At 37.2% G+C, this 144,179-nt stretch overlaps 11 protein-coding genes across 18 annotated transcripts; 5 read left to right on the forward strand and 6 right to left on the reverse strand.

Annotated features, from left to right (window-relative positions):
• Positions 1 to 10,068: 10,068 nt before the first annotated feature.
• On the forward strand, positions 10,069 to 16,057 carry LOC140863483 (protein NRT1/ PTR FAMILY 5.2-like). Its single transcript, XM_073266942.1, has 4 exons — positions 10,069 to 10,274; positions 12,094 to 12,311; positions 14,357 to 14,922; positions 15,011 to 16,057. The coding sequence occupies exons 1-4, from the start codon at positions 10,157 to 10,159 to the stop codon at positions 15,873 to 15,875; spliced, it is 1,767 nt and encodes a 588-aa protein (XP_073123043.1). The 5' UTR covers positions 10,069 to 10,156; the 3' UTR covers positions 15,876 to 16,057.
• Positions 16,058 to 16,131: 74 nt separating this feature from the next.
• Positions 16,132 to 20,208, reverse strand: LOC140863482 (protein unc-13 homolog). Its single transcript, XM_073266941.1, has 5 exons — positions 19,612 to 20,208; positions 18,278 to 19,162; positions 17,729 to 18,181; positions 17,465 to 17,651; positions 16,132 to 17,370 (listed from the first exon to the last, which is right to left on the reverse strand). Exons 1-5 carry the CDS (start codon positions 20,110 to 20,112, stop codon positions 16,397 to 16,399), a joined length of 3,000 nt encoding a protein of 999 aa, XP_073123042.1. The 5' UTR covers positions 20,113 to 20,208; the 3' UTR covers positions 16,132 to 16,396.
• Positions 20,209 to 28,022: 7,814 nt separating this feature from the next.
• Positions 28,023 to 31,747, reverse strand: LOC140863971 (heterogeneous nuclear ribonucleoprotein 1-like). Its single transcript, XM_073267794.1, has 2 exons — positions 31,377 to 31,747; positions 28,023 to 29,441 (listed from the first exon to the last, which is right to left on the reverse strand). The coding sequence occupies exons 1-2, from the start codon at positions 31,596 to 31,598 to the stop codon at positions 28,368 to 28,370; spliced, it is 1,296 nt and encodes a 431-aa protein (XP_073123895.1). The 5' UTR covers positions 31,599 to 31,747; the 3' UTR covers positions 28,023 to 28,367.
• A 1,388-nt stretch (positions 31,748 to 33,135) lies between these two features.
• Positions 33,136 to 34,316, forward strand: LOC140863519 (protein PROTON GRADIENT REGULATION 5, chloroplastic-like). The gene is made up of 2 exons (XM_073266995.1): positions 33,136 to 33,554; positions 34,020 to 34,316. Exons 1-2 carry the CDS (start codon positions 33,285 to 33,287, stop codon positions 34,122 to 34,124), a joined length of 375 nt encoding a protein of 124 aa, XP_073123096.1. The 5' UTR covers positions 33,136 to 33,284; the 3' UTR covers positions 34,125 to 34,316.
• An 877-nt stretch (positions 34,317 to 35,193) lies between these two features.
• Positions 35,194 to 38,796, reverse strand: LOC140863518 (uncharacterized). 2 transcript variants are annotated; one of them, XR_012143948.1, is made up of 2 exons: positions 38,652 to 38,796; positions 35,194 to 35,793 (listed from the first exon to the last, which is right to left on the reverse strand). XR_012143948.1 is itself a non-coding variant. In XM_073266994.1 (2 exons), exons 1-2 carry the CDS (start codon positions 36,383 to 36,385, stop codon positions 35,597 to 35,599), a joined length of 684 nt encoding a protein of 227 aa, XP_073123095.1. In that variant the 5' UTR covers positions 36,386 to 38,796; the 3' UTR covers positions 35,194 to 35,596. The 2 variants fall into 2 exon arrangements, 1 of the variants encoding a protein (XP_073123095.1); XM_073266994.1 differs by having other exon boundaries at positions 35,899 to 38,796.
• Positions 38,797 to 43,155: 4,359 nt separating this feature from the next.
• On the forward strand, positions 43,156 to 47,497 carry LOC140863419 (peroxygenase-like). Of its 3 annotated transcripts, none has more exons than XM_073266845.1 (7): positions 43,156 to 43,346; positions 44,440 to 44,589; positions 44,883 to 44,968; positions 45,317 to 45,411; positions 45,503 to 45,628; positions 45,716 to 45,892; positions 47,407 to 47,497. In XM_073266845.1, exons 1-6 carry the CDS (start codon positions 43,232 to 43,234, stop codon positions 45,867 to 45,869), a joined length of 726 nt encoding a protein of 241 aa, XP_073122946.1. In that variant the 5' UTR covers positions 43,156 to 43,231; the 3' UTR covers positions 45,870 to 45,892; positions 47,407 to 47,497. The 3 variants fall into 3 exon arrangements, with proteins under 3 accessions (XP_073122946.1, XP_073122947.1, XP_073122945.1); XM_073266846.1 differs by lacking the exon at positions 47,407 to 47,497 and adding an exon at positions 46,199 to 46,248; XM_073266844.1 differs by lacking the exon at positions 47,407 to 47,497 and having other exon boundaries at positions 45,716 to 46,192.
• LOC140863418 (acid phosphatase 1-like) lies at positions 46,195 to 47,396 on the reverse strand. The gene is made up of 3 exons (XM_073266843.1): positions 46,827 to 47,396; positions 46,519 to 46,728; positions 46,195 to 46,372 (listed from the first exon to the last, which is right to left on the reverse strand). Exons 1-3 carry the CDS (start codon positions 47,210 to 47,212, stop codon positions 46,195 to 46,197), a joined length of 774 nt encoding a protein of 257 aa, XP_073122944.1. The 5' UTR covers positions 47,213 to 47,396.
• Positions 47,498 to 48,364: 867 nt separating the features above from the next.
• LOC140863417 (probable disease resistance RPP8-like protein 2) lies at positions 48,365 to 52,523 on the reverse strand. 3 transcript variants are annotated; one of them, XM_073266840.1, is made up of 3 exons: positions 51,158 to 52,523; positions 49,169 to 50,918; positions 48,365 to 48,484 (listed from the first exon to the last, which is right to left on the reverse strand). In XM_073266840.1, the coding sequence occupies exons 1-2, from the start codon at positions 52,119 to 52,121 to the stop codon at positions 49,219 to 49,221; spliced, it is 2,664 nt and encodes an 887-aa protein (XP_073122941.1). In that variant the 5' UTR covers positions 52,122 to 52,523; the 3' UTR covers positions 48,365 to 48,484; positions 49,169 to 49,218. The 3 variants fall into 3 exon arrangements, with proteins under 3 accessions (XP_073122941.1, XP_073122942.1, XP_073122943.1); XM_073266841.1 differs by lacking the exon at positions 48,365 to 48,484 and adding an exon at positions 48,750 to 48,831; XM_073266842.1 differs by lacking the exon at positions 48,365 to 48,484 and having other exon boundaries at positions 49,212 to 50,918; positions 51,158 to 52,111; positions 52,200 to 52,523.
• Positions 52,524 to 52,993: 470 nt separating this feature from the next.
• LOC140860453 (uncharacterized) lies at positions 52,994 to 54,475 on the forward strand. The gene has a single exon (XM_073263463.1). The coding sequence runs from the start codon at positions 52,994 to 52,996 to the stop codon at positions 54,473 to 54,475; it is 1,482 nt and encodes a 493-aa protein (XP_073119564.1).
• A 655-nt stretch (positions 54,476 to 55,130) lies between these two features.
• LOC140864327 (F-box protein SKIP16) lies at positions 55,131 to 60,729 on the reverse strand. Of its 2 annotated transcripts, XM_073268444.1 has the most exons (5): positions 60,446 to 60,729; positions 59,241 to 59,966; positions 57,470 to 57,688; positions 56,492 to 56,598; positions 55,137 to 55,408 (listed from the first exon to the last, which is right to left on the reverse strand). In XM_073268444.1, exons 1-5 carry the CDS (start codon positions 60,647 to 60,649, stop codon positions 55,330 to 55,332), a joined length of 1,335 nt encoding a protein of 444 aa, XP_073124545.1. In that variant the 5' UTR covers positions 60,650 to 60,729; the 3' UTR covers positions 55,137 to 55,329. The 2 variants fall into 2 exon arrangements, with proteins under 2 accessions (XP_073124546.1, XP_073124545.1); XM_073268445.1 differs by lacking the exon at positions 57,470 to 57,688 and having other exon boundaries at positions 55,131 to 55,408.
• A 6,875-nt stretch (positions 60,730 to 67,604) lies between these two features.
• LOC140867334 (uncharacterized) lies at positions 67,605 to 69,817 on the forward strand. 2 transcript variants are annotated; one of them, XM_073272411.1, is made up of 5 exons: positions 67,605 to 67,633; positions 67,789 to 67,868; positions 68,050 to 69,063; positions 69,197 to 69,367; positions 69,576 to 69,817. In XM_073272411.1, the coding sequence occupies exons 2-5, from the start codon at positions 67,824 to 67,826 to the stop codon at positions 69,675 to 69,677; spliced, it is 1,332 nt and encodes a 443-aa protein (XP_073128512.1). In that variant the 5' UTR covers positions 67,605 to 67,633; positions 67,789 to 67,823; the 3' UTR covers positions 69,678 to 69,817. The 2 variants fall into 2 exon arrangements, with proteins under 2 accessions (XP_073128512.1, XP_073128510.1); XM_073272409.1 differs by lacking the exons at positions 67,605 to 67,633; positions 67,789 to 67,868 and having other exon boundaries at positions 67,928 to 69,063.
• Positions 69,818 to 144,179: the final 74,362 nt, after the last annotated feature.

The raw sequence follows: 144,179 nt of genomic DNA on the forward strand, positions 1-144,179 counted from the left end.
CTGTTTCGTGTCAAACATTGAACCCAAAAAGGTTGAAGAAGCATTAAAAGATGAATTTTGGGTCAATGCTATGCATGAAGAATTAGAACAATTTGTTAGGAATGATGTTTGGTACTTAGTACCGTGTCCTGCTCATGGTAATGTCATAGGAACTAAGTAGATTTTCAAGAATAAAACTGATGAGTCGGGAAACATCATTAGAAATAAAGCTAGGTTTGTAGCTCAAGGGTACACACAGGTTGAAGGGGTGGATTTTGATGAAACATTTGCTCATGTAGCCCGCATTGAGTCTGTTCGACTTTTGCTTGCTATTTCATGTAACATGGGAATGAAACTTTTTCAAATAGATGTAAAAAGTGCCTTTTTGAATGAGATCCTAAATGAAGAAGTTTATGTAAAATAATCTAAAGGTTTTGAGGATCCAAATCATCTTGATTATGTGTACAAATTGAAAAAGGCATTGTATGGATTGAAGCAAGCACCACGTGCATGGTATGGAAGACTCACCGAGTACTTGTTAAATATTGGTTTCAAAAGAGGTGAAGTGGATAAAACTTTATTTGTACAAAAATCTCAAGGTAATATCTTAATTTGCCAAATCTATGTGGATGATATAATCCTTTGTGCTTCAAATGATAAACTTGTTAATGATTTTGTGAAGTGCATGTCCTCTACATTCGAGATGAGCATGGTTGGTGAATTAACTTACTTTTTGGAATTACAAGTGAAACAAATGCATGATGTTATCTTTTTGAGTCAAAGCAAGTATGCTAAAAATCTTGTGAAGAAGTTTCTGAATGATAACATTAAACACATGCGCACACCTATAGGGGCAAATGAAAAACTGTCTAGAGAGGATGTTGCCGAAGGTGTTGACAACACCCTCTACAGAAGCATGATTGGTAGTCTTTTGTATTTGAGTGCTACTAGACCAGATATCATGTATAGTGTTTGTTTGTGTGCTAGATACCAGTCTAACCCAAAAATCACTCACCTAAAGGCCGTAAAACGTATACTGTAGTATGTGGCTGGAACTTTGAATTTGGGTTTATGGTACACTAAAGAAACCAATTCGAATTTGGTAGGGTTTAGTGATGCTGATTGGGCTGGGGATTTAGATGAGAGAAAGAGCACTTCGGGAGGATGTTTCTACTTGGGGAATAATTTAGTATCATGGTATAGCAAGAAACAAAATTGTGTCTCATTGTCTACTGCCGAGTCTGAGTATGTTGCTGTAGGTAGTTGTTGCTCACAACTTCTGTGGATGAATCATATGCTAAATGATTATGGTGTTAAGAGTGATACTCCTATTATGTAATGTGATAATTCTAGTGTCATTGATATATCCAAAAATCCAGTACAACACTCTCGAACCAAACACATTGACATTAGACATCATTTCATTCGAGATTGGGTCGAAAAAAGCATGATCTTAATTGAGTTTGTTGGAACAAATAACCAATTAGCTGATATATTCACAAAAGCTTTGGATTTCGAGAGATTTTCTAGTCTAAGGAAGTCTCTCAGTATGTGTGCATTATAGACAGAATTTAGATGTTGTCAGGAGTGTTGCCAACACCCTGTGACAACACCTTTTCATGCATATGCATTTTAGGACCTTAGGCATTCTGCATTCATGCATTCATTCTGTTTTGTGATGTGTTGGATACTTTGTAACCATTGACTGGTTTTCACTCAGGATTCTGTGCAAAATTGATTTACAGTTTAATGAGATTTAATTTAAGAAGAGTTCTGACTAAATCACGAAGTAGCGGAGGGATGTTTGTATTCCATGATCCCGTCCCAAGTGAAAAGTGATTTCGCAAATTCAGAAACTCAAAATAACAAAATGGTTAAATAAGATCATCTCAATCATCAAATTTGATTGAAAAACAGAAGCAAATGGAAAAAGCTACTTAAAGGGGTCCATTGAAGATCGTTCCCTTAGTGTGCAGGCTACCACTTCTGTAATAATGAATTTAATGGCTATCTGGAAATAAAGTTTTTTTTAATCCTGAAGTGTTGCTGGAAGATGTTGCCAACATCATGGATAACACCTCGCTTGTCAACATATTATTTATGCACATGATTGCATTTTAAGTTTATGTCGCATTCTGTTTTAGACATAATTAGGACATGCATATTTTGATTTATGAATATCTTTGGCCAAAAGGTTATGAATTTCGATCGAACAAAATTTGTGATTTTTGCCCATCCTCTGAATTTTTGAATTTGAATGTGATTGGATTTTGTTTCAGTGGTGTTATATTCAGATGAAAAGTTAAAATTGGAAAGATTTGGGGAAATATTTGGGCCAAGATTATCGGAGGAAATCAAAGGGATTTATTGTTTAATCAAGTCGGATTTGTTACCGTTTTCCTCATAGTTACCGTTGAGATTTTGTTACCGTTGGGGGCCTACAGAATCCAAGTTAGAATAGGAAAAGGTTTGAGGGATTATATATCTGTGTTTTTATCTTCTTTTGGAAATATTTTATTTCCTTATTTTCATCCCGAATTCCCTTATTCTCGATACTCTCTGATTAATATTGCCCTATTCCATTCTTAATATTTTATCCTCACGCATTTTCATGGCAGGAAAGGGTTTTGGTCCCCAAGATATTCGTTTTGAGATGAGATATTTAGAAGATGCTACGGAAAGTGTTACAACACCTACACCACCACACCCCGTGGTTGAGCAAGCTATTGTTCCAGTTGCTGAGGAACCGATGCCTCTGGACTCCATCGCTCCAGGAGAGCCTGGCAATGCTATCGATGTGGAAAATATGCCAGACATGAGCGTGCTAAACAGGGTGTTTCCCACGAAACCCTTAACCCGCCGATCCAAGAGACAAGCTGGATATAATCCAGATTACACTGCCTCCAAACGATTCCGTGGGAAGGGTCAATCCTCAAGGCCTTCTATGTTAGATACAGAGTATTCTTCAGGAGATGCAAGCGATGATGAAGATTACAAATTGGTGCATCAAAAAAGGGGAAAAGCCTCTGTGATGGAATCCTCGGGACAGGCTATCCCAGTTCCATTTGCTACTGTTGAGGCGTCTGACAAGGATTCAAGCTCTGAAGATGATGGATCATCTTCCTCTGAGGCTAAAGACACTGTTTCTGCTGATAAGAAAGATGCATCTGCATCCATTCCTACTGTTGAGGAACCATAATCTGTCATTCCTCCTGCTCTGTCGGATGATGAAGAAATTTCAATAGCCCAATTCATGGCTAAGATGAAGAAAGCTAAAGGCAAGGTGCCTTCTTCCTCGGTTACAGCTACTGTTGAGGAATCCAAGGATGAACCAGACGAGGAGATGCTCGTTGAATTTGCTGATAACCGTCCTCATCTGTCTGATAGTTCCAGAACTGAGTCAAGTGAAGATTCAGATGCCGAGAAAGAGTTGGAAGAAGAGTCAAATTCTGATGACTCTGAAGAAGAAGAGAAAGGTGCTGAGGAAGGTGTTGCCGACACCCTGGACAACATTTTAGGAGAAGAATACCAGGTAAACTCGTCCTATTCATCTGCTTTTTACTCCAAGGAGTTTGCTGACTGTTGGGATCAGTACTCTGATCGTGAGTTCCTTGAGGAGCGTAACATTGATGTGGAGAATTATGGAGCTCAAAATATGATAAAATTCCTTGAAGCAAGAAATCTGCTTGCCACTGTTACCACTGCTGGTACGTATAGCAGGAAAATCATTCGAGAGTTCTATTGTAATCTTACTGAAGATGTGAAGGACCCACGGTATGTCAAATATGGTACAGTCTATGTGAGAGGTCAATTGTTCCAGTTTAGTCCAGCTATCATCAATGCTTTTCTCCACACGTCGTCTGTTGATGATGCTCCTCTGCCTACCTTGAATGAAATGACTACTGTCATTACTGGAGGTCAAGTTACAGAGTTTCCAGCTCATCCCAAGAATTTACAGGCTGGCAAGCTTACTGTCCTATACTCTGTTCTTCACAAAACTTCTGTTAAGACTTGGACTCCGTCTGGAAATTCTTCTGTTGTTACAAAGCATCAAGCTCCAGTCTTGTATGCGATTGGAACTGACATGACGTTCAATTATGGCAGACTTGTGTTTGACACAGTCATGGCATTTGCAGATTGTGCTCAACCTACCTTGAAGCTGCCTTATCCATCACTCATCTACTCTATGATGTTGTCTCAAGAAATTGAGAAGGATGATGATGAAGTTCTAATTGAGCCTGGAGAACTGCTAAAGATTGCACCAGCCCTGCTCAAAGGAAATAGGAGGATAGACCTTCCTTGGTCTGAGACTGCTGATTATACAGGTGTCATGGCAGGTGCTGCCAACACCTCATCTGCTACTACTGTTTTTGTACCTCCTTCTGCTGCTCAAGTTGTTGATTCAACGTTCATTCAAGCTCAATTGGTGCATACTGAGCAGAAGATTGCACAAGCAAAGGCTGATCTTGCTTATTACGAAGGGTTAAAGGCTCACTATGAGTCTCTTTTAAGAGGAGCTGGCCCTTCTGAACAAAAAGGGAGAGAAGAAAGTGATGAAGCGAACTCCGAGAGCAATCAATTCTAATTTTAATTTTTGGTTTACTAGTTTATTTGTTTTTACTAGGTTATAAGTTTTGTTGGTTTTTATTGCTCTGTTAAGCTCTGCCTCTAATCAAAACTGTTTTGTATCATTCTCCTTGCACTTATGTTTTCTGATTTAAGGTGCATTGCTAGATGTTGCCAACATCTTAGGACAACACCTCTGCTTATACTTAGGGAGAGAATCTATTCAGAGGGAGTTTTGATTAAGGGGGATTTTATTTGTGTTTTGTCCAGAAAGGCAAAAAGGGGAAATTGAAAGGAATATTTTATTTCTTAAAATCATCCTAGTTTGAAAAAGATTTTATTCAATATCTTTTGCCTTTCTTGGACATGAAGTTATTTATTTCTTTGAATAACTTGTTTTAAGTTTTAAATAAAGTTATCAGAATATTATTATCATATTTCTATTGATTTAAATTCCTTTTTGTGTAGATTTGTCTCGATCAAGATCTAGAGTCCTACGCTTACAAGGAAACATTCTAAAGGAGGATTCTTGGTCTATTTATTGAAGATTTGCGCGCACAAGGAAGAGACCGAAAAGATAGAGAGACCGATACATAGAGAGACTGAGAGATTTTTCAAAAAGCTTCAAGACACGTACGTTGAGTAAGATCTGCTGAAGCTTGTACCGGTCGTGATTGCTTGAAGTCGTGAAGAACATTCAAAGATTGTTGATCGAAGAAGTGTGCTACTCACGTGTTTTGGCTTCAAGAGTTTCTCTCCTTAATATGTTTTCCATTATTCTATTTCATATAGAATGTTTTTAGGAGAAACTTTATTGTTTATTTTCTCACTTGTTTTAAGAAATTGATTTTACAATAGTCACTAGTTTTAGGGTTTGTAAAACTCTTTAAAAGGTTTCTAGTGAAGTTTTGCCCTGAGGCGCTGCAAGAGTATTTTATACTCTTGCTTAATTCATTTGAGTCTATTTATTTGGTTGCCTGTTTATTTTATACACGCTTACATTATATTCCGCTGCAAATTACTCAAGGTGTTATTGTAGATGTTGTCAACACCTTGTGACAACACCTCAAACTGTTTATGTGCAACCATTATTTCCTTACAATACCGACTTTTTGGGATATCGTACCGAAATTGTTTCGATATATAGACATTGTTTTGGTATATCGAATTTTTTTTCGATATCTATACGGTATGAGTATGGATTTTTTCTATACAAAAATTTCGGAATTTCGATATCGATACCGATATGAATTTTTTTCATACCAATATTTTTTATACGGTATACCGAAAACCCACCTGGGGTTTACATATTCAGACATGGATCTTATAATATCAAATATACGGTGATCGTTGGATCTAACAAGAGAGTACTACCATCATGTCAACCAAAATTTCGAAACAAATGGAGCAATCCCCACATAAGTGTTTGTCTATTTCCGCAACTTGAGTTGAAAAAACGAAAAAAAGTGGGGATGAAAATGATTTGAACAGCGTGCACGCACGAAACGCCTTTTTCTCTTCTTCTTTTCCTTTTGCAGATCTTAATTTGGTCCAAATTATTTGATTCAAAGAAAGAAAAAAAAAATCTGTCCAAGTTCATGTTTAAGTCACCAACAACGATTTCATATTCATTGCAATATTGCAATTATAAGCAATCAAGTTTTTTACAAAACATTTAACAAGTGACATGAATATGATCTGTTGGAAAAGTTGATTATTGTATATCCAAGCGTGCCAAAAAGGACATCTTCGTTTTTAATTTCTGAAACGAAAAACAACCATTTTTCTATTGTTTTTCGTCGTATAAAACGTCATATGAGCCAATGGTTTCAACGTGTGATGTGTAACTCATCAAATCAATTCAAGAAAACGGTTTTGTTCATGTAAACACGCACATTCGAGGTTCGGAATCTTTGAAGTTGCTAGTAAATTCTCTTTTGAAAATTTGTAGTAGAGGGACCACAAATTAAATCGTTGAATTGTAAAACATTGATTTTTGGTTTCTTTTGGATAATACTATTTGAGTCAAGGGGAGAGCATCGATGAACTTGAATTTTTGAGCCACTTTAATGTTTGTTTTGAAGGGAATATAGACATGAGAAAAAGAAATCAATATCAGGTTCGTGTGTTTATACAGACATATATATATAGACACTTATATATGCATTCACACACAGAGAGACATCTAATTGATGCTGTTAATTTCGAATATTGAAATGTTTGAATGAAATAGAGTTTAACTTTGAAATTAAATAAAAATATGAATGAAATGATAAGTGTATTTCATTCAAATGATTGGTACAGGAAAAATAAAACAGAAATAGAATGAAATTATTTTTAATTATCAAATAATTTCTTCACTAAATTCGAAATAATATATAACTACTCAAAAATATTTATTATAGATTAATATTTATTATAATTATTATTTAAAAACAATAAAATTTTTTATAACTATTAATAGTCTATTAATCATGATAAAATCATCTTTATAGTAAAACTAATATGATTATTAATCTTAATTTAGTAATTATTATTATTAGTATTTTATTTATTAAAATAAGTGTCTTTTAATAAAATATTATGATAGTTATTTTATTTACAATCATTTTATTACATTATAAATTTTTAAAATATACGTGATTATTAATTAGTTATTTATTTATTTATTTAGTTATTAATATTATCAACATTAATATTCAATTGTCATAATTTTATATTTATAAATGATAGTTATTTAATTTGATAATTTATTATTTTTATGATTATTATTTTAGGTATTTTATTAAACTAAAATGAAAGAATTTAATAAATAAAGAAAAATTAAAAGTGAGAATGACAATTGTCATCCAAAAATATGATATTCTTATGAATATGAGAATATCCATTCGAATGAGAATACTGTACCAAAGCCAAACGGCCCAAACCAAACATAAATGTATGGAATAAGATCATATGAATGTTTATTTCATTCCTACCTCATTCCTTCTTATCAATCATGCATGCTCTTAATTAGGTATTAATCCATGATTTCACTGATATTTATTAGTGAGACGAGTCGATTTGATATATATATAAAGTTAAAAGTAATACCGTTAGTATAAAAAACAATAATTTTAATGAGTTTGAGTCGATCAAGTAAAAATTTGTCGTCTCATAAAATTAAGTCATGAGACGGTCTCATAAAAACTTTGTGTCGACAAATAATTTTTCAACGCTCTCTTTTATTCTAATCAACAAACTTATGACGGTATTTTTTTTTTAAAAAAAAATTATCACAAGAGGGGTGTGGAACTTTATTTCAACAATTAGATGGTATTTTCTCGGTAGTTTCTCAAATAATTCAACACAATTTATCCAAAATAATAATAATTATGTACTTATATAAGATTATATTGTCAAAAAAAATCCAATGTCCCATGCTTATGTAATACTCGATGCGGAACTAAAACTCAAACTTTTTAGAATTATTATTTAATTAACAACAAGATGGATAAATACAAAGATGATATATACGAATCATGACTTTTATAAAGGTAAAAAATTTCATTGTGCTTATTTTTATTAATAATATATAGTTAAACCCCCTAGAATTAGATGCCAGTCTAGAACGAATGCGACATTTATAATGTGTGTCAATAGCTAATGACAAGTTGAACAATGGATTCTTGTTTTGTAATGCAAAAGTCGGAGGCCATTCTTGTCCTTTTCATCAGTCAAGATTCTTGATTTTGTCTCAACTTCCATATATCCTTATTTTATCTAGGTTCCCATTTTCATTTCTTTATTATGTGTATTTTCGTGTACAATATAATGTAGGTAGTGGGATTGTTATTTATTCACTTCAAAGTTCAGCTGAAGTTGTGGAAAGTTTGCAAGTTGGGAAGATGAGAGTACCATTTATTTAAGACTATTTAAAAAGGAGGCTGTCCTTATAAGTTTTTTTTTTTTTGAATAAAAAAATTATTTGTTGGGTTTTTTTTATTATCATGAAAGTTCCTAATTTTTTGGTGGGGAAAAATTGACTTTTTAGTTTTATACGTTTTGAATTGTTGCAATTTTGGTTATCTATATTATCATCTTCTATTTTTAGTCCACATCGATACTCCCAATAACAAAAGACTAAAAGTATGACTAAAACTGAAATTTGATAACATATAAAACAAAAATCGCAAAGTGATAAAATTACACGACCAAAAAATACAATTTTCCTACCCTTAAGGGGGTGTCCAAGTTAGTGGAGTAGATAAATACTTGGCTAGTAGTCATGAGTTCGATTCTCTCTACCTACACTTTTTTAGACTAGCTTTTCATACAAGGCTTGCTCATAATCTCATTGCGGTTTACTAGACTAACGGGGTTTGCAGACTAGCTATTGTCTTAGTCCATGGTTTATCTTGTGCGCATCGAAAGGTAACGGCTGCGGGTTTTCACGTCATAAAAAAAGGACAATTTTCCCTTTTTTATTATTTTATCTGATCATTTTATCCTTACCTTAGGGGAAATATAAGGAATTACATTGGTCAAACTTCATTTTTTTTAAAAAAAATAACCCTCTCAAGTGTATTTTAAAAATAATTTCATGACTAGGCTGTAGGGTTAAGCATTTCTACCGGTGTGGATTTATTTATTTCTCTTTGACTTAACCTAGTCGGACTAAATTTGGGCTCGAATCCTGCTCGAAATTTTCTTCAAATATATTTTTAATATTTTGTTGGAATTTTTCAAACTTAGTACCATGTTTCAGATTAAAGAAACATGTGTGATCGAGTAAATGTGAATTAGCGAAGAACGTGGCATGTCGAGTACTCAAAAAATGTAATAATTTTTAGAAACATGTAATCTCACTCGTTTTCCATGAGACTATTTATTTATGAGCAACATGATTGAGAAAACTAGCTATATTTCATATATATATACCAAAAATCTCGAAATAGATACGCAAATGTAAGTACTATAAAAACTTCATCTGCAAACAATTTTATAAAACCCGTATAATTTTATTAGTATGTATTTTTCTAATCGTACCATGGACACCAGATCGTGCGTTTACCTTTTCATATAAGCCTGCAGGATCTGTCAAAATTATCTTCTAGTTCTCATTTATATTTCTTTATTAATTTTTTTTAATATAATTACAAAAATACTCTATCATTAACCGTAGTTTCTCTTCTCTTCTCATCGTATCTTAATTTTCTCATATCATTTCAATACAATAACTCGATAAATTTCATTAAAAAAAAAACACCCTAGTCCCCATATGTTCGCACGAACAGCACGCGATCCACGCCACGGCCGGCTAATTGCAAATGGAACCACAACCACAGCTTCCTAGTTGGCATTAAATTAAATGAGCTTGTTGCCAAAATCGTAAGTTACAATAGTATATCGATGAATGAGCATTGAAGTGAGACCAGCTAGCTACTACTGGTTCAGTGGTCCCAATGAGCCAGCCCCTTTCTACGCAACTATACGTGCCAAACATCATCAAACTCTATAAAAAGCTTTAGTAACCAATCAAGCTAGCCCTTATATCCAAATACAAATATATATATATATATATAGAGAGAGAGAGATTTAAATTGAAAAGAATCCCTAGCTATTTTTTTGTATGGAAGAAGAGAAGGCAATAAATGATGGGTACACACAAGATGGGACTGTGGATCTCAGAGGAAACCCTATTCTCAGATCCAAGAGAGGTCGATGGACTGCTTGTTCCTTTATTGTTGGTATGCCATTCTTTTCAATTCTCTCACTTTTTTTTTTTTTTTTTTTGCAATATTTCTACTTTGTTCCCCTCGTTCTTTTTCGCGGCAACGCGCCAATAGAAGATCTCCCGATGTAGCATAGAATATCTAAATGAATATATGTAAGAACCAGAATCTGTCTTAAGAAACTAGCTAACAAAATCATGATTGGGTTCATAGTTACATATATGTGTATTTTGTTTTGTTTTGCTTTTTATTGAAAGTATATATTTCGTGATTTAATCTTCTTGGTGGTGAGGGTGATCCTCTGCTTCGTTCTTGGTTGTCTTGTTTCACTTTTTAGTAGATCTCGAAATACATCATGAAAAGGCAACCTTTTTGGAAGCTCTTACATTATCGTACTTGAACTAGTGCCTTTTTCTTTGTTTATTAAACTTTCCAAGGAAGATTCGGGATAAAGTAATTAAAATGTCGTCCTTTTTTTTTTTCTCCTATTTATCCACGTGTCATATGCCGAATTAATTTTTTGTTCAATTTGAGTTAATTTTTATGTCAAAATTATTATTTTTCATGTAATGTAACAAAGACCTACCAATTTATCTATTTTCAAAACAGTTTTAGGGTTCTTGATCTTATAGTTAGTATCAATAACCTTAAATCTAATCGTATACTTAAACATGGCAATATATATTAAAATGAAATGAGGTAAACTGCGTGGTATGCATATACGCAGAATATTCAATGAATGTGACGGATAATACTATAATACAATATCAATTTTTTTGTTTTTTGTTTTTTGTTTTTTGTTTTTTTACCTTTTGACAACACGTACGTTAAATTTTTCGTCGACTTCTTCCTCTAGCTCACTCTTTCTCTCTCTTTACTAAGAAAAGATACGCACTTCGATAAGTTTTACGTTGGAATTAATATATTAATGTATAAATTATATGGATGGATTCATTATCCACGATTACAAGTCATCCACGTACTACCTAAAATCTAGACCAAATCAAATCCATTAATTTCCAGAACCAAAGACCAAAGTTTACCCATCCTTTTAATTTCTTCCAAATATCGGTAAACACGATAATCTAACAATATCTTGAATTTTATGAGCATTTTTGGAAAAGAAGTTCCGTCTCTTAAAAACACTACCAATGTTATTATATCTTTGATAGTGACTCGTTCGGAAACGTTCAGTCATACAAGTCAACTGTTACGTGCATTTTAATTAATTAAACCCAACACAATTTAACTAATAATTAATTATTTAAAATCTCAATTCAATATTATATCTTTCTTAAATTGCCCAATACTATATAATTCGTACAAACATACGTACGTATACACACGCATACACGTAACTTCGATCAATACCCATGGGATAGGTGTAACTTTTTCCACATATCTCATGAGTAAAACCCATAAAGTAGGACCGAATTTTTCCCTCTTGAGCATTTGTGTACTCATATTATCGTGGTTTTGTTTTTAATTAGTTTGTAAAATAAAAAATATGGTTTCGTAATTCGAATAGAGACAAACATAATAATAATAGTAATAATAATAATAGATAGATAGATAGGTATGAATACGAAAATGGAAACGGCATTTGTCTTTCAGCCAGCAAGTAGCTAGCAGCGTCTCTTTCTTTTCGACTTCATGGGGCATTATTAAATGCGTCAATTATTTTCTCCAACCTGCCATTTTTCGTACACTGGTCGAGTCAAAATTATAAGATATATCTAAAGTCAATATATCTATTTAATATTTATTAACAAAAAAAAAAAATTGGAATTTAATTAAATTAAATGGACATATATATATATATATACGAATGCAGTGTATGAAGTGTTCGAGAGGATGGCGTACTACGGAATATCCTCCAATTTATTCATATATTTGACGAAGAAACTTCACGAGGGGACTGTGAAGTCGGCCAACAACGTGACCAATTGGGTCGGGACCGTTTGGATGACACCCATATTGGGCGCCTACGTCGCGGATGCGCTCTTAGGTCGATATTGGACCTTCGTCATCGCTTCTGCTATTTATTTCTCCGTAAGTCATCCATTTAATTATTATATCTTTTCGAATCAATTATATATTTTCCCCGGAGTTGGAAGTTGAAATAATAAAAACATCTCAACTAACACAAAAATAAATGTACTTCTTGCAATAATTAATATATATATAGTCCCAAGGCATGAGATGTACGTGAGTTTCACATGAAAAAAAAATTAGGACAAACGATGATGGTCGTTGGATCTATCATGAACGCTAGTTAAATATCGTCTATTGGACTCTAACGTGAGAAAAAAGTTAGGAAAATGATCATGATTAAGGACCTTTCGATGATATTATTATTACGTTAGGAGTTTGAATTAGTTTTGTCAACACATTAAAAGTTAATAGTTACTAGGAAGAAAGGGACGATAATGATTAAGACAATTTGAGAAAATTACCACCTTTTTGGCTGCAATATCGATCATGAATATATATTTATCTGCATGACTATTGACTAAGACATCTTAATTAATTAGTCATATTAATATATATATATATATGTATTATTGGTTAATTAAATTTCGGAGAAGATGCTTCTCTTTTAATTTAATATTATTGATATGTTATCATATATCGTGGTAGTTGGTTTTGCTATTACTTTATTAATAAAATGGATATGATCATGCGACAAATGATGATGTGCGAGAGCAGGTAAATTTAATAATTAGTATTTGTTAAAATGATATATTTAATTAAAACTTCAAAAAAGATTCTGAAAATTATTATTATTGTTTTTATAACATACATTAATTTAACACCTAATTTAAGTACTGTGTGTACTATTTTTAACTTTCTTTTTCAAGATGTTTATGAATAATATTTCCCGGACGATTCATCTGAGATTTTTATACATTTTGCATTTAGTGCTTTTAATTGGAAATTAAGGAAACTTGATAGTCTAGTGATCATTTCAACCTACCTTTACAGGCACAACCCTCATGATAGATATATGGATGATCATTTATCAATATATGTGGGGTCCATTTAAAATGGATCTAACATTTATTGATAAATATCAACCGTTAGATATACATATTCTAGATTTAAAAGTACAGTTATTATGCCGAAATTATCGTATGAAATAAAATATATATTAGTCGCGATTCAGCAATGCGTGGATTTGACTAACATATTTCAAACCTTTTAGCAACTCTCACTAGTTAAAGACAAAGTCATTGGAAAAATTGATAAATAATACCATTGTTACGTGGATTAGAATTAGATTACAACATACATATATTATATTTGAATTGATCTTATTACATATTTTGTAGAATTGATCACTTAAACTCTTGGGACCACCGAAGTTGACCCATGAATATGGAAATCTAAACTAATTGGTTACATTTTCAAATAGCATTTTGTTTGTATTTTTACCGGGCTGAATAAAATTGCACCAAATTTCATTTCTTGGACTGGAGTTTACGGGCATCTAATATTCAAGCAAGTGTTGGTCCAAGTCAACGTTGGCCTACATTTTTTTGTTTTAGGTTTATACATAATTTTTTTTATTACATAATTTTTTTTATGTTAATTAATTTTCATGTTATTTTCAAGATTGATAAGATAAATTTATTATTGAAAAATTTATATTTAGATTAAAAAATTATTTAATAATTTAAAAATTTTAAAAAGTAGATAAAATATAATAAACATTAAACATTAATGTATAACTGATGAGATATTATTGGAGATAAGTTTTATGGCAAGTTAAAAGAAAATAGGGATTTGAGGGCATTTCTATAATATTAATTAAGACTTCATCAAATTGATTGAAAATTCGTTGGTAATCAGGCAGATTTTTAATTAATTAAATAAATAAATATTAAGATTAAGATGATTACGCAACCTTCGCTTAATTAGTTTCTTGATTTAGAAGACTAATAAAGCAACTTGTTTGGTCGCTTCTAAATTAGTTTGAGCTATATATTAAATAGAATATAATTACACTTTTTACTTCATCAGTGTGATATATATGTTTTGAAAACTAACATTACAAAAAAACATAAATTAATTTAGACAAAATTTAATTGTCTCAGGGAATGGTATTGCTCACATTATCAGTATCAATCCACCCATTAAAGCCAAGTCCATGTTCAGATCCAACCGGTGCCACATGCAACAAGGCCACCACATTGCAACTTGCTGTGTTCTTTGGAGCACTTTACACACTCACCGTGGGCACCGGCGGAACAAAGCCCAACATCTCGACCATGGGGGCGGACCAGTTCGACGAATTCGACCCCAAGGAGAAAGTCCACAAGCTCTCCTTCTTCAACTGGTGGATGTTTAGCATCTTCTTTGGCACACTCTTTGCAAACACTGTGCTTGTCTATATCCAAGACAATGTGGGATGGACTCTTGGTTATGGACTCCCCACCGTAGGCCTCGCGATATCCATCGCCATTTTCTTGGCGGGTACGTCTTTCTACAGGCACAAGTTGCCCACAGGAAGCCCGTTTACTAGGATGGCTAAGGTGATAGTGGCTGCCATGAGGAAATGGCAGGTAACAGTCCCGGCTGACCCTAAGGAACTATACGAGCTCGATTTGTCCGAGTACTCGAAAAAAGGGAGATACCGGATTGATTCTACACCTACAATGAGGTATGCATGCATGCATTCATAGATTTTATGTATGTGACACGAATTCATTTCTGTGTTATATTCAACTAGACTTGTAATAATTGTGCAGGTTCTTGAACAAGGCTTGTGTGAAAACAGGTTCCTCTAGCCCATGGATGCTATGCTCAGTCACACAAGTTGAAGAAACCAAACAAATGCTGAGAATGATACCTATCCTAGTAGCCACATTCGTTCCCAGTACTATGATTGCTCAAATCAACACACTTTTTGTCAAACAAGGCACCACCTTAAACAGAAACATTGGCAACTTCAAGATTCCCCCTGCCAGTTTGGCCGGATTCGTTACGCTTTCCATGCTTATATCTGTTGTGCTTTACGACCGTTTCTTTGTAAAAATATTCCAGAGATTGACCAAAAATCCTAGAGGGATCACCCTTTTACAAAGAATGGGGATTGGTATGTTGATTCACATAGTTATAATGGTAGTGGCCTCATTGACGGAGAGGCACAGGATTCAAGTGGCTAAGGATAATGGATTGGTTGAAAGCGGGAAACAGGTACCTTTATCAATCTTCATATTGCTGCCTCAGTTTATACTAATGGGAACTGCTGATGCATTCTTGGAAGTGGCCAAGATCGAGTTTTTCTACGACCAAGCACCCGAAAATATGAAGAGTCTAGGCACATCATATGCTATGACTACTCTCGGAGTTGGGAATTTCATCAGCAGTTTTTTGTTGTCCACGGTTTCAAGAATAACAAGGGGGAAAGATGGTCACTCGGAATGGATCAAGAACAATCTCAACGCTTCGCATTTGGACTATTACTACGCGTTTTTCGCCATCTTGAATGTCTTGAATTTCTTCTTCTTCTTGGTTGTGGTCAAGTTTTACGTTTACAAGGCTGAAGTTTCTGATTCGATGCGAGTTATAGAGGAAGAACTTGTGGCATCTGTACATAAGGCGAATGATTGATTGATTAAAGATCAGCAATATTAGAGGGATTGCTGGCTGGTTATATAAAAAAAAAAAAAAAAAATTACACGTAAGAGGTGTGTTGTACTTGGGTTTTAAATTGTTCATCCTCTTGAGATACGGGGATATATGTTTACACTTCACGATTGAGGGGAAAAAAATGAATGTAATGCTCTTTGATAGATTAAATTGTGATAAATACAAACTTGTGAATTATTTTTATTTCTCGAAGCAAAGTTTAAGAATATATTTGAAAGCATGAGAATATCTAGTACAAAAATGAATCTTGGAAAAAAAAAACCATTTTCATAAATCCTCGCACCAATCTGACATACAAATTAATACAACTAGAGGTCTAAGAAACAAGAAGACGAATTTAAGACAAGTTTCAATATATCCTTATACATAATAACACAAGTAAGTACATAAAAATCTTTTCACTTTTTAAGGTTCAATCCCACAAGAAACCTCTTCATGTATGAAATTTTCGATTCCAACGTCATAGATGAAGTTTCCTTTACTTATATTGAGCCCCTCCTTTTTGCTAATTGAAAGGTTCTTTTCAAGAAATGATTAGCAGCAGGATCATTCCTATAGCAAAGTACCCTCAATATCGTATTGGGATCGGACTTGTTCCATCGTCCCGTGGTTGGCGGCATCGGCAGCTTCTGTCTATCGCTCACTAGTCCAATCCCACTGGCTTCACGGGCCACAGTGCTGAAATCTTCTACTAACTGCTCAGTAGACTTCCCCATTAAGGCCACCACCCCTCCCACTGTCTGCGACTCCTTTTCGACCATTTCCTCGTCGATCAAACCTTCTCCACATGTACAAAAAACCCGTTTGAGGCTATTTAAATCTTCCTCAATCATAGGATGATCCGACCTGAGAAAGTTTCGGGCGCTTCCGCCAGCTAGCAAAACCATAAGGTATACCTCAAAAGAAGCCTTCATTACTTCTTTTAGAGCTGGCGCTTGTGCGCGATCGGTGACTATTGCGCACAAGAGAGTGAGATTCTGCTTTAGAATTCTTAATGCTGGCTTGATACGAGCATTTGTAACATCACCAACGTATAGGCATCTGTAGAAAAAGGCGTTTGAATCCAAGAAAATCAGACGGTAGGCAGCGACTTCCGACACGTGCTGAGAGGCTACTTGTATGGCAGCTCGGTTGTGTTCGAAATAGGAACTTCCTGGTTGTCTTCTATTACCAAATCGGTTGTTTGGTGAAGGAGTGATCTTTGGTGAGATGCACAAGGTTTTATCGAGCGACTGAAGTTGTGTGAGAAGGTAATGTAAGGTGTTAAGACGGATGTAAAGGCGTTGTGTTCCGCGGCTTGTGGAAGGGCGTGGATTATGTCCTTCAATGAACAAACTGTTGTTTGGATCTTCAAATCCAACGCCGCATGCTGCTCTTTTCCATATTTTTCGGAACTTCGAGTCCAGGTTGCATCGTGTTAATGGAGGAAGAGAAGGGATATAACTCTGTTTTGATCCTGAAAACGCGAAAATGAAGATATGTATGTAACTTTATGACGAAGATTATATGTTAGGCAACCGAAATTCATGCAAGAGGTGCAACTTTATTACCACATGATGCAGCAAAAGTTATGTAATCTCGGAAGAGATGCTCTAAACCTTCAACAAGATCACAAACTAGATTCTGAGACACATTCACTGGTATTTGAAAGAAATTGTCCACAACTTCTTTGGCAAAGCTTACTAGATCTTCAACCGAATGCGCATACGGCTCAGTTTTGGACATGGGATTCCATGTCTGCAACAAAACAATATGTCAAAAAGATTTTAGCATTATCTTATCAATCATTAAGTTCATGATTCCAGTGAGCTCACCTCTGTTTCTTTTGCTCTTTGGAGATGCTCCTTTCCTGTCTTTATCCTATCTTGAATCCACTGTTTCAACAGTTTAACAATGATAGCATCACCTTCATACGGTACCATTTCCCTTACAATTGCTTTGCCTCCATCTTCACATTCGACCGAGTCCTCAACCGCCATCTGCACCAAGGCTTTCTCGAGTTTCCCAGCCCTTTGCAGCACCAACACGGTTTCGTTCTTGAACGAGGATGCACCCGTCAAGTATTGCTTTAGAAAAGTTCCGTAGCAAGCGTGTAGTGTCACAGCAGCAACTCCTGCAGCAATAGGATGCCATTTCTTGAGCACATCACTAAAGATATCCTTTTCTTTCCTAGCCAATTCTTCAGTTTCACAGGCCAGTTTAATCAGCATCCCACCATGATCTTTAGCTTCTTGATTCCTCTCATTTTCTTTCACAGTTACAAACATCTGTTGATGAATAACATAAATGGCATTGACATCAAACGAAGAACAACTACACATCTTCAGTAAAATGAAATTCAACAAATATAACAATCAACAAACCTTGGCAAATGCACTCTTCAATGATGAACGGATGTAACTATCCACCCTATTCCCTGTAAATTCGTCGGCCACTTCGCCTTCCTTCTCTTGGGGCACAGAAACATAACAGGGAACATCTTCTTCCAATATCTTCGTAGCCGAAAAAACCAAAGGAAGAATGCTTTCCATCACACCTATATTTTCCCTGTCGAAACACACGTGGTAATCCAACAACCGCATTTCAGACCATTTCTTGATCGCCTTCAAAACACTAGCCAACATCTGCACGTAAACAGGATCTCTATCCGTCCGTTTAGCATCAATGGCTACTTCGGTTAACATGGCTAACGAAGCGCCAAGAAGATCCGGTTCCGCCATCCCAGTCACAACATACTGCTCGAAAAGCACCCAAGTGAAGCAGAGATTGTGAACTGATCGGTTGATGCCTAAAGTAGACCATGTTTTCTTCATCAACTCAAGCAATTCATCGACTTCATCGAGCACCATTGTCTCGTCTTTCAAATCGAAAACAGAGCTGAGAAGGGCTCTATAAATCTGAACATTGAGTGGGTATCCGTCCGCCCAATGACACACATCGGTGGTGGAACCATCAGGGCTCCGCCAAGCCAAGGAAACCACACTGTTGCAGAGTATTCTCATGGCTTCCGAATTCTTCCCAGTGTCTATAGCCTTTGCTTCACAAGCATGGATGATGTCTCGGAACTTGGCGGCAGATGGGTCGGATTTTTCGAGCGGAATAGAGGGGTGGAGGAGGAGTCCGGCCTCGAGTATTTGCAGCTGACGTTTCTGCCATTGATGGTATTCATGAGCGTCGTTGAATTCCGATGGCTTCAGGTGGCGGAGCAGCTCCAGGGGGAGAATTATCGTCTCCGCACGCCTCCCCATCTGATCATATGCATGTAAGTAACATTAAGTATTCACCAAATTCATTATGTAATTTGAACTCATTGTTTTTATTAGTTCCAAATCGAATAAAAACAATTCAAATATATGAAGTTGTGGAAAGAATTATGTAATATGGAAACATGTTTAATTATATATAATATATGAAGTTGTGGAAATAATTATATTTCAGTTTTAGTCATGTATATTTTAATTTTTGGCAATTTTGGTCCTTTTTATTTGAAAATGTTTACGTGTCACTGTACACGTCAGCTCCACATCATCACTGAATTGGTACCACGTCAGCACCACGTCGGAAAAAGAACTAAAATTGCCAAAAAAATAAAGATAGCGAACTAAAACTAAAATCAAAAAATATAAAAAACTGAAATCGCAAAATGTCAAACATAGAAGACCAAAAAAACAATTTTCCCCTCATAATATGTACGTACTTGGCCAACAAGGGTCCTCATGAGCGTTTTACGTAGCCTATTATCACTCGGCTCCGTGACCCTCATTTGCTGCCTCATGATCTCTGCCGACGTCATCGGACGCCTGAGTCTCGCCACCGGCGAAGACGGCAGCGTGGACGACATCTTCGGGCTCGAGCCCGCGGCCCAGCTGGGCGACATGGGGTTGGAGCCGCAAGAGCTGGAGCGCCTGGAAGATGGGGAGCGCTTGAGCATTTTCAACCCCAATGCCTTCTTGACTCGGCTCGTGACGGCCATACCGACGCCGGGAGGCTTGGACGGGGATCCAGGGCTGGACCCTGCATGTTCGTCCCCTCGGCCGCCGTCGGAAGAGCTATAGTAGGTGAGGGCATTCTTGCCCCCGAATCCAGGGGATGAACGGCACGCCGTGAAGAACACCTCGTAAGCCGCCACCCGGAAATCGTCCCGATCAAGGCCGTTGATTTCTCCCAACGGAGACGAGAGGACGGACTCGGTTCCCATGCGGGTTTAGCCGAGCCGGGCTCTTTTGGGAGCTAATATATATATATATTCTGATCAGGATGATGGAGGAGTTTTCTTGGGGCAGAGAGAGGAGAGAGAAAGTGTGTATTGTAATCACATTGTAATAATGAATGTTTTTGTATGTAAGAGATTCAGATACGTTGGTTTGAAGGGAGAGGGATGCATGGTTGTTTTTTGAGTTGTTTTTTAGCCTATTGTTACGCGCGAAATAGGAGGAGAATTGTCATACATTACTTTGCCTAGGACTTCTTGAAGAATATTACCCTTTTTTTAGTATAATGCTAGCAGAAATTACGTGAGAGTATACATCAATTAATTAGATGTAATAATATTTAAAATTTTGAACTTAGAAAATATAATTCTAAACCATAATAATATCATAGTATATGTAATTATATTGTGGGTGATAATAAAAATGGTAATTTATCGTTATTAAGAGGGTGTTTGGGTGAGCTTATAAGCAAATACTGAACTACGCAAAATTCATCAAAGAGGTGATGTCCAAGAAAAGGAGACTGCTAGAGAACGAGGTGGTAAATCTAACTGAAGGAGCAGTGCGGTGCTACAAAAGAAGATACCACAAAAGCTTAAGGATCCATGGAGTTTTACTATTCTTTGCACGATTGGTTCTTCTTATTTTAATAATGCACTTTGCGATTTAGGAGCTAGCATTAATCTAATCTCTTTGTCTGTTTTTAGGAGCTTAGAATTTGGTGAGATGAAGCCCACAATGATTGCATTACAGCTGGCTGATAGATCTATTACATATTCGTTTCGAATCATTGAAGATGTTTTGGTAAAGATTAATAAATTTATTTTTTCTGCGGATTTTGTTGTGCTAGATATGGTGGAGGATACAAATATGCCACTGATATTGGGGAGACCATTCCTGGCCACTGCGGATACCAAGATCGAAGTCAAAAAGGGTGAATTATCGATGGGTGTGGAAGGCGAGAGAGTGCTTTTCAACTTATTCATGAAGACACCTACTCCACCCTTCGAGGAATTATGTTTAATTGAACCGGTCGTGAAGTTAGAGAGCTGTCAAAGAGCTGATTTTGCGGTTGATTCATCAAAGGAGAGAGCGCCAAATTTACCAAAGAATAAGTTCACGAAAAATAGAGCGAAATTTAAAAGGTGTTTCGTGGAATTTATTTGGCATGTGAAAGAAAAGAGGAAGACTTAATACCGGTGAAAGTCGGGCTGACGACTTTAAACCAAACGCTACTTGGGAGGCAACCCAAGCTTTTTATTTTATTTTATTTGCTTTTATTTTTATTTTATTTAATTTTTGTTATTTATTTTTTTAGTATTTTATTATAATTTTTTGAAGCTTAATTCTTGTTAATTTTCAAAAAATTTTAGGCTCCAGAAACTCAAATTCGAGCAAGCGGCACGCCCGCCCCATTAATCCGAGCGCTTGCGCAGCTCTTGGAAGAAATTGGCGTTGATATGCGAACTAGAGGCGCGCCCGCGCCATTTCCTTTGGGCGCCCGCACACTCTCTACGCCAACAGCAATCACCAAGTGCGCAAACGCGCATCTCATTAGCGCTCCACCTTGCGCAAACGCGAACCTCATCTCTCTCAACCTTACGCTAAAAAGCTCCCCAATAGCGCAGGCAACAAGCGCAATCGCGCACACCATCAGCGTTGCTCAAGGCGCCAACTTCAAGCGCGATTCCGCGTTCCACCTGCTCTCCTCCTTGCGCAAACAACCTCCCCATCAGCACCATCCTCATGCTCAAACGCACACCTACATGCCTACCACCTGCGCAAATGCGCATCTCCACTTCTCCTCCTTGCGCAAACAATCTCCATCAGTCCTTCACCAAGTGCAAGCTGCGCATCTCTAGCTGCAACACTCACCTGCGCTAACGGGCTTCACAGCAGATCACCATCATGCGCTAACGTGCATATGACCTGTTCACTTCCATGAACCATCGCGCTCCTACGGGCACAACTCCTACTTTCATTCGTGTTTCTTCCCGCAATATTGCCTTGATCGATTGCTTTGGGTTTCAATTATTGTTTCTTATTGTGCGATATGTTTTCTTTTCCAATTAATATGGACGTTCATGTTGCGCTTATCTATCTCCCACACCATGGTATTGCGGCTTCGAATTTTTTTGATGGAGCTGAAATTGGTAACGCCGAGTACTGATGCTCGGTGTCGAAGGTACGCGTCCCGTATTCATTTTATTTGTTTCAATCATTAGGGACAATGATTTTAATAAGTTTGGGGGGATTGAATCATTTTGTCAATGATTTAGTTAGTTGCTTGGTTGATGATTTGAATTGTTGAAAGTTGATTATTTGAATTTTATTGTGCTCCATAATTAAAATTTTTGTTGAGTTTATTTGTTGTTTAAGTAAGTAGAGTTTAAAAGAAGTCGAGAAAGAATTAGATGCATGGCTGATGAAAAAAAAATTTGTGCTATAACTGAAATCCATGACTGTCTACCAATTTAACCAAATTCTGATTTTTGAAAAAATGGAACCAATTAAACAAACAATTTCTTATATACTCTTTAATTAATACTTGAATCTGATTTTTGAAACATACATAGAAATGATTGAGGCAATGTTTGAATTTTTGGGCCTGAATTTTTTTGAATAAATTTATCCTTAGTTGCCCATTTGAGCCTACACGTATATGAGTACATTAAGGTACAAAAATCTGATTTTGTTGTGAAAATCATCGTTTACTGCTGATGATTATTCTTTTCTGCACTGATTGAAATTGGTATGATTTAATTGTTGATTGAGACTTGTCTAGAACTAGTTCGAACACTCTTCGAGGCGAAATACGGACATAACTGCGATTAGAAATGATTTAGGCAATTTTTCTATTATCGTTTGAGCCTTTCAAGCTACCCATTGATAAATTATATCCCTAGTACCTTATTTGAGCCTTATTAAAAATCGAATGGCATGCGTATAAACGTGTGATAAACCCCCATTCGTCATTATTTCAAGGTCCTACATTTACCTATGAATAGCCTAAACACTAATTCCTACATTTAAGGGAGTAATTTGAATGCTAAAATGTTATATGCTCCTAGTTTATATTTGTGAATATGGAATGATGTGGTGGAAGAATTGAAAAAAAAAAAGGTAGTAGTGAAGAAGGAAAAAAAAAGATGAAAAGTGGATTAAACAAGTTGAAAAATGATGAAAACGGAGATGAAAAAAAAAAGTTGTGAAAAAAATGAAAAATCAATGAAGTGAAGAAGAAGTGTGAAATTGTGAATGAAAAGGAGTTGAAATTAGAGTTTAAGCAATAAATTACTCCTTATTTTGAATTCTTAATCTTTTGTTTGTAGCCATGAGCCAAACCTTACATTATAAGCTTATTAAATCCTATTGACCGAGTCTCAGTTGCCCAATATACTAGTGGAGAAGAGTTGCGAGAATTTAGCCTATGAACTGTTGATTGATATTTTTAATGCTTATGAATTTTTGATCGAAACACGCACACACTATTATTCTTTGAATTTACCTGATTGTGAGTATTTTTTATTCAACATCTTATATTTGATCCTTGTTACCTTGAAAAGTTCTCATGGTCTATGGATGTTTAAATTGAATTTGGATAAGAGTGTTTTAAACGTGAGTTGCGGAGATTGTAAGTTTATGCGGTTATTTAGTTATGATTAAAATTTTCAAGTGTTAGTAGGTTGGATGATATTGAATTTGAATTTTTAAAATTATTGCTGAGGCTATTGCTCCATAATATTTCTTGACTATTTTGGTGATTTGAGTTTTTAGAATTTGTGAGTTGTTTTAATAGTTTTGCTCGGGACTAGCAAAAGTCTAAATTTGGGGGTATTTGATAAGTGTATTTTATACACTTAATTTATATATGATTTTAATTATTAATTATTGGTTTCGAGCAGATTTATGCGGAGTTTTGTTGTTTTTGTGGTTGTAGGAAATTATTGAATTATGGTAGAAATAAGAAGAAAATGAGAATTGAGAAAGAAAGGAATGAGAATGAGGCTGTAAAGAATTGAGAAATAAACAAAAGAAAGGAACAGTAACGAGAATTCTATTGGGCTTGGGCTTAGAAGAGTTTAGCGCTTCATCAAGCGCTAAAGAGAAGAAGAAAGAGAGCAAACGCGCTTCTGCTGTGAAGATTAGAAGATTGAAGTGCGAACTTGCAGCGCGCCCGCGCCCGCGCCTGATGGATGAGCGGCCGCCCCGACGAGATATTTGAATTTAAAGTTTTTATCGGGAAGGAAACTTTAATATTTTTAGTGGGCTTGTATTGGGCTTTTAATTTCTATGTATAAAAAGAGATCTGAGCGTGAGATTTAGAGATCAGCCGCCACAACACATACACACATATTAGAGACAGAGACTTGATCGTGATCTCTGAAGGAGAATTTTGGGCGTACTTGAAGAACGAAGACGGAGATCGAGAGTCCGGACACGACGTCGACTACGGATTTGTTTTCTATCTTTTATTTAATTCTGAATATGTTTGGATTTTTGAATATGATTTGTTTTATTCAGAATTTGTTTATGAACTAATTTTTTAGAGTCTAGAGGTCAGATGGAACCTGGTGTAGACGCTTTCATGAATTTTTGATTTTATTGAATTGAGTTTCTCCTAGATTAATTGTTTTTTTTCTAGAATTGATTGTCTTTTCAATTATCTGATCAATAATTGATTTGTAATATTTATTTGAAATCTGGCACTCGAGAGAAGAGATTTTGAATAGGACCAATAGAAAATACACTGTTAATTATTTATATAACTCGGGAGAGTGTATAATTTTAACAGAGTCTTTGAAAAGAACATTGTTTTGTATAGATCACTGCAAGTAGATTCTTAATATGGATATTGAAATTGAATTGTAGTTGATGAAAATTATTTGTTGCTCGGAAGAGGGAAATAATAAACTTAAGTGTTCTTGACTATTAATTGATTGGAATTCATGAAACTAAATTAATTAGGATTGATTGTTGTTGAAACCAGGTGAAATTTATACCTCTAGGCCATTTTTCTTCTGATTGATAAATCTTTGAATTTTTTTGTGTGCGTGCTATCAAATCCTCTGTTTATTTACATTTTTTGCAAACCTCTTGATTATTGATTTTTTAAATAAAATTAGGACTATTTTAATTACAAGAATTAAATATTTTCATTTTATTCTCTGTGTGAACGATACTTGATTTTTCACTATATTAAAATTTGATACTTGTACGCTTGCGAGTATTTTTCACAACATAAACGCATCAACATCTTTAAGTTGTTTAAAATAAATTTATCCAAACACTTTAACAGTTTATTTTTAAAATAAGACCTAACAGCTTATAATCTCCTAAAACAGCTTATAAGCTCCTACAACTTATAAGCTGTTTTTAATAAGTTTAGCCAAACACTCTCTAAATGAGCTCCATAAAATATGAAGTAATATAGACACAATTGATTGTTAAACATTAAAATGGATCGAAGAAAAGAAATTATCTAAAATTGATTTTCCTTTATATCTCTTTGTGACTTTTATATATTTTGCTTATGTTTTCTTCGGTGTCGTTCAATTTACATATGAATGAATGCGACATGAACATATTTTCACTTTTTCCAATGAATGAAAAATATCGTGGTGCATGGTTATAAAAATTAAAATTTCTCCTTTTCTCTTGGTCATAATGATTACTTATAAACTTTTCTATTCTTTTTATTGTATAAAATTAATCTAAAAAATTAAAGGATATATGTGAGACTAAAAATTTTTTTAAAGAGAAAGTTACACAATTTACTTTTAATCAAAATAAATTTTTACATTTAAACAAATTTTTATTATGCTATAAATATATGATGTAGAAAATTATGAAATGAGATAAGTTTCTTTGACATCTGTAAATTAAACTGAAATAATTGTAAAAGTGTGTGTATCCAAATTACATCCAAACATCACAAAAAAAAAGGAAGCAACAAAACATAATCAACATAATTGTTGTCTTCCTGTGATACCAAAAAAAAAAAAAAAGTTTGATAATAAATATATATTTCATTAAAAATATATATTCTATATTCTATCTATAAATATAAATAGAATTGACATCGTTTTTCATTATAAATTTTACTTTCTCCTTGAATTATGTGTTTTTTTAATTAATTGGATGGACATTTGACACGCCAAAAATTAATTAGGGGAAAATAGAATATAAAAATGTGGAAAAATAAATTATTACAAATATAAATACACTCTAAGGAAATTAAATGTATATTATTCTTCAATTGCTAAATGTCATCATTATTTAACAAAATAAAATTATCTAACAATAATTTTTCGTTCAAAAGGTAAAAAATATACTAAAATTAAAAATAAATTAATCTTCTTATCAATTAATAATTATTAAATGATCAATAATAGCAATGCTATAAATTTAGTGCTTGTATACATACCAATTTACATATATCAAAACTTTACAAATGATGTTTGAAAAATCAATTAAAATATTATGTTGAATATGTTAAAAAATAATAAATACATCAATTACATGAATATTAAGCAACATTTTAATTTTTACAAATTAAATATCGCAAATTTGACCCTAAATTTAACACTCTTTTCCACCTAATGTCCATGCAATTAAGTCTAAGAATTACTAGTTTTAATGGGAAAAAAATTAATTTGTTGGATAATATTTCTCAAAATTCATTCAAGAAACCGTTTTGACGGTTCCCCTTATAGCAATGCCTATGCCCTTACAAATTTTACAACTAAAACATACGTAACAAGGGACAATGAAAGACCATCCCGGGTATATAAAAAACCCTTCCGAATTATGAAATATTATGATGAAATAAGAAAATGTAACAATCAGTTTGTCCCATTTTTTCTTAATAGCACACACAGCCCAGCTTATTACCCCAATCATGTTCACACGCAGTAAACAAAAAACTCGATCAAGAATGGGAGTTCCATTTCAGGTGACGAAAAGGATTGTTGAATCGGAAGCTAAGGCCATACATAATCATGTCCCTTTCTCAATGGATGATCCAATCCCTGAGGAAATCATGCTCCTATGGGCTCAAATACATGGTGCTCTAGTTCAAAGTTGTCCAAGGAATGCAATTCAAGTTGCATCTAGCTCATCGGTGTGTGACTGTGTAGACTAGAAATTGACATTCAGGACACTATTCCTGTTTTTGTAAACAAAGCCGTACATTTGGACTGATTATCCAGCTGATTAAAAATTTACCATAGATTCTCAAAAGTCCAAAAAAAAAAAAAAAATCGGAGTAACATTTGGACGGTTCATGACCCGCAGAACTGCTTCAGATAATTCATGCTGTCAAACCAGCCACAGCCACTCTAGAACATATCAAGCTAAAAACACCATTTAGGTTGAAATTTTGTGAAGGAAAAGCTGAGAAGTTCTTCCTAAAACTCTCTCAAACACTACCTTAATAAGCTTGAGTTTTGCTTAAGTGGACACCACCGACCTTTTCACACAAACATCTACACCCCTGTACAACAAAAGTTCAAATTCAGGGGGAATCATGCCATTGCCAAAATTTATCTACGGCTGGATAATTGATATTCCACTGTCACCATCCATTACTAAATGGATTTATCCAACCTTGTACTGCTAGACGAAAACACAATTCAGTTGAGTGCTAACCACAATAAACATCTTCACTACCTAATTGTTCTAGACAAATACCTTCCACTAAATGTCCACCAAGGTAATTTGTTTCCATTAGGTTCAGGAAACTTCATTTGCTTTAACACTAAGAGACATATACAATAAGAGAAGTAACAAAACCTCACAAGTCACAACCATCAAATATAATGAAGACAAAGTTTTCAGGTCACAAACACAGCTAAATCAGGCTGCACATCAAATCTAATACTTAACTCACCAGCAATGAACTCGCGCAAGTTCCGATAAATGCTAACATATCTCAAACACAATGAGCATAGTTATCAGAACAGGTAGCGAAATAAACCGTAGGCAAACAAATTTAAAACTACAACTCAACGCAAAGAAACTTATTAAAACAAACAAACAAACTCAACTCCTGAAGAAGACTTAACTTATTATGGACTCCAAATAAGTAGGACAAACCAACAAGAAGTCTGCAAATTTAAGCAATCCAATCAGTCAGCATAATATTTGTCATTTTGCAAGTGCCACCTACTGTGGCACCAGAGATGAGATGCATTTGTGTAAGAGCTCCAATAAAGAAAGATAGATGAACTATAGCAATAAATTACTGCTGCTGAGCCTGTCGATTTGGAGCACTACCATAACTACCTCCGTAGCCACCTTGGTCACCATGTGGCGCATTAAATGATGGATCAGATCGCCATCCTGAATTTGCATAGGCTGAATTACCACTTCCATCACCGTAAGCACCTCCCATGTAACTGCCAGTACCAGCTTGAAGATCTCCTGTGGGAGTATTACCATTTGGGCCACTTGTTTGACGCCCACCAACACCCCCATAAGCAGCTTGGTTTCCATAACCCCCATCATTTCCTCCATACCCACCATAACCATAACCCTGATTCATATATCCTGTAGAACCACTTGAAGACTGAGCAATAGCAGCCCCACCACTTCCAGGTCTGCCAGCAGCACCCCATTGCGAGCTTCCGTAGCCATATCCTGTGCGAGCATTTGGTGGACCACCACCATATCCAGCATTTGGATTTGCATAACCTCCGCCAGCAGGACCACTATATCCTGGATTGGCACCGCCATAATTCCCATAGCCGTAGCCCATGCCATTACCATAACCATACCCAGGGGCATGGGCATTGTATCCAGACGAACCGTAAGAAGGATACCCACCGCCAGCATTTTGTGGCTGCATGTATTTCGTCTCCATTCCACCATCATAAGAGCTTGAATTACCAACTGAAGACCCATAACCTTGATATCCTCCTCTGTTACTACCAGTCCCACCACCCATAGATCGTGCACTGCCAGCAACATTGGCATCTTTGGGAAGAGCACGCTTAACTTCCACCTGCTTACCATCTAAGTCGTGGAATGTCTTGTGTAAAACCCTATCTACTGCTTCCTCAGAATCAAATGAAATGAAGCCAAATCCACGAGGACGGTTGGTTTGCTGATCATACATTATTACTACATCAGTTACCATGCCATAAGCTTCAAAATATTGCCGAAAACCATCCTCAGTCAGAGTTGGTGGCAAACCACCGACAAATATCTTCTTGGTCCTGGTACTTCCACCACCTGCAGAATTTCTAGCACCACCAGGGTTCCCAACTTTAGAAACTTGTTGTTCATCTCTTGATAAAGCTCTTTTAGCCTCAACCTAGTCAGGAAAACGAACAAAATCCTGCGGTTAACAATATCACATATTACACAGGGAGGCATTTTACAGCCTGATCAATCTACGAAATAAGTATACTGCTATACAAGGAAATCCACATTCCACAATGAAAGATGTGTCTTCTACAGAATTTTACTTCATAAATAACTTAAAAAATAAATTAACTCTGAGGTCAGTCAAATATCTCACTATTTCTCCCACCATCTCACCCTCTCCCATTACTTCCACTCACTTTAGAACTACCTCAGTAGCTCACTAATTAATACTGCACCTAAAGAAAAAGGAAAATCACAACTTACAGAGTCTTCTCCATGCAAACTACACTAAAACAATGAATGTCACCTGAGGGAAATAAAACTAAAGAATACCAAAAATTATACAAAAACATTAGGTTAAGATATTTCATACAGAAAATAATCAGAATGACACCTCAGAATCCCAGCCACTTAACAAAAGTTAATCAACAGCACAAACTACCAAAGTTAACACCTGGCAAAAAAAGAAAAATCAAGTAAAGAGCAATACATGTGAATACTGACTTTCTAGGTGCATCAGATGTAGTTTTTTTTCAGACAAGGTAGATAAACTCTCTTAGGCTGTACGAGAACAAAAGACTGAAACCATCGAGTTGTATCCTTGGTGTCTGTGGAAAGCCATAAGAGCGTTACAAGACACGGTCAAGAATAATGTCAAACATAAAGTGTGAGATGTGTGCAGTAAAGTGATTTCTGTCAAATATAAAACCAATAACCCAATTACAGAAAAAGTCAAATACTGATTGCAATTTGGAAAATCTGGCAAAGATCTCAAAGAAGAGCCATCTTGTTTTTTATTAATCGGATGAAAACCTATAGTAGCCTAAATCAGTAAATCTATAATCTACTCATGTCAAGAGTATGCATTCAAATCAGGCAGACGATTAGTTTTTTTTCTTTAAATAGGTTCAAGTTAGGTTGTCAAGTTAATTTTTATTTAATTTGGTTGGAAATATGTCTTTAACCTTTATTTGTGTATTTCAAACTTGTTCATAAATTTTGCTTTTATTATAAAAAAAAACAAAGTATTCCAAAATGCAAACAAATGTAGATGAGGAAGGAAAAAACCACATGACTCATTGCGCAAATGAAACTGTTGATACGCATGAAACAACATGAAAATCAAATATCACAGTCCAAGACATTAAACTGATTCCAAACAACAAAACTGAAAGCAAGGCCCTTCATAAGAAACTTCAACACCTAGAAACATTTGAAACAGAAGAAGGCGACACATTGCTAAGACAACACCTATTGCATCAAGTGCTAGCAACATTTGAAACAGAAGAAGGCGACACATTACTAAGACAACACCTATTGCATCAAGTGCTAGCAATAACATTGTCACATCGATTCATTTACTGCCACCTATTCATCAGAACCAAGGACCTATGTTTCAACGGACCAACCACATACATAACTTTAACAAGCAGAGAAGTATCCCGATTTACATACAAAAATGCCATAAGTTAACTGCTGAATGAAATAGTGGCAAACTAGCAGGAAGTAGTTATAGGTCAATTCAATTAAAATAACAAATCGCAAGTAAAATAACAAATTGAGAACTGAAAACAAATAATTTGAATATACTGGAAGTCAGCATGCTACAAAATTAATTAACACCTAAAAACTTGTCTACCAATAAAAGAAAAAAAACCTTAACAAATAAAATTAATAATGAAACCCAATTCCAAACAGAAGTGGCATTTCATGCCCAGAAACACACACCAGGAAGCTTAACGGAACACACTGACAATTTTGCAATAGTTGCGCAAATTTAACTCAGCCCAAATGCCAGCAAAAATGCAACAGACAGTCACATACCAATCGCAGATATATCTCAAAAAGTAAAACAAAATTCTATCTTTCGTACTAATCATACCGTTCGACCATCAATTACATGCCTATCCTGAAGAACCCTATCAAGAATGTCCGGATCCGCAAATACAACGAAACCAAATCCCCTCGGCTTTCCAGATAACTTATCTCTCATCACCGCGGTCTGCAACACTTCTCCGTAGCCTTGAAAGTACTCCTTCAGCTTCTCCTCGTCCGTCTCCCACGAGATCCCTCCAACAAACAGCTTCCCCTGATCTGAATCCATGTGTAATCCAGAGGAATCTGTACCGGAAATGGAGAATTTTACTGAATTGGGAATTGGTGGTGAACCAGAAAGCCCACTGCGGAAGGGAGTGAACGAGAACGAGAAAAGGTTCGCGTCGCGGGATTGGAGATGTAGGGGTCAGATTCCAATTTCCCTTATTATAATATAATAATACACTTTTGGACGCAATCTATGCATGAAATTAAATTATTGTATGAACAAATATATTAAAGTTAGAATTTTTTTTTAAAATTTTATTTTTAATGGAACTATATTTTATTTCATTCAAAAAAAAAAAAAAATTATAGGAGGATCTTGAACTTGATAGGTCAATTGTTTTGGAATTGCATGAATTACTTGACTCTCCAGTGTTCATTTCGTAACCTTATATGAAAAGATTGGAAAATGGAGTTGTTCATAAAATTTAAAAAAAAAAAAAAAATCTTCGAACTCGAAAAACTATTTATTGAGACTTTGAGAGTTTAATTTCTAGTAGATAAAAAATTATATCTTACCTTCTTAATTGTTGATTATTGTATTTCTCAATAGTTTGAGTATGTCCTAATGGAAGGTTTTATTTTAATTTTATTTTTTTAAAAGAAGATAATTATGGTAAAATGCTCTTGCTTATATATGTTATTATATAATTCCCCTAATGTATGATAATATTCTTTACACAAGTATATCGTCCAAGAATTAACGCGGTGTGTTTTATCTAATAATTTAATAAGCTTGTGGTTGGATGAAAATATTTAAAGTCGTGAATTTCAAGTTTATTTGGTTGTTTGGATTAATTTTTTTGGTTGTTAGATTTGAATTTCATCTCTTGCACTGTTGAACATCTGTTTAAATTTAATGTTAATTATAATATATTTAAAATAAGTCAGGAAAAATATTTAGTCAGAAAAAGCATATTAATATGGATAAATTAGTACTTGACATGTTTGATAGGTTTTTCATAATAGAATAGTGGTATAATCGTTATTAGAAATTAACATACCTTTTATTTTTGTTGTAACCTTAAATAAAATAAACTCTTTTTTTTAACCATAAAATAAACTCTCTTAAAATAACAAATAAAATAGACTAATTTTTATATAGGAAAAATTGTTTTTTTGTCCTGCATGTTTGTCGCTTTGTGATTTTGGTCCTCTATATTTCCAGATTTCAGTTTTAGTCTGCTATCTTTATTTTTTTCTTTGGCAATTTTAGTCAATTTTCTGATGTGACACCAATGAAGTGCTGATGTGGAGCTAACGTGTATGGTGACACGTAAACATTTTCGGAAAAAACGACTGAAATTGCCAAAAATCGAAATGTGCATGACTAAAATTAAAATATGAAAGATAGATGATCGAAATCGTAAAATGACAAATATTAATGACTAAAATTGCAGTTTTCCATATTATATATATATATATATATATATATATATATATATATATATATATATAAACTAGCAATATATAAATAATGAAAAGAAAAATATAAAGGCAAGCAGTTGTGGCTCCAAATAAGACATCCAATCTGGTAGAAAACCAAAGGCTCACAAGCTCACACTGGAACTCCTTTGGTCCTTCCACTTGGCCAATTCAAACTACGTTATATTAACCAATAAAAAAAAAATACTCCGACACAAGATTTCGAGAAATCAAGCAGTTTCTAGCTTCTTCTTCTTCTTCTTTAATGGCCGCTAGTTCAATTTGTGGTGCTTCTGCTTTTCTTGGAAGCTGGGGCACATCCATTGCCGGGGAAGGCCACGCCATCTTGCAGTCTAAAGCGGCGGCGGCGGCCCATTTGAGGGTGGCTCCGCCGCGTATTCGCTTGCGGCCGATGATGAAGAATGTGAACGAAGGGAAGGGGGTGTTTGCTCCGATAGTGGTGGTGGCGCGTAACATTATTGGGAAGAAGAGGTTTAATCAGCTTAGAGGCAAAGCCATTGCTCTACACTCGCAGGTATGAAATACTACTCACTCACTTAGGCAGTTTGGATCACTTAGGCAGTTTGAATTTAGTAGATATTTTTTTAAAAAAGTATTTTTTTGTCTGTCTTTTGAAACCAAACAGGCCTTATTTATATTCACCAACGTTTTTTATTTATTTTTTCTCTGGTGTTTTTTTTATGTACTGTTTAACGAGTGACTTATCTTTAGGAGTTGCATCTATACGAATTTTAAATTTTTTTTAGAGTAATTTCATGCGATTACATAAAAACTATAGTAAAATGATGTCACGAAGTTACGTTTACTAGACGACGAATACATGATGTTACTCTATCAATTAAAAAATATTATTTTTTAAGTTAAAAATATTATTTTTCACGGCCTATATGTATACAATTCATTACTCGTTTATCATGAATTAAAGATTATTGTTATTTATTCATATTCAGACGATGGTAATTTTTTGTAAAATGTTCAGGTAATAACGGAGTTTTGCAAATCGATAGGAGCAGACGGAAAACAACGGCAAGGATTGATCCGAATTGCCAAGAAAAATGGAGAACTCCTTGGGTTTCTTGCATGATCATCATGATATTTATGCCTTTTTTATGTCTACGTTTTTTAATATTTCTTGGTATATACGTCGTCTCACGCTGTACTAGTACTTGCTTGACTTCAACGAGTAAATAAATGACTCGTTTGTTCGAATTTTGCTTGTGGATCATTTTCATTGGGGTTGTAAATACGTTCCAAGTATAAAAAAATGAGAAGTATATATACACTGGACATAATTCAGGTGAAAATACAATAATCGACGTTCAACCAAGCTATAGACACTGCTATAACTAAATCACCTGTGCATATCATAAGGATATAGAGTGTCCATAAAACGAAAAATATGCAATTTAATTCTGAAAAACTACCTACCTAAATCAGGGCAAGTGTCATCAGAGAGCTTGGCATTCCTTAAGATCCAAATGAAGTATACCATAGATAGAAATCCAAAGCTCTAGCCTTCAAAATCTGAGATGCTCCATTATATGCTTTCTTGAAGCGCTTCAATGGACTCCTCGTGGTAATCATGGCAAAACGAATATCAATCCATTCTCGAACTCTCTTCCAAATCAAGCGACTGAAGGGACAAGAAAGAAAACATTATCCCAACTTTCCACACCTATATCAAACGCATGCTTTGTTGAGAACAAAAGATAATTGATTCCCCTGTAGATTGAGCTTCCAAAAATTGTATAACAGCATGCTTTGGTAGTATGTAAGGTCTCTGAACTACCGTAGCCCATGACACACAAGCTGTGTGAGGCTCAAAGAACTGACATACTTGATGTGCACCCGAAGAGGCCTCAGAAAACCAAGTTACATGTGGATTTCTGTATTAAACTTTCACAAAATTTACTTTCAAGCTTTAATTCTTCAGTTCTTTCGAGTGCTCTTTATGTAACTCGTAGACTATAACCCATATATCATATAAGAAGTAATAGTTATACAAATCAAAGCAACAGTCTGTTGCTTCGCAAGTCCCAACAAATATGCTCCAACACAGATGTACTTGTCATATTTAACTCCAGTGAAAAATCTAAATTTTCACATCAACGGTTATATCATGCTCAGGGATGATGCCAGGATCTGTTGCAAGATCTTTCTAACAAATATATTTCGACATTAAACCTTTTTCCATTCAACTCCAGTGAAAATATAAATTATAATCAATGCAGATTCCGATAACTGAGAATGATGTGCACCGAAGGGAATAAATTAAGCCACGAGACACAAATTGCACAAACGATGATTGACCAAAAAAAGAAAATATGTGTGCTTCCTGGGGTTAGGATGGAGGAATCTTCACGTATTGAAATAATGACTTCAGTATATATGTCCAGAAGTCTATTGTGAAAATCATATCCTACCACAAGTCTACTCATTCATAAGAAACTAAAATGTGGATCTGAATTTTACGATGTTCCAAACAAAATGTGAAATTTGATCCCTAATGAAACTAATCAATCACGTTCCTTCTTGGAAATATAACAAGCAGAGGTATCAAAGCTTCAGTGTGAGGTCTATTTCATCTGGCATAAAATTGTCATTTGGATCCACCACAGTCGTCTCTTCAATGGGATGCTCCAGCTGCATTATATAGGGCTTTGTATAGTCAGCGACAAGATTCTGGAACTCGCTTTGCCCCGTTGATTTTAAGAGAGATATCTTCGTCGTGCGAGGAAGACTACTGGTACCACCTGGCACAGATTCTTCAGTTAATGTACCAACATCTATTGGTGAATGAAAGTTTAATTGTCTGGTAGGTTTTGAAGAAGATGCGTTAAACTGTGAATTAGAGATACCCCGAGTTATATGGCTTCTAGGAAAATGGAAACTTGGTTGTCCAGTAGGCTGAGATGCAAATCTAAAACTGGAGTTAGAAGATTGCTTAGGGCATGAAGGTAACATGCTGGTGTTTATGGGTGGACGGAAATTTGATGAAAATGGCAATGACTGAGACCTTGGTGTTGGGGCAGGACCTCTCAGCTGCAAAAAATTTCTCAAAGGCGTTGGCCCCACATAGTTGCTACCTACTGAAAGGTCTGCCGGTGGTGTAACTCTTTGTAAAGAATTTGGTCCAAAGTTGCGATCAGCACTAGAATTAACATCAGTAAATGGCAACGACGTGAAGCAAGTAATGTGTGAAGCACCTGAAAAGAAGTTTCTACCATTCACCGAAGACTCAAAGCTTCCAACATGTAGCCTCATATAATGGTCAAATAGGCTATTGTTGTCACAGAAAACTTGGTCACATGCACGACATGCGATTAGTGTTTCCTGATTTGGCATTTCCTTTGTTTTTGTTTTTTTTTTTTCTTTTTTCTTTCTTGCTATCAAGACAAGATAAACTCAAAATCACAAGGATAGAGAACTTGAAAAGTCAAAGAAAAGTGAGAAAAGAAGAGGACGACTTTGTGATAACGAAATTAAATAAAATCAAGTAAGATTCAAATGGAGACAAAAAATTGTGCACATTAACCATAGAGTGCACAAGCAAGAAAATAAGACAAGGATATGCCAAAGTGTGAGGCGACTACGAAATGAAGCGGAAATTTATACACGCCCAGAGAGGATCATGACAACGAATGATACAAGTAATTTATTTCACGAAATCCAGTCAAACATGAAACTTGATTATTGATACCACACAGATAGATTACAATTTATTGCGATTTTCATTTTCCTTACCAGAATCACGACAAAGGATCGTTCTAAAACATAACATTCAAATCCTTAAAAAATGTACCATAAAAGTAAATCGTATATTCTCCAAATTATCATAAAGATTTTAAAAAATTTCCAACCTTCGGAAAAACATAAAAATTTTCAGATTTCTATGATAAAATTGCTTTGCACCAAAATCATCAGACATTAATAGCAAATTGCTTTAGTTCTTAATTTTGTTGATATGATATCAAACGTTCACGCTTAAGTAAATTCCTAAATGACAATCATCTCATTTTATTAACGGAAAACCATCCATGTTGTTAGTTGTGGTAAGCGAAATTTATTTAAATGTTCAGTATTCATCTAATATAGATTTGAGTCTTGATGAATGGGCCCCAGTTATAGTTGGATACGAAAAGGACATTACTTCTTGTAAACACGAGTTTGGACACAAAAGAACTTGAATTAGAAAACATTTTATAAAGCAAGGTTTTTTGAAGTATTTTTTCTATAATAGTGAAAATGAACATTTTTTGTTTTTTAAACAGGAATTGAATTGAAGCTCTGAATGCCACATTTTAAGGACTATGGCTTCTTTACGCCTTTTTAAAAATCAAGAGCCCTACCAAACATCACATTTTCCAAACAAAGACATACAAATTTTTTTTGAAACAGCTGTCTAACCAAATGTTTTCTAAACCACAAATTTTTTTCTTTTGAAATAGCTCATCTATCCAAATACACTCTAAGTTAAGGCTATTCCAGAAATACCTAAGTTAAGGTTAACTGCTAAGGTGCTACAGACAAGTCAGAGCCAAAGCATTAAAAAATTGTCTTTTAACTTCTTTACTTGAATATTATTTTTCATGTTGTGCGTGGAGCCGTGGACATCATCAAGTGCGCCTTACAAAGTAGAAATCATTAAAGTTCTCTAACATTACGCCAAGTTCTATATTTGGAATAATTTTTCAGAGTAACCAGAGATCAGAAGTATAAAAACCATTTATAAAGACAAGTCTAAAACCTTTGCAAGACCTCACCTGTCGGTTTTGACCCCCCAGATATATATGTATATCAACTGTCAACAGAAATAAGATGCTATTCTTCTTCTAATTATCATATATACCAACACATTTACATCATAAACACAACATTACAAATATCTTTCAGGCATTCACTTCTTCCAACATAAGATATGACTAAGCACCTTTTCTTTGCACTTCTATCCAATAATGATTAACAACTGCCGACTTTTGAATCTTGCCGTACAATCTGATTGAGCACACGTAGCATGTTTAGATTGAGCCCAACCACACTAATTGACCATGCCATTCTGATTTTGCAAGGGAGCTGAATCATTTTACACCTCTAAGGCTCTAACTCAATCTATGCACAATCCATGTAACTAAGCACAAAACCATCCACTACATGTAGTAACAATGAAACTCATCTTTCCATTATTTGATCCTAAGATTACATTCGATATGGTTAAGGAACACAATCGGGATCCACAATTAATAATCTTGTGGGAAATGGAAAGATGAGCTTCAGCTAATGAAGCTACTCCTTAGGAAATCTGATGACAGCAACAACATTTTCACCAAATTCCCTAGAAAGAGCAGCTTTGACGCGCTCCGCTCTTGAATCCCCCAACAACACACAACACCAGTTACTAAGGTATAGAGTAATAAATAAATGAGTCTATGGCAATTGCAGAATATGAAATTGAAAATAATATAGCAGGTAAAACAATGCAGACAAAAACTATAACACATCGGGGACATTTGGAAACAAAGAAATCCATTGATAATGTCAGGAATAAAAAGAGCTCCATAATCAACAGTAAACAGAATGTTCACAAATGATAATTCGTAATTTGAAAGAGAACCTCCTCACATCTCTCGCCGACGTCTACTTTTTCAAAGCTTTGCGTTGTTGCTTCGCGGCCGCCGCATCCGTCTCCGCCGGCAAATTTGCAATGAGATCTCCGACCTCGGCCCACAAAGTAGCCGGGAAGAGCATCCACGGGCCTTCAAAAATTATAAATGGGCCGGGGTTGCTTATTTACTCCACAAATGGTTAAATATTAACTTTTAACATTAAAAATAGACAAAATATTTAAAAATATTTTTAGACCACTATTTATTTTCATTTTTAGTGTATATATATATATATATATATATATATTATTACATTTATTTTCAATTTTATGTATAAAAATAAAAAAAATGTATATTTTAAACAGATGATTAGCACAGATTTAAAATAAATTGTACAACTTTAATATTATACATTATAATATTAACTAATCATTTAATTTCGTAACTTATTCTACATAATAAATTAAAATTTCACCCTGGCAACAAATGAATTATTGCGTGATACTTAAAAATAAAATTTTTATCTTATTTTAAAAATAAGATGATTTGTTAAATCTTTAAACATTTTTGTTTGTAGTACCTAAAATAGTTTGATTAGGGATGTTATATGCATAATTAAAATAAAAATTTCGTATAAAAATCAAATGAAAATTGAAAATAAATAATTAAAATAACATCACTAATTTAAAAGGATTTATGCAGAAATAAAAATTCAGTGATTCGAATATATATATTATGAATTGAGAATGTATTGCTTAGAAAATTTTAAAATTTCTTATTGTATAAGTATTCACCTCAACGACAATAATATACAGGACATTACAAAAATAAATAAATACTAATTTTTTTCATATTAAATATACGAAAAATTAAATAAGTAATATTTTGAATATTATTCTTCGTTTGACAAAATTAAATGTAAATTTTTCCACGTGTAATATAAAAATTCAAAATAGAGTGTCATCAATAATATTTGGAGTACAGATAATACTAACCTTTTTAAAATATAGATAGATCAAAAAAAATTATTTTTAATTGCATTCAATTATTTACTCTATTGTTTATACAAAGTGAAATTGAATTACTTCTTTTATTCAATTTTTCATCTACGTGCCTTTTAATTTATCAATAATTTTTATACACGCATAGACATTGACAACGTTGTGGGCAGCAGTAGCTCGACAGAAAACTTTAACCCAATTCATAGGCTTTTTAATATGTATTATATTATTTAAATTTAAGTAATTGTTCATTAGTATATACTAGCTAGAGGGCTAAGGACATATTAAAATTTAACCTCTACAATTTGCGCAATCAAATTGTGGATACCTACAAGTACTAGAGAGGTTATACTTATATATTAGGGCAAACCAATAAATATTAATTCTTTATTAACTCATAATTGCAATTTTGCAAAATAATTAGGTAATAAGGAGAAGCACCGCTTCACTCCCATATGACAAATATTTCCATTGTTTTTTTAAAATATATATATATAAAAGTATTCATACGAGTTTATTGAAATTTGTTGATTTAAGTAGAATTAAAAAAAAATTCCGTTTTGTAAAACCAAATATTATTGTTCGAGAGTATTATTATTTAGGGAAAACTGTTTTTTTTTTCATGTATATTTGTCACTTTGCGATTTCAGGGTTTTATGTTTTCAAATTTCAGTTTTAGTCTGTTATCTTTGTTTTTTTGGTAATTTTAGTCATTTTTTCGATGTGGCGATGATATCTTGCTGATGTGGAGCTGACGTGTATAGTGTCACGTAAGCATTTTCGAAAAAAAATGACTAAAATTGCCAAAAATCGGAACATACGGGACAAAAACTGAAATACGAAAACATAGATGACTGAAATCGCAAAGTGACAAATATATAACTAAAATTGCAGTTTTTTCTATTATTTATAATATGTGATTATTAATATAAGATTCTTTTTTAAAAAAACTCAGCAATCGAAAATTTATTAATAAACAAAAGAGAAAAAAAAAACTACTTGCAGCTTCACTCCAAATCATGAAACTAACATAGGAACGTGAGGTTTTTGTTAGAGCATTCTTACACTTGTTCGTTTGTTGACAAAAATAATTGAGATTAAGTCATTATTTGTAATGTTTGCATATCTAGGTAAAATACAAGATAATTAGAAAAGTTATCTGCAACCAAGAAGGAGTCAAATATTAAAGATAAAATTATATTCAAACTTTGCAACCAAAAAGGAGTCAAATATTGAAGATAAAATTATTTTTCAAACTTTGAAAGCTAGATATGCAAATTTTACAAATCCAATATTCTTGATATTAATTTTTCTCAGTACAGCTTCAAGATAATCAAGATTATAAAGAAAAAAAATGAAAAATTGAGATTTTATATCTTGTAGTCCTCAAAAATTTTATATCTTGTAGTCCTTAAAAATCCAAGGTTTCACATGGGAAGTTTCGTCAAATGTCAAACTTAAATCCCAAAAATCATAACTTAAATTACAAGTCAAATGTGAAACATAAATCCAAATAATTCTTTTTAATCATGCTAAACGCCTGTCTATATTTTATTTTGAATAGGTTTACTCTGAAACAATCACATGAATTTTAATTTGTTTCTCTCTTTTCTTACACTTTTATTTTTTTATTTTTTAGCAAATACTTTCTAATTTTTTTCTTGAAACGATCCACAAATCCTTCAACATAGTAACAGTCAATTTTTTTTCTCATACAAAATCACCTTAAATATATATATATATAGAGAACTTTTAAGCTGCCCAACCAATTTTCCTTACTTCGTCCCCGATTGGGTTTTAGTTATTTTTTTTTATTTTTCGCATAACTAAAACACGGTACCGGGTTTTAGTTGGGACGAGTTGAGCATCATTGGTTGGGCAGCTGCAAATTTCTCTATATATATATATATACTAGCCTCATCGCACACGCATTACGTGTGTAATGTTATATATAAATATTATGTTTTGTGTGTATATAATATAAATTTATTTTCTTCAAATATTTTATTTTAAATTTTTTTTTGCAATTTGATAATTTTGTGGAGATTTTTTTTTTGAAAAAAAAAATGAGCATACCAAGAGAGCACTAAGATGCTCTTACTTTATATATAGTATTGATCAGTAATGATCACCTGCACCCTAGAGTGCAAGTGATCAAAATTATAGTATTGTATATATATATATATATATATATATATAGTTTTTTTATGGTGCCCAACAACTATGCCCAACTCCGTGCCCACCATGTATAATTAAGTCAACTCACCAATTGTTCTAGCCAACTCAACTATTGTACATGGTGGGCACGAAGTTGGGCATAGGTGTTGGACACCATAAAATAACTCATATATATATATATATATATATATATATATATATATATATATATATATTCTAGTGTCTTGTTGCACACATTGCTTGCTAAACAATCCGTTGTTTATATTTCAATTAAAATTATCAAATAAAATGATTGTACTATATATTAAATACAAAAATTGAGAGGCAAAATGGGAGAAATAATTAAATGAAAAAAAGAAAAAAAATGAGATAGTAGAGGGAAACAGTTTATGGTGTGTGTTTTTTTTTAATATTTATTTTATATTTTTGTCGGCATACCAAAAAACCAACTAAACGTATCTTACATAATCTCTACTATATTATAATAGTTGAGACACCTAGAAAAACCGCTTATGTGTGGACACCATTTTTCGTTTCCATTTTTGTCGATAAATTTCAACATAGCATATGGGTATTACCCCAATGATAGATCTAATGTCTCATGATTTGACATGTCAACAATATATAATTAATTACGTTTATTAATTACGTTTATGTGTAAAAATAGAAACCATTGGATGCATGGTTTGTGTATTATCCATATGCTAGGATCTCATCTACCCACTTTTGCCCCTTAGCTTCTACATTTTTTTTGTTATCCATAATTACATTTCCTACCCACAACCCCACTAAAAACCTGACGCTCAATTCACCTTTTACATAAAAAAAAACCTTTATCTTTAACACATGCGAAACGTGCATGTGCATTTTTCAATAGTAGTAGTAATAGATATTCCAGTGTTGACAGTTTGTTTACGTAGAAATATTTAATCTTTATTATCAAAAAAATAATATTTAATTTTTATAAGAAAAAAAAATCAATAAAAAAAAATCTACATATATCTATCTTATCCTTGAAATTTCGTCTATTTATCCAAAAATTTTACACGTTTCTGGAAGATAAAAAGATTGGACTTGTAATTTTGTTTGCTGTGGCTTTTTATCGTCCGCAGGCATTTTGGTAGCTGGAGAAGTAAAGCGACTGAAAGGGACCCATGAAATGGAAGGGGTGTACGTGTCACCACAAAAGCCCCGAGAAGTCATGCGACCCGTCACTTTGTGAGCCCGATGCTTTGCATGCCTTCCACGCAACCATTTCTCCGCCCCACCTTTCTCCTATATATATATATTGCATGCATTTTCTTGTTCTAATTTATTTAATTTGCAAAAGGGCTCGTTCGATAAGATTTTCTTGGAGGAATTAATATATATATCTTTCGTGACTGATTTTGTGGCTAGACAGAATATATATGGCAGCTGCTGGAGCGGAGAGAAATCCTGCATTGTCGTCGGAGGCGCCGCTTGCGCCGGTGACTTTCGAGCGGCCGGTGCGGAGCGACTTGGAAGCTTCCATTCCGAAGCCTTGTAAGATTTTCTTGAATTGAAAGTGTTTTTGCAGGTTGCGGATTACGATGCGTGGAGTAGTACTTATTGTTTTTCAATTCTTTAATTACTTGTTTTGGATGTCAGAATTAGGATTTTTTTACCAATATCTAATTTAATTTTGATCAACATATATAAAGTAACATACCATGGCCGGGATTAGAAATTTAGAGCGACTTTTATCTTCGGGAAAAATGGCCTCATACATAAAAGTCTATGACGCATGCCAATCTATTGAAGTGCATCATTTATTTAACAAGTGCATGTGAGGCAAACTTGCTTGACATTTAATAAAAATTTCAACTTTTTGCAATTTGTCAAGAAATTTCACCTGCGATATAAGCTGCAAGAACGTGATATGATGATCTGACGTGGTACAGTTGAGTATTCTCTTTGATTCTTTTTCAATGCTTTGTTTGGTTACATTGTACATAATTAATTCCATATGTGAGTCCCCCATGCATTTCTGTAGGATGTATGTAGTATGTTCACTTTTTTCTGGAAACTATGACATTAAGTTTGCATACTGTTCTTTCTCGAATATTGAAAACATCAAAGTGTATAAATCAGTAATTTTCGACACACATTGGTGGCGTAAAAAGTCGACTTGGCCGGATATGTTCGTATTGCAGATATTCAAAATTAGAGAAGTGAGATGTTTAGCTAGTTAGTTATAAGGTTTTGTTTCGGTATAGTACCACAAGAGTTTTCGGCATCGTTATGCATATCTTAAATTTGACTAGCTAGTTGCATGCCAAGTTTCCAAATGTGTTGTATATTTTCTTCTGGTAGTACTGAATATTGTTTTAGACATCTTGAAATTGCTGAATGTGCAAAGCTTAAATTCATGATATCCTCTCTAGAGAGCTAGAAATGATAAATGGCTGTTTTTTTAGTATTAATTCATGCTTGGATATTGAAAGGAAAATGTTAATGTTGGGTTACAATGATGTATGAGAGTCCACATTTCGTCGAACGTTTTCTCTTTTGCATAATGAAGCTGAGATTGTAATCTTGGTTTATCTCCATGGAAGAGATGCATTCGGTTTTCGATTCTTAATTAATCAAATTTCAGATATGGCAAGAGGTTTGGTTGCTCCTGATATGGACCACCCCAATGGAACACCTGGCCATGTTCATAATGATTTGAGTGTATTGCAGCAACATTGTGCCTTCTTTGACCAAGACAATAATGGAATAATATATCCCTGGGAGACATATGCTGGTATTTACAAGCCGTTTCGATCTTTGTTACTTCTTTAATTTTTAAATTAGAACATAATACTGGCTTTTACGCTGAAGTTCTTTTGTGTCATTTCGTTTATCTTGTATTAAGATGTTAATTACGGTTCGTGTCGAAATTAAATGACATTTGTTTGTACTGGGAAATATGAATGTCGTGCACGGAAGTGCATCAACGAGATTTTGAAACTAGTCTAAAACCTTTATATGGAACAATCTACGATTTAGGTTATCATTTTTTTTTTCTACGTAATAGTTGTCGTCTACTATCTGCAGGACTTCGGCAAATGGGGTTCAACATGTTTGCATCAATTATAATGGCTATTGTCATTAACATGGGGTTGAGTTATCCAACACTTCCTGTAAGTTATTGCATCTGTATCAATATCTTTGCTCATTCGATGTCACCGATAACGAGTGTGTTTAGATCTACCTTTCATGTGGTTGTGGAAACCTGTAGTAATTATGTATGTACAATTTATATCAAAGCACGAAGCACGTTCACTTTAGGCAGGAATGTTAACTTTTGTACTTACTACTACTAGTTCATGGCATTGAGAATTCGGTTTGAGTTCGATGTTGGGAAGGAGGGGTTGGTCTGGAGATGTGTCAAGTTTTGAGTCACAAACACAAAGTTCATACATTGCTACCAAGATTGGAATTATTCTGAGCATGTTTTGAATTTGATCGATTGGAATATTTTGCAATAGGGTTGGTTCCCGAATCCTCTGTTCCCAATATACATATTTAACATACACAAGGCCAAGCATGGGAGTGATTCAGGAACATATGACACCGAAGGAAGGTTTGCAGCTTGACATGGTCGTATGTATTATCAGTCAAATGTGTGTCAAATTTTTATGATATGAGGACACTGTTTTTCAAAAAATTTGCAGATACTCCCCAGTGAATTTTGAGAACATGTTTAGCAAGCACGCTCAAACGTTTCCGGACAAGCTTACGTTTGGAGAGATTTGGCGCATGACTGAATGCAACAGACTAGCATTCGACCCCTTCGGATGGTAAAAACAAGAATCTTATACCGAGCTTATGCCACTCTGTGTATAATTTGTAGTTTAATTAATAGAACGATGGATTTTGATCTGCAGGGCCGCGAGCAAAATGGAGTGGACCATTCTGTACATTCTAGCTAGGGACCAGGATGGTCTTTTGTCGAAAGAGGCAATCAGACGCTGTTTTGATGGTAGTTTATTCGAGTACTGTGCTAAGATGCAGAGGGGCGCCGAGGAGAAGATGAAATAAAACGGTTTAGCTCGTTTGTACCGGTAAATAATTTACGTATAACATGCATGTAGTTTAAGTATCCAAAATTATGTGAACTGGGTGAAGCAATGTGGAACTTGTTTAATAATCCATGAAGTTCAGTTTATGTTCTTGATATTATTCATTGAAGCTGCCTTGTAAAGTGCTTTTTGGATGTTTAGTATTTCAAACTCACTGATGCACTGAGTCCAAAGTTAAAAACAATAGAAAAGAATCAGGAATCGATAGAGTAGATACAAAAGATGGAGATTCAGAGGAAATGTAGCTTCATGGCGTACAGGATATAATCGACGCGAAATTTGAATCAGGAAACATAGTAGAGAGGATTTGGAAGTTTGAAAGTCCTTTTTGCACTTGGAAGCCCTTCAATGCTGCTCCACTGATCGCCCAAGATGCCCCAAATACGGTATCCCTTGTTAATCAATTGCTTCCTCGCATCAGCCTTGAATTGTTGGACGTTCTTTCCCTCATCATCTGAATCCCTGCATTAACAACAGCATGATTTTCAGCTTAAAAGATCAAAGATTGGGGTAAAGGATCCCTTGAAACATGGCCTAAAAGCCATACTTTCTGGGGATATCGTCGTTCTTTTCTGGCAAGTAAAGATCGCGAATGTCGTTTTCCAAACCTTAGCATGAGATTAGTCCATCCATGATACCCAACATTAACAAGATTGTCAATCGTAGCTGATCTTAGGCATTCACTTCTTGAAGAAACCAGAAAGATCTTGACCCCAAGCCCTTTAAGATCGTTGAATAGTCTCAAAGAGTAGTCTAGTACTGGAGCTTTTCCCTGATTCTTCCACTCTTGAATAGATGTCAAGTTCAACTTGTCTCCCCTATACATAATCAACACCATAACTTGGGTATATACAAAATCGCATGATCAAGATCAAGAAATGAACACGATATTAGCTTAGAACGGTTAAGGATTTACCCGAACCCGTTCTTCTTGTAATAAGGCACGGTGGAAAGAAGGGTGTCATCAATGTCAAAGATCCAAGCATCCTTCCCATCTTTCTTCAAGCTGCAGCTGGTGCTAATATACACCGTGCATTCGTCGATCGTTCCCTCGGAGTCGACCTTGTATTGAGTGGATGTCATGTACTTCCCAATGTACTGGACACATTCTTCGGGCACAACTTCGAAATCCTTGATATTATGCAGCTCTACATTCATCCTCCAGCTCTCACAGTAGTTTCTCAATGTGATCTGGAGCCCCTGTTTTGTTTTCTTCCGATTCAAGATGTTCCAATCAGCAGCAGATGAACAGCCAAGGAGTAAACAGCAGATGGCCAAGTGAAAAACAAGATTTCTCGCCATCCTTTGGAGAAGAAAGGGATACTGTGTATGTTGGATTTGAGTGCATTTATATCTGAATCATTCGTGAGAGGCTTACACGGAATGGGAACTAGTTGTCGCTCCAATTAACGCATATACATATATATTTTTAATTAGAACATGGGATGAAAGCTGGCATTACATATATACTGATATCTTTTTCTCTTTTCTAACAGGTGTTGGCTAATTTTCAATGGTTATGGGCACAAACTATTGTGAATAAATGTCCTGATTGGCTCCATCATGTGACGTATACTTCGAATAATCATTACATGGTCATATAATATTATATTTGAAACTACAAAATTATCTCCAACACTATCAATGGAAATATTTCTTCATTAAAATAGTGTAATTATGTATGTAGATATAACATTTTGCCATAATACTTGTGAATTGTGGGCATGAAATTTTCTCATCTAAAATCTACCCAGATTAATGATTACTCAATCACACGCAGTTAAAAGCTAAACATTCTACAATCTTCATATTTTCTTGGACTTATGTGCATGGAGGAGTTCTAGGTTTGCCCTTGGTGTTGCTGTAGCAATATTTTTTAAATAAGTAAAAGTGGCAATCCATAATGAATAATGCCAGCAAATTGTCAACACACAGCTAAATGGACAGAAACAATTGCCAGCAGATGAGCATATAGTATTAAGATTCATGCATTAAATTATTGTTCTTATTACATTCTTGGTTCTTGTGAAGAATAATTTCTTTGTAACCCAATGGCGAAGCCAGAAATTTTAGTTTACCCAACGCTAAAATTCTAAGCTCTCGTATCCTTTAATATTTTAAATTAAGCTACCCGGACTAACACCAAATTAAACCAAAATTATTCAAAATTTTTATATACAAAATTTAAAAAAATAAAATTCGGACCAGCCCGGGTGCAGTTTTTGGTGACGCGACTATCAATCCCCGACAATTTGATCTCCAACAGTAATCATATCTGGATCTACCAAGCAGTTTTTGGTGACGTATCATTATTTTCCATCACCCGATGAAAAATGACTAAACTCAACAAATTAGATAACTAAATTGTAAACCAACAAATATCATGATAAAAAATGGAAGCACATATAAGTTTTTTTTTTTTTTTTTTTTTGAAACATATACAAGTTCACATAACATACATTTGCTCAAGTTTGCCTCCTTATTGTTCAACGTGAACACAATGATTACACAATTTCATACAATAAGCAATTCACCAACCTCGAAACCGGTTTTCATCTTCAATTTTATCATCCTCTGGACAACGAATGAGTATAAATCAAAGGAGTGAAAATTCATCAATTATATAATAGACATTTTTCATCGACGTGAACAGATTACGTATCTAATCTTGAAGGAAAAATATTCAAAACATATATTTTGTAAAATAACTGAACGATGATTGGAAGGTTGATGTATTTGATGAGTTGCACAAGACCAAACTTAGTTATCAGCACCCTCACTATTTTATGTTTCTTCATCAATTTCCTTCATCTTCCAATTATTGCTATGTTTGTGCTTAATCACTACGGACTTTAAACCGGCTTGTATCCTAGGAAACGGACTCCCGTTGATGTTTAAAGCACCCTTGTAATGTGGTGAATCTGTGTTTAAGGAAATCGTGAATTTCAGAGACTTCATCAAAGAAAAATCTAAATTTTACAAAATTCAAAAGAAATTTTGCCCCAGCTACTAAGTTTTTGTTCTTGTAGAAAGAGTTCACTTTCTATCGTTCGGATTAATCTAAAATCCTATGTGGCTCGGTAAGCTAACTCAGCAGAGGAAATCTAGCGCTTTCATTCGATAGCTGGGAGTGGACTATGGTTTGCTGGAATGGTGTTTGCAACGCAAAGTTCCAAGCTTTACGCGACAATGTCCTGTCATGGCAGTTTTTGTGATATGCTATTGTATTTGTATGGCAACTTTCGACAAAAAGAATACCTGAGTTGTTGCCAAAGCTACTCCAAGCAAGTATCCACGCAAAGCAGCAGTCAACAATCATATGGGGTGATTCTGGCGAAATTATATATGTCCATCTGACGAACATTTTCTTGAAATTTTTGTGGCATCGACCCAATCTTTATTTCCTTGAGGGTCCATTTTTTCATCAATTCAACGGGAAGCGTTTGTAATTCCCCGCACTGCTCGATAGTCAAAAAAGTAAGATTTGGCATGGCTTCTAATTTCACCTCCCATGTCTGTAATGACTGCAGCATCGCCAGTTTGAGACTTGTGAGTGCAGGGAAGTCTGCTTCAGAACATTCCATTGTCTTTCCCGCAAATGCATCATTGCACAGGACGAGGCTCCTTAAATTTGGGAGCTTCCCTAGTATTTGCATGGGGTCTTGGCCAAATTCAGATCCACTAAATACCATCTTAGTGAAGTTTGAAGTCGAACCGATCCCTTCAAGTCGTTGCAACTCTCCCAGGAACCCCTCTATCTCCAAAGAATGAAGAGCATGACAGTGTAGCAAAATTTTCAAGATTGAGAATCTTCTCTCCGAGTAACAATCAAATCTTTTTACCAGCAGTGATGTTTGACGCGAGCTTCTCACATTCTCATTCAAAAAGTTGATGATCTTCTCCAAGTCCTCGTTATTTCCATCTACTACCCCTGAAAAGACATGAATTTTTTGTAGCTGCCATAGGTCATCTACATCACATAAGCTCGCATCGAAATTTTCAAGTATTTCTAGCCTCGTCAAGCCATCCAGCCTCAGTTTATCATCTTTCGTACTTTTACCAATTTGAAACAAAACAGGGAGATAGAGATGCCTCAAACTCGTAAGCTTCCTCAAGACATTCGGTATAGTCATTCTACAAGTTTCTATTACCCATAAATCCAATGTTTCCAAAAATGGAAAGTTGCTGAAAGATGATGGGAATTCCGTGATATAACACCCTCGGAAACTTAGGTACCTCAGGTAAACAAGTTTATCCATATTTTTTGGAAGCTTTTGAACACGAAAATTGATTCTGTCAAAGTCCAACACCCTCAAATATCTGAACTCCTTAAGATCAACAATTTCCCACTTAGAATTCTTTTGTGTCTTGAACAAAAGAAGGGAGCGGACGGTCTTGGCTTCAGGTATTTCCAAAGAAACTCTATCTTTATTCTCCTGCGTGTTCAAATATATGGCCAGTCGACGTGAAGTAAAGCTTGTCCCCTTCACGCGGACTGAACCAACCACCCTAAAAAACTCTTCCTCCTTTCCCTTCTTCATGCAGAGATCGCGTAACAGGTCATGAATTCGGCATGATTTAGGCCTTTGGGTGGACCATTCTTCCTCATCTTGAACCATCACCATGCGTCTGTCAACCAGTTCCTTTAAATAATTTTCAGTTACATCGAATTTTGATAAGTTGGGCGCACCTTTTGTTGATATAAGCCCTTCGGCCATCCAGAGTAGGTACAGTCTGTCCACCAATATATCGTGGTTGCTTGGGTAATGCCCCAAATAAATAAAGCACGGCTTCAAAGGAGTTGGTAACGTATCATAGCTTAAACCCAGAATATTTCCAATTCCACCATCTGGATTTCGACGTTGATCCAGATACTGAAGCACTACTTTCCAGTCATCCAACTTCTTTCCCTTCAGGAGATTGCTTGCGACGATTACGGATAAAGGGATGCCACCACAGTGATCAACAATTTGCTTCCCGATCTTCCTGACCTCTGCGGCCTCCACTCCTTTCAAAAATAAAAACAGAAGGAGAAATTGAGGAGAGAGTTTACTTTAAATTCTATGACAATCAACTTTTTCAAGAAATTAAAAATTGTCATTGTCTTGAGAAATAAGTTCACATCTTGGATTTGAACAATAGAAAATGTTACTAGAACTTATCCACGAAGTTAAGAAGTGAAAATCTAACAATTTTGAACCCTTTGAACTGTGACAAGATGCTAGAAAATAAGAAAGAAGTACGGACCATGTCCATCCGGTAGTTGTAGTATAAGTGCCATGAGCATCCAGCTTTCATATCGGGACAAGTAATTTTTTCGGTGAACGTAGGAGGAAGGCGGAACCGAATCTTCCGACCGCGTTGTGATGATTACTCTGCTCCCGTTATCATCCTGTGGTAGGACAGGGTTTATGGTGCTCCAGGCATCTAAGGACCATACATCATCCAGAACAACTAAGCATATTCTCCCCTTCAGGACTTTATACAGCTTCTCCATCAACTCCGTTGTTTCCATCTTTGGAATACTCTGCCACTCTTGACTGACACCGACACTGAACAACATTTGCTCCAGAATTTCCCTTGGCCGAAGATCCTTGCCTACATTAACCCAAACACGCAAATGGAAATGCTCCTTCACAAAATCATGATTGTATGCCCATCGTGCCAGGGTGGTCTTCCCCGAGCCACCTGCGCCATGTATCGCAATCACTGAATAACCTGGGGATAGCAAATGATGAAACAATACATTACGTTCGTACTCCATCGCCACGATGACTTCAGATCCGGCTGATAAGCTTCTTCTTGTTGCGGCATCAAAAGTTATACCACCACCACTGCTCAAGCTGATTCCTCCTGCTGTGTCATCGTTGTTTTCGCCTATGAGACGTCCGAGCTCTTTGATCTTCCCACGAAAGATCTCAAGATCCGCCTGAAGGCTCCTCTCTGAGTACAACCTCGAAAGGCACCCGCAAGATTTCGCCTGCGCATTGGAATCTATGGTGTCTTCAATGTCATAAGCTAAGCGTATGGCATCTTTACTTAAATATGATGTTGCTATATCCATGAGCTGACGTTCCAAGTCCTCAAGCTCTGAATGGAGCTGCATAACTCCGGCCCTCAAGTCTCCATGGCATCTCGCTGGTGCTCCATCCGACAGCAGCAAATACTCTAGCCTCGCATTAGCGGCCGATAACACCGAGGCTGCAGTCATCCGCGACTCAGTTGCATAAATAGCTGATGATCAGTCAGTTGCATGCCTTAAGCGTTGTTGGGATTCTAAAATTGTTACCGTATTTAACGGAGGTGTAGCAGACTTTGATCAAGAACTGGGGAAGGAATTAATACTGTTTGAATGGAAGAACATTTGAAATGCTCCACGAGATGTCTAAATTAGATGAAAACAAACAGCAACGAAAAACGAAAATGTAAAGTGTGTAAAGTAAATAACACAATAATTTTGTACAAGCTCGAACAAATCATTCTACTCCTGTTTTCTTTCATTTCCAAAAGGTTCCACTGAAAATGGGAAGATTTCTTTCTTTTTTTTTAAAAAAAAATGGATATTTTTATTGCCTATAAATAAATGGATTGAGTGAGTATCAGGTTATGCATAAATTAAAGTGTTCAAAATAGTAGGCATTGATAAATACCAAGGGGAATCGAATCAAATCCCTTGCTTTTTCTTTTTCTCAATCCTGATGTTCTTATTTATTCTTCCTTGTTCATATGTTGGTTAAAGAACATACCCTTTTTTATTATTTTTTTTGCCAGTTGGGGGTAACACAGTGTTATAACTGAGTCACAAACTCGAGATTTTATCCTAAATTTGAGACCTTGGTGATACGGGTTGGGGCTTTGATTAAATATGAGCAGCGTGTATGTTTGTGGGTTGGCCGACAGTCGTTGTTGGAGGAGAGTAACTTGGTGAACTTTTCACACTAGTGTGTTTCTTCTCCTGCTGGCGTTCTTTCTCAATCACACAATCAAGAATCTAATGCCAAAGAAAACCAAGTATTCATATATGGCTTATGTTTTGTGAAATTTTTCTTCTTTTTTCCATGTCAGTATCAGGCCGCAGCATATATGAGAAAAATAGCAGATAATTTGGAGCTCACACCCCTAGCTGAAGGCAGGGTGGATCCTGTGCGAAAGATACTTAGGTGTCCAACAAAAGGAAAAGAGCCCGTTGGCAGTTCCCATCAACCAATTGAAGAACCCAGGTCCAGCCATAGAGAACCATGGAATGAATCAATTCCTAGATTCAGTTTCGGTCCCTTGTATGGGGCCGGCCATGAATCAGTCGAAGCCACCAAGGAAAGGGCTTGGGAAAACGTGGGAAGAAACTCTACAGAGACAGAGTTAACAGTGCTCAAGGAAGTTTACTCTGGTGCAATAAGGAAAGTAGAGAAAGAAGCGAAACTAACTTATTCTGGAAAAACATCTGGCACGGCTTCTGATTTTCGATGGATGATGATAAAAGATGGTTGTTTCTTCCTCCAATTGGCATTGTTGATCCTCGGGACTCGTCCTGACCATCTTGGTTACCCCTCAAATGATCCTATTTTTGGATCAGAACAAAAGAAGAAGGATGTTAAAATGTGGATAGAGTCCATGTTCTTTGTGGGCAACCAAATTCCACTTGTGGTTCTCAAGGAACTAATGAGCCAAGAATTCTTCCAAAAAGTTATAGCAAAAGAAAAATATGATCCAATCCCATCCAGTTTGTGTAAAAAGGTCTTGCATGAGCTGTTGGTTTCACCTTCACTGAAAAAGCGATCTCTTGTGCAAAGAGTTGTAGGAAGAAACAACAGTGGCAGTGAAGATAATCATCCCTCTGATATTCTGCATGGCCTCCAAAACCTGGTGATTGGACCGAAGCGACCAGGCTCTCTCTCTACTGATTATGAAGCAGATGATGACATTGACTTGGAAGCCAATGAAGAGGACATTAATATTGGCGAAGACACTATAACCAGAGGCGATGCGGGTCGCATAAGAGATCTTCTCAGCACAATTGGGCTTGTTCCCGGTGCCACCAACAACCAAAAACGAATATTTCCCAGTGCCACAGAGTTGAATCAGGCAGGCATCAACATCAAGAAACTAGAGAATGGAGGAATTACAAGCATTCATTTCAAAAGTTATTATTTCTGGGCCAATCTTTATATGCCAGTTTTTTCAGTGGACGATCATACAGAGATCATATTCCGGAATTTGAAAACTTATGAGACTACTCAGCAGTTGGGAAACCAAAACCTCATTTGCACATATCTCAAGGTTATGAGTGACCTAATCCAGTCAACGAGAGACGTGAAACTGCTCGATAACAAAGGTATCATCGAGGGAAGTTCCAGGGATAAAGAAAAGTTGCCAAGAATCCTAATCCGGCTGAGTTCCAACACATGTGACCTGACAACTGAGTTTCAGATACTGAGGCGGAAAATAACAGATTACTCGAGCCCATGGGTTCATTATAAAAGTGTTATTAACTTGGTCGTATTCCTTACCCTGCTTCAAACTATCTTTGCATTACTATCCTATTTCAAACCTCCAACTACTAAGTAATTTCTTGTCACCGGTCCATTTGACTTCTTATGCTTACAAGTTGTATCCCACATTCAGTTTTCTATCGTTCAAGTGTTCCACTTTCCCTTTTTCTTTTTTTTATTCTTTTGTACCAAACACAATCTCTTGTGAACTTGTGTGAGAAGTTAGAAAGCACTTTGTGCTGGCCTAACCCAAATTACGTAGATCAATCATTTTCTGGTAAAAATACCAAATATAAAATAGTAGGCGAATTATATCATCTCAAGTAATTGAAGAAGTCGCAATCCACATAAAAACTTATCACCAAACAGGGTAAAATTACACCTACCACCTTCCTGCAGGCTACAAGATATGCGAATATTAGGTGGCTATTAGAATTTCATATGGGTGATGAACTTGCTTTGAAGATTTTATCGTACAGAGGCACAATTGGATCCAAAATTAAAGATAGTTTTACCTCAAAATGTTAGCCCCTACCAGATTATTGACCATCTTGGCAACATAAGATGGAAGATGATGATTACAATTATATGAACATCGATTATTGTAACTTATTAACACCTTTTGTTCTCTGAGTCCTCACTTGTTTGGCATACCAAGATGGCTACATTCATGTTTTCAATTCCCGCTGATGCTTGATCCACACAACATGATTTTAGTCGGAGAAAATTAACCGATGCAAAACTTGTAAAAGGCAAGCCTGGTTGCATCAATCTTTTATATATACCCTACTTATATTACATTGTACAAATAATGATATAGACCAAACATATCAATACACAGAGAATTGTCATTATTGTATCATTGCCAGTGAAAGTCAAGCATATAAATAAGATAGCATTCATATAGATCAACCTTATACACCTGGATTATCAGAAAATATATTCTGGAAGCTGAACTGGAAATGAAGATACTTCAACTGCAAATGGTCCACCTTTTGCATCAGCCAATCTGAAGAGAAAGAGAAGCTAACGTTTATTTACACCTACACAACTTATTTCAAGCAGAGACATAAGGTAGGCACGAGCATGCTGTGTGCATGAACGCATGTATGTATTTGTATATATGTGTACATGCATACACATGCCCAAGGTGTTACTATGTGGGAACTCAAGAAAACGGACGACTGTGCAGTGAACTATTCATCTGGTATAAGTATAGACAAAACATTTTGGCCACACAAATAAAGAATAATTTACTTATCCATCATCATTATCTAAAACTCCGTCAAACTTTGTGGGCAACCAACTCATAGATCTTTCTTCTTGCTAGTGCTTTGAAAATCAAGTGTAAGGTATCATCACGTCACTTGATGCATAGGGGTATGACTTAATGCCAAAATAATTTGATATGCTTTTCTTTTTCTTCAAAACAATAGTAACTTAAGATTTCAACATGCTCCAAGAGTTAAAGCAAGAGACACTGGTGCTTTTTGCATCACATGGTTTAAGAATTGAAATTGAAATGAAAGAAATATGTCTCACATCCTTTCAGTAATTCGGTGTATCAACATATCATCTATATTCGTTTCATAGGTTTAGTTTTGTCCAAAAAAAATCTCGTTATGACTAATAAAAAATGCTTTGCTACAAATGGACACGTACAAATATGCTAGTAGCTTCCATATTTTGCTTATGTCAAGATATAGGCCAGAAGAAAGCAAAGCATAAATAATCAGCTTTTCTCATTCTTCCAGCTAGGGGCCAAAAAATATCCTATTGCTTGGTGGTTATTTTCATGGTTTGAAGAGAAGGAAAAGATTTTGATGCTTCTTTTAATCACATAACATGACAGTATGTAGGCAATCAGATGTGCACCAAATTAGACAGGGACTATTAGGAGATTGGCAAGGAAGAAATATACAATTTGATGCATAAAAAGGTCGAGTGAGTCAATAAAGCATATATGATATATTCTGCTACTATCCAGTTAAATTATTTTTATTGTCCTCGATCAACGATGTTTGATTTATCAATTTATCAAGTTTATTAAAAAGAATTGATGCTCACAAATAAAATTACAGATAGTGCGTACCTTCCAGGAACAAAAGTAAAAGAGCCCTCAATAGATCCCCGAGAGGCTTGCAGAGTTGTCCAACTCTCATAGACAAACTCTTCCTCACCAGGACGTAGTAGTGGATACTGCAATATGCAGTCAAGACAAAGTCAAATACATGAAGACCCAGTTGATGAACTGAAATATCATTAACAGGTGACAACTCGAGCGGACTAAAAGCTCTGCTGATGGTTATAAGATATAAAATATAAAATATAAATAAATTGGTAGTAAGATCAAGGGGTCTGTCTGCTAACACTTTAAGACAATTGACAAGATGTTTTCACACGCTGGAATTAAATTCAGCAATGCTACTGGCAACATGGTAATCATAATTTTGATTCCACAACCAAGTTTGATATAATACTTATTTAATTGATTATATGACTCAATATCTACTCACGGCACATCAATCAAAATTTTGATTTCACTTTGACATGATACTTGTGAGTTGATTATATAGCTAAAATATTTCAAGGTGTTTCACTCCTCTCTGCAACTCCCCAGAAGTAAAATGTAGTTTGTCTAGTATACAGTGAGCAGTGTACCGTCAAATAAGGATCAATATTTGTTCAGTAAAGCTGTTTATAAAACCATCTCGACATGTCAATTATGAAAAGAATATTCAGGGGGAACGTATAGTGAAGATTTCTAAACAATCACTTTGCCATTTATATTTTAAAATTAAAATTTAAGTAAAACATTGAATTGAAGCACCACAAAATATGCATTCTTCATTATAATAACTACTATATTACTCTTAATATTTGCTTCTCCGTCCCCCGGTCATTTGTAATAAGTTTCCTTTGGCAATAATTAGCATTGTTTTCTCGAAATTTTTGTCATATATTTAGTCAAATTATTTAAAATAAAGAATACATGTTCTAGAAAGGAAAATAAGTTCATTCACACTCAGTCGTAGGAGAGAAAGCTATATGACACTGGGGGAAAACATACCTTTCCTATCACAGCTTCTCCATTGGGATTAGCTACAACCAAATCATTAGCGCGTATAATCCAGTGTCTCCAATACAATTGGCAAGAGCTGAAGGTCATTCCATTGATGATGCATCCATCAGGAGAAAGAGATAGGCGGATGGAATAAGCAAACATAAACTTCCTTGATTCATCTTGAAGGTTACTGTACTCAGGTACAAATGCAGCCGAAGCACGGACCTAGAACAAAATATAAATAAGTTGCAAAGTACTCTTCTGTGCACGCTACTACGTCCTCATTTTGGTTCCAAAAGGGCAACAATAACAGAGCAGGCCTCTGGCAAATCTAGGAGTGACTGGAGGGCTGTGAAAGGGGGAAGTACTGAGATAAGACTACAGGTAGACGAGCACAATAGAAAAGAATAGAAGGATCACGTGAGTAAGGACTAACTAAAAATTATCATTGAGAATAAAGGAATAGAATACCCTTTGCTTATTCTTATGCTCTTCGTGACCATGGGACAATGGAATGCCTCACTTCATTCGCTTGAGAGAGGGATTAAGACTAACTAGAATATCATTGAGAAGAAAGGAAGCTGCTACGCTTCCTTAGCGAAGCACGAAGCCCTTCCTCGGAAAGTAACCCGGAGGTGAATCAATACTAGAATCAATGTGCAAAAAATTGATGGCAACTAGCAACAAAAGAGGAAATGCTGCATGCATTGCCAAGAGTCTGCAGATACTCAGAAAAAAATCATCCAAGAAACTTACACTAAATCCAATTGGCAATTTCAGGGAAGCATACTAAAAAATATAATGATTATGCTCTCGAACATTTCGGATCATCATGCAAGACCATGATTAGCAAAATAAATCAGCAAATACAAAAAATTTTCCAAACCTGAAAATAGATTGTGAAAAATTGCCTGCTTAGCATTTCTTCCTTTGAGGCTTTGAGCAGCTTTGTGGGTTAGAAATGATTAAGATTTGAGCTTCATTTTATCATCCACAATAACAAAACCAATTTCCCTTGGCAATATATTGGATGCTAGCAGTGTTCTAAAAATTGGCCTAGGCGGCCGCCTAGGCGCTAGGCGCCGGCCAACCGCACCGAAAAAGTGCTAGTCGGCCAGCCTAGGCGTCTAGGCAGCCCTAGGCGGAAATAAATTTTTTTTTTTTTTTGCTTTTAAATCATAAGCCCATTAAAAAACTGAAAGAAATTTTTTATTACCCTTCCACGAAAACTCTTTCGACGTCTTTTCCAAAGAAAAGAGAAGAAAAATATGGAGAATAATAAGTAGAGAAATTTATGGAGAAGAAGTACAGTAAATTTGTGGAATTTTATTAATTATGTAATTTTGTACTCATTTTAAATTTGATGTTATCATGTTGGAATTATAATATCTGATTTATTATGTTATACCGTGGAATCCGCCTAACGGCACCTAGTCCCCGCATAGGGGCTAGGCGCTGGTCTGGCGCCCGACTAGCGCCTAGCGCATTTTAGAACCTTGGATGCTAGCCACCGCCCGACTAGCGCATAGCGAATTTTAGAACCTTGGATGCTAGCCACCACGTTATCTGAATTTGGGGTGTTCTTTTGGCCAACAAAAAATTATGGAAGATCAAATTTCTAGATTCAACAGTTAGCTGCAATGCTTAAATCCAAAACCAACTAGCAAGCTACCATATTGCATCCACATACCACACAAGTTCAGGCAAGACAACAAAATATTACAGGAAGAGGAGGTAGTCTTGTATACATTAACAGCAGAGGACCATGTTCCACTACCTTTACGCCATTAGTCACAGCAGAGGAGCAGATGGGAGCTTTTTCAGGGAACAGATTTATACTTCGAAATTTTCTTTCTTGGCGAACACCAATTATTCCATCTTGCAAGCGACGTCCATGTTCTTCTAGCCATAGTAGCATGGCATCCTGCTGTTGGCTACTTTTTGGATCATGCACTGAATTGATCAATGCATCGGGAACACAAGGCAGCATTTCTCCATCTGTCACCAGATTGATAGTGCCCACAAAAAGTTGGCCGCTGGTACAGTTTAAAAAGAAACTTTTCTCACTGTAAGTAGCAGAAGCTGCCACTACAATATACTTATATGATCTACCACTAAACCCTATCAGACGCATGTAATCTCTTGTTTCAAGTACCATTTGGCTCAAGGGTAACAAGAACACATTCACGAGGTGATCGTACACGGAATAACCACCGATGATGCCCAACAAACTTGAAGGTAAGCCACCACTCACATCTTCATCAGGCAGTTCTTGGCCATCACAAAAGCGATAAAGAACCCTGGTGGGAAGGGGAAGTTTTATTTTCAAAGACTTCTCAAACCGCTTGATTTCATCTTCAGATGCGCCCCTGCGTAGAGTTGGCAAAACTTCAGGAAAGTTTACTGCCAACCATGCTTTAAGTTTGCTCCAACAACTCTTAGCCCGCTTAACAAGTGACCATGGATACATGGCAAATCCTTCTCGCCATGCTCTGTACGCTGCCTACAAATGAAGGGTAGATTGAGCTTCAACAGAATATTCAAGACACAATAGCATCTCTAAGACTAAATCGTCAATGTGAAAATAACTTGTGTAACAATAGAAGCGCAAGTTGCCTAATTTAATCAATTCCATTAAATTACAATTACTTTTGTGCAATTCCACCAAAATATCACATCTTATTAGTTCAGCAGTGCTCATTCACGGCCCTAGGTGGACCAGAAAAAAATTCTGAATGAAATAAATCGCCATTACAAAGACTCACACTTCCGATTACATCGAATTGAGCTAAAAACCAAGAGCAACAGCGATCAAACTAACTACGACACAGCTAAATTAATTAGAAAAAAATAAAAATGAAAACTTTTATGTCGTGATTGAGCATATGATTACAAGTCAATCCTTCACAATTACATTTCAAAACAAAAACAAAAATTGCAAGCACACACATATGTTCGCGCTTATCAAAGCATTGATGTAACCTTAAAAGAAGCGGTCGGATTGCCATCGGGATCGAGAGGGGAGGAGAGATTGAGCTCATCGGAGCAGAATCGGGCCCAAAGGGAGTCGTCGGAGGCCCAAACTCGAAGCCTTCCACTGACACAGGAAAAGGATGCGACGTCCAAGGGAGCCAATTTCGATAGAATTTCGTGCATCGCCAGCTCGTCCATCTTCTCCAGCCCCATTTATCCACCAATTCTCAGCTTTTCTCACCACTTGTTCTTCTACTGCCAATATCACTCAAAATGACGGCCCCGTCCCCCGTTTGCCCATTTCTCTATTCCCATTGCATGAAGAAAAATCGTAAAAAACGAATATAAAATATAAGGTAAAATTGTAAATTTAGCCCAGTATATTTGTCATTTTGCGATTTTGATTTTTTATGTTTTTACATTTCAGTTTTAGTCCATCATGTTCTGATTTTTGGCAATTTCGATCCATTTTATTCGAAAATGTTTACGTGACACTCTATACGTCAGCTCCACATCAGCACTGAATTGGTGCCACGTCAGCGTCTCATCGGAAGAAGGACTAGAATTGCCAAAAAAATAAAGACAGCGGACTAAAATTGAAATGTGAAAACATAGAGGACCAAAATCGCAAAGTGATAAATATACGGGACTAAATTTACAATTTTCCCTAAAATATGATTATATGATTTTTATTTTTTTTTTAAAAAAAAACTACTGCATATAAATTGAATTTTCTATTACCAAATTTGATATTTGTTCATGGTTGTTTTTGAGATGTATGTTCGTTTGTTTTTCAGATTTTAAAAATTATTGGAATCAAAGTTTACGATTAAAATTCTTATTATATTTTTATATAATTTACTTTTGAAATAATTACTTATATTTTTCAAGATTTAGTTGATAAGAGTATATTAGTCAAAAAAAAAAATATGTGTTGAATTGTATATTTAAGAAATATTGAAAAAAGAAATACAGTCTATATATTTGAGACGGGTGAAGCATTAGTCAATTAATTGAATTGAATTAATAAAATGAAGATAAGTCCCTAATTATTACTATTATTATTAAATTAAAAATAAATGTGTAACTACATTGATAGAAACAAAGCATTTTTCATGATTCAGTTCGGAAAGTACATCATTAGTTTTATGTTTTGTACAGAAATGTACGTTGCATCAAAAGTACTTAGAGATGATATTAAAATAAACTTCAAAAAATTATAATTAATTAAAATATTTATTCAAACATGATAGATAGTTTCTTGTTATTTTAAAATTCATGGTTTTTACAATAATTTTTTATATTTTGGATTGCGGATTATGTGGTTACAACTAGGGGTTGGTTTTTCGATATACCTTGCTACAAATATTGGTATGAAAAAAATTCATACCGATACCGATAATAAAATTTCAAAACTTTGGTACTTGTTGTAATTCCAAGCACAAGAAATCAATAAATCTCATTCACGTTAACAAGCCACAACATACTTCATGCAATCAATCAACAAGCAATTCCAGAAATAAAAACAAATGCCAAACTAATAATAAACGCACAACGATTTACTTGGTTCGGATTGATATCAATCCTACATCCAAGGATCTGAAAAACACCCAAAAAAATTCACTAATAATCAACCAATCAAGATGTGTTCTATACAACCCTCGCGATACGTATAACCACAAACTAACCAGAAGTATAATGGCTTCTATAATCAAGAACAATAAGAACAGATTCTCAGAAGTTCCAGCTCCAAGACAGGTAGCACTTCTATCTTCGATCTTCGATCTTGCTCACAACCGCAAGCCTCTCAATGTTCTTTGAAGGATTTAGAGCACGTTGATTTCAGATCTAAGTCTTTTGTGTGATCTCTGGAGATTAATCTTGCTATTTATATTCGTGTTGTTAATTCAAGATCAAGACTACTTAAACTAACTCTACTAACCAACTAACCACCTTAGCTGACTAAGTAAGTCTAAGCCGTTGGATCATCTTGACTGCCTTTGACCCGATGATTGCAACTAATGCCTTAGTTAACACTATTTTCTACAAATCTCCACCTTTGACTTATTCGATTGCTATCAAGTGAATCCAATGAGTTCCCACTTTAATCTAACTTAGATTACTCCATCAGCTTCAACAAGCTTAATGCATGATCGAGCTTGTTAACCGGTACAACCTTTGTCAAAATGTCACCTGGATTAACCTGTGTGTCAATCTTCATAATTTTAGCCAATCCTTTTGATACAATGTCCCTCACAAAATGTAACCTTACATCTATATGTTTTGTTCGTTCGTGAAATACATAATTCTTCGATAGATGTATCGCACTTTGTGAATCACAAAATATAGAAATACTGCTCTGCTCAAATCCCATTTCTGTCACAAATCCTGAAATCCAAATTCCTTCTTTTACAGCTTCTGTTAGGCTTATATATTCTGCCTCTGTAGTAGATAAGGCAACCACATTCTGTAAATTAGACTTCCAGCTCACTATGTTTCCTCCAAAAGCAAACACATACCCTGAAATTGACCTTCGTTTATCCAAATGTGCTGCATAATCAGAGTCACACTAACCAGTGACTTCATAAGTGTTTAAGGCAGCAGGCTTTGAATAATGAAGCTTCAGCTGTTTTGTTCCCTTTAAATACCTCAACAACCACTGAACTGCCTTCCAATGCTCCCTACTAGGCTTACTCATGAACCTACTTACAAGACCCAAACCATATGTTATATCTGGCCGAGTTGAAACCATCATATACATTATACTTCCTACCGCATTAGAATATGGCACATCCCTCATATGCAAGCTTTCTAGTTCCTCTTGATCTTTCTTCACAGCCTGTAGCTTAAAATGAGCACCAATAGGAGTGCTTACTGATCTTGCATCTGCCATATTATATAATTCTAGTACCTTGTTTATATAATGTTCCTGAGATAAACTCAAAGTCCTGGTCTGTCTCTCTCTTTGAATTTCAACTACCAAAATCTGCTTCGCTGGGCCCAGATCTTTCATTTCAAATACTTGATTAAGTTGATGCTTTAGCTTCTGGATTTCTTTTAAATCTTTGCATGCTATAAGCATGTCATCAACATATATCAACAAATAGATAAGATACTGATCATGTAACCTTTTGAAATAAACACAACTGTCAAACTTGGACCTTTCATAGTTTTGCTGAAGCATAAAATCATCAAAACGCTTATACCATTGTCTTGGATATTGTTTAAGCCCATAAAGAGACTTCTTCAGCAAGCAAACTTGTTCAGCTTTGAGATTAGCTTCAAACCCTCTTGGTTGTGCCATCAGAACATCTAGTTGTTCAAGTTCAAGATCTTGCGTAGCAGTGATGGCAAGTAGAATTCTGATTGAAGTGTGCTTTACTACAGGAGAAAATATCTCATGATAGTCTATGCCTTCCACTTGAGAAAAATCTTTCGCAAATAATCTAGCCTTGTACCTAGGTTTCTCAACCCCTGGGATTTCAGGTTTTCTCTTATACATCCATTTGCATCCAATAAATCTTTTGTTTTCTGGTTTAAGGACCAATGTCCATGTGTTGTTCTTAATCAAGGATTTATACTCCTCTTGCATAGCAATCTGCCACAAAGCACTGTCTTTACTTTTCATTGCTTCTTCATAAGTTGTTGGCTCTTGCAAATCCACTAATTCAGCCATATTAAGAGCAAATGCAGTGAACTCAGATGATGCAAATCTAGAGGGCAGCCTGATTTCTCTTCTGATTTTGTCCCTTGCTAATTTATAATCTTTCAGATTGGTTTCACATTCAGTATCAACACCTTGTTCACCTTTACCAATAGACTTTTGCAGTTCATTTTGACAAATATCATAAGAGTCTTTGGGTGGAAATTGATCTGCTCCACCTTCATCCTTATACTGTCCATTGTTGGATGTTTGACACTGATCTTCCTCCTGAAAAGGCTGCTTAGCTTGTTTAGAGCTGGCTGCTGCTGGAACAGATTTATTAGCATAAAAGACCGACTCATTAAACACTACATCTCTGCTGATAATGCATTTTTGGTCATCTAAAAGCCATATCCTATACCCTTTTACACCAGTAGGGTATCCTAAGAAGATGCCTTTCTTAGCTCTAGGACTTAACTTTCACTGACTTGTATGAATATAACAACACAACCAAAAGTCCTTAAATGTTTGTAGCTAGGTTTAATGTTAGACCATTTATGATCAGGTACCATAAACTCAATAGCAGAAGAGGGTGACAAGTTTATTAGATGACAGGCTGTAGATGCTGCTTCTGCCCATAACTTTTGAGGCAGTCCACTCTCACTTAGCATGCACCTTACTTTGTTCATTATTGTCCTATTCATGCGTTCAGCAACTCCATTTTGCTGTGGAGTGTAAGTACACGTCCTATGTCTAGCAATGTCATGTTTTGAACAGTAATCATCAAACTCATGATTGCAAAACTCTAGGCCATTGTCTGTCCTTAAAGTTTTAATTTTCTTTGATGATTGATTTTCTAGTAAGGTTTTCCAATCTACAAACTTACTAAAAGCTTGGTTTTTAGACTTCAAAAAATAGATCCATACTTTTCTGGAAAAATCATCAATAATCCAGTGATGATTTTGTGTTGTGAGTGGCTGTTTTAAACTTTAGCCTATGAGCTTTCCCAAGCACACAGCTCTCACATAATTCCAGATTCTTAATTTCCTTCTGATTTAGGAAGCCCTGTTTACTGAGCTCTTGCAGTCCCTGTAGACTCATATGACCAAGTCTCTGATGCCACAATAGTGTATGATCTTGGTCAGATGTGATCACATTTACCTCGGATGATAAGGTATTTCCTTGAAGCACATAGAGACCATGTTTTAAGGTATCTTTCATAATAACAAGAGAACCCTTTACCACTTTGAGTGTGTCACCTTGTGCCTTATAGCTCATACCTTTTTGGTCTAAGGTACCTAAAGATATTAGGTTCATTTTCAACTCAGGGATGTACCTCACATCAGTCAGGATTTTAATAGAGTCATCCCATATTTTTAGTTTAACTGATCCACTACCATTAATTTTGCAAGGCTGATTGTTCCCCAGCAGCACATACCCTGTGTATGTTTCTTGAAAGTCATGGAACTAGTCTCTTCTAGGAGACATGTGGTATGTACATCCCGAGTCTAGGATCCATTCATCCTTTGGATCATCAGTGGAAACAGTTAACACTTCAGCTTCTTCATATCCTTGAAGTACATTTGCTGTTTCTGGATTTGGTGTGTCTTCATGTCCTTGATTCATTTTCCTCAAAGGGCAGAACCTTCTAATATGACCTTCCTTTTTACAGGACCAGCATGTTCTTCTTGGCCTTGATTTGGACCTTGACTTGGATCTCCATTTGTTGGCAGATCCCTTCCTTTCTTGTGATCTACCTCTTACATTTAGTCCTTCTCCAGTAGGCCTTAGATGCCTTCCATTTGCCTTTAGATCAAGTTCTTTGGAATAAGCTGCACCAGTGACTTCTTCAAGAGTAAGAGTTTCCTTTCCATACTTTAGAGTATCTCTTAATTGGTCATAGTCCTTTGGCAGTGAGTTGAGTAAAAAAATAGCTTGGTCCTCCTCATCTATTTTTACATCCATGTTTTCCAGGTTTGACAACAGCTTTGTGAACTTATCAATGTTCTCATCAATAGACCTGTTTTCATTCATCTTGTAACTATAGAATCTCTGTTTTAGATATATCGTGTTGGTCAGTGTTTTTGTCATGTAGAGTTGCTCCAGTTTGAGCCACATATCAGCTGCCGTTTTTTCCCTTACTACTTTTCTGAGAATTTGGTCACTTAGGCTGAGAAATATAGTGTTCCTAGTCTTCTTCAATATTTCAAGCTTGTTTTCGGTTGTGTCTGGAATCTTTAATTCTCCTATCAGTGCTTCATCTAATCCTAAGTTTTCCAGGTGTGCTATCATCTTTTCCCTCCAAAGATTGAAGTCGTTCTTTCCATCAAACTTTTCCACCTCAAACCTTGATGTGGGCATAGCTAAAGAGTATCCCTTGCTCGTAGACATTCTTTGATTTGTTCACTCAAGAGAATTGAAGTTCTTGATGGAATTTTTTTTTAGCCGAGATAGATTAGAACACCAGGTCGGATCCTTAGGCCCCAAGATCTTAATCTTGAGGCTCTGATACCACTTGTTGTAATTCCAAGCACAAGAAATCAATAAATCTCATTCACGTTAACAGCATACTTCATGCAATCAATCAACAAGCAATTCTAGAAATAAGAACAAATGCCAAACTAATAATAAACGCACAACGATTTACTTAGTTCGGATTGATATCAATCCTACATCCAAGGACCTGGGAAACACCCAAAAGAATTCACTAATAATCAACCAATCAAGATGTGTTCTATACAACCCTCGCGATACGTATAACCACAAACTAACCAGAAGTATAATGGCTTCTATACTCAAGAACAATAAGAACAGATTCTCAGAAGTTTCAGCTCCAATACAGGTAGCACTTCTATCTTCGATCTTCGATCTTGCTCACAGCCGCAAGCCTCTCAATGTTCTTTGAAGGATTTAGAGCACGTTGATTTCAGATCTAAGTCTTCTGTGTGATCTCTCGAGATTAATCTTGCTATTTATATCCGTGTTGTTAATTCAAGATCAAGACTACTTAAACTAACTCTACTAACCAACTAACCACCTTAGCTGACTAAGTAAGTCTAAGCCGTTGGATCATCTTGACTGCCTTTGACCCGATGATTGCAACTAATGCCTTAGTCAACACTATTTTCTACAGTATGAAAAAAATCCATATTGATATCGTATAGATACCGAAAAAAAATTTGTTATACCGAAAAAATGTATGTATCTTGAAAAAATTTCGGTACGATATGCCAAAATTCCGGTATTTTGATATGGTACGTCAGCCCTAGTTACAACAATGCAGATTAAACCTTTTATAAAAATAAAATTAAAAAAAATTTGCTGAAATTTACCAAGGTTATTAATTCATCCACTGCCAGGTCATCAAACTGGTCCCACCTTAGTGCCAGCTCATCCGAAAAACAGCGGTAAAATGTGTGGTAACCCGACCACCTCGGCTTGACTCCAACGTACGGACATTGCTCCACACTATATAAACCAAATGTTTCATGTCTCCATTTCTTCGTACTGCTCTAACAACCAAGGATTTTATCGTACATCCCATGCTTAATTTAGTAAGTTTCTTTTCCCTTTTGATTCTTGTTTCATCTGTATTATCTAACTGTGTTTTCGATTCATAGTTCCAATCACGAATTCTTTCTAGGAGAGTTTGGATAGAATAGATTGATCGGCTGATATTGAACTTTTTTGTTTGTTTGTTTTGTTCCAGAAAACATATTTTAAATCGACAAAAGATCAAGAACGATGTTACACAACATGGTTCAACCTCAAGAAGAGCAGCTCCCAATTGTAATCGATATCGATTTCATTATTTTGTCCTTCATTTTCAACTTATGTCTCTTCTGAATCGTATCTGATCAGAATATGCATGCTTTTCCTTTTGCTGTTATTTAAATACTCGACCCTCATTACGTGTTTTTACCTAAATCTTTGTAATTGTTCAAAATTTTTCTCACTTTTCCCTTTGCAGGAAGAAATTACAAGCCCCTTTGGAGCTCAACTTTTAGAGTTTTGCGAGTCTGATTTATTTCCAGAAACAGTGCAGGATTCCGAAGTTGCATCGACTTCTAACTGTTGTTACGAAGAGCAATCATCATATCCCGCGAATCATTCGTTTAATAACTCGGATATGAACACATACAATACCATCATGCATATTGACATGAAAACCGCCGTCGCCTCTGCTGCCACGGCCACCACGCCTTCCACCGGCCCCTCGACGCCAACCATCACCACCGCCAGAGACGACTGCCTGTCCATAATCTTCGGCTCGACTGACGATCAGATAGAGAACGACATATCAGATTCAATAGACTTCACCACCCTTTCTCCATCTTTTCCTGCAGTATACCCTTATTCTCAACACATGAGCAATCAAGAACAATTCAACATTTCTTCGATAGGCCACCAGTTTTCATTAGATATGATGGATGGATCACCGCACACGGCGGCTCAACAGTGCGTATCCGAAAGGCAGCAGGCGGTGGTGCCGCCACCAGGGGTGGTTCCCATGATGGCACCATGGCTTCCGACAGCTTATGACGGGGAGTACGGCATGCCTTCTGTGCCATCTTACCTTTCATTAAGATCCTCATTACCTGGTTGCGCACTTCTTGATCCCATGATGGGACAGTATCTGCATTCAAGTGGCATAAATGCAACATTTTCTGCAGAAAATTCTGGGATTTTCGCGGGGGGCGGTTCGCTCATGGGCACGGATCTTTCACATCAGGAACTGGAATTCCAAGGAGAAAATGGCGGAATTTTCATGCCTGACTCCATGCCAAGAGTTTTCAACTACACCTATGAGAGCCAACATCTGGACGTACATGGAGGTCCAAATACAACTCCCCTGACATCAGAGATTTCGAGTTTGGAAGATCCCAACTTCAAGGTGGGAAAGCTCTCTGTCGAAGAAAGGAAAAGGAAAATTCATAGATACATGAAGAAAAGGAATGAAAGGAACTTTAGCAAGAAAATCAAGGTCACCCTTTATCTCTCTCTTCCATATCTATATATATTCATCAAATATGCAAATATCGCATTCTAAAAACAAACAAACAAACAATATTTATTCGCCAACTCTCGAAAACTAAAGATTAAATCTGAAAATGCAGTATGCTTGCCGCAAAACACTTGCGGACAGCAGGCCACGCGTTAGAGGACGATTCGCGAAGAACGATGAATTAGGAGATCTTGGGAGAAGCGGCGGTAGCAACCATGAAGATGATAAAGACGACGAGTTTAGCTTGTTTTCAACTCAAATCCCAGCTGATCAACAACGCAAGGTATGCGCATATAGGCGTTCCACATCAACCTTTTTTTTTCCTTTCGCCTCGTGTTAGATCATTAGTAGATAAAATATTTCCCAGCAATTTCAAAAGAACAAGTAAATCATGATCATACTCATCATATATATGATCAGAATTGTTATAATGATAATGGCTACGTACATTCTAGATGAATTTACTGTTCTAGTACTATTTGGATTCGTAGGTTGCTGTAAGAGAAGAAGATGACATTGACTCCTCGGATATCCTTGCGCATATAAGCGGAGTAAACTCCTTCAAATGGTATCCTATCCAATCTTGGATTTGATCAAGCTATACTTTCGATCAGCAATTTTTGCAGAAACTTCAAATCAACCGGGCCATTTTATTTCAGTGTGATTTTTGTGTACGTACATACCATATAATTGAGTCTGGCATTGTAAAAATCTTTAGAGCTAATCTTCTTAATTAGAGGCAGTGATTATATTGAGACGTGAAATAAACGGTGTATGCAGTTTGTTAATGTGAGACCTCGATTCTAATCATCTAATCTCAGAATAAACAATAATTACGCATACAAGATCTAAGATTAAAAGAAAAGTTTTTTTTTTTTTTTTTTTTTTTTTTTTTACACAGGGTGAGGCGCGGGCGCGCATACAGACCTGCCCGGGCCTCCGAGAAAGGGAACAGAACGCGCGGGCGCTCCTCACCAGGCGCGGGCGCGCATGGCCTGCTGTTTTAGCTCAAAATAAGGCTCCAAAAGTGCAATCCAACACCCGGAAAGGCTCCGACATGATCCAACTAACACTTTTCAACAACGAAGTATTCAATTACAAGAAAGAGCAGAACATGCATCAATTCTAAGTTTCAAAATCCAAAATACAAATCGAGTTCGAATACAAAACATATAAAGTTCGAGTTCTAACATGCTCCAATCTTAAACTAGATAAACATGCTAATTCGACTTCTAAACCGAGTCTCACTTCTACTACTTGCCCTCGAAGCTAACCATGCCTCTTCTGACTTGTTCCTGCCCCACCTGTTGCCAAGTACACATACAAAACAAAGCAACAGCCGGATAACCGGTGAGAACGACATTCCCAGTAAAAGCAACATAACAAGTAATACAAGTAACAAACATGCTTTCAATACAATAACGAAATCAGTAACATCGTAATGAATGCATGTCTTTAAACAGGGATATTAAATCTGATAACGAGGGATTGCAGCTGTGCCTTTGGGATCCCGAGGGTAAGATCACGTAACAACTCACCGACTCTCCCAATCGAGGTGGTGCCACGTATCTCACTCCTCTAGACTTTGAGCAACTATAATGAGTATGCTAGCACCAGACGAAACGACTACGACCTGGGCCACTCAATCATAGTTCCCAAACGTCTAAACAAAAAGGGCGGTTCTGCCCGCTGAAAACAAGATTGGCTCAAGATGAATGCATAACAGAAACATAAAACATAAGCCAAAACAATCAAACAAAACACAAGTTCCTCATGCTAGAACAAGTGTAGATGCAAGTACGTGATTTCAAAAGGGAAAACTCGAGAACCACAGTTCCGAGTATGCTATCCCGCTGCGATGACTGCTTTTACCTTTCAATGCAGTAGCTCCAACTCTGGATAAGCTACAAAAGAGATTGTATAAATAACTACACAATCTAACAACAACAAGGCAACGGTTCAAGGAAAACTCTTTATACCGTTCTTCGTCCAACTCTCGACGAACAATGCTGCTAACACAGGGCTCGACAAACTCCAACGAATAATATAACAGAGCTCTCACTGCAGTGATCGATAATCTGCCTTCAGAAATAAATTCCAACGGCCGGATCGAGCTCGGGATGAAATCTGAAAGCTTGAAGAATTGATTTTTTCAACAATGGAGGAGGGATGCGTGAAGAGGAAGGTGATGGAGAAGAGAGTGGGTCCAAAATCCTTATAAATATCTATAAAAACCGATAATTGCGTTTTAGTCCCTGAAAATCCAATTTTTGCAAAAAGGACCCTGATCAAAATCAAACCGGCTCGAGAACTCTGTAATCTCTGATTAACTCAAATAAATTCAATTAAGATAAAAACGGGGCGTTACAATTCTCCCCCACTAAGAAGAGATTTCGTCTTCGAATCCACAAGAACCATAACTCATAAGATAGAATAAAGAACTAAAGACAGTAAGAAGAACTCACGTCATCCGAATAACTCCGGAAATCGCTGTCTCATGTCAGATTCTGTCTCCCAAGTCGCTTCCTCAACGCCGTGACGGCTCCACTGCACTTTCACCAATGGAATCAACTTGGTTCTGAGTTGCTTTTCTTTCCGATCAAGGATCTGAATCGGTCGCTCAAAATAGCTCAGGGTCTCGTCTAACTCGGCTTCGTCAGGCTGAAGGATATGAGAAATATCTGGTTGATACTTTCGCAGCATAGAGACGTGAAAAACGTCGTGAATACCAGATAAAGACGGAGGAAGTGCAAGTCTGTAGGCAAGATCGCCTATTTTCTCGAGAATTTCGTACGGACCGATGAATCTCGGAGATAACTTTCCTCTCTTACCGAATCTGACGGTGCCTCTGAACGGAGAAATCTTAAGGAATACACGGTCTCCCTGCTCAAAACTCAGAGGTCGACGTCTGACATTCGCATACTTCGCCTGTCTATCTTGAGCTGACTTCATTCTGGTCTGAATGATCTTAACCTGCTCTGCCATATCTCTAAGCATCTCCGGTCCCAAATCTGGTGACTCGGACAATTCATCCCAAAACAACGGAGATCGGCACTTTCTACCATACAAAGCCTCAAAAGGCGCCATACCGATACTCGCTTGGAAGCTGTTGTTGTAAGAAAACTCGACAAGAGGCAAAGAATCCTGCCAACTAGTGCCAAAGTCTAGCACTACCGCTCGCAGCATATCCTCCAACGTCTGGATAGTCCGCTCTGACTGTCCATCTGTCTGAGGATGATAAGCTGTACTCAGATGCAATCGAGTACCAAGTGCCCCCTGAAGACTGTGCCAGAAGTGAGAAGTGAATCTAGGATCTCTGTCTGAAACGATCGACTTCGGCACACCATGCAATCTCACAACATTGCTAACATACAACTCAGCCATCTGATCATGACGATACGTCATCCTGTACGGAATAAAACACGCAGACTTCGTCAATCGATCGATCACTACCCAAATAGCATCGCATCCTCGAACGGATCGTGGTAGCTTCGTGACAAAATCCATAGAAATGTGATCCCATTTCCATTCAGGAACAGATAGGCTGTGCAAAAGACCACCTGGTCGCTTCCGCTCTGCTTTCACTTGCTGACAATTCAAACACCGAGATACAAATCTCGCAACATCGTCCTTCATTCTCTTCCACCAGAACTGACTCTTCAGATCGTTGTACATCTTACGACCTCCAGGATGAACGCTAAACCGACTGCAATGAGCCTCTCGGAGAATACGCTGTCTCAACTCCGAAATATCAGGCACAACAATACGATTATTCACGAACAAAACATCATCTCTAACCTGGAATTCAGACTGATGGCCCGATCTGACTTTCTTTACTGAAATCTGGATGCTCGGCTCAGACTTCTGTGCTTCTCTGATTGCAACAAACAACTCTGGCTCGGCTTGAATAGCAAACACTCTAATAGTCTCCCTATCTGTTTCAAACTCTAAACCAGAAGTGCAACAATCATCGATCAACTGGGAAACACCCATAGTAGAAAGAGATAAAGAACAAAGCTTTCGGCTCAAGGCATCTGCAACTGCATTAGACTTCCCCGGATAGTACTTGATTTCACAGTCGAAATCCTTCAACAGATCTAACCATCTCCTCTGTCTCATATTCAGCTCTGCTTGAGAAAACAAGTACTTAAGACTCTTATGGTCAGAAAAGATTTCGAAAGATTCACCGTAAAGATAGTGACGCCAGATCTTCAGAGCAAAGACGATCGCAGCTAGTTCAAGATCATGGACCGGATAACGAGTCTCATGCGGTTTCAGCTGCCTTGATGCATACGCCACCACATGCTTATGCTGCATAAGAACACAACCCAAGCCTCGGTTAGAAGCATCACAATAGACTGTGAACCCTCCAGTACCCTTCGGAATAGAAAGAATTGGAGCACTGGTCAGTCTCCTCTTTAGATCAACAAAGCTAGCCTCACAATCTGGAGTCCAGAAAAAAGGCGCATTCTTCTGAGTCAGCTGGGTAATAGGCTTGGAAATAGACGAGAAACCCTCGATGAAACGACGGTAATAACCAGCTAAACCCATGAAGCTTCGGATCTCAGGTACTGATGTCGGTCTAGGCCAATTCATAACCGCTTCGATTTTGCTGGGATCGACAGAAATCCCATCTTCAGAAATAATATGACCGAGAAAGACAACTTGATCTAACCAGTTCGCATTTCGATAGCTTGGCAAACAACTGCTCAACTCGCAAAATCTGCAAGACGATTCTCAAGTGCTCTGCATGGTCAGTACGGTTCTTCGAGTAGATAAGAATATCATTGATGAAAATAATGACGAACTCATCTAAATAACGCTGAAAGATACGGTTCATCAAACCCATAAAAACAGCTGGAGCGTTAGTCAAACCGAATGGCATGACTATAAACTCAAAGTGACCATACCTCGTTCTGAATGCGGTCTTAGGAACATCTTCCTCTCGCACTCTCAGCTGATGGTAGCCTGACCTCAGATCAATCTTAGAGTAGACAGAAGAACCCTGCAGTTGATCAAACAAGTCATCTATTCGGGGTAAATGATATCTGTTCTTAACTGTAGCCTGATTCAATTGGCGGTAGTCGATACAGAGCCGCATAGAACCATCCTTCTTCCGAATGAATAGAACAGGAGCACCCCAAGGCGATACACTAGGTCTGATGTATCCTTTGGCAATCAAATCCTCAAGCTGCTCCTTCAACTCTCTCAATTCAACAAGTGCCATACGATAAGGAGCTTTTGAAATAGGTTGAGTACCTGGCACTAAGTCAATGCTGAATTCGACTTCTCGAATGGGTGGCAATCCAGGAACATCTTCCGGAAACACATCAGCAAAATCTCTAACCACTGGTAAGTCAACCAAAGCTGGGCTAGATTTCAGTACATCAACCGCATAAACCAAAAATCCTTCTGCACCTCTCTGTAACAAACGAGTCATAGATAACACTGAAATCAAAGGAATTCTAGATCGAGAACCCTTACCAAAGAATTTCCACTCGTCTGCCATTTCAGGTCTGAACCTGACAACCTTTAGAAAACAATCAACTGTCGCCCTGTACTTGGTTAAAGCATCTATCCCGACAATACAATCAAAATCTGACAGTCCAAGTACAATACAGTCGAATTCTAACCAATTTCCCTCAAAACAAAGTTCACAGTTCCTGACTAGTCGGACAGAAACAATTCCTCCACCCAAAGGTGAAGTAACAGCTACTACAGTAGGCAACAATTCAGTTGGCAAAGCATGCAATAACACATATTTCTCAGAGATAAAGGAATGGGAAGCACCTGTATCTATCAAGACATGAGCAGAATGACCGAAAATCAAACATTTACCTGCTATGACATCGTCAGGTACTGCCTGAGCCTGATCCTCTGTCAATGCAAAGACTCGTGCTTGCTGTCTCGGAGGCTGATTTGCACTAGAGCTACCTCCTTGTCTGTTCTGCTGTTGCTGGGGTTGGAAAGAGTGCACTGCAGACGACTGCCTCTCCGGCTGAGCTGCAGGTCTAGACGAACTCCCACTCTGAGCTCTATCTCTATTACGTTGAGGGCACACTTTAGAGAAGTGTCCCGGTTGCTGACATGTGTTACAACTGCCGAAGACTCCCACACACTGATCCGGTGAGTGTCTTCCTCCACACCTGCTGCAGTACAAGGATGATGACCCAGAACTCGGTCCTGAACCGAATTGCTTCGAACCACTGGAACTGGACAAACTGTTCCCCTGTCTCTTGAACTGTTTACCTCTTGCCTTGTACTGATCCTTTCTGTTTCCCCCACTGTTTCCACCTTCATACCTCTGCTGCTGGTTCTGATGTTGAGGTGGCTGATTCTGGTACTGAGATGGTTGGTTCTGATACTGCCTCTGCTGCTGAGGTGCCCCCTGATTACCTCTTTGCCTCCACAAGCCTGCTTCTGCTCCCTTTGCGTAATTCATGGAATCCGCAAAGTTGCTAGGCCTGTTGGTGTTAACCAACGTGAAGACATCGGGGTTCAACCCGTTGATGAACTGATCTGCCTTAGCTTCTTCATCTCCGGCAATTAGCGGTGCAAAACGCAACAGACTATCGAACTTAGCCACGTACTCTTCAATGTTCAGATTCCCTTGCCTCAGATTTGCAAACTCTGCTCCCTTATCCTTACGATACAAGATAGGGAAAAACCGCTTATAAAACTCAGATTTAAAAAGAGTCCAAGTAACCTCTGTACCTCTACTCTCAATTGCTTTCTTTGTCATGATCCACCAGCTCTTAGCACCACCACGCAGCTGATGAATTACTAACCTGATTCGGCGGTCATCTGTGTAGTCAATGGAATCAAACAACTGATTCATATCATCCAACCAACTCTCACAGTCAACTGGATTTCTGAACCCATCAACAATGGCGGATTGAACGACTGAAACCTCTTCAACAAGGTTTCCATAGGAGTCGCTGAAGCATCCAACTGATCAACCTCAGTGCTAGCTTGCTCAGTCGCAGGGATAACTGGTGGTGTGTTTCTGTTTATCACTCGACGAGGACCCATCTGATAATCAAAGGTTAGCACACGAGATATCTCAATTGCTACCGTCAGTGCCCTTACAACCGCTTGGAATACCGAATACCAGTCGAGAACAGAAACAGTTATATCTCAAGTAGATCATGCTTTATTAATTTAAATCACACAACCATGTAATTCAAATAATTCTCAAACAATAAAGCATGCTCGCATGGAATTAAGTACACAATTAAATAATTCAAACACATGCGAGGAGTCATTGCACACAGACTCAATCTACCCCGCTCACTCTAGTTCGACCAAGAATCTTAACGCTTTGATACCACTTAATGTGAGACCTCGATTCTAATCATCTAATCTCAGAATAAACAATAATTACGCATACAAGATCTAAGATTAAAAGAAAAGTTTTTTTTTTTTTTTTTTTTACACAGGGTGACGCGCGGGCGCGCATACAGACCTGCCCGGGCCTTCGAGAAAGGGAACAGAACGCGCAGGCGCTCCTCACCAGGCGCGTGCGCGCATGGCCTGCTGTTTTAGCTCAAAATAAGGCTCCAAAAGTGCAATCCAACACCCGAAAAGGCTCCGACATGATCCAACTAACACTTTTCAACAACGAAGTATTCAATTACAAGAAAGAGCAGAACATGCATCAATTCTAAGTTTCAAAATCCAAAATACAAATCGAGTTAGAATACAAAACATATCAAGTTCGAGTTCTAACATGCTCCAATCTTAAACTAGATAAACATGCTAATTCGACTTCTAAACCGAGTCTCACTTCTACTACTTGCCCTCGAAGCTAACCATGCCTCTTCTGACTTGTTCCTGCCCCACCTGTTGCCAAGTACACATACAAAACAAAGCAACAGCCGGATAACCGGTGAGAACGACATTCCCAGTAAAAGCAACATAACAAGTAATACAAGTAACAAACATGCTTTCAATACAATAACGAAATCAGTAACATCGTAATGAATGCATGTCTTTAAACAGGGATATTAAATCTGATAACGAGGGATTGCAGCTGTGCCTTTGGGATCCCGAGGGTAAGATCACGTAACAACTCACCGACTCTCCCAATCGAGGTGGTGCCACGTATCTCACTCCTCTAGACTTTGAGCAACTATAATGAGTATGCTAGCACCAGACGAAACGACTACGACCTGGGCCACTCAATCATAGTTCCCAAACGTCTAAACAAAAAGGGCGGTTCTGCCCGCTGAAAACAAGATTGGCTCAAGATGAATGCATAACAGAAACATAAAACATAAGCCAAAACAATCAAACAAAACACAAGTTCCTCATGCTAGAACAAGTGTAGATGCAAGTACGTGATTTCAAAAGGGAAAACTCGAGAACCACAGTCCCGAGTATGCTATCCCGCTGCGATGACTGCTTTTACCTTTCAATGCAGTAGCTCCAACTCTGGATAAGCTACAAAAGAGATTGTATAAACAACTACACAATCTAACAACAACAAGGCAACGGTTCAAGGAAAACTCTTTATACCGTTCTTCGTCCAACTCTCGACGAACAATGCTGCTAACACAGGGCTCGACAAACTCCAACGAATAATATAACAGAGCTCTCACTGCAGTGATCGATAATCTGCCTTCAGAAATAAATTCCAACGGCCGGATCGAGCTCGGGATGAAATCTGGAAGCTTGAAGAATCGATTTCTTCAACAATGGAGGAGGGAGGCGTGAAGAGGAAGGTGATGGAGAAGAGAGTGGGTCCAAAATCCTTATAAATATCTATAAAAACCGATAATTGCGTTTTAGTCCCTGAAAAATCCAATTTTTGCAAAAAGGACCCTGATCAAAATCAAACCGGCTCGAGAACTCTGTAATCTCTGATTAACTCAAATAAATTCAATTAAGATAAAAACGGGGCGTTACAGTTAATAAAACGGCCAGTGTTGTATTTGATGTTGTAACACTAGAAACAACACAGTGCAATGAAAATAAAAGCGCAAATTAAGGTAGTGTTTGCAACCCTCTAAAAATAAGTGATTAAGGGAATCTTTATAATCACTTATTTTTAGAGGTTGCAAACACTACCTAAATAACACAAAAAATTAATTTTGCAGGAATATAAAAACTCGTGCGGGTGCCTTTAGGGGTGGTTCGATACGGTATATTGATATTTTCAACAAATATCGCATACCGTACCAAAAATTTCAATAACGAAAAAATCGATACTGATAACGTATCGACATTTTTTCGGTATATCGAAAAGTCGGTATACCAAATTTCGGTATGACATAAATCCATACCATTCTTATCGAAAATTTTTTGTATACCGAAATTCGATACGGTATCGGTATGATACCGTCTATACCGATATTTTTTTTTAAAAAAAGTCTATAATTAAAATATATTTTATTATAATTTTTTCTTGTATATAATTAAAATATATTTTATTATAATATTTTTTCGATATTTCCGTATACCGAAAATACCAAAATTTTCCAAATCTTATACCGATACCGATACCAATACCAAAAGTTTCCGTACGATATCATACCGTACCAAAATTTTCAGTATATACGATTTTTTTTGATATGATATATGCGGTATGACGACAATTCGGTATTTTTCATCAGTCCTAGGTGTCTTATGGATAAAACATCACTATAAAAGAATAAATATGTAACACCCGAAAGTTTTAAAACGAAAATCCGCATGCATAATTAGGAGAAAAATTAATTATTAAAAATAAGGGTTAAATGTATTTATGTGTTATTATGTGATTTATATGCATGATTTAATTTATTTTAGCATTTAACCCGCAATATTAGAATTTTTGATTTTTGAGAATTTTATTTATTTGATCGCGTAGACGGTATCGTGGACGGACGAGATACCAATATTTTTAGCCAAAAATATTTTATGAGTTTTATGAACCTTAAAATAATATTTTAAGATATTTTGTCAAGAAAATTTTAGTATTTAATTATATATTTATTTAAGGATTGATTTTTAGCCAAAATTAGTCCATGTATTGACTTTTATTAAATTTTAAAATTAGCCTATTTATTTATTTCGGGATTTAAGGATTTTGTATCAGATTATCATTATTATTAAGAATTTTAAATATTATGTTTATGGTATAATATCTATAATATTAGTAATATCTATTATTAAACCTTTTATCTACCAAAATTTAAAAACCCAAGCAATCCCTATAACCGATTAACCTCATCAGCCGCCTCCTATCTCCTTCTTCAACCTTTCTCACGCCTCCTTCACAGAAATCACAGCCCATAGCCGATCAAGCCTTATTCTTGGAGGACTTTTGGTCGTTCGTCGTCCCGGAGTCTCGTACACGCATCAACTAACGTCAAATAAATTCAAGGCATGTCTAAATATTTCACTTGGCCACCATATGAGCTATTAGTCATGCATGGTGTGTTTATTTCAGATTTCATATGAATATTTCGAAATTATGCAATTTTATTGATGTTTGATGTATGTTTGGGTGTTTTCTTATCATGGCTCACGTTTTCTTCAGCATGGCTCGGTCCAGGGGCTTGGGGCTCGGGTCAGAGGTGAGTTAGGGTCCTAGGAACGGAACCTTGGTCGGGCTAAGGGCTGGAGTTGGCTGAGTTCAAGGCTGGGAACCGAGTTTGGTCAAGTGTGCAGTTTTAGGGTTTGAGGGAAGGAGCTGTCGGCCTCCTTGCATGGACCATGGCTCAGGCTGAGCCATGGTGGGTTGGGACTGCCTAGACATGGGATACGTCTGGGCAGTGGTGCTCCGGCCAGGGGCGGCCGGAGCAGGGCGGCAACAGCCACTGAATGGCTGCTGCCCGCCGCCGAAGGGTAAGTCAAGGGGAGATCAGGTTTTTGGGTTCTGGGGAGGATCTGGGTCGGGTAAGGGGCCTGGGTCAGGTTAGTAGGGTCTAGGGTCGGGTCAGGTCAGGTCGGTCAGGGTCCGGGTTAGGTGGGCCGGGCTCGAGTCTTTTAATTTTTAAGTGTTTAATGTTTTAATTGGTTTTTGGGCCAATTAATTAGAAATAAAATTATTTGGGCTTCCAAATAATTTTAATTGGGCTTTCAAAATTATTTTTAAATTAGCCCAATGATTTATATGGGCTCGTGGGCCCATATAAATTTTTGGATCAGTCAGTGATTTTATGGGCCAGTCCATGAATTTTTATGAATTAATTAGTTAATGGGCCTAAATATTTTTATTTAAGCTCAATAGCATTTAAGTATTTTATTTTAGTAAAAATTATAATTTTTAAAATTATTTATTTATTATGGGTTAAGTTAGATATTGGGCTTTGAGTTAGTTAATGGGCTTAGTTGAGTGACCTGCAGTCTGGACCAAAACCATGAAAAATCCCTAAGTCCGAAATATATATTTAATTATTTTAGTGCATGAAAATATTTTAAGTATAAGTATGTATATTATAAAAATTAATTAAATATATATTCCGGACAAATTTTCAGTGCATGGATTCATGAAAATTTTATATGGTTATGATTATGTATGTGTTGAGCAATAAAGAATTTTCTTGATGGAACTTGAAATAGTGTGACACAGGGGTGGTTATCCACCATATGAATTAAGCGGTAGTTTACTACCATAGGAGGTGATTTATCACCGCCACGTACGTTGGTTCAGGAAACTGATCAGTCGGCACAGTTTAGGTCACACTTACGGATGAAACCATAGACTGCTTCAAAATATAAGTGCTCAACTATGTTATGTATGATTATGATTAAGGATTATGTTTATGCTTATGCTCAAGTTTATGATTAAGATTTTATGTTATGTTGATGATGATTATGAAGTTTTTCCATGCATGCATGATCATGTATATGTATTAGTATGTTGATGTGTAAATTATTTTAACCCTTGTTATTCAAGATTAGATATGTTGAGCCCCTAGGCTCACTACGCTTATATGGTGCAGGTGAGTCTGATGATGCATATTTAGCTCCTATCGGCGGTGAGGATGTATGAGCTCACGGAACAGTGACCCCGTGACCGATGATGAGTTTTTAAGTATCATGCACAAAAACATTTATTTTATTTGGTTGAGTTTTAAACAATTTACATTTATATTATTATTCCGCACTTGTGAGCTTTGACTTATGTAACACTTAGCATTACTTTTATTTCATGCATGATAATATTTTTAGTAAGTATTTAAGTTATTTTTAATTAGTAATATTTATCATTTATTTTGAGTTACATATATGTATGGGCATATATGTTTAGTCTTTTTTTAAAAAAAAATTTCCGCATTTAGTAGTAGTAGGCGTTTCATTTGGTATCAGAGCACGGTCCTTGGAGGGTGTCCATCTGCCACGTGAAGCTCAGAAATTTTACTATCGGTCTGTAAGTTTTTAAATGCTTTAATAAGATTTATTAGGAGCTTATGTATTAGTTTAAGAATTTCATACTTAGTAAAACTTTTGAGCCCCTAGTTATGCATTGCGATTTACGTAAAGAAACATGTGGTGGTACAGAATGCCTCCGAGACAGAAGAATAGACGCGGGGGACCTCCACCTCCACCTCCACCTCCACCTCCACCTCCGCAGAACCCTCTTACAGCATTGGAGCAGGCCAATGCTAACATGATGGCTGAGATTACTGCTCTGTTGGAGCAGCAAGCGGCATATCCGAGGCTTTTCCATGAGGAGGACGTGGCTGAGCGGTTTCAGAAGAAGGGACCGAAGGAGTTTTCGGGTACTACCGATCCGTTAGATGCTGAGGAATGGATTCGATCCCTGGAAACCATCTTTGATTACATGGGGATTACTGATGCTGACCGGGTCAAGTGTGCAGCCTATATGATGAGGGGAGATGCAGCCCTATGGTGGGAGGACGCTGTCAGGGGAGTACACCTTCCTACCTTGACTTGGGAAGAGTTCAGGCGTACCTTCTATGCCAAGTACTTCACGGAGGATGTGCGCAGTCGCATGGTCTGAGAGTTTATGAGTCTCCGCCAGGGGGACAAGTCAGTGGTGGAGTATGTGAGGCAGTTCGAGAGGGGCTGTCACTTTGTGCCCTTGATTGCAGACAGTGCACCTGAGAAGCTGAGGCAGTTCGTTGAAGGATTGCGGGCTGACGTCAAGCATGATGTTTGGATGATGGACGTCACTACTTATGAGGCTGCAGTCAGCAGAGCTTTGCGTTCTGAGGAGGGCAAAAGGGAGATTCAGAGAGAGCACCAGAGCAAGAGGCAATTTCAGCCAGGGTTTCAGAAGGCGACTTCGCAGCCTCCTGCAAAGAAGCAGTATGCAGGGCCATCTAGGGGCCCAAATCAACAGAAGACACAGGGTCAGCAGCAACAGCAGAGGGACGGGGCCCCTAAGACTGGAGGAGTACCGTTATGCCTGCAGTGTCAGAGGCCACACACAGGGCGATGTTTAGTGGGCTCTAATGTATGATCATTGCAAGGAGCCAGGACATCTGGCCTACAACTGCCCGAGGAGGAAGAACACCACTGGGAGGGTGTTTGTCATGCAGGCTGAGGAGGTAGACCCAGATACCTCCTTAATCACCGGTATTTCCTAACTTCTTCTTTTAAGAAATTTTTGGGGATTTACTACATGATTGTTTGCTTATCGAGTTGTCTGATTGCATGATTAGAGTAAGATGTACTTTTTACTTGTGTTTAATTAAGAGAAATCTCTTATAACTTTTATTTGGGAGAGAGTAAGTTTAGTATGCAATTGTTGGGATTTTTTGCATGTAGGAAGAATCCTAGTAGGAGGAAACTCCACGTATGCGTTGCTAGATTCAGGGGCCACACATTCGTTTATCTTCCTGGAGTTTATCAGATGGATAGGCATTAGGCCCGAGGTTTCTGAGACAGGGTATGATGTGACCATGCCGTCTGGACAGATTCTGTCTAACACTAGTATCTGCAGAGTTTTGGAAATGGAATTGCAGGGGCGTACCATCAGAACAGATTTAGTGGTCTTACCATTGACGGAGTTCGACTTGATATTGGGTATGTACTGGTTGGCGGTCAATGGAGCAGTGATTGATTTCCGGCAGAGGACAGTGGCAGTGAAACCGATGGAAGGCGACCAATTTGTTTTCTTTGCATCCCAGAGCAGTGGAATGTCGCACATGATTTCTTATGTACGTGCAAGGAAGTTGCTGAGACGTGATTGCCAGGTGTTTCTCGCCAGTGTAGTCACATCAGCAGAGCCATCTGCCAGTTCCCTAGCAGAGATAGAGGTGGTTCGTGACTTTTCAGATGTTTTTCCGGAGGACGTTGCAGGAATTCCACCAGCTAGAGAGGTGGAGTTCAGTATTGATCTGATACCAGGTACTGTGCCGATCTCTAAGGCACTGTATCGACTTGCTCCTACTAAGATGAAAGAGCTGAAGGAGCAGATTCAAGAATTGTTGGAGAAGGGCTTTATTCGCCCTAGCTTTTCTCCTTGGGGAGCACCGGTGTTATTTGTGAAAAAGAAGGATGTCAGTTTCTGTAAGTTCCAAAAAGTCCACTAGCATAATCACGGTTAATTGATTAAATTATATGATTTAATGCATGTTATTTAGAATGTTTAATTGCTATGTTTAATTATGTGATTAAATTAAATGCCTGAAATTTTATGCAATATGTATGATTTTAAAGTTTTCATGTTGGAATTAATCTTGGGTCGCAGGAACGAGTTTAGCCTTGAAGCGAGTAAGAAAATATTTTTTTAATTAAGTTTAAAGGTATGCAGTGTATTTTTATTGGGAGAGTACAAATTTTAAAGGATTTTAAATGTAACTAATGGGCCGTGTTGGAGCCCATTAGTCACAAAAGAAATAAGCGTTCAGATTTCTTTTCTTCTGAACTCTCATTTTTGAACGCTCTCTTTTCTTTCAAATCTCTCTCACTCGAACACTGCATCAAAGCTAGGGTTCTTTGACTTCTCAAGGCTAGATCGTTCCGCCATCCAGGTTAATCCCAATCAGACGATTCAGACAAGTTTTTACTGTTTTTTTTAAAACCCATTCAAGAATATATGTATTTTTTTTAGGTAAAACCCTACGTGTTTGATTGATGATCTATGCATGTTTCTAGAAAATTTTATGAGTATGTTGCTTGATTGTGATACGTGAAGCATTCCTGATGTGTTCGGTTCATGTTTATTAAGTTTTGAAAGATGTGAATGCATTATATCAGATTTTTGGGTAAAAGTAGTTATGAAGGTTTTTGACTCAAAATCTTTGAATGTTTGATGTATTGGTACAAGTTATTTTGAAATTTTGATGTTGTTGAATGGTATTTTTGATGGAAAATCGTCCCTAAGCAATGTGGTTTTGAAAAAGTGCAGAAAAGATCAGTTTTCGGAAAAAGGAGTCGCGATGGCGCGCCCGCGCTGCCAAGCAGCGCGCCTGCGCCTGAGTCGCGCAGGACTGCGCACAGGAGGCACGCCCGCGCTGCCAAGAAGCGCGCCCGCACTTTTGCGAGCGGGCACGCTACAGGGGTAGCGCGGCCGCGCCGCTGGCTCGAACTTCCCACCCCATTTTACGAGTTTTTGAGTCCTAAAAATCATGATTTTGATATTTTAAGATATTTTAATTATTTTTAAGAATGTTCATGAAGAATGTTAAAGTTTTCAGGGTCCAAAACGGACGGAATGCCTCACGTGAAACGGTCAAGTTATGTATTGCATGATTATGTGATTTTCTCTTGAAAGCTAATTTCTCATTAAATGTTTTGAAGGAATTTAAACATGTAGCATCACGAGAAATTTTATGAGCATGTTACGAGGTTTATGAAAATGATATGATATGATTTGATAAGATGAATGATATGATACATGAAAAATATTTTGATGAATTATGCGTCTTGTGGTGATTATATGGGGTATGCACTTCGGGATGAGCTCCGGAGCGGCTATCCAAACATGGCTCATGGGATGGTTATATGGGATATGCACTTCGGGATGAGCACCGAAGCGGCTATCCAAAGAATGAAAGTTTACGGGCGTAATGCCATATGCTTGTTGATCAACAGGAAACCATGAATGGCTCGTTATGACGGTTACCACACTACTCATACTTCATCACCTCAAATATTTTTATGTTATGGCTACATCAAAGTTATGTTTATTGCATGAAAGTTTAAGTTAATGTTTTTCTTTTAAAGTAGAAAATCCTTTTTCTGCCTGTTCTTGCTGAGTCTTTCGACTCACTATACTTGAATGGTGCCGGTAACGATGATGTGGATGCTTACATTGATGATTATGTGACCGGGAATGAAGAAGAGGCCGGGATCGGTCCAACGGGCAATGCATGAGTGTGAACGCTTTAGCTTGGGAGATGTTTTAAAAACATTTGTTTTATTTTTTACTTGATGAGAGGCAAACAAGTTTAATTTTCTTTAGTTGTTGGCCATGTTTGGCAAAGATTTTTAGATACTATTTTATTATGTGAAATTTCTATATGCTCCTTTTAATAAAGAAGATGATGCTTCCACAAAATTTTTATTTTTACCAAATTTAAGTATGTATGTTTGAGTAACGTTTCGATTATGAAATTGGGACGTTACAGCTTGGTATCAGAGCAGTTCTCTATGGGTTTGTCGCACACATGCATTCTCGCCACGACCCTATGCTTCGTCTTCATGTCTGTAAGTTTTATGTTATGGATTTTTTAAGATGTATGATAATGTTTTTGATTTATAGTGTATGCATATTGAGTAGGATGTTATGTTTAAATAACGTAATTAAGCATGTGTACTGTATGGACATCAGGATCATGGCTAACCGTAGGAATCCGAACAATGAGGACAATCAGAACAACCAGTTTTTGGCTGGGTTGGCGACTCTGTTGCAAGAGCAGAGTAGAGCCCAAGGGGAACAGATTCAACAGTTAATCCAAGCACAAGCGGGAGGACGGAATAACAATCAGCCGCTATTAACTAATCCGATCTTTAAACAGTTTAAGATCTAGGGCCACAGGAGTACAAAGGAGGGGCTGATCCCCTTGTAGCCGAGGAATGGGTGCAGTCAGTGGAGATTATTTTTGACTACATACAGCTCACTGATGCAGACCGTGTGAGGTGTGCCATCTTTATGTTCCGTGATGATGCATGAGTTTGGTGGCAGGGAGCCCGTTCTACTGTGGATATGACTACATTGACTTGGAATGGATTCAAAGACGTGTTCTATGGGAAATATTTCACTATCAGCACCAGGACTAGACTTGCTAGAGAATTTCTGGAGCTCCGCCAAGGGAGCATGTCCATTGCCGAGTATGTGAAGAAGTTTGAGAGAGGGAGGTACTTTGTGCCCATGATTTCGGGCAATGCTGTAGAGGAGTTAAAGCATTTCACAGAGGGACTGAATGCCACTATTCGACGAGATGTCATATTGAGTGGGGCACAAACGTACCGAGCAGCAGTGGATGAGGCTATGTTGTCAGAAAAAGATGGGAATGCTATTATCGAATAATCGCAAGCGAAGAGGATTAGTTACCAAGGGAGAGAGCAGCAAGGGTCTAGTCAGAAGAGGTCGTATCAAGCTCCAGCTCAAAGGAGACCGCAACAGCAGTAGCGCCAAAACCTCAATCAGGCGCGACCTCAGGGACAGAATCAACCGAACGCCAACGCTCCAAGGCCGGCGAATGCACCTATCTTTCAGAAGTGTGGGAAGTCACACTCCGGTCAATGCATGCTTGGGACCAATACTTGTTTTCTCTGCAAGAGGCCAGGGCATTTTGCCAAAGACTGCTCGCAGTCAAAGGAGCCTGTCAAGGGAAGAGTGTTTGCTATGACTCACGATCAGGTTGACCCAGATTCTGCAATTGTCTCAGGTATGATTCGTATTGCTGATTTACCTGCATTCGTGTTGATATATACAGGAGCTACGGACTCTTTTATGTCTGTTAGTTTTATGATGAAATTTAGGGTCTTGCCGGATGAATCTATTTCGGAATTTTGTGTGTCGTTACCCTCAGGAGAATAACTGAAAAGTAGTAGTGTGGTAAGAAATTGCAAGGTTTAGATGCAGAGTCTAGTTTTGTGTGCAGATTTTATTGTTTTGAAAATGGTGGATTTTGATGCAATTTTTGGGATGGACTGGTTGACTCGGCATGAGGCTATTATTGACTGCAAACGGAAAACTGTCTCTGTGATAGATCAGAACGGGAAATCGTTGGTGTTCCGCACTACGTCTAAGAAGAGTGCACCAGGTATGATTTCTGCAGGAACAACCTGACAATTATTGAGTAATGGGTGTACAGGATTTCTTGCGAGTCTAATTGGTGATCTGGAGGTACAGCGACCGAAACTTGGGGAAGTGGAGGTAGTGAAAGATTTTCCGGAAGTCTTTCCCGATGATGTTGCGGGATTGCCTCCAGTCAGAGAATTTGGGATAGAATTGTTGCCTGAAACTAAGCCAGCTTCTAAGGCACCGTACAGATTGGCACCGAACAAGATGAAAGAATTAAAGGATTAGTTGCAAGAGTTTCTAGATAAGGGGTTCATCAGACCGAGTATATCGCCTTGGGGTGCACCGGTGTTGTTCGTCAAGAAGAAAGATGGGTCAATGAGATTGTGCATTGACTACAGAAAGCTGAACCGAGTTACAGTGAAGAACAGATATCCCTTGCCCAGAATAGACGACTTGTTCGACCAATTGCAAGGGGCAGAGGTGTTCTCAAAAATCGATCTACGATCAGGTTACCATCAACTGAAGGTAAAAGATGCAGATGTGCAGAAGACAGTATTCAGGACTCGCTATGGCCACTACGAGTTCTTGGTAATGCCGTTTGGGTTGACCAATGCACCAGCTGTGTTCATGAATTTGATGAACAGGGTGTTTCAACCTTTCTTGGATCAGTTTGTCATAGTCTTCATAGATGACATATTGATCTATTCTCGTAGTAGGGAGGAACATCGTCAGCACTTGACTACAGTGTTGAAGATTTTGAAAGAAAAGCAGATGTATGCTAAATTCAATAAGTGTGAATTATGGCTGGAGCAGATTTCATTTTTGGGTCATATAGTTTCAGCTAAAGGGATTGAGGTCGATCCATCTAAGGTGGAAGCGGTTCGGAATTGGGTTGCTCCGAAGAATGCTACAGAAATACGAAGTTTCTTGGGTTTAGCAGGCTACTACAAGAGATTTATTCAAGACTTCTCTAAGATAGCTCTACCACTGACTTCCTTAACTCGAAAAGGTGTGAAGTTTGTGTGGTCAGATCAATGTGAGAAGAGCTTTGCCGAATTGAAAGAAAGGCTGATGTCAGCGCCAGTGCTAGCAATTCCCGAAGGCACAGGTCATTTTGTGGTTTATACCGATGCTTCTAAGAGTGGATTAGGAGCTGTTTTGATGCAGGATAATAAAGTAATAGCATATGCATCTCGACAACTGAAGGTTCATGAGAGGAACTACCCGACTCATGATATTGAATTGGCGGCAGTGGTTTTTGCTTTGAAGCTTTGGAGACACTACTTGTACGGCAAAAGGTGTCAGATTTTCACTGATCACAAAAGCCTAAAATATTTCTTCACTCAGAAGGAGTTGAATATGAGGCAGAGGCGATGGCTGGAATTGGTGAAGGACTACGACTGTGACATTAGCTATCATCCGGGTAAGGCTAATATTGTAGCAGATGCATTGAGTCGCAAGTCTGCGACATTGAACCAATTGACAGTCCAGCAGAAATTGATTGCTGAAATTTAACGGATGAGGTTGGAGGTATTCGAACCAATGGAGGTATGCACTCTAGCAGCCTTAACAGTAGTACCTAGTTTGCTTGAGAGAATTTGTGCAGGCCAAGCTTCTGATGAACAGTTGACATTGTGGAGGAACATAGATGAAGCTAAGGGTGGTACATTGTACACTGTCCAAGATGGAATTGTTCATCACCGAGGTAGAATGTGGGTGCCAGTAGTAGACTCACTAAGAGTTGAAGTGATGATTGAAGCCCATACTGTTCCGTATTCCATTCATCCAGGAAGTATGAAAATGTATAAGGATCTGCAATCCTTATATTGGTGGCCAGGAATGAAGAGGGATGTTGTTAAATTTGTGAATGAATGTTTGACTTGCCAGTAGGTGAAGATCGAGCATCAGAGACCGGCAGGACTCCTGAAACCATTGCCAATACCCACATGGAAGTGGGAAGATGTCACCATGGATTTCGTGGTCGGATTGCCAGTTTCAACGCGAAGGATGAAATCGATTTGGGTGATAGTTGACAGGTTAACTAAGTCAGCTCACTTTATTCTAGTCAGGAATAACGTCTCGATGAATCAGTATGCAGAGCTGTACATTCGAGAAATTGTCAGATTGCATGGAGTACCAGCGAGGATAGTATCTGACAGAGACCCTAAATTCACTTCAAACTTTTGGGGAAGTTTACATAGAGGATTGGGAACGAAGCTAGTTTTCAGTACAACTTTCCACCCTCAGACAGATGGTCAGTCAGAACGAGTGATCCAAATACTCGAAGACATGTTGAGAGCTTGTATGATCGACTTTGGAGGTAATTGGGAATCGAAATTGCCTTTAGTGGAGTTTACTTACAACAATAGTTATCAAGCAACTATTGACATGGCTCCTTATGAGGCGTTGTGTAGTAACCCAGAACTTATTTTAAGATAATAATATGTTAAACATGATTAAGGGTTGGTAATTAATCAATTTCGGAGTATTATTGGACTTCGGAAGAGAATTTGGACTTTTGACTTTGGGCCGGATCGGAAGCTTCGAACCCAGATCGGAAGCTCCGATCCTAGCAACTTCGGAACCTCATCGGAAGCACAGAGATCGGAAGCTCCGATCCTGGAACAGAAGTTCCGATCTCCAGCTGCCAGCAATGCTCGATGACTCAGCTGCGAGTTTTGACAAGTATTGAACGTAGAGCAGATCGGAAGCTCCGATCGCCCGATCGGAAGTTCCGATCCCGACGTGTCACACATGCATGCAATGAGCTGGATTGGAAGCTCCGATCCTGAAATCGGAAGTTCCGATCCTGGCCGGGAATTTCGCCTATAAATAGGGCTCGTTCGATTTCATTTTGAAATACGAATTCCCGAGTTTCTTTCTTCAGTTATATAGTGTGAGATATACACTTGAGGGCCCTATCGATTATAATAGAGGTTCTGGAATAACCAAAGTGTGGTTATAGTCATCCGAGACTAGCGACTCCAAAGTGCTAACTACGGACGAAGGTATGGTCCGGGAATCTGTTTAAGTTTTGGGAGTACTTATTAGCTTAGTTAAGGCTTATAAAATTTATGTAGTGATACGGTGAACTTTTGAATATAGGCTTGGAACCTAGGATCTTACTATACTTGAACTAGCCTAGAGGTACGTACACATTGACTGAGATTGCCAGCGAGTATACATGTTTATATGTTGCATTTATTTGGCATTATTATATGGCATGATGTATGATTTACCGTTTTCTATACACATATGTCATGTGCATATACACGTTGAGCCTATACCTTGTTATACCTGACTATAGAGCCGCTCAGCTCTATACTCGATAGTCTGTCACTGAGAGTACCGCGACGACCGGGGCATTTATGTCTGTCTACTCTGGTGTATTAGACGAGTGTGGTTGCACCCAGAGGTTGATCCGTGCGGTGGCAGCACTCATGTGGCGCCGGTTTTGAGCATGATTTTTCAGATGACCCTGTACCAGTCATCATGTTGCATGCATTATATACATATGTTTACTCATGTCTATGTACTGGGCGTTAGCGCTCACGTCCTAGTTGTTATCTTGGACACCCTATTCCATGGGGCAGGTCGCAGGATGGACGTAGCTGGTAGTTCAAGGCAGGACTAGGGAGCAGGAGCCTTGAGGATTTTATTATACAGCAGGATTCGATATAGCTGTATAATGTTTACTGTTTAAGATTTCGATTTGGTTGTATCACTACAGATTTAAGCCTGGATTATGTTACTAAGCTGATATGTAAATTATGGTTTTGTTTCCGCATATTTTACTCTGTTAAGTTATTTTGCTGTATTAAGTTTAATGCATGCTATTAGTTGCAAGTTAGTAGGTGATACCATGCAGGGTCACTACATTTTTGGTATCAGAGCATGCTTAGATTTTGGGATTAGTACTTGGGATTTAGTTTAGTCTTGAGTAATTCTTGCGCATTTGAGATTTTAATGTGCAATTCTTTTCAGGATATGGCTGACGAGAGTCACGGTAGTGTTGGCCAGGGAGGTGGTCATCATCATCGTTGCCATCATCATGATGATTATCATCGTCATCATGAGGGTAGATGTCGCTACTCTATCAATAAGTTCATGCAAGTAGGACCGAAACCCTTGGTGGGAGGTGAGAATCCTGAATAAGCTAGAAGCTGGATGTCTAAACTCGAGAGTACTTTTCGTGCTTTCAATTGTACCGAGGATCAGAAATTGGAAGTTCTAGAATTTGTTCTAGAGGATCGAGCACGTTTTTGGTGGGATGCCAAAGCTGCTCAGGCATGTACTGAGAGAGGACAGGTGACTTGGGGGGATTTCTATCGGGAGTTCCAGAAATTGTATTTTCCTCCGGCTGTTCGCCAAGCACGATCTATGGAGTTGCTTACTCAGAGGCAAGGATCAATGACTATTGATCAATATCAGCAACGATTTCTTGATCTGCTACCTTTCAGTCCTCATATCAATGAGAGTGATGCGTCGAAGTATGATATCTTTCTACAAGGTTTGAACCAAGATATCTACTCACAGGTTGTCGTCTGTGATGACCCGGTATCTTTTGAGACTTTGGTGAACCGTTGCCGTCTTGTGGAGACTAGCAACAGGCGGGCACAGTTGATGATGCCAGGACAGCCTAGTGGATCTTTTGAGCCTCGAGCTCAATCTGTTGTGCAATCTGGACCTACGTCTTCTTCTACTCCTACTACTTTATCTGGATCTCGTGGTTCACGAGGTATGTTCTGTTTTGGGAAGAAGAAGAAGAAGAAGGAGGAATTTTGTAGTCATTGTGGAGGGAAGCATCCTGCAGCTTCATGTCGGAGAGCTACTGGTGCTTGTTATATTTGCAGTCAGCAGGGACATCTGCGGAGAGATTGTCCTCAACGTATGGGTTCTGCTAGTGGATCGGGATCACAGGTTGGATCTCAGGCTTCTATTGTTCCACGTCAGCAGCCAGCACCACAGAGTTCTTCTGGTTATCGTCCCCAGACTCAAGGGCAGGTGTTTGCTCTGTCTCAGGAGCAGGCTACAGAGGGAAGCGATCGCATGTTGGAAGGTACCTTTCTGTTATTTGGTATTCCTGCACTTGTATTAATTGATACTGGAGCATCGCATTTCTTTATTTCTAGTCGCTTTGTTAAGAGACATAGATTACCTTATGTATCATTAGATATGGATTTAGTTGTATCTACTCCATTGGAGCAAGAGATAGTAACTAAGCGTCTAGTGATGGGTTGCCTTCTGGAGTTTGAGGGTAATGTGTTAGCAGCTAATTTGATGATATTAGCGATGAAAGATTTTGACTGTATCTTGGGAATAGATATGCTGAATTTGTATCACGCTTTGTTATCAGCGTCTGGTACAGTTTCATCTGGATGAGGGTGATAGCTGGTTATTTTATGGTGAGGGTGCGCGACCTCCGATGCCACTTGTATCGGCTCTGAAGGCATGTCATGTCTTGGAGTCAGGTGGGGAGGGCTACCTCATCTATGCAGTTGATATGTCCACGAGTAGTACGGGTATTGATCAGTTACCAGTTGTCAGCGAGTTTCCTGACGTATTCCCTGATGAGATTCCTGGTTTTCCTCCGGTTCGAGAGGTTGAATTTGGTATTGATCTAGTACCAGGAACTATGCCTATATCCCGAGCACCTTATCGTCTGGCACCGTTAGAGATGAGGGAATTGAAACAACAATTACAGGATTTGCTTGATAAGGGATATATTCGTCCGAGTGTTTCTCCGTGGGGAGCACCTGTTTTATTTGTCAAGAAGAAAGATGGATTGATGCGATTATGTATTGATTACAGGCAGTTGAATCGTGTCACCATCAAGAATAAGTATCCTTTGCCACGGATTGATGATCTGTTTGATCAATTACAGGGTACTTCTGTTTACTCGAAGATAGATCTGAGATCTGGATACCATCAGATGCGGGTACGAGACTCAGATATATCTACGACTACTTTCAGGACCAGATACGGGCATTATGAATTTCTGGTGATGCCATTTGGTTTGACGAATGCACCGGCAGTCTTCATGAATCTGATGAATCAGATATTTCAAGAGTATCTGGATAGATTTGTCATCGTCTTCATTGATGATATTCTTGTCTATTCTCATGATAAGGATGAGCATGCACATCATCTAATGATTTTTTAACAGACGTTACGAGATAAGCAGCTATATGCGAAATTAAGCAAGTGTGAATTCTGGCTTGATCGGGTAGTGTTTCTCGGTCATGTGATTTCTAATGAAGGAATATCTGTTGATCCTAGTAAGATAGAGGCAGTGCTGAACTGGTCTCGACCGACGAAGGTTGCTGAGATTCGTAGTTTCTTGGGTCTAGCTGGATATTACCATCGGTTCATCGAGAATTTTGCACAGTTGGCAAGGCCTTTGACACAGCTTACTCGAAAAGATGTTGCCTTCATATGGTCCTCGGATTGTGAGGAGTCATTTCACGAGCTGCGTGGACGTCTTACTACTGCACCTGTGCTAGCTCTACCTTCTGGATCAGGAGGTTATGTTGTCTATACTGATGCCTCTGGTCAGGGGTTAGGATGTGTTCTGACACAGCATGAACATGTTATTGCCTATGCTTCTCGACAGTTGAAGACGCATAAGAGTAATTATCCAGTACATGATCTCGAGTTAACCGCCATTGTATTTGCGCTCAAGATTTGGAGGCATTATCTTTATGGCGAGAAATTTGAGATATTCATGGATCACAAGAGTTTGAAGTATTTATTCACTCAGGCAGAGTTGAATATGCGACAGAGACGCTGGATGGATCTTCTGAAAGATTATGATTGTGAAATCAAATATCATCCAGGTTCTGCCAATCTTACTGCTGATGCATTGAGTCAGCAGGTGAGACTTTCTGCACTTCAGACTAGTGAAGCATCTCATATGATTCAAGAGTCTTGTTCATTGAGTTTTACGCTCAAGCACAAGAAAGGGAGAAATGGGATTCGGTTGTATACTATTTTGTCTGAGCCAGCATTGTATTCTCGGATTAGAGATTCTCAGATATCTGATGTTAAGACTCAGCATTTGGCATGTCTAGCCAATGGAGTTAATACATCTGGATTTCATTTTCAGGCAGATGGTTTATTGTGCTTATCTAATCGAGTGGTTGTACCTAATGATGCGGAGCTCAGGAATAATATTCTTTCTCAAGCTCACAGGAGTCGATTATCAGTTCATCCTGGTAGCATGAAAATGTATAAGGACTTGCGAACTAGATTCTGGTGGAAAGGGATGAAAAGGAGTGTGTATCAATTTGTTTCGAGATGTTTGGTTTGTCAACAGGTCAAGGCTGAATATCGACAACCAGGTGGATTACTGCAGAATCTTGAGATTCCCGAATGGAAGTGGGAGCACGTGACTATGGACTTTGTTACCCACTTGCCTATGACATTACGTCAGTGTGATGCTATCTGGGTTGTCGTTGACCGTTTGACGAAATTAGCATACTTTATTCCTTATAACCGGGAGTATTCTTATGATCGCATGGCACGTTTATACATCCAGGATATAGTGCGATTACATGGGATTCCAGTGAGCATAGTCAGTGATAGAGACCCGCGATTTACCTCACGTTTTTGGGGTAGTTTTCAGGAGGCGTTGGGTACCACTCTGAGTTTGAGCACTGCATATCATCCGGAGACTGACGGGCAGTCAGAACGGACGATTCGTACACTGGAGGATATGCTACGTTCTTCTATCATGGATTTTGGCTTATCTTGGCAGGATCAGTTACCTTTGATCGAATTTGCCTACAATAACAGTTATCATCGTAGTATTGATATGGCACCTTTCGAGGTATTGTATGGTCGACGATGTCGTACTCCATTATTCTGGGATGAAGTCGGGGAACGACAAGTCGAGGGTCCTGAATTGGTGCAGCAGATTGTAGACAAGGTAGAATTGATCAAGCATAGGATCAAAGTTGCTCAAGATAGACAAGCCAGTTATGCTAATATTCGTCGCAGGCCACTTCAGTTTGAGCCTGGTGAATATGTGTTCCTTCGAGTATCACCTTTCAGGAAGGTGATGAGATTCGGCGTGAAAGGCAAGTTGTCTCCTCGTTTCATTGGGCCTTTCCAGATACTGGAAAAGATCGGAGATGTTGCATATCGTTTGGCTTTACCGCCAAATCTTTCCAGTATACATAATGTTTTTCATGTATCGTTACTTCGATAGTATATAGCTGATGAATCTCATGTGATTCAGTCTACTGATATTCAACTAGAGCCAGATCTGTCTTTTGTTGAACGACCAATCCGTATCCTAGACAGGAAGGAGAAAGTTCTTCGGAACAAGACTATACCACTTGTGATGGTAAAGTGGCAGCGCCGAGGCGTTGAAGAAGCAACTTGGGAAACTGAGAGTCGTATGCAAGCGGAATATCCTGAGTTGTTTGCTTTGTACTTTTGATTTACCATGTAAGATGTAATTACAATTGTTGTAATAAAACATGGTTTGATATTTCATATTGTTATCTTGATTTGTCTTTAGATGTTATTTCGCGGACGAAATATCTAAAGGTGGGGAGAATGTAGTAACCCAGAACTCATTTTAAGATAATAATATGTTAAACATGATTAAGGGTTGGTAATTAATCAATTTCGGAGTGTTATTGGACTTCGGAAGAGAATTTGGGCTTTTGACTTTGGGCCGGATCGGAAGCTCCGATCCTAGCCACTTCAAAACCTCATCGGAAGCACAGAGATCGGAAGCTCCGATCCTGGAACGGAAGTTCCAATCTCCAGCTGCCAGCAATGCTCGATGACTCAGCCGCAAGTTTTGATAAGTGTTGAACGTAGAGCAGATCGGAAGCTCCGATCGCCCGATCGAAAGTTCCGATCCCGACGTGTCATACATGCATGCAATGAGCTGGATCGGAAGCTTCGGTCCTGAAATCGGAAGTTCCGATCCTGGCCGGGAATTTTGCCTATAAATAGGGCTCGTTCGATTTCATTTTGAAATACGAATTCCCGAGTTTCTTTCTTCAGTTATATAGTGTGAGATATACACTTGAGGGGCCTATCGGTTATAATAGAGGTTCTGGAATAACCAAGGTGTGGTTATAGTCATCCGGGACTAGCGACTCCAAAGTGCTAACTACGGACGAAGGTATGGTCCGGGAATCTGTTTAAGTTTTGGGAGTACTTATTAGCTTAGTTAAGGCTTATAGAATTTATGTAGTGATACGGTGAACTTTTGAATATAGGCTTGGAACCTAGGATCTTACTATACTTGAACTAGCCTAGAGGTACGTACACATTGACTGAGATTGCCAGCGAGTATACATGTTTATATGTTGCATTTATTTGGCATTATTATATGGCATGATGTATGATTTACCGTTTTCTATACACATATGTCATGTGCATATACACGTTGAGCCTATACCTTGTTATACCTGACTATAAAGCCGCTCAGCTCTATACTCGATAGTCTGTCACTGAGAGTACCGCGACGGCGGGGGCATTTATGTCTGTCTACTCTGGTGTATTAGACGAGTGTGGTTGCACCCAGAGGTTGATCCGTGCGGTGGCAGCACTCATGTGGCGCCGGTTCTGAGCATGATTTTTCAGATGACCATGTACCAGTCATCATGTTGCATGCATTATATACATATGTTTACTCATGTCTATGTACTGGGCGTTAGCGCTCACGTCCTAGTTGTTATCTTGGACACCCTATTCCATGGGGCAGGTCGCAGGATGGACGGAGCTGGTAGTTCAAGGCAGGACTAGGGAGCAGGAGCCTTGAGGATTTTATTATACAGCAGGATTCGATATAGCTGTATAATGTTTACTGTTTAAGATTTCGATTTGGTTGTATCACTACAGATTTAAGCCTGGATTATGTTACTAAGCTGATATGTAAATTATGGTTTTGTTTCCGCATATTTTACTCTGTTAAGTTATTTTGCTGTATTAAGTTTAATGCATGCTATTAGTTTCCAGTTAGTAGGTGATACCATGCAGGGTCATTACACGTTGTATGGAAGAAGGTGTAGAACTCCCCTACACTGGGATGAAGTTGGAGAAAGAGCTGTTTTGGGACCAGAAATAGTGACCCAATCTGTAGATGTGATAGCCAAGATCAGAGACAGAATGTTGACAGCTCAAAGTCGACAGAAAAGTTACGCCGACCAGCGACGTAGAGATTTGGAGTTTGAAGTAGGTGACCATGTATTTTTAAAGGTGTCACCATGGAAAGGTATTATGAGATTCGGGAAAAAGGGTAAATTGAGTCCAAGATATATAGGACCTTTTGAGATCCTAGAAAAGGTTGGGGCTCGAGCTTACCGAGTGGCACTACCACCCAACTTGGAGGGTGTTCACAATTTCTTCCATATCTCCATGCTAAGGAAGTATGTGGCAAATCCTTCTCATGTTATCCGCCATGAGCCAGTGGATTGGACGCCAGACTTGTCCTACGAGGAGATGCCTGTTCAAATCTTAGACAGACAAGTTCGTAGGTTGAGAAACAGAGATATTCCAATGGTGAAAGTCTTATGGCGCAACCAGTTGGTTGAGGAAGCTACCTGGGAAACCGAGCAGGATATGCGAGCACGCTATCCTGAACTGTTTGGTAAATCGAATTTCGAGGACGAAATTCTTTTAAGGAGGGTAGAGTTGTAAGGTCCAAAAAGTCCACTAGCTTAATCACGGTTAATTGATTAAACTATATGATTTAATGCATGTTATTTAGAATGTTTAATTGCTATGTTTAATTATGTGATTAAATTAAATGCCTGAAATTTTATGCAATATGTATGATTTTAAAGTTTTCATGTTGGAATTAATTTTGGGTCGCAGGAACGAGTTTAGCCTTGAAGCGAGTAAGAAAATATTTTTTTAATTAAGTTTAAAGGTATGCAGTGTATTTTTATTGGGAGAGTATAAATTTTAAAGGATTTTAAATGTAACTAATGGGTCGTGTTGGAGCCCATTAGTCACAAAAGAAATAAGCGTTCAGATTTCTTTTCTTCTGAACTCTCATTTTTGAACGCTCTCTTTTCTTTCAAATCTCTCTCAATCAAACGCTGCATCAAAGCTAGGGTTCTTCGACTTCTCAAGGCTAGATCATTCCGCCGTCCAGGTTAATCCCAATCAGACGATTCAGGCAAGTTTTTACTGTTTTTTTTTTAAACCCATTCAAGAATATATGTATTTTTTTTAGGTAAAACCCTAGGTGTTTGATTGATGATCTATGCATGTTTCTTGAAAATTTTATGAGTATGTTGCTTGATTGTGATACGTGAATCATTCCTGATGTGTTTGGTTCATGTTTATTGAGTTTTAAAAGATTTGAATGCATTATATCAGATTTTTGGGTAAAAGTAGTTATGAAGGTTTTTGACTCAAAATCTTTGAATGTTTGATGTATTGGTACAAGTTATTTTGAAATTTTGATGTTGTTGAATGGTATTTTTGATGGAAAATCGTCCCTAAGCAATGTGGTTTTGAAAAAGTGCAGAAAATATCAGTTTTCGGAAAAAGAAGTCGCGACGGCGCGCCCGCGCCTGAGTCGCGCAGGTCCGCGCACAGGAGGCGCGCCCGCGCTGCCAAGCAGTGCGCCCGCGCCGAGCGCCCACACTTTTGCAAGCAGGCGTCATGGCCGCGACGGTGGCAGCACCGAGACGGCGCGCCCGTGCTATAGGGGTAGCGCGCCCGCGCCGCTGGCTCGCACTTTCCACCCCATTTTACGAGTTTTTGAGTCCTAAAAATCATGATTTTGATATTTTAAGGTATTTTAATTATTTTTAAGAATGTTCATGAATAATGTTAAAGTTTTCAGGGTCCGAAACAGACGGAATGCCTCACGTGGAATGGTCAAGTTATGTATTTCATGATTATGTGATTTTCTCATGAAATGTTTTGAAGGAATTTAAACATGTAGCATCACGAGAAATTTTATGAGCATGTTACGAGCTTTATGAAAATGATATGATATGATTTGATAAGATGAATAATATGATACATGAAAAATATTTTGATGAATTATGCGTCTTGTGGTGATTATATGGGGTATGCACTTCGGGATGAGCTCCAGAGTGGCTATCCAAACATGGCTCACGGGATGGTTATATGGGGTATGCACTTCGGGATGAGCGCCGAAGCGGCTATCCAAAGAATGAAATTTTACGGGCATAATGCCATATGCTTGTTGATCAACAGGAAACCATGAATGGCTCGTTATGACGGTTACCACACAACTCATACTTCATCACCTCAAATATTTTTATGTTATGGCTACATCAAAGTTATGTTTATTGCATGAAAGTTTAAGTTAATATTTTTCTTTTAAAGTAGAAAATATTTTTTCTGCCTGTTCTTGCTGAGTCTTTCGACTCATTATACTTGAATGGTGCAGGTAACGATGATGTGGATGCTTACATTGATGATTATATGACCGGGCATGAAGAAGAGGCCGGGGTCGGTCCAACGGGCAATGCATGAGTGTGAACGCTTTAGCTTGGGAGATGTTTTAAAAACATTTGTTTTATTTTTTATTTGATGAGAGGCAAACAAGTTTAATTTTTTTTAGTTGTTGGCCATATTTGGCAAAGATTTTTAGATACTATTTTATTATGTGAAATTTCTATATGCTCCTTTTAATAAAGAAGATGATGCTTCCGCAAAATTTTTATTTTTACCAAATTTAAGTATGTATGTTTGAGTAACATTTCGATTGTGAAATTGGGACGTTACAGTTTCAGACTTTGCATCGACTACCGACAGCTTAACAGAGTCACAGTGAAGAACAAGTATCCACTGCCAAGGATAGAAGACTTGTTCGATCAGTTACAGGGAGCTTCGGTTTTCTCTAAGATTGATCTGCGTTCTGGCTATCATCAGTTGCGGATCAGAGATGCAGATGTGTCCAAGACAGCATTCCGGACACGATATGGGCACTACGAGTTTTTGGTGATGCCATTTGGATTGACCAATGCTCTCGCAGTTTTCATGGATCTCATGAACCGTGTATTTCAGCCGTACCTTGATCAGTTTATCATAGTCTTCATTGATGATATCTCGATCTACTCGAGGAGCATTGAGGAGCATAAACAGCACTTGCAGATGGCGTTGCTGTAACACCCGGTATTTTAAATACGTGAATTCGCATGCATAATTAGGAAATTTATTTATTTTAAATTTTAGATTATGGGTTAAATTAATATGTGAATTATTTGTGCATGATTTAAATTATTTTCAAGCATTTAACCCATAATTATTGATTTTTATGAATTATTGGTATTTGAATTATTTTATCGCGTAGACGGGACCGTGGACGGACGAAATGACAAATTTCTATCGAATTTATTTCATGAGCCTTTTAAGAGCCCAAAAAAATACTATTTTGAGTTTTATTACCTCAAAATTTTTAGTATTTAATTTTATATAATTTTAGGAGTCCGTTTTTATTCGAATTTAGCCAAAATAGTGACTTTTAATTATTTTTAAAATTCCCTTAATTATATATTTCGGGATTTTAATTTTAGTTATCAGATTTTACTTCTTAATTAGAGTTTTTAAGTTATATATTTTATATTTAAAAACCCTTATTAATATTTTAATTATCCTAAAACCTACTTTTAATTAAATTAAAAACCTAAACCTATTCTACCCAAACCTCTCACCCGATCACTCTCACACAGCCGCCACCCCCTCTCCTTCATTTCTTCTTCGACCGAACAGCAGCCTCCAAGAAGACTCCATAGCCCCGGTTCTTGAGGTTTTCAAGTTAAATCGTCGTCCCGTCATCCCGGAATCGTTCCACGCGCCTTCATCTCTTCAATTTCGGTGCAAGGCATGATTTTTTCTTTTTTTTTCGTACCATATCAGTTATTATGTGTGCATGAGCATCAGAATTCCTTCGAAAATTTTCAGAAACAAAACGGGATCGGTTCGGTTGTATGCATTTGTTCTTGTGTTTCTTGATCATGTTCACGTTTGGTTTGCCATGGTTGTGTCTAGGCTGCTGGTAAAGGTCCCTAGGTTGCCTAAGGTGAGTCTAGGCTCGAATGGCTCGAGTGGCTCGAGCCAAACAAGCCCAGATTTGGAGCCAAGAAGCATTCGGTCGAGTTGTGCGCAGGCTAGGGTTTCGGAGGAAGGGGTTCGGGTTCGGTGGCTCAGGGTGCATGGGGTCTGGGCATGGGCTAGGTTCAAACCGCCCAGACGTGGGCTACGTCTGGGCGGCGGGGCTCCGGCCAGGGGCGGCCGGAGCAGGGCGGCAGCAGCCCTAGAAGGGCTGCTGCTCGCGGCCGCGGGCTGCATGGAAGAGGGGGGGGATCGGGTTAAGGGTTAGGACTGGTTCCGGGTCGGGTCAAGGGCCTGGGTCGGGTCTGGATGGTAGTGGGTCAAGTCGGGTTGGTCCGGGTCTGGGTTAAGTTAGTCGGGCTCGGGTATTTTTATTTTTAGGTTTTAAGTTTAATTAAGTGTTTAATGGGTCTAATTAAATCTAAAAATTTATTTGGGCTCCATTAATTTTTTGGGTTAAGTTTAATTGTTATTGGGCTTAATTAAATTAATTAAGTGAGTCCACTAATTTTTATGGGCCTTGGAGGCCCATGGAAGTTATTGTGCCAGTCTTTGGGCTTTTGGCCCATTGGGCCAGAATAGGTCGTTATTGGGCCAGGAATATTTTAATGGGCTTTAATTATTTAATTGGGCTTAGAATAATTTTTATTGGGCTTAAGTATGTTAATGGGCCAGTCTCAGTGTTAATGTGCCAGATTTAAGTAAATGAGATTGAGTGTTAGGGCCAGCAGTCAGTACAATCCATGAGAAATTTGCATGTGTCCTGAATATATATTTAATTATTTTTATGCATTGAAGTTATTTTTTTATATTTATATGTTAGTATGAAATTAAATTAAATATATATGAAGGACACACATTTTATTTAAGTGCATGCATTCATGAAATAATTTTATGCATGATTTAATGTTTAAGGTTGAGCAAAAGAAAATATTTTATGTTGGAAGTTGAAGTAGTGTGACAATTTGAGGGGGATTCGTCCCCATATGTGAACTATTGAAGGGCAGTTTACTGCCAATTTAAGAGGTGATTCGTCACCGCCACGTACGTTGGTTTCCACGCTGATTAGTATTTAATGTATGATTTAAGGTTACACTATGGATACAACCATGCGATGTTAGAAAATACTTTGCTCAACAATGTATGTATTATTTAGGTTATGATAATTAAGTTAATTTAAGTTATGTGATGTCAATGATATTTTTTTAAGCATGCTCATTCATGTATATGTTAGGTATTAGTATTAAAGTGATTTAACTTATTTTCAACCCTTGTTATGTTAGCATGTTGGGCCTCTAGGCTCACTACACTGGTATGGTGCAGGTGAGTACGTGGAGGAGGATGTAGCTCCTACCGGCGGCGAGGACGTATGAGCAGACTGGCAGTGATCCCCCGTGACCGTTGTCTGAGTCTTTATGCATGTCTCGAATTTTTAGCATGTTACATTTTAATTATTTTCAGTGGTTGTGATTTGGGATATTTTATTTAAGTAATTTTCAGTGCATGCAAAACTTTAATTTATTTCACTTTTTTCAGTATTTTATTTAACGCACGACTCAGATATTTAAATTATGAAATGTTAAGTTTTCGATTTGTTGAATTATTTTTTATTCAAGTTATTTATTTTTAAATCTATTTATTCTGTGCATATATATATGGGCATGTATATACATATTTTTACTTAAAAAAAAAAATTTCCGCATATTTATTTATTAATTATAGAGTTAGGGTCGTTTCAGTTGGTATCAGAGCACGGTCCTTGGAGGGGTCATTATTGCTATGCGAGCTCAGAAATCCACGCTACCGGTCTGTAAGTTTTAAGTGTTTATAGTATGATTTATTTTTAAGGATTTAAGTTAGTATTAATTTTAAACCACTTAGTTATGCATGGCGATTTACGTAAAGAAATATGTGGTGGTGCAGAATGCCTCCCAGACCGATGAACAGACGTGGGGGATCTCCACCTCCACCTCCGCAGAACCCACTTGCAGCATTGGAGCAGGCCAATGCTACTTTGATGGCAGGAGTTACTGCTCTGTTAGAGCAGCAGGATTCACGTCCCAGAATGTCCCATGAGGAGGACGTAGCTGAGCGGTTCCAGAAGAAGGGGCCGAAGGAGTTCCTTGGTACCACCGATCCATTGGTGGCTGAGGGGTGGATTCGTTCTTTGGAGTCCATCTTTGCATATATGTGGATCACAGATGCGGACAGGGTGAACTGTGCGATGTATATGTTGAGGGGAGACGCAGCTCTTTGGTGGGAGGGTGCTGTCAGGGGAGTACACCTCCCTACACTGTCTTGGGCGGAGTTCAGGCGTGTCTTCTACGCCAAGTATTTCACGGAAGATGTGAGGAGTCGCATGATCCGGGAGTTTATGAGTCTCCGGCAGGGGGACAGGTCAGTGGTTGAGTACGTGAGCCAGTTCGAGAGGGGCTGTCATTTTGTGCCTCTGATTGCAGACAGTCCACCGGAGAAGATGAGGCAGTTTGTGGAGGGACTAAGAGCGGATATCAAGCACGACGTACATATGATGGACGTCGCTACATATGAGGCGACAGTTAGTAGAGCACTGAGGTCAGAGGAGGGTAGGAGAGAGATGCAGCGAGAGCAGCAGGGGAAGAGACAGATTCAGTCGGGGTATCAGCGACCATCTTTGCAGCCTCCTGCAAAGAAGCAATTTACTGGACCGGCTAAGGGTCCGAATCCGCAGCAGAGGCCACAGCAGCAGAGGGGCGGGGCCCCTAATGCCATAGGTTTTCCTACTTGCCCGAAGTGTCAGAAGATGCATTTGGGACCTTGTCTGTTGGGAGCAGGAGTTTGTTACCACTGTAGGGAGCCAGGGCATCAGATAGCTAACTGCCCAAGGAAGAAGAACACTGCTGGTAGAGTGTTCGTCATGCAGGCAGAGGAGGCAGACCCAGACACCTCTTTGATCACCGGTATATCTTACCTCTAGTATTTTATAATTTTCCTTTAGTTAAGAATTTCGTTTTCTTTATGGAATTGTTGTTCTTTGGGTTATCTATCTGCATGTTAGAATAAGAAGCATGTTTTACTTGTGATTAGAATTAAGGGTTAGTAGTGACTCGTTGGAAAAAGTTTAGTAGTGGTATGAAATTGTTGGGAATTTTCTGCATGCAGGGAGAATTCTAGTTGGAGGCAACTCCACGTTTGCGTTGCTAGATTCAGGGGCTACGCATTCGTTTATCTCCCTGGAGTTTATCAGGCGGATAGGCATCACACATGAGATTATTGACAGTGGGTATGATGTTACTATGCCGTCAGGGCAGATTATTACTACCTCTAGTGTCATCCGAGAGCTGGAGTTAGAGCTACAGGGACACTCCATTCGCGCAGATGTAGTGGTTTTGCCATTAAGCGGCTTTGATTTGATATTGGATATGGACTGGTTGGCAGTCAATGGAGCTTCGATTGATTTTCGTCGGAGGTCAGTGTCAGTGAAACCGTCAGGAGGCGACCCGTTTACTTTCCATGCATCTCAGAGCAGTGATTTTCCTCAGGTGATATCTCTTATTCAGGCGAGGAAGTTGTTGAGACGGGGTTGCCAGGGGTTTCTAGCAAGTATTGTAACGGCCTCAGAACCATCTAGCAGATCATTATCAGAGATAGAGGTGTTTCGTGACTTTCCAGATGTCTTTCCGGAGGATGTTGCAGGAATTCCACCAGTAAGAGATGTGGAGTTCAGCATTGACTTAGTGTCAAACACCGTGCCTATCTCTAAGGCACCGTACAGACTTGCTCCTACCGAGATGAAAGAGTTGAAGGAGCAGATTCAGGAGTTATTAGAGAAAGGCTTTGTTCGTCCTAGCTTTTCTCCATGGGGAGCTCCAGTGTTATTTGTGAAGAAGAAGGATGACAGTATGAGACTGTGCATCGATTATCGAGAGCTCAATAGGATCACAGTGAAGAATAAGTATCCACTGCCGAGGATAGAGGATTTATTTGGTCAGTTGCAGGGAGCTTCGGTGTTCTCCAAGATCGACCTGCGATCTGGTTACCATCAGCTGCGAGTTAGAGAGGCAGATGTGTCCAAGACTGCTTTCCGGACACGTTATGGGCATTACGAGTTCTTGGTGATGCCATTTGGGTTGACCAATGCTCCAGCGGTTTTCATGGATTTCATGAACTGGGTATTTCAGCCGTATCTTGATCAGTTCATCATAGTCTTCATTGATGATATCTTGATCTACTCTAGGAGCGTTGAGGAGCATAGACAGCATCTACAGACAGCCTTGCAGACCTTGAGGGAGCATCGTTTGTATGCCAAGTTCAGCAAGTGCGAGTTTTGGCTCGAGCAGGTGGCATTTCTTGGCCACGTTATTTCAAGAGATGGGATTGCAGTGGATCAGTCGAAGGTTGAGGCAGTGCAGAAATGGTGTATTCCGAGGAATGCTTCGGAGATTCGCAGTTTTTTGGGTCTGGCAGGATATTATAGGAAGTTCATCAAGGGTTTTTTCTCTATTGCAGTACCCTTGACTTCCTTAACCAAGAAGAATGCGAAGTTTATTTGAAGTCCAGACTGTCAGAGGAGCTTCGATCAGCTGAAGAAAGCACTCACTACCGCACCGGTTTTAGCGATGACAGTACCACACGAGGAGTTAGTAGTGTACACCGACGCGTCTAAGCTAGGTTTAGGCGCAGTACTTATGCAGTGTGGTAAGGTTATTGCTTATGCGTCGAGGCAGTTGAAGATTCATGAGCAGAACTACCCGACGCATGATTTGGAGTTAGCAGCAGTGGTCTTCGCTTTGAAAATATGGAGGCACTATCTGTACGGTGAGAAGTGCAAGATTTTCACAGACCACAAGAGTCTCAAGTATTTCTTCACTCAGAAGGAATTGAACATGAGACAGCGCCGATGGTTGGAGTTAGTGAAGGATTATGACTGTGACATTAGCTACCATCCAGGTAAAGCTAATGTAGTGGCCGATGATTTGAGTCGGAAGTCGTCAGTGGTATCGTATTTGTCAGTGCAGCTACCACTGCAGAGTGAGATTCAGAGGTTTGATTTGAAGTTTTACTCGAGTGGTCATGCACCGAGCTTGTCAGTGTTGACGGTGCAGCCAGTTCTGCGAGATCGGATCAGGGATGGACAGTCTATTGATGAGGAGTTGCAGCGATGGAGACAGAGAGATGAGGCCAAGAGTAATCTTCTGTATACAGTTGTGGATGGCATTGTTCAGTACCATGGTAGGATGTGGGTACCGAACATCGATCAGTTAAGAGCTGAGATTTTAGCAGAGGCTCACACATCTCTGTACTCCATTCACCCCGGAAGTACGAAGATGTACAGAGATTTGCAGCTATTGTATTGGTGGCCCGGGATGAAGAGAGACATCGGGAGAGTGGTGTTAGAGTGCTTGACTTTTCAGCGAGTCAAGGCAGAGCATCAGCGTCCAGCAGGACTTCTTAGACCTCTTCCTATTCCGGAATGGAAATGGGAGAATATTACGATGGACTTTGTGGTTGGCTTACCGAGGAGTGCCAGAGGTTGCACAGTGATTTGGGTGATTGTGGATAGACTCACCAAGTCAGCTCATTTCTTGCCGGTGAGGACTACTTACTCATTGACACAGTATGCATAGCTTTACATCAAGGAGATTGTTAGACTGCATGGCATACCAGTGTCGATTGTGTCAGACAGAGATCCGAGATTCACATCCGCATTTTGGAAGAGTCTGCACACAGCTTTGGGGACTAGACTTTTGTTCAGTACAGCATTCCATCCCCAGCCAGATGGTCAGTCTGAGAGAGTGATCCAGGTTCTCGAGGATCTACTGAGAGCTTGTGTCATCGACTTTCAGGGCTCGTGGGAGACGAGACTGCCATTAGTGGAGTTTACCTATAACAACAGTTTTCAGTCATCTATAGGTATGGCTCCTTATGCAGCATTGTACGGGAGGAGGTGCAGATCTCCTGTGCATTGGGATGAGGTTGGTGAGAGGATTTTACTTGGACCTGAGATTGTGCAGCAGACAGCTGATATTGTGACACAGATTCGGGATCGCATGAGGACTGCTCAGAGTCGTCAGAAGAGTTATGCAGATACTCGACGACGAGATTTGGAGTTCGCTGAGGTGATCACGTATTTCTGAAGGTGTCACCTATAAAGGGAGTAGTGCGATTTGGCCGGAGAGGCAAGCTTAATCCGAGGTATATAGGGACATTCGAGATCTTGGAGAGAGTTGGCACGTTGGCCTACCGTTTAGCTCTACCACCAGGGCTAGCGGCAGTGCACAATGTATTCCATGTATCCATGATTCGGAGATACATCTCGAACCCGTCACATGTGTTGGATTTTGAGCCTCTTCAGTTGACACCGGAGTTAGCATTTGAGGAGAGGCCTATACGGATCTTGGCTAGGGAGGAGCGGAGGCTTAGGACGCGTGTCATACCGATGGTCAGAGTCCAGTGGCTGAATCACTCGGAGGAGGAAGCTACTTGGGAGACCGAGGCAGATATGAGGACTCGCTACCCGGAGTTGTTCGGGTAAGTACTTTAATTTCGAGGACGAAATCCAATTTAAGAGGGGGGAGAATTGTAACACCCGGTATTTTAAATATGTGAATTCGCATGCATAATTAGAAAATTTATTTATTTAAAATTTTAGATTATGGGTTAAATTAATATGTGAATTATTTGTGCATGATTTAAATTATTTTCAAGCATTTAACCCATAATTAGTGATTTTTATGAATTATTGGTATTTGAATTATTTTATCGCGTAGACGAAACCGTGGACGGGCGAGATGACAACTTTCTATCCAATTTATTTCATGAGCCTTTTAAGAGCCCAAAAAAATACTATTTTGAGTTTTATTACCTCAAAATTTTTAGTATTTAATTTTATATAATTTTAGGAGTCCGTTTTTATTCGAATTTAGCCAAAATAGTGAATTTTAATTATTTTTAAAATTCCCTTAATTATATATTTCGGGATTTTAATTTTAGTTATCAGATTTTACTTCTTAATTAGAGTTTTTAAGTTATATATTTTATATTTAAAAACCCTTATTAATATTTTAATTATCCTAAAACCTACTTTTAATTAAATTAAAAACCTAAACCTATTCTACCCAAACCTCTCACTCGATCACTCTCACACAGCCGCCACCCCCTCTCCTTCATTTCTTCTTCGACCGAACAGCAGCCTCCAAGAAGACTCCATAGCCCCGGTTCTTGAGGTTTTCAAGTTAAATCGTCGTCCCGTCATCCCGAAATCGTTCCACGCGCCTTCATCTCTTCAATTTCGGTGCAAGGCATGATTTTTTCTTTTTTTTTCGTACCATATCAGTTATTATGTGTGTGTGTGCATGAGCATCAGAATTCCTTCAAAAATTTTCAGAAACAAAACGGGATCGGTTCGGTAGTATGCATTTGTTCTTGTGTTTCTTGATCATGTTCACGTTTGGTTTGCCATGGTTGTGTCTAGGCTGCTGGTAAAGGTCCCTAGGTTACCTAAGGTGAGTCTAGGCTTGAATAGCTCGAGTGGCTCGAGCCAAACAAGCCCAGATTTGGAGCCAAGAAGCATTCGGTCGAGTTGTGCGCAGGCTAGGGTTTCGGAGGAAGGGGTTCGGGTTCGGTGGCTTAGGGTGCATGGGGTCTGGGCATGGGCTAGGTTCGAACCGCCCAAACGTGGGCTACGTCTGGGCGGCAGAGCTCCGGCCAGGGGCGTCCGGAGCAGGGCGGCAGCAGCCCTAGAAGGGCTGCTGCTCGCGGCCACGGGGTGCATGGAAGAGGGGGGGATCGGGTTAAGGGTTAGGACTGGTTCCGGGTCGGGTCAAGGGCCTGGGTCGGGTCTGGATGGTAGTGGGTCAAGTCGGGTTGGTCCGGGTCCGGGTTAAGTTAGTCGGGCTCGGGTATTTTTATTTTTTAGGTTTTAAGTTTAATTAAGTGTTTAATGGGCCTAATTAAATCTAAAAATTTATTTGGGCTCCATTAATTTTTTGGGTTAAGTTTAATTGTTATTGGGCTTAATTAAATTAATTAAGTGAGTCCACTAATTTTTATGGGCCTTGGGGGCCCATGGAAGTTATTGGGCCAGTCTTTGGGCTTTTGGGCCCATTGGGCCAGAATAGGTCGTTATTGGGCCAGGAATATTTTAATGGGCTTTAATTATTTAATTGGGCTTAGAATAATTTTTATTGGGCTTAAGTATGTTAATGGGCCAGTCTCAGTGTTAATGGGCCAGATTTAAGTAAATGAGATTGAGTGTTAGGGCCAGCAGTCAGTACAATCCATGAGAAATTTGCATGTGTCCTGAATATATATTTAATTATTTTTATGCATTGAAGTTATTTTTTTATATTTATATGTTAGTATGAAATTAAATTAAATATATATGAAGGACACACATTTTATTTAAGTGCATGCATTCATGAAATAATTTTATGCATGATTTAATGTTTAAGGTTGAGCAAAAGAAAATATTTTATGTTGGAAGTTGAAGTAGTGTGACAATTTGAGGGGGATTCGTCCCCATATGTGAACTATTGAAGGGCAGTTTACTGCCAATTTAAGAGGTGATTCGTCACCGCCACGTACGTTGGTTTCCACGCTGATCAGTATTTAATGTATGATTTAAGGTTACACTATGGATACAACCATGCGATGTTAGAAAATACTTTGCTCAACAATGTATGTATTATTTAGGTTATGATAATTAAGTTAATTTAAGTTATGTGATGTCAATGATATTTTTTTAAGCATGCTCATTCATGTATATGTTAGGTATTAGTATTAAAGTGATTTAACTTATTTTCAACCCTTGTTATGTTAGCATGTTGGGCCTCTAGGCTCACTACACTGGTATGGTGCAGGTGAGTACGTGGAGGAGGATGTAGCTCCTACCGGCGGCGAGGACGTATGAGCAGACTGGCAGTGATCCCCCGTGACCGTTGTCTGAGTTTTTATGCATGTCTCGAATTTTTAGCATGTTACATTTTAATTATTTTCAGTGGTTGTGATTTGGGATATTTTATTTAAGTAATTTTCAGTGCATGCAAAACTTTAATTTATTTCACTTTTGTCAGTATTTTATTTAACGCACGACTCAGATATTTAAATTATGAAATGTTAAGTTTTCGATTTGTTGAATTATTTTTTATTCAAGTTATTTATTTTTAAATCTATTTATTCTGTGCATATATGTATGGACATGTATGTACATATTTTTACTTAAAAAAAAAAAATTCCGCATATTTATTTATTAATTATAGAGTTAGGGTCGTTTCAGTTGCAGACTTTGAGGGAGCATCGATTGTATGCGAAGTTCAGTAAGTGCGAGTTTTGGCTTGAACAGGTGGCATTTATAGGCCACTTGATTTCGAGAGATGGGATAGCAGTGGATCAGACGAAGGTTCAGGCAGTGCAGGATTGGGGAATTCCGAAGAATGCTTCAGAGATTCGCAGTTTTTTGGGATTGGCAGGGTACTACTGGAAGTTCATCAAGAGTTTTTCTTCTATTGCAGTGCCCTTGACTTCCTTGACCAAGAAAAATGCGAAGTTTATATGGAGTTCAGACTGCCAGAGGAGCTTCGATCAGATGAAGGAAGCACTCACTTCTGCACCAGTGTTGGCGATGCCAGTGCCCCATGAGGAGTTAGTGGTGTTCACGGATGCGTCTAAAATGGGTTTAGGCGCCGTGCTTATGCAAAGTGACAGAGTCATTGCTTATGCGTCGAGACAGTTGAAGATTCATGAGCAGAACTATCCGACGCACGATTTGGAGCTTGCTGCAGTGGTCTTTGCTTTGAAGATCTGGAGGCACTACCTGTACGGTGAGAAGTGCAAGATTTTAACAGACCACAAGAGTCTCAAGTACTTCTTCACTCAGAAGGAGTTGAACATGAGGCAGCGCCGATGGTTAGAATTGGTAAAGGACTACGACTGTGACATTAGCTACCATCCGGGTAAGGCTAATGTGGTGGCTGATGCGTTGAGTCGGAAGACTTCGGTGGTATCCTGTTTGACAGTACAATTACCACTTCAGGAGGAGATTCAGAGATTTGAGCTGGAGTTCTACTCGAGTGGTCATACACCGAGTTTGGCAGTGTTGGTAGTACAGCCGAATCTTCGAGATCGTATCAGGGATGGATAGTCTGCTGATGAGGAGTTGCAATGGTTGAGGCAGAAGGATGAGGCCAAGGGCAGTCTTCTTTATACTGTCAGTGATGACATTGTTTAGTACCGTGGTCGTATGTGCGTACCGAACATTGACCAGTTGAGGGATGAGATCCTGACAGAGGCTCACACATCTCCGTATTCCATTCATCCCGAAAGTAAGAAGATGTATAGAGATTTGCAGTCGTTATATTGGTGGCCCGACATGAAGAGTGATATCGCACGATTTGTATTTGAGTGCTTGACTTGTCAGCAGGTCAAGGCAGAGCACCAGCATCCAGCAGGGTTGCTTAATCCTCTACCCATTCCAGTATGGAAGTAGGAGAACATCACGATGGACTTTGTAGTTGGCCTTCCGCGGAGTGCTAAAGGATGTACAGCTATTTGGGTGATCGTGGATAGACACACCAAGTCAGCTCATTTCTTGCCGGTGAGGACTACTTACACGTTGACACAGTATGCAGAGCTTTATATCAAGGAGATTGTTAGACTGCATGGCAAACCAGTGTCGATAGTATCAGACCGGGATCCGAGATTTACATCTGCTTTCTGGAAGAGTTTGCACATAGCATTGGGGACTAGATTATTGTTCAGTACAGCGTTCCATCCCCAGACAGATGGTCAGTCTGAGAGAGTAGTCCAGGTTCTCAAGGATCTACTGAGAGCTTGCGTCATCGAATTTCAGGGCTCTTGGGAGACTAGATTGTCGTTGGTGGAGTTTACCTATAACAACAGTTTTCAGGCATCTATAGGTATGACTCCTTATGCAGCTCTCTACGGGAGGAGATTCAGATCTCCCGTGCATTGGGATGAGGTTGGCGAGAGGATCCTACTTGGTCCCGAGATTGTACAGCAGACTGCAGATATTGTGATTCAGATTCGGGATCGTATGAGGACTGCTCAGAGTCGTCAGAAGAGTTATGCTGATACTCGACGACGAGATCTTGAATTTTTTGTTGGTGATCATGTGTTTTTGAAGGTATCACCTATGAAAGGGGTGATGAGATTTGGTCGAAGAGGTAAGCTGAATCCGAGGTATATTGGGCCTTTTGAGATCTTGAAGAGAGTTGGCACGTTGGCCTACCGTTTGGCTTTGCCACCAGGGCTCGCGGAAGTGCACAACGTCTTCCATGTATCCATGCTACGGAGATACATCACGAATCCGTCGCATGTTTTGGATTACGAGCCTTTGCGATTAGCACCGGATCTAGTATTTGAGGAAAGGCATGTTCGGATCTTAGCCAGAGAGAAGCGAAGATTGAGGACGCGGGTCATACCGATGGTCAAAGTTCAGTGGCTTAATCATTCCGAGGAGGAAGCCACTTGGGAGACCGAGGCAGACATGAGGACTCGCTGCCCGGAGATATTAGGGTAAGTACTTTAATTTCGAGGACGAAATTCAATTTAAGGGGGGGGGGGGGGGGGGGATAATTGTAACACCCGGAAGTTTTAAAACGAAAATCCGCATGCATAATTAGGAGAAAAATTAATTATTAAAAATAAAGGTTAAATGTATTTATGTGTTATTATGTGATTTATATGCATGATTTAATTTATTTTAGCATTTAACACGCAATATTAGGATTTTTAGATTTTAGAGGATTTTATTTATTTGATCGCGTAGACGGGACCGTGGATGAACTAGATACCAATCTTTTTAGCCAAAAATATTTTATGAGTTTTATGAGCCTTAAAATAATATTTTAAGGTATTTTGTCAAGAAAATTTTAGTATTTAATTATATATTTATTTAAGGATTGATTTTTAGCCAAAATTAGTCCATGTATTGACTTTTATTAAATTTTAAAATTAGCCTATTTATTTATTTCTGGATTTAAGGATTTTGTATCATATTATCATTATTATTAAGAGTTTTAAATATTATGTTTATTGTATAATATCTATAATATTAGTAATATCTATTATTAAACCCTTTATCTACCAAAATTTAAAAACCCAAGCAATCCCTATAACCGATTAACCTCATTAGCCGCCTCCTATCTCCTTCTTCAACCTTTCTCATGCCTCCTTCACAGAAATCACAGCCCCATAGCCGATCAAGCCTTATTCTTGGAGGACTTTTGGTCGTTCGTCGTCCCGAAGTCTCATACACGCATCAACTAACGTCAAATAAATTCAAGGCATGTCTAAATCTTTCACTTGGCCACCATATGAGCTATTAGTCATGCATGGTGTGTTTATTTCAGATTTCATATGAATATTTCGAAATTATGCAATTTTATTGATGTTTGATGCATGTTTGGGTGTTTTCTTGTCATGGATCACATTTTCTTCAGCATGGCTCGGTCCAGGGGCTTGGAGCTTGGGTCAGAGGTGAGTTAGGGTCCTAGGAACGGAACCCTGGTTGGGCTAAGGGCTGGAGTTGGCTGGGTTCAAGGCTGGGAACCGAGTTTGGTCAAGTGTGCAATTTTAGGGTTTGAGGGAAGGAGCTGTCGACCTCCTTGCATGGACCATGACTCAGGCTGAGCCATGGTGTGTTGGGACCGCCTAGATGTGGGCTACGTCTGGGCGGTGGTGCTCCGGCCAGGGGCGGCCGGAGCAGGGCGGCAGCAGCCACTGAATGGCTGCTGCCCGCCGCCGAAGGGTAAGGGGAGGGGAGATCGGGTTTTTGGGTTCTGGGGAGGATCTGGGTCAGGTAAGGGGCCTGGGTCAGGTCAGTAGGGTCTAAGGTCAGGTTGGTCTGGGGGTCCGGTTTAGGTGGGCGGGGCTCGAGTCTTTTAATTTTTAAGTGTTTAATGTTTTATTTGGTTTTTGGGCCAATTAATTAGAAATAAAATTATTTGGGCTTCCAAATAATTTTAATTGGGCTTTCAAAATTATTTTTAAGTTAGCCCAATGATTTATATGGGCTCGTGGGCCCATAGGAATTTTTGGGCCAGTCAGTGATTTTATGGGTCAGTCCATGAATTTTTATGAATTAATTAGTTAATGGGCCTAAATCTTTTTATTTAAGCCCAATAACATTTAAGTATTTTATTTTAGTAAAAATTATAATTTTTAAAATTATTTATTTATTATGGGGTAAGTTAGATATTGGGCTTTGAGTTAGTTAATAGGCTTAGTTGAGTGACCTGCATTCTGGACCAAAACCATGAAAAATTCATAAGTCCGAAATATATATTTAATTATTTTAGTGCATGAAAATATTTTAAGTATAAGTATGTATATTATGAAAATTAATTAAATATATATTCCGGAAAAATTTTCAATGCATGCATTAATGAAAATTTTATATGGTTATGATTATGTATGTGTTGAGGAATAAAGAATTTTCTTGATGGAACTTGAAGTAGTGTGACACAGGGGTGGTTATCCACCATATGAATTAAGCGGTAGTTTACTATCATAAGAGATGATTTATCACCGCCACGTACGTTGGTTCAGGAGACTGATCAGTCGACACAGTTTAGGTCACACTTACGGATGGAACCATAGACTGCTTCAAAATATAAGTGCTCAACTATGTTATGTATGATTATGATTAAGGATTATGTTTATGTTTATGCTCAAGTTTATGATTAAGATTTTATGTTATGTTGATGATGATTATGAAGTTTTTCCATGCATGCATGATCATGTATATGTATTAGTATGTTGATGTGTAAATTATTTTAACCCTTGTTATTCAAGATTAGTGCAGGTGAGTCTGATGATGCATATTTAGCTCCTACCGGTGGTGAGGATGTATGAGCTCACGAAACAGTGACCCCGTGACCGATGCTGAGTTTTTATGTATCATGCACAAAAACATTTATTTTATTTGGTTGAGTTTTAAACAATTTACATTTATATTATTATTCCGCACTTGTGAGCTCTGACTTATGTAACACTTAGCATTACTTTTATTTCATGCATGATAATATTTTCAGTAAGTATTTAAGTTATTTTTAATTAGTAATATTTATCATTTATTTTGAGTTACATATATGTATGGGCATATATGTTTAGTCTTTTAAAAAAAATTTAATTTCCACATTTAATAGTAGTAGGCGTTTCAAAATCAGTCTTACAAAGTAATACTAGTGATTTTATGAAAAAATATTAAATCCTAAATTTCTCAATTTGTATTCTAAATAATCAGAGTATAAAACAAATTAGATGCAACTCCCGTAAGCCTAAAAACGAAGACACAAAAAAGTCGTCGATCAACACTATGACTAATTAAGTGGTGTCTCCGATGTCTTTTACACCAATGACAACACAAAGACACACAATAACGATGATTGAAGAATCAACTTCAGAAACCTTCAACTCTTCAACCGAAATTCTTCAATAGGTGCTCTAAGAGTTTTCTTCTAAAGCTCTCTCAACTTGTGTGTGAGGGAAAATCCTATTTAAATTGACTTGAATCCAAGGTAAGTTAATTTTCATATATAGAGTCCTACACAATAATGGTAAAATTTTAAGGCTCAAATTCGGCTTGATAAAAGTATATTTGAATTCGAACTCGATTCGAACCTCGATAATTTTAAATATTTTGGCTCGAACTCGGCTCGAAATGAAGTTCGAGTTTGGCTCGAAATATTTGAATCTATTCGTGAACTATTGCTCGGATATTATGGTTTGAAAAGCTCAAAATATTCAAAAAGGTTCGAAATGTATATATTTATTATATAATTATATTATATTAATTAAATATTAAGGCTCGCGAACTATTCGCGAACTATCGAACATAATAATTTTGGCTCGAGTTCGGCTCGAAAAAAAGTTCGAACATGTTTGAATTCAACTCAAGTTCGATAAGGTCGAATACAAATCATATATTTATTGAGCGGGATCGTAAAGTGATATGAATTCTTAATGTATGGAAGGCAAACACAACTATATTAAAATCGTACCCTCAATCCAATAACAAAAAAAATCAAAAAATTTGCTCAATCTTGAAACAAGTAAAAGTTTTGGATTATTCACTTCTAGTTTACTTGAAACTAGCAACAAACAATCACGAAGAAAAAAACAATTGATCACAACGGGACCTTCAAAAAACCTGTTTCTGACAACCCACGAGGATAATCAATCGACAAACATCACAAAGTTGAAAAACTTTGATAAGTTTGATTTTGGGTAAAACACAAAGCTTCAATAAAAATTCAAGAGAGAATTTTATGTATTGAATAATCAATAATCTGAAATCTTAAATTGTTATTCAATAATGAACGTTTGTTGTATTTATAATACAACTACAAAATAATAAAAGATATCGCAAAATATATCTAAAGATATAATAATATCTCCTAAAATTTTCTTAATAGGAATAAAAGACTCAAAATAAAATAATAATGCCAAAAATATCAAAAAGTCTCGCACACACACAAAACGCCGAACTGTATGAAAGAGGGTGTAGGCGCGAGCGCGCGACGGACAGGCGCTGGCGCGCACAAAGTTCTGTTTGGAAATCTTAAAAACACTCGGAACAGGCGCGGGTGCGCAACAAGAGGTGCGCGGGCGCGCAGTAATTTCTGCCCTCAATCTTCAAAATTGCACGGACTCACAGACTATGTCACTTAATTTTGCGTTTTTTTTTATATTTTCTCTACTTTCTTGACGTTTTTGGACTTCAATAATATTGTAATATCCCTCAAAGTGATCATCAAGCATTCCAATGTCTTCTTGACAATTCATCATCAACGATTGAAGCGCATCTTTGAATCTTTTAGTTCGACCTCTCGTAATTGGTCCTTTTGGCATCTCCAACGGATCCTTAGCCACGTGATCAACATGCAAGCTATCCATGATCACATCATAAAGCTCACGAACCGGCTCGGTTCGTTTTCACCATTAAGTAGGAATAAAAGTCTATTAAGCATATTAAATCACCTTGATATTATCATATAAAAATATATCTATGAATTTTTTTATCAAGATGTATTTGAATACGGTAAATACTAAATATATTTCACAAAGATTTTGAATTAAGCATAGAATATTTATCATATCTTTTAACTTGTCTAGAAAGCAAAATCAAATCATATTCAATATAGTCATGTCGAGAATTTTAAGAAATTAAAATTTCTTTCAAGACAAAGTGAAATTAAGTTGAATTGGTTGAATTGACTAAACATTTTAAAAAATACCTAATATGAGACTTTATTTAACGTGTGAAATTAGTTTCTATAATAAATATTAATTATAAGGATAATTTATTAGCATTTGTTAGTCATTAAATTTTACATATGATATTTTAATCTTTTTTAAAAAAAAAACAAGTTGTATTTTATCTGATTATTTAACATTTTATCTTTTAAAAATATATTGTATGTTATTACACGTATTTATTTTATTCATATCATTTTCACATGTTAATATTAATTTTCAAAAGAAACATTCTGATACGAAATTAACTATATATCTATATCATATAATTCTATAAAATAAATAGAAAAAAATAAACAAAATCCATATAAAAATATTTAAATTTAGCACAATCATAGGTTATATGAATTTAATAACAATTTTGTAGTTTTATTTTAAAATTTGTATGCATATTTCATTAGCATGTCTCACCCGTTCACTACAAGAAAATCATCAATCTACAACAGTTAATAGACAACATTTTTAAGGGAAAACTGTTGTCTTCCACCTTTCGACAACATTTTTATTAAAAAATGTTGTTGTTGAGCGTTTTTTAGTATCAAAGACAACAGTATTTTAAAAACTGTTGTCTTTACTTTTTTTTTTAGCTGCGATAACAGTTTTTATACAACTTACAACAATTTTTATATACTGTTGTTAATGAGAGTGTTTTTTGGAATTAAAGACAACATTTTTTAAAAATTGTTGTAAAAATAATGATGTCTTTTAATTAAAATAATTGTTTTTAAATATAATAATTTTATATAAATAAATAATAATATTTTATTTTCACCATATATCTTTTTTTTCGAACCCAATGCTCACCAGTCACCATATATCGATACAAGCTTACCAACACAACGTAGACCTAATCCCCAAATTTCTTCACCACGTTTCTTCCGCCTTTTCTTCTTTTCTCCGACAGATTCGGCGGCGGCGATGACCGTGGCGTGCCCTCCTTCGAGAGCCTCTTCCCTGCTTTTGGTTTCTTCTCAACAACACTTACGGCCATCCATTTGCTAGCTCTGCGACATTCAATAAAATCGAAGGTACAATCTTTAACAATATATAGTTTAGGTGTTGGGCTTTTCATGGATTCGGATGTGTTATGTATAGGAGCAATTTTTAGGGTTCTTATTTTGGTGTAAATTTGAAAATTAAATTTAATGATTGTGTTAATTAATTTTTAAACTTTTAAAATTTTTATTTTAAAAATATAAAAAATATATAAATTTTAATTAGTCCAGAGGTCCAACCCAGATTAGATTCGTCGGATTTGCGGAGACAAGTATCGGGTTTGACAAACCCGCCTCAAACCCAACCAGTTGTTACCTCCTATCCATACTCATCCTTTCCCCACTCATGCATGATATATTTAGGTACTTTTAATCAATTAGTATGTCAAACATTGGTCCTTTATGTGATAGTTTCTAGCTATTTTGGTTCAATTACTGATATATATGATCGATATCATCAATTTTTGGTGTTACGTAAACATTTTTTGACATCATGCATGCATGCATGCATGTTAGCGTTTTTTGTGCCGATTTAGCATTCCAGTAAAATAGATCAACTAAAAAAATTAAAACTGTTAAACAAAAACTAAACTTCGAATATAATATGGAACAAGCTAGTAAGTAGGAAAAATAAAAAAAAATAGTTACCCATTCGAAATATGTAATTTATAAGCATATTAATCTCCAATCAAGTTAACATATACAATAAGCAGGGGCGGATCGGAGCCAGATTGAAAAGTACTTAGGGTTTGCTTTGTCCCGTGTTAGATAATATATATGTATAAAGAGTAAGTTAAAATCGAATCGAACTTTTTAAATTGAATAAACTTTTTTTAATAAAAAGAACCAATCGAACTTTACCATTAAGACAAAAAAAATCAAACAAAAAAGAATCTGTTATTTTGATCAATAATCAAATTAAATTATATTCTTGATTTTTTAGAATTTTTTTTTTTTACAAAAACAAGTTCTACTTCAAAAATTTTAGTTACAAACTGAATTCAATAAATTTAAATTATTTATTTAAAACTATATTTTTTTTTAGTTTTATTGTCCAATAAAATTTTATAATAAAATTTAACAATATTCAATTCTTTTTAATAATATATTAGGTATGTTCAGTAAACAAAACTATTATGTTAATTAAAATTCGAAACCAAAGCGGTCCAACCAATATTTTTAAAATCTAAAACCAAACTTATGAATAAACTGAACCGATTTTTCAGATGAATTCAACTTTATAGGTTATTTCGATTAAAATTGATATTTTTTGCCTACCCTAGACTGTAATTGATGTATGTCTATGAATTATGATATGTCGATATATATGCTCTTTCAATTTAAAAATAACTTTTAAAATTTTATTTTATTCATTTCCTGAAATAACTAACTAGAAGATTTCAATCGATTCAAAAATTTATAACAAACGATCATTTTAAATCTCATAATTATTGAATTTTCAGTTATTATAACTAGAAAAATCGCAATAGAAGCTCAATAATAATGTGAAGTCAATAATTCTCAAATATTTCAATTTTTATCCAATTGAATATTTTTCCTAAATATCGCAACAATAGTATTGTAAAAATCAAAACTTCAAAATTCGTATGTATCTTAAATCAATATTATCGCAGCTAAATATTCAACAAAATTTTTAGAATTATCGAAATCGCATAATTTCAAAACATACGACTCTAAATTAACCAAAAATGATGTAATAGAGTGTTTTATTTTAAATTTTTTTTTTACATGGGGCTGAATTTTTTTCTAAAAAAAATTTAAACTACTATTTTTTTTTAATAAGTAGGACAGGAGCCCACCCTAGCCTAAGGATGACTCCGCCCTTGACAACGAGGGTTACACGTTGCATTTGAAATTATAATTGGATTATATTATATGTATTTTTGAAAGAAAATTTTCAAATAAAGTGTATGATCCAGTCTAAGGAGTTAAATATGATCCATTCTGGTCGGGAATTAAAGCCAAAAAATTTATGATCCACTCTAGGAAGTTAAACCAGATATTTGATGTCTGACCTATTTAAAATTCTAAACTTGTAAATACTTTTGGATGTTTTAAGTTTGTTTTATTTAAATGTTGATATATTTTAAATCTGAAAATATGTCCCTCCACATTACTTAGTGACGATTATATTACGCGATTTAAAATATGTCCCTCCACATTACTTAGTGACGATTATATTACGCACCCCTTATATTCCTTTCTGATGATGACATGATTGAGTATCAAGGGATCAAGAATATTTTGAATTTTGAGGTTGGTGAATGGCTGGGTTGAAATATTGCTGCTGTTTTTCTTTCTTGTTTGAATTGAAATATATTATTTAAATCCTGAATAATTGTTATCAATTTTGTTGGAATAAGTTAGTTGTTGAATTTATCTTGTTACGGAGTTGCGAGTTAGGGGCTTGTAAGAATCATGGGTTAAATATAGTTTGTTTTAGGTTGAGTATTCTTTTGGAAATAAGTTTAAACTGTAAATTCTTAGAATACTGTCGATATACACACTTTATCACTCGGGTTTGACAATATGTGCATAATTTTATAATTTAAAAAACAAATGTGTGAGGGCGCTAAATTTTATGTGAAAAACTTTGTTAATAAAAATTTGAATACAATTTTCAAACTATATTAAACTAAAACCGACGAATATTAAACTAAATACTAACAAAAAAAATGATCTATATGGATGTTGGGTAGGGCTGCGGCTAGACTGGCCGCTGGAGCCCACCCAGCCCAACCACATATAGGTCCGCCCCTGCTCATGTTACACTATATGACATTTTCAAATTAAATAAAGCAGTTGCAAGAATAATATTAATACGTACAAGAACAAAAGCTGATCATGGAACAATACATTAATCACCCATTCGATCGCTAAGTTAAGGCTTACTAGGCCTGACATAGGCCAACACAGCAACGATAAATTGCAGCAACGTAAGAATTACAACAATGTTAAGAATGCCTTTGTAATGAACCATTGGGCTAGAGTAATCCCTGATTTGTCCCCTCAGTCTCCGAAACTCACGTGTTAATGTCTTGACATCGGAACTCAGCCGGCCAAGGATTCGTGGCAACTTTTCTTTAACAGTACTGGGACTTCCATTTATGACACCTGCATTCTCAAGGAGTTTCGCATCTTTCGTTGTCTGAATCATCCCACTCATGAGCTTAAGATAAGAGCAAACGTGGTGTTTATGTTTTCCTTGCTGCTGACTGATCTCGTACATTTTCAAGTTCTTGAATATTGTTTCCGTATGATCATCCACAGTCAACGGAGGCAAGTAAAGATTTGCCCAGAAATAGAAACTTCTGAAATGAACTCGTCTGATGCCAGCTCCTCCCTTCAGTTTCTTGATGTGGACACCTGCTATCTTTAAATCTGTGGCACTAGGGAATATTCTTGTTTGATCGGCAATGTCGCCCGGAGTAAACCCGACGATGGCATTGACAATAGATCTTAAGCGATCCCCATTTTCACCTTCACACATATCGATCTCCTCTTCATCGTTGGCTTCCAAGTCAAGGTCTTGATCATTAACAGCTTCATCCTCATTATTCATGAGGTAATTACCGGGTCGCTCGGTTCCAATCGTTAGGTTTTCTAGGTGGTGGAGTAGATCGACAGGCTGATTCAGTTCAGAACTATTATTGTCTCTTCGGCCTGCAATTATTAATCTTCTTACCAAAGATCCTTTTTTGGGCGCCGCAGGCCAAACCAGGAGCTCGTACAAGACCTTTTTACACATAGTTGATGGGGATGAATCCCATGTCACTTTCTTTATGACGGCTTGGAAAAACTCCTGGCTCATCAGTTCCTTGAGAACCACAAGTGGGATTTGGTTGCCCACGAAGAACATGGAGTCTATCCACGTTTTAACATTCTTCTTAATTACCGTTACCCCAAAATCCGGATCATTGGAGGCATAACCAAGTTTATCCGGAGAAACTCCGAGGATCAGCAGTGCCAATTGGAGGAAAAGACAGCCATCTTTTATCATCATCCAACAAAAATCAGGATCGGTGATGGAAAGTTCTTCACCATAAGTTTCTTTCGCTTCTGTTTGTATGCTACTTATAGCACCGGCGTAAGTTTCCTTAGTCACTGATGTGTCCGTCTCAGAAGACTTATTCAGTACATGTTCCCAAGCCTTTTCCTTGGTGGCTAACATAGGTGGATCGTTAACAACGTAGAAGGGCCCGAAACTAAATCTGGGAAGTACCGATTCTTCGAGTAGTGCCCTTGGCCTATTATGGCCATCAGAAGCTAATTCTGCTGTAATGATAGAGCTACTGCTAGGATCTTCATTAGGTTGGTTGGAACTATCATCTGGTAATTGGTCGGGATTGTCACGGGGCTCGTTTTCTTTCGTCGGCATTCTGCGTATCTTTCGGATAGGGGGGGTTCCAGCCCCTTCAAAGAGAGGCGTCAGCTCCATATATGTGATCCTGCATGTATGCTAGCTAGCTAGTTAATATTAAATAAATTAATGCAATGGAGCATTAAAAGGTGTACAAATTTGAGGATATATATGCGATTTGTATATATAGTTGGATCGATCGGTTGTATCATAAGATCATGGAATTAACTTCTTGAATGGCCGTGAAATCTGGACTTCGATCTATATTGTGACTGAACAATCGAGTAATTATAATGTTGGCACCGTACGTAATTCTTGAAAAATTATAAAAAGATATATAGATTCGATATATATATATATATATATATATGAGTTTTTTTATAGTATGCACTGGGCATAATTGTTGGACACCAACTATATATATATATATTGGATGCATGCAACTACGTCATATATACTTTGATCCCTAATTAATCTTTTAATTCTCATATATATCCTTATCACTTATGTCTTTAATTTGCAATTCTTATAATTTAATATCATGACGAGCAATTTGCATGGTAAATAAAGTATATTCTTTGTCGTGTAACTTACACACACGCCTTCTTTATTTCAATTTTCTTTGTCATGCAATGTCTTGCACGATTTTTCGGTTCCCATTTGTTATCATGTAATTGTCACGTAATTCACTAATTTGTATTTTTTTTTTTATCAAATGTTAAATTTTTCAACAAAATAGTGACATAGCGTAAGCTTACTCGTCTAGGGATGACAATAGATCGAGTCCACAAGCGGGTGGGGACGGATCCCAAATTTGGTCAAACCCGCCTCGGATGCTCTGTCAAAATATATGTATATATATATATATATATAATATGAATTGTGTTATTCACACTCTATTTTTTGTTAAATAGACTTCAATTTTCATTTTTGTACTATTAGTTGACAATTGTATCTTTTATAATTGATTGTCCTATTTTTAGTAAGTTCATCAATAGTATTAATTTTTAAATTAAGTTACATAAAATATTAACCATTCATAAGTAGCTTTAAATTTGTAGATATCCTTGAATAAATAAAAACTCAAGACAAATAGTAATAGTATGATTCACTTAACTAATTATTGTTTTTTTAATCTTAATTAACGTATTATTTTATTTATTTACGATTATTTGAAACAAGACTTAGCTAATTCTAACGTTTTAAATATGTTATTTCATCTCTTCTTATTTTTCATTATACTTATATATATATATATATATACTTAATTAATTATAATATATAATAAATGATATATTGCTATAAAATTAAGATTAAAATAATATACCATCGATCAAATTGATAGTTGAAATATTTTTCAAACAACATTCTTCATAAAAAAAATGAAAAATAGATATATATTTAACTTGTATTTTTTAAGATTTAAATTTTATAAATTTTTGGTAAATTAAAATGTTTTATAACCCAATATTTACATTTTTGTGAGTTTACGATTTATCAATATTTTGTGTTCATATTAAAATGTGATATAAAATATTTATAATATCACATTTTTTAGATTAAAATATTTTTTTGATATTCTTTATTTTATTGAGATATGATAAAAAAATTATAATAGTTTTTAAAAATATTAAATTTAGTTGTTGATATACAAAAAATTATTGCATTTTGAGTATTTTTTAAAAGTAAATAAAAAAAATTAAAATATAAGGAAAGTTAGTTTAAGAACAAATTTGTCTAATTATAAATTGCAAATAGAAAGTGTAGTGTGATCAACACTTTTTGGAGTGTAAATAAATAACACTCTCCATAAAATATATATGTAATATTAATAATATATAATTATTTTTATACTAAATAATTAATATTTTATCTATAATTTGAGTGTATAATATTATTGGATTGAAATGATTTATTTTATTATGATATGTTTAGTATAAAATATATCATTATAATATTTTTGTCTAATAATTATTAATTAACTACAATGTGGTAAATTTTAACTTGTGAGAATATTTTTTTATTTTAAATATTATCAATATATATTTGAAATTAAATTTAATGATTTTTGTTAATTTTTGAAATTTTAAATTTAATAAATTTAAAATTATTTAATTTAAAGCGTATCTAATCCAGATTGAACCCGTCAAATTCGCAAAACGAATCCAAAAGAAAGCGTGCGAGTATCGGATTTAGCCAGACCCGCCCCGCTGACTCGTCTGGCCACAACATCATCAATTTTTAGAATCCCACGGTAATTATTAGGACATTACGTGGGGATGATATCATGTTAATTAAGATCAATAAGCCTATCTGCCTATGTTGTCTTTCCTCAATTTTGAACCAAATTCTGCTCAAACTAAATTCCCAGCACCGAGACATTTATGCAGTTCCTTGAAGGTGCATGTATATATACTTGCTTCATGGTCATTATATTTTATTACAAGATAATTAACTTGATTGCTAAAGCAAGTTTCGCAATAACTTGTCTAACGATAATTAATATTACATGTAATGAATTATGAGCATAGTAGGTTTCTGAGTCTTTCGACAAATGATACGACAAGAAATGGTGAAGGGACATAAAAGAAGATTAACCGACATATAAAAAGAGAAATCAAATTAACTAAATATATGTGTGAAAGTTAGAAGAAAGTTAGATGAAGTTAGTAGTTAGTAGTTAGTTTAGTAGTTAGTAAAGTTGGTAAAAAAAATATATAAATACAACGATATCATGAAGTACATTTATGATATGAATATGAACGTAACTTCTTCTTCCTCTCTCAAGTTTATCTGTTATCTTCTCTTTTCTCTCTAGTTCTAATCCTATCAACTTTTCTGCTATTTTCTGGAGGTTGGCTGCCTCGAACAAGCCTTTACTTTCTATCATTGGTGCTCTTGTTCATTTTTTAACTCACCGAATTTCTTTCCAAGTTGATTTCGGGTCGTTGATTGTTGATGATGGCGACTGAAACAGACTACAATAGATTGGATGAGATTCTAGCTAGGCTTACGACATTACAAGAGAAGCAAGGGATTTTGATTGAAAAACGGAGTAAGGGAATTGAGCTTATCACCGATTCGGTGACAGAAATCACATTCGATCGGCAGAAATTGGATGCCAATGTTGAAGCATGCATCGCTAATAATCCAAATGTGGCAGCGGAGAATGGCCATCAATCTTCGTCACTTGCTAGCCCTAATTCCCAAACCCCTTGGAATCACTGTTCTTCAGTTTCTTCAAATCAACCCACATCGATGTGGTTGGTGGCACCACGATTCTCGGGGGCGAATTCACTTACTTGGATTTCATCTTTCATCTATTCAACGGTATTTCAATTTTTATAATATTGCAGATTCACGGCGCTTAGGGATTTCTTATTTTCATTTGGACGGTGTTGCTTTGGATTGGTATGAATTGATGAATCGAAACAAGTTAATTACCAATTGGAAGGAATTCTTGCTTGCATTGGAAAACCAATTTGGTGTATGTGAGTTTGAGGTTTCTGTTGAAAATTTAAGCAACAATTCTGAAGATGACAAAAAGGTGGATACATCATACAAGTATAGCAGAAAAAGTCCAAGGATATCTTAGCTATGGCTGGGAAGAGAAGGAGAATGAGGATTCAATTGGTAAAGGAAATAATTTTCCGTCGATAAGAAGATTCGACCATCCCTACCTATTCGATCAATTGTTTCACAGAAATATTGGTGAGCCTGAGACTACAGTTGGGAGTCCTATTGACAAACATGCAAATATTAATGGTGATGCGAAACAAAGTTTCTTGGCCAAGAAGGTGGAACATGCTGAATTTTTGTTAGGTGAACTGGCCGAAAAAAAGAGTTTTGAAAGTGACAATGTTAACGAAATCGAGTCTATAGCAGTTGACTTGGTAGTCATGGGAGCTGAATTAGTTTCTGGCTACACTAAGTCTCAGTTTATTATGGGAGAAGATACAAGTGGATGCAAAGGCAGCGGCCATATTCTCCACTATGACTCTTCTCCAAGAACAGAGTACTTGGGGCAGAAAATGAAAAAACATATCCAAGATTTTGCTAAACAATATGAAATCGAGGATGTGGAAACAATAGCGCTGCTGCCATTGAATTTTGTTCTGCTGAAAAATTTCCAGAAATTTCGTATGTTGATGTGGCGGGTCCGAGAATCGTGTGGGTCAAATTGCTTAATAAGGAATCTTCCTACATGAATAAATGGGGACATATAGTAGGATTAATTCGAAGATACAGTGGCCGCAAGGCCTACATGAAGGGTCCACAGCATTGAAGAAAAATATATGAAAAGAAGTGGAGGCAACACAGCATTAAATCTGCTGCTGGTGCTGTGCAAAGGGAAGCAACCCGGGTCAAGCTGGCTGAGTGAGACTATGTTTCCGGGGAGTATTGATGGATTTGGGCACTTAAAGGTGGATGAGAAATCGAGATTCGATGGGTGCAACAACATATTCGCCATCAGGGATATAACAGACGTTAAGGACCTGAAGCAAGGTTACTTGGACAAAAAAAAAGCTCTAATATTCTCATTATCAATGGCTACACTTGCAAATCAGCGTGCGTTCAATTTTTTCACCACTTTAATCTTTCTTCAAAGAAACACTTGGGAGGGTTGTGGAGCACTCATATATTGGTAAGAGAGACGGGTTGCTGGTGGAAGAATCCTCTTGAGATGTACTTGGAATTTTGAACACTTACTCTGACTTCCACCCTGAGGACAAGGTGTTTTTCGACGGAGTGGGTAATGATACGACAAGAAATAGAGAAGCGACGTAAAAGAAAAAAACCGGCATACAAGAAGAGAAATCAAATATAACTAGATATATGTGTGGAAGTTAGATGGAGTTAACCGGCATACAAGAAGAGAAATCAAATATAACTAGATATATGTGTGGAAGTTAGTAGTTAGTTTAGTAGTTAGTAAAGTTGGTAGAGAAAATGTATAAATACAACAGTATCATGGAACCCACTTATGATACGAATATGAACGTAACTTTTTCTTCCTCTCTCGAGTTTCTCTGTTATCTTCTCTTTTCTCTCTAGTTCTACTCCTATCAACTTCTCTGCTATTTTCTGGAGGTTGGCTGCCTCGAACAAGCCTTTACATTCTATCAACAAACTCCCTACATTTTTGTGCAATACAACACCAAAGATCCATGCATGAAAGAAAACGAAACATAAGTATGACCCTATATATATACACACCCCAGAGTCGAGAAACGACATACCAGATCTCAATAAGCCCACGAAAAGTGCAGCAATCCTAAAATTAAATTATCTCCTGGTTTCAGCTAGAAATTCATGAAATCTTTTCGCTTGAATGCAGTTCTTCATCAAGTGAATTCAAGGAACAAATATTTTCAGATGTCATATATATATATATATATATATATATATATATATATATATATATATACGAAGCTTTATATAAATATCAACGAACATATTCACTAGTTTTGATAAATATTAAAGAATGACTTAGGTGACATCAAACCCAAAAAAACTTAACGGAGCACGAAAAACATAAACACAGTACTCGTGCATATATATATATGCTGGCAGCTGGCCTGTCACGTTATATATCATTATATGGAAAAGTTCCTATTTGGCAACGCAAATATAAAAATAATTTTATGTGTTAATTCAAGAAAAATAAACGATTTTTATTAGTTTTGTTCTATTATACTTATTGGAAAAACTGTAATTTTGGTTTATTATGTTTGTCTTTTTGCGATTTCGGTCTTTTATATTTTCATATTTCAGTTTTAGTCTTGTATGTCTTGATTTTTGACAATTTCAATCATTTTTATTCGAAAATGCTTACGTGACACTATACAATTCACCTTCACATCAGCATTGCATTGATGTCATGATCCACATCAGAAAAAAGACTAAAGTTGCCCAAAAAATAAAAATAATGGACTAAAACTAAAATTTGAAACTATAAAAGATCAAAATCTCAAAATGACAAACATACATACAAAACTAAAAAATAATTTTTTCTACTAATTCTATAAGTTTACTTTTATTAATTTAAATGTATATGTTTATTTGAATAATGTTCTTCCATTAGCAGACTGATCTAATGCGGAACGAGTCATACGTTCCATCCACAATTTTTTAACCTCGAAATATATAGAATATTTAGCAAAATATATTTAATAATTACAGGTGGCTTAAAATTAGTACATAACTAGAGCATACATATCTGGTAATCTGCATATATTTAATATTTCACACACACACACACATAACCTATTTTTAATTTATACACATGACACTACACGTACATAATGATTACCGCGGGAGAGAGTTGACCTAATTAGTTTAATTGGAATCCCCATGTTCACCGAACAGAAAAGAATTGTCCACTTTTATTTATTTTATTTTAAAAAAACTTCAACAACTAAATATTAATGGATTTTTTTGAAATAAATATTAATAGAATTAAATCACATATTTTGAGAATATTTCAATTATTGGGATGGAGATTATTATGAATTTATAGTAATTGTCCTTGATATAAGAACGGTCGAAACGTAATAATGTAATATCTGATTTGCTGTTTGGTTTAACCCAAAAAAATAATAATACATTTTTATTACTATATATAAAATTTTTTAAAAATAAAAATTTAATTGAGCGTCAACCCCCATGATATTTTTTAAAAAAATTAGTATTATATATAATATATTTTTAACAAGAACAAAATAACGTTTATATATATATATATATATATATATATATATATGTATGTATGTATGTATATCCAAGTACAAGCTCATTCACTTCTTATGATAAGAAAAAAACTTCTTCCGTTTGCTCAATTCTTCTATCAATTTGATTTTTCTCTGATGGAGATAATGTATCTCGAGCATCAACTTGAGAACATTGTTTTTGACCTGCAGAGTAGCAATCGGTATATAATTAAGTTTGGAGAGATTAGCGAGCTTGCTATTAAAATGGTTCAGCGAAGAAACATCAATTATATCATTTGATATATTATTTTTGCAATTGACATTATTATTATCAGTGTTCTAAAAAGCGCGATTAAGCACGGAGCGCACCCAAAAAGCTCCGCTTTGATGAAAAGCGGAAATTAAGCGGTCAAATACGATTTGACCGAATTAAGCGGAATAAAGCGCGCTAAATTATCATTAAGCGTGCTTTTTAAAAATAAAAAAAAAATTTAAAATACTTTTTAAAAAATTTAATTAAATAATGAATTAGGTTTAGAAATTACTTTAAAGTTTTAGATGTTGAACGAAGAAGAAGAATTTGAATTAGAATCTGACAATGATTTGACAAATATTTTTCATTTTTTTTATGTGGTCTTATTGCAAAAACAACTAAAGATTATATTTTTCAGATTTTTGTGCTTTCATAAATATGATAATTAATGCATTAAACTTAAATTTATCACATTTATTCATTATTTTACCTATTATTGGTCTATTATTCGTATGAGATAATTAAATTTACATAAAAAAATAAAAAATGTTTTTTTACGCTTAATCTCGTATTAATCTCGCTTAAGCCTGAAAAGCTTGGAGCTCGGCATCCACGCTTCGGAGCGCTTTACGCTTTTTAGAACCTTGATTATTACCTGTTGAAACTGAAACTGAAACTGAAACTGTAAAGAGAGTGTTTAATTTCAACAATGAAAATCATTAAAACATCACTTCGTAATCAGCTCAGACAATCATGATATGTTAAATGTTCGTTTAATTTGCACCAATAATATTGAAAAGATATTCTTGATATAGTTGATAATGAAACTATTATTCATGATTTTTCAAAGTGTGAAATCATTAAAAGTGTTGTTATAAAAACATGTGAATTGTTAATATATAACTTCCATAGCAAACTTTTAAGTATATGAATTTTTAAAATTTATTGAATTTGTTCCTCCTCCTTCATAATTTTAAGTAGGCTACTTATTATATTAATTGTACTTACAATCCGTATAACTTTTGATACCATATTATTTTCAGGGATTTGGGGTGAAAATCTCCAAGTATTGAAGGCATTGCTTCAATCGACATGTCGAATATTTAAGAGAATTAAAAGGTTTTCAAACATTTCAAAGCACTTACCCCGATGATCTGCTCGAGCACGCACTGATCATGATTTGTTATACTCCCTCCGTTTCAATTATATAGTCCACGTTTCCTTTTTTGTTTGTCTTAAATACATAGTCATATATCATGAAAGAAATATTTTATTCCTTAAAAACATCCTAATATAAAAAGATTTTATTTAATATCTTTTGTCTTTCTTGGACATGAAGTAATCTTTATTTAAGTGTTTTATTTCATATTGATAAGCTGATTAGAATATTTATCATATCATATCTAATACTTATCTTTCCTTATTTTATGTAGATTTGATATGATCAAATAAAATGAATCCTACGCCTACAAGAAAACATATTAAAGAATGATTCTTTGCATATATATGAGATTAGAGATCGACGAAAGGAGATTGAATAGAGAGCTTCACATACGTACATGAGAACTGAAGAACTTCTGAAGCTTGTCACGATCGTGGTTGCTTGAAGCCATGAAGAATACTCGAAGATTGTTGATCGAAGAGTGTTTACATCTCACGTGTTTTGGCTTCAAGTTTTTCTCCTTACTATGTTTTCGTTATTCTATTCCATATAGAATTTTTAGGAGAACTTTTATTCTTTATTTCTCACTTGTATTGAGAAATTGAATTTTACAATAATCACTAGTTTTAGGGTTTGTAAAACTCTTTGAAAGTTTTTCTAGTGAAGTTTTGCTCTGAGGCGCTGCAAGAGTATTTTATACTCTTGCTTAAATCATTTGAGTCTATTTAATTGGTTGCTTGTTTATTTTATTTACGCTTTAATTATATTCCGCTGTAAATTACTTAAGGTGTTATAGTAGGTGTTGTCAACACCTTGTGACAACACCTCAAACTGTTTATGTGCAACCCCCATTCCCTTACAAGTGGCATCAGAGTCATATTCTTGATATACTAAGAACTGATCTTGGTTTGTTTATTTTATTACAGGGAATAAGATGGACTCATCGTCTGTTGCGAACTCGTTCCTGAAACCCCCGGTCCTTGATGGCATGAATTACGCACTATGGAAGAATAGGATGCGATATACTATTAAGGCTATGGATGTTCGTGCTTGGCAAAGTATTCTGACTGATTGAACTCCTCCAAAGACGCTAGATGAAGATGGAGACTACATCATCAAGCAAGAAGAAACTTGAACTGCCGAGGAAACACAAAGTTCAAGCTACAATGCTAAAGCACTCAATGCAATTTTTGCAACTATCGATATGAGGATGTATGGAATCATATCCGACTGCACTATTGCTAAGGATGCATGGGATGCTCTTCAAAAACACTGTGAAGGAACTGATAGCGTGAGAAGAACAAGATTGAGATTGTTAAACGCAAGATTTGAGAATATCAGGATGGATGAGAATGAAACTATTGCTGATTATGATAAGAAACTTAGGGAGATAGCTACAGAGGCGCATGCTCTTGGAGGACCTATTGCTAGTGAAACTATGGTGAACAAGGTTCTTCGATCTTTGCCTAAAAGATTTAATGGGAAGATTTGGGTGCTTGAAGAAATTAAAGACACTTCAAAGATAAAGTTGACTGAACTGATTAGCATCCTTCAAGTTTTTGAGATGAATAATTCAGAACAAGAGAAGGATAAAGGAAAATTAATAGCCCTTCAAGCCTCGAAACCCTCATACGAGGAGTATGTTCAATTTCATCAAGAAGTTCATCAATCTGACTTGGAAGATGATTCGATCTCTCTTATGACTAGGAAATTCAATGATTATCTGAAGAAGATGAAAGAGTCAAGAAAGACGGATCAAAAACTCAAGGCTCCAATGTTCTCTAACAAGCCTTTAAGGATTACTGGACCAGAACAATCACCAAGGAAACCTGTTGATACTCCTAAGCCTTGACTGATGTTGGAAGGGAAGAAGAAGTTTGTCGCAAATAAGTTGGACACTGTTCAATGTCATGCTTTTCAAGGTTTTGGACACTATGCAAATGAGTGTGCCAACACGCTTAGGAAATGAATGAACACATCTTTGAGTGATGAAGAGTCTGAAGAAGAAGAAGAACATAAAGATGAAGAAAGTCATACTGCCTTATCTGCCCTACTGAAGAGCAAGAAAAAGTTTCAAGTGAATCCTTTAGGTGTTGCCGCAGGTGTTGCCACACCTGGCCGCAACATCTCCCAAAGGTCAGTGTGTTTGAATTTCTCCATTACTGATAACATGTGTGATAATGATACATGTGAAGAGACAATGTCCATGGAAGAAGCTCGGATGATGTTTGAAGAGTTACATACTGATTGGGTTGAAAGGAATAAGATGAATACTATTCTTTCGAAAGAAAATTCTGATCTAAAGGGTGATGTGTCAAGACTGGAAGTCATGCTGAGTAAGAAAGACATAGAACTAAGCCAAGTGAAGAAAGAACTTGGAAAAGCAAATGCTACATTGGCCAAGTTTAATTCAAGCACTTCCAAGTTTGATTCGTTACTCATGATGGGAAGAGATGGTACGACTGGTTTAGGTTTTGAAAACAGCATATTTGAGGTTGGTGAAAGTTCAAAAGGCCCTGTGTTTGTCAAGGAAAGTAGCAGTGCAAAAAGCTCAAGCAAAAAGGTCTCACCAAATGATCCTCCAAAACCAAAGCTACAGCCTGCTGCCCCTTCAAAATCTAGAAGGAAACGTAAGTACATCTGTCATTACTGTCATAGACCAGGTCATATCAAACCATACTGTTTTAAGCTGCAGGAAGACTACAGGTATAGATCTGCATCGAAGGTGTTGCCTAAGGTATTGCCAACACCTCCCCACAACATCCCTAGAAACAGATCTTATGTAAGAAAGATTTGGGTATCAAAAGCTGATATTTAATGTCATATGATTTATACTGCTTTGAGAACTAATGTTTCAGGTGCATGGTACTTTGATAGCGGTAGCTCTCGTCACATGACAGGTTCCAAAAAGTTTTTCACTGACTATGATGAACAGAAAAGTGGAAAAGTAACCTATGGTGGAGGTTCAAAGGGAAACATTGTTGGAAAAGGAACTCTGGATGTTGCTGGTCTGCCCAAGCTTCGCAATGTGCTTCATGTTGAAGGATTAACCGCAAATCTAATAAGCATAAGCCAACTTTGTGATGATAATTTGCATGTGAAATTTGATAAGAAATTATGCAAAGTTTTTGATGATTCAAATTTGTGTGTCATGATAGGTACAAGGTAATCGGATAACTGCTATCAACTCGGAGAAGAGATGGCTTGTAGGCACACAAAATTGAATGAGTTTGATCTATGGCATCAAAAATTGGGTCATGCAAACTTCAAGAATTTAAAGAACTTAAGTAAGTTAGATGTTGTCAGAGGTATGCCTAACTTAAAATCTGGTATTCCATTTATGTGTGAAGTGTGTCAGAAAGGGAAGCAGACTAGGGTGTCACAAGAGGTGTTGCCAACATCTGTGACAACACGCTGCCTTGAGCTTTTACATATGGACTTGATGGGTCCAATGGATGTTGAAAGCTTTGGAGGTAAGAAATATTCTTTTATTTGTGTGGATGATTTCTCACGATATACTTGGATAAATTTTTTGAGAGAAAAATCGGACACATTTGATGCCTTCAAGAAACTGCTCACTAAGATTACGAATCTACATAATCTGAAGGTAATCCGTATTCGCACTGATCATGGTAAGGAGTTTGAAAACTCTTCTTTTGCTAGTCTGTGTGATAAGAAAGGTATTTCTCATGAATTTTTGTTCCTAAAACTCCACAACAAAATGGAATTGCTGAAAGAAAAAATAGGACTTTGCAAGAAATGGCAAGAGTGATGTTGAGTTCGAAAAATATTTCAAAACGTTTTTGGGCTGAAGCCTTGAATACTGCATGTCATATTTCAAATAGAGTTTATTTGAGGAATGGTACTACTATGACATCATATGAAATTCTCATGGGAAAAAGGTCAAACCTTAAATATTTTCATGTTTTTGGATGTGTATGTCACGTTTTGAATGATAGGGATCATCTTGCTAAATTTGATGCAAAAAGTGATAAGTGTATGTTCTTGGGATATTCATCAAATAGCCGAGCCTATAGGATGTATAACTTGAGAACAAGGACTATTTTTGAGTCAATTAATGTTGTTTTTGATGATTTTGCAGATCTAAAGAAGAAAACAGCTGAGGATGAAGTTAATGATCTGTTGGATAATTCTAAAAATTTAGATGCTGTCAAAGGAGTGTTGCCAACACCTTCGACAACACCTCCTACAAAAAATCCAGAATCAAAAGTTGAAAAGCCTACTGATGAAAACATTGATGAGAACAGTGAGGTAAATGAAGCTGGAAAGAATGTTCCAAGCAAAATTCAGAAGAATCACCCAACCTCACAGGTCATTGGAGATGTGCATGGAGACTTGCAAACTCGGAGGAAAGAGAAAGTGGATTATCGAAAGATGGCAATTTTTTGTGCATGAGTTCTACATATTCTCAGGTAAGATTCTCTTGTTTCGTGTCAAACATTGAACCCAAAAAGGTTGAAAAGGCTTTAAAAGATGAGTTTTGGGTCAATTCTATGCATGAAGAGTTAGAACAATTTTTTAGGAATGATGTTTGGTACTTGGCACCGTGTCCTGCTCATGGTAATGTCATAGAAACTAAATGGATTTTTAAAAATAAAACTGATGAGTCGGGAAACATCATTAGAAATAAAGCTAGGTTGGTAGCTCAAGGGTATACACAGGTTGAAGGGGTGAATTTTGATGAAACCTTTGCTCCTGTAGCCCACATTGAGTCAGTGCGACTTTTGCTTGCTATTTCATGTAACATGGGAATGAAGCTTTATCAAATGGATGTAAAAAGTGCCTTTTTGAATGGAATCCTAAATGAAAAAGTCTTTGTGAAACAACCTAAAGGTTTTGAGGATCCAAATCATCTTGACTATGTGTATAAGTTGAAAAAGGCATTGTATGGATTGAAGCAAGCACCACGTGCATGGTATGAGAGACTTGCTGAGTACTTGCTCAATATTGGATTCAAAAGAGGTGAAGTTGATAAGACTTTGTTTGTGCAAAAGTCTCAAGGTAATATATTAATTTGCCAAATTTATGTGGATGATATAATTTTTTTTGCTTCAAATGATAAACTTGTTGATGATTTTGTGAAGTGCATGTCGTCTACATTTGAGATGAGCATGGTTGGTGAGTTAACATATTTCTTGGGATTGCAAGTGAAACAAATGCATGATGGTATATTTTTGTGTCAAAGCAAATATGCTAAAAATCTTGTAAAGAAGTTTCTGAATGACAACACTAAACACATGCGCACACCTATGGGGTCTAATGAAAAACTGTCTAGGGAGGATGTTGCCGAAGGTGTTGACAACACCCTCTACAGAAGCATGATTGGTAGTCTTTTATATTTAAGTGCTACTAGATCTGATATCATGTATAGTGTTTGTCTGTGTGCTAGATACCAGTCTAACCCAAAAATTACTCACTTGAAGGCCGTAAAACGTATACTGAAATATGTGGCTGAAACTTTGAATTTGGGTTTGTGGTACACTAAAGAAACCAATTCGAATTTGGTAGGATTTAGTGATGCTGATTGGGCTGGGATTTAGATGAGAGAAAGAGCACTTTGGGAGGATGTTTCTACTTGGGAAATAACTTAGTGTCATGGTATAGTAAGAAACAAAATTGTGTCTCACTGTCTACTGCTGAATCTGAGTATGTTGCTGTTGGTAGTTATTGCTCACAACTCCTTTGGATGAATCAAATGCTAAATGATTATGGTGTTAAGAGTAATACTCTTATTGTGTACTGTGATAATTCTAGTGCCATTGATATATCCAAAAATCCAGTACAACACTCTCGAACCAAATACATTGACATTAGACATCACTTCATTCGAGATTTGGTCGAGAAAAGCATGATCCTAATTGAGTTTGTTGGAACTAATAACCAATTAGCTGATATATTCACAAAAGCTTTGGATTTCGAGAGATTTTTCAGTCTAAGAAAGTCTCTCAGTATGTGTGCATTATAGACAGATCTGATATGTTGTCAGGAGTGTTGCCAACACCCTGTGACAACACCTTTTTATGCATGTGCATTTTTTTAGGATTTTAGGCATACTGGATTCATGCATTCATTCTGTTTTGTGATGTGTTGGATACTTTGTAGTCATTGACTAGTTTTCACTCAGGATTCTAAGCAAAAAATTTTACAGTTTAATATGGATTATTTGAAGAATAGTTCTAACTTTGTCACTTAGTAGTGGAGGGACGTTCGTGTATTCCATGATCTTGTCCCAAATGAAAAGTGACTTTGCAAAAATCAGATTAACAAAAGAACAAAAAATGATTAAGCTTGAGTTGAATCAATCATCAAATTTGATGATAATCAGAAGCAAATGGAAAAAGCTACCTAAAGGGGTCCATTAGAAGATCGTTCCTTTAGTGTGCAGACTACCACTTCTGTAAGAATAATGAATTGAATATCAAAATTTTTCTGAATCCTGAAGTGCTGCTGGGAGATGTTGCCAACATCGTGGATAACACCTCATGTGTCAACATTTATTTGCGCATTTTTTTTCATTTTAATTTTTTGTCACACTTTGTTTTAGACATAATTAAGTCATGCATATTTTTTTGTGAATATACTAAGCCAAAAGGTTAAAAATTCTGATCGAACGAAATTTGTGATTTTTGCCTTATCCTCGGAATTTTTGAATTTGAATGTGATTAGATTTTGTTTCAGTGGTGTTATATTCTGATGAGGAGTTATATTTGGAAATATTTGGTAAGATATTTTGGCCTAGAATATCGGTGAGAATCGAAAAGATTTGGTTCCCTAATTTAATTCAATTTGTTACCGTTTTGGGAGTGTTACCGTTGAAATTTATTATCGTTAGAGGGGCTGTGAGACCTCGATTCTAATCATCTAATCTCGAAATAAACAATAATTAAGCATACAAGATCTAAGATTAAAATCAAAGGATTTTTTTTTTTTAAAGGTGACGCGCGGGCGCGCATGACGCCCTGTCCGGGCCTCCGAAATACAGAGCAGGACGCGCGGATGCGCATGGCCTGCTGATTCAGCTCAAAATAAGGCTCCAAAAGTGCAATCTAACACCCAAAAAGGCTCCGACATGATTCAACTAACACTTTTCCAACAACGAAGTATTCAATTACAAGGAAGAGTAGAACATGCATCAATTCTAAGTTCCAAAATCAAAATACAAATCGAGTTAATACAATCTAAGTTCGATTACAAATTCGACTTCTACAATAACAAGGCCTCACTCTATCAACTCATCCACCTAGCCATGCGATCTCTGACTCGGTCATGCCCCACCTGTTGCCAAGCATACATACAAAGACAAGACAACAGTTGGATAATCCGGTGAGAATAATATTCCTAGTAAAAGAGACAAACATGCAATATCAGATAAGCATTTCAAACGAAATACATCAACTTCTAGATATTCAAATATAAATCATGCAATTCCCAAGAAAATTCCAAATGCAATGCATGTCTTTAAAATCTGGGATTATCAAGTCGGATAATCGAAATACAGAGCAGGACGCGCGGGCGCGCATGGCCTGCTGATTCAGCTCAAAATAAGGCTCCAAAAGTGCAATCCAACACCCGAAAAGGCTCCGACATGATTCAACTAACACTTTTCCAACAACGAAGTATTCAATTACAAGGAAGAGTAGAACATGCATCAATTCTAAGTTCCAAAATCCAAATACAAATCGAGTTCGAATACAATCTAAGTTCGATTACAAATTCGACTTCTACAATAACAAGGCCTCACTCTATCAACTCATCCACCTAGCCATGCGATCTCTGACTCGGTCCTGCCCCACCTGTTGCCAAGCACACATACAAAGACAAGACAACAGCCGGATAATCCGGTGAGAATAATATTCCCAGTAAAAGAGACAAACATGCAATATCAGATAAGCATTTCAAACGAAATACATCAACTTCTAGATATTCAAATATAAATCATGCAATTCCCAAGACAATTCCAAATGCAATGCATGTCTTTAAAATCTGGGATTATCAAGTAGGATAATCGAAAGAGTTGATGCTCTTGCTTTTGGGATCCCGAGGACGAGATCACATAAACGACTCACCGACTCTTCCGATCGAGGTGGTGCTACGTATCTCCATCCTCTAGACTTTGGTGCGACTATAAGGAGTATGCTAGCACTAGGTAAAACGGCTACACCCAGGCCACTCACAATATAATCCCCAAAACTTCTATCATAAAAAGGGTCGTCCTGCCCGCTGTTCAAATCAAGGATTCTTAGCTCAATATGAATGCAATGCAAAACATAATTCAAATAACTCAATTAATCAAATAACATGCAAGTATGTGATTTTTTCGGAACACTCGAATCAAGTCGGATTCAAGTCACTCGTTCCATTTCAATCTAAGTCATCTTATACCTTTTTTCAACAACGTCAATGCTCCAAACCTGGAAACAACAACGATTCCTCAATCAAGATTCAATCAAACTACCTCAATCGATAATAAGAACTCGATACTATACCGGCTACACTCTCCAAGTTTCACAAAGCTTCAGATAAGCATTTCAAACGAAATACATCAACTTCTAGATATTCAAATATAAATCATGCAATTCCCAAGACAATTCCAAATGCAATGCATGTCTTTAAAATCTGGGATTATCAAGTAGGATAATCGAAAGAGTTGCTGCTCTTGCTTTTGGGATCCCGAGGACGAGATCACGTAAACGACTTACCGACTCTTCCGATCAAGGTGGTGCTACGTATCTCCATCCTCTAGACTTTGGTGCGACTATAAGGAGTATGCTAGCACTAGGTAAAATGGCTACACCCAGGCCACTCACAATATAATCCCCAAAACGTCTATCATAAAAAGGGTCGTCCTGACCGCTGTTCAAATCAAGGATTCTTAGCTCAATATGAATGCAATGAAAAACATAATTCAAATAACTCAATTAATCAAATAACATGCAAGTATGTGATTTTTCTGGAACACTCGAATCAAGTCGGATTCAAGTCACTCGTTCCATTTCAATCTAAGTCATCTTATACCTCTTTTCAACAACGTCAATGCTCCAAACCTGGAAACAACAACGATTCCTCAATCAAGATTCAATCAAACTACCTCAATCGATAATAAGAACTCGATACTATACCGGCTACACTCTCCAAGTTTCACAAAGCTTCAATCCCGCAACTCCACTGGCCTCAAATCAATCTTTACAACAAGTAATAAGGCTCGAGATTAACATACAAATCAATCGAAGGCTTGTCTCAAACAATTCGAACCGATAAACAATCCAAAACTCAAACCAACGGCATAACAGCTATAATCTGATCAAACCGGAAATGCAGACAGAATAATATCAATCCAATAGACTCAATTCAACCAACAATCCATCAAAACAAACCAATTCTAACAAATCATAAAACTCAACTTTCGAAAATCCCTTCAAAAATTCATAACAATTTCGAACGTCGCTCTATTTCAAAACCGACAGATAATAAACGATCAGAACTCTGCCAAGAACAACATACTTCAAACTCAATCGATTCTAACAACATCCCAAAACTAGAATGTATCTGATCGTAGAAAAACTTACGATACAACGGAGCTCTCGCTGCAGTGATCGCTAATCTGCCTTCAGAATTAAATTCCAACGGACGGATCGAGCTCGGGGAGAAATTTAAAAGCTTGGAAAGGGTTTTGGGAATTCAACAATGGAGGGAGGCGTGAGGAGGAAGAAGAGAATGAGGAAGAAAAGTCAATCTCATGCTTAAATATCTAACAACTCCAGTATTTGCATTTTAGTCCCTAAAAAATCCGAAATTTGCAAAAAGGACCCTGATCAAAGTCAAGTCGGCTCTTGAACTCTGAAATCTCCGATTATCTCAAATAAAGTCAATTAAGATAAAATCGGGGCATTACAATTCTCCCCCTCTAAAAAAAGATTTCGTCCTCGAAATCACACACGGTTCCAACGCAAATTCTGACTCTCTAATACTCCTTCAAGTCCGTCAATCAAAAGTCGACTCATTCTCGTCAGCATAATCCTCATCTGCTCAGTCACAATCAAATCGTCTCTGGTTTCAACTCAAGGAATAACATCTAAGTTCGACTCGTTTGATCTGGCCGTCCGTCGTTCAGAGGATATCGAACTAAATAATTTGAAATCAGACAACAAAATCTCATTGAAGTCCTTGCTGAAAGAACGAGTGCACCAAGGATCTCTGTCTAAACTGACAGACTTCGGCAAAACATGACATCTGACGACCTCTGACAAGATCTCAATCCTCTAGTCTTGACTGAAAGTCAATCTGTACTGAATACGGTAGCAGATTCCAACAATCGGTCAATAAAATCAGATAGTAGATAAAATAAGAACAGCTCAAAACTTCGGTTGCTGCATATAATTCCTCAAATAAAGATTCGCAGTCAGAAATCTCATATAATCTGATCTTCTTCTCTGTTTCCAAATCAGTTCCGTCTGCTAAAACAATTTCTCCAACTCTTAAGATTAGAACAGATCACGTGAATTTTCTCATAAGACAATAGAAAACAGATCTTCTAATCAATAAGATCATTGCGAGCTCAAAGTCCAGATTCAGACATTGAGTCTCGAGCGTCTTCAGCTGTCTCGACGTCTAGACTATAGCGTGATTCCCCTGAATAAGAATACATCCCAAAATCTCGATAAGAAGAATGCCAAGTACTGCAAGATCATCAGCACCAAAATCAAGAATACTGAAGTGCTGATCAACAGAAATTCCGTCACCAGATCATAAAGTTGAGGAAGACAACTCCCGATCCAAATAGAATTCAGACATCTAAGAACAGCATACCACTGCTTGGTACCACAATCTGCTATACGATTCTCAAAAGCTCCGAAAGATCAGAACAATTCTCATTCCAAAATATAAGAAATCAACGATAAGAATTCCTAGTCTCAATTAATTCTTCTGAAAGATCTGGTTAATAGAAGTTAACAACACTACTGGAGTATTCATCAATTCGAACGATTCAACAATTTAATAAAGGCACCTTAAACGTAAACAGATTCTTCAATAAGAAGGCAAGAGACTCGCCAGTATCTAACAGTCCAAATAAGAAAAGGAAAACCCAAAATCGAACGTTACCTGATCTGTCATTATCGGGTGCAGCCTGAGTCTGCTGATCCTCAGACAGAGCAAAAACTAGTGCCTACTGTCTGGGAGGCTGACTTGCATACTGATGACCTTCCTGTCTATTCTGCTGCTGAGGTTGGAAAGAGTGAACAGTAGGTGCTTGCTGCTAAGGCTGAGCTGTCTGTCTCAAAAAACTTCCACTCTGAGCTTGATCAGAGACACGCTGAGGACACGTTCTTGCAAAGTGCCCCGCCTGGTTACAAATATGACAGCTTCCAAAAATACCTCTACACTGATCACTGGAGTGACGACCTCCGCAATTGGCACAAGACATGCCTGACTGACCCGAACTCTGTCCCGCACCAAACTGCCTCGAGCCACTAGAGCTCAAAGAACTGGTTCCGTGCTTCTTAAACTGCTTCCCTTTCGGATGATAGTAGTCCTTCAAATTACCTCCACTGCTACCACCTTCAGAACTCGGTGGTTGGTTCTGAAATTGAAAGGACTGGTTCTGGTAATACGATGGTTGGTTCTGGTATTGGTAAGGTTGTGCCTGAAACTATCCTTGTTGTTGCTGCGGCACAAACTGACCTCCTCTCTGTCTCCATAAACCTGCTTCATCTCCTTTTGCATGATTCATGGAATCTGCAAAATTATCAGGCCTAGCAGTGTTTACCAGTGTGAAGATGTCAGGGTTCAGACCATTAATGAACTGATCCGCTTTTGCTTCTTCGTTGTCGGCAATGTGCGGTGCGAATCGCAACAGACTATCAAACTTGGCTACGTATTCCTCAATGTTCAAGTTCCCTTGTCTAAGGTTTGCAAATTCGTCTCCCTTGTCCTTTCGGTACGAAACTGGGAAAAACCGTTTATAAAACTCGGACTTAAACAGATTCCAGTTAATATTTGTACCTCGGTTCTCCATGGACCTCTTCGTCGTGATCCACCTGTTCTTAGCCACACCTCGAAGCTGATGAATGACAAACCTGGTTCGGCGTTCATCAGAATAGTCAAGGGAATCGAACAACTGATCCACGTCATCCAACCAACCCTCACAGTCAACTGGATTTTCAGTACCCATCAACAACGGCGGATTAAACGACTGAAACCTCTTCAGCAATGTTTCCATAGGCGTCGCTGTAGCATCCAACTGATCAACCTCAGTACTAGCTTGCTCAGTCGCAGAAGTAACTGGCGGTGGGTTCCTGTTAATAACTTGTCGAGGACCCATCTGATAATCAAAGGTTAGGACACATGATATCTCAATCGCTGAAATCGGTGCCCTTGCAACCTCTCAGAATTCCGGATACAGATGAAATACAGTTCATATCTCAATTAATTCATGCTTTACAAATCACATCACAAAATCATGTAATTCAATTAATTTTCAATAAATAAAGCATGCTCGCATGGTATTTAAATAAATCAATTTAAATAACTCAATCACATGCGAGAATTCAATTCATGCGGACTTGATCTACCCCGCTCACTTCTAAATTCAGTCCAAGAATCTTATCGCTCTGATACCACTTAATGTGAGACCTCGATTCTAATCATCTAATCTCGGAATAAACAATAATTAAGCATACAAGATCTAAGATTAAAATCAAAGGAATTTTTTTTTTTTAAAGGTGACGCGCGAGCGCGCCACCTGAGGCGCGGGCACGCATGAAGCCCTGTCCGGGCCTTTGAAATACAGAGCAGGATGTGCGGGTGCACCACACTAGGCGCGGGCGCGCATGGCCTGCTGATTCAACTCAAAATAAGGCTCCAAAAGTGCAATCCAACACCCGGAAAGGCTCCGACATGATTCAACTAACACTTTTCCAACAACGAAGTATTCAATTACAAGGAAGAGTAGAACATGCATCAATTCTAAGTTCCAAAATCCAAATACAAATCGAGTTCGATTACAAATTCGACTTCTACAATAACAAGGCCTCACTCTATCAACTCATCCACCTAGCCATGCGATCTCTGACTCGGTCCTGCCCCACCTGTTTCCAAGCACAC

This window comes from Henckelia pumila, chromosome 4 (assembly GCF_033568475.1).
Source record: "Henckelia pumila isolate YLH828 chromosome 4, ASM3356847v2, whole genome shotgun sequence".
NCBI lineage: Eukaryota > Viridiplantae > Streptophyta > Magnoliopsida > Lamiales > Gesneriaceae > Henckelia > Henckelia pumila.

Coding starts and splice junctions, on each gene's coding strand:
- LOC140863483 (XM_073266942.1), top strand. CDS start 10,157: ATGGAAGAAGAGAAGGCAATAAATGATGGGTACACACAAGATGGGACT. Junction 10,275..12,093: donor TGCTTGTTCCTTTATTGTTG/GTATGCCATTCT, acceptor ATACGAATGCAG/TGTATGAAGTGTTCGAGAGG. Junction 14,923..15,010: donor GATTCTACACCTACAATGAG/GTATGCATGCAT, acceptor ATAATTGTGCAG/GTTCTTGAACAAGGCTTGTG.
- LOC140863482 (XM_073266941.1), bottom strand. CDS start 20,112: ATGGGAACCGAGTCCGTCCTCTCGTCTCCGTTGGGAGAAATCAACGGC. Junction 19,163..19,611: donor TGAGGACCCTTGTTGGCCAA/GTACGTACATAT, acceptor GCATATGATCAG/ATGGGGAGGCGTGCGGAGAC. Junction 17,371..17,464: donor AACTTTTGCTGCATCATGTG/GTAATAAAGTTG, acceptor TCGCGTTTTCAG/GATCAAAACAGAGTTATATC.
- LOC140863971 (XM_073267794.1), bottom strand. CDS start 31,598: ATGGATTCAGATCAGGGGAAGCTGTTTGTTGGAGGGATCTCGTGGGAG. Junction 29,442..31,376: donor ATGTAATTGATGGTCGAACG/GTATGATTAGTA, acceptor TTTCCTGACTAG/GTTGAGGCTAAAAGAGCTTT.
- LOC140863519 (XM_073266995.1), top strand. CDS start 33,285: ATGGCCGCTAGTTCAATTTGTGGTGCTTCTGCTTTTCTTGGAAGCTGG. Junction 33,555..34,019: donor CCATTGCTCTACACTCGCAG/GTATGAAATACT, acceptor TAAAATGTTCAG/GTAATAACGGAGTTTTGCAA.
- LOC140863518 (XM_073266994.1), bottom strand. CDS start 36,385: ATGCCAAATCAGGAAACACTAATCGCATGTCGTGCATGTGACCAAGTT. Junction 35,794..35,898: donor TAGAAGCCATATAACTCGGG/GTATCTCTAATT, acceptor AATCTGTGCCAG/GTGGTACCAGTAGTCTTCCT.
- LOC140863419 (XM_073266845.1), top strand. CDS start 43,232: ATGGCAGCTGCTGGAGCGGAGAGAAATCCTGCATTGTCGTCGGAGGCG. Junction 44,590..44,882: donor TCCCTGGGAGACATATGCTG/GTATTTACAAGC, acceptor TACTATCTGCAG/GACTTCGGCAAATGGGGTTC. Junction 45,412..45,502: donor ACATATGACACCGAAGGAAG/GTTTGCAGCTTG, acceptor AAAAATTTGCAG/ATACTCCCCAGTGAATTTTG.
- LOC140863418 (XM_073266843.1), bottom strand. CDS start 47,212: ATGGCGAGAAATCTTGTTTTTCACTTGGCCATCTGCTGTTTACTCCTT. Junction 46,729..46,826: donor TACAAGAAGAACGGGTTCGG/GTAAATCCTTAA, acceptor GATTATGTATAG/GGGAGACAAGTTGAACTTGA. Junction 46,373..46,518: donor TGGACTAATCTCATGCTAAG/GTTTGGAAAACG, acceptor TTGTTAATGCAG/GGATTCAGATGATGAGGGAA.
- LOC140863417 (XM_073266840.1), bottom strand. CDS start 52,121: ATGACTGCAGCCTCGGTGTTATCGGCCGCTAATGCGAGGCTAGAGTAT. Junction 50,919..51,157: donor ACAACTACCGGATGGACATG/GTCCGTACTTCT, acceptor TATTTTTGAAAG/GAGTGGAGGCCGCAGAGGTC.
- LOC140860453 (XM_073263463.1), top strand. CDS start 52,994: ATGAGAAAAATAGCAGATAATTTGGAGCTCACACCCCTAGCTGAAGGC.
- LOC140864327 (XM_073268444.1), bottom strand. CDS start 60,649: ATGGGGCTGGAGAAGATGGACGAGCTGGCGATGCACGAAATTCTATCG. Junction 59,967..60,445: donor ATCCGACCGCTTCTTTTAAG/GTTACATCAATG, acceptor CTTCATTTGTAG/GCAGCGTACAGAGCATGGCG. Junction 57,689..59,240: donor CTGTGACTAATGGCGTAAAG/GTAGTGGAACAT, acceptor ATTTTGTTCTAG/GTCCGTGCTTCGGCTGCATT.
- LOC140867334 (XM_073272409.1), top strand. CDS start 67,948: ATGCTTTTCCTTTTGCTGTTATTTAAATACTCGACCCTCATTACGTGT. Junction 69,064..69,196: donor ACTTTAGCAAGAAAATCAAG/GTCACCCTTTAT, acceptor CTGAAAATGCAG/TATGCTTGCCGCAAAACACT. Junction 69,368..69,575: donor CAGCTGATCAACAACGCAAG/GTATGCGCATAT, acceptor TTGGATTCGTAG/GTTGCTGTAAGAGAAGAAGA.